Source organism: Antechinus flavipes, chromosome 4, assembly GCF_016432865.1.
Source record: "Antechinus flavipes isolate AdamAnt ecotype Samford, QLD, Australia chromosome 4, AdamAnt_v2, whole genome shotgun sequence".
NCBI classification, from domain to species: domain Eukaryota; kingdom Metazoa; phylum Chordata; class Mammalia; order Dasyuromorphia; family Dasyuridae; genus Antechinus; species Antechinus flavipes.
In genome coordinates, this window is record NC_067401.1 from 447,373,966 (window position 1) to 447,518,144 (window position 144,179).

The 144,179-nt window shown below is 36.4% G+C and overlaps 1 long non-coding RNA gene across 1 annotated transcript; it reads left to right on the top strand.

Annotated features, from left to right (window-relative positions):
• The first annotated feature begins 33,120 nt into the window (after positions 1–33,120).
• Positions 33,121–85,666, top strand: LOC127563069 (uncharacterized). The gene is made up of 3 exons (XR_007953882.1): positions 33,121–33,603; positions 75,310–75,392; positions 85,345–85,666. It is a non-coding gene; the product is annotated as an uncharacterized LOC127563069 (long non-coding RNA).
• Positions 85,667–144,179: the final 58,513 nt, after the last annotated feature.

A 144,179-nucleotide genomic window follows, 5' to 3' on the forward strand; every position in this document is an offset into this window, starting at 1 on the left:
TTTGTCCAGGTTCACACAACTAGTAGGTATTTGAGATGAATTTGAATTTCTTTGGAAACAATCCATATGTCTTGGTGAAGACATTTTTGTAACAACCTTGTTCAATCAGGTGCAGTGAGGACAAATTCAAGGGAAACAAAAGTAGATAAAGAGAGATGGGGAAAAAGAGGCAATATCAGGGGAAAACGGGGGAAAAAAAGATGAAGAGGCTATTACAAACAATAAATTGGTTATAAGTATCCAGTTTGTGAGAGGTAGAATTCATACCTAGTATACTACTTGCTGTTTTTTCAGGAAGATCTGTGTTGAAGACCATCCCTCTCAATTTATTGACTATGTGACTCTGGGTTACAGGGGCAATATCCTCAGACAATTTCTAAGTTTTTGAACTGAAGATATATTGAGTTGAGGGAATTTCCCTCATTGGAAGATCCTACCATAAAGTCATCACTGGTCTGGTCTAAATCCATAAGCATTTTTTGAGCCCTAGTCTTTGCCAGACTTTGTACTAACTCCAAAGAAGGCCATCTTCAGTCGTCCTGATCCATATCTGGCTACTGGACCCAGATGCCTGTAGAAGATAAAGTGGGGCTGGTGGCTTTGCACAGCCCTCCTTCAGGCAAATCCAATTCACTCGCATGTCAGGAAATTGTCTTTGAGAACAAAGGTCAGACAACAATAGCAGCAGCTAGCCTTGATAATAGAAATAAAATTAAAGACAGTAGCTTTCCCCCCATTCTAATAGCAGAAGGCTGAACATAAAATGAAATAGAAAAGCTGGTGGGAGTAGGGCAAGGAAAGAGAAATCTGGAATATTATAGAAAAAGAAGTAGGACTAGGAGAGAAGCAAAATGGAGGCTCCAGGAGGAAACCCTTAACTGGAGGAAGAATTTAGGACATCCTCTGGGGAGAAGATCACAGAGTAGTAGGATTTTCTAGAGAGAGAAGGCTGCTGCGATATGGCCGAAAAGTGCTGAGAGTCTAGAGTGCATTCAGGAGAGCAGAGATGTAATGAGCATGACTGGTCTTAGCATTTCCTCAAAATGGAGATTCTGGGAGGAATTCACTAATTAGAGCAGGGAGCTGCTAAGTCAAAGAAATCTTTGAAGGGGAGAAGGATGCTGGAGGATGCTGGAGAAGTCTAGAGAGTCAGAAATAACCCAATAAAAGATATAGTATGTGAGGAGGTCACATGGCGAAGTAGAAAGCAGGATGGATTTTGAATCAAAGGACTTGGGTCTGAATGGTCGTTTACTATGTGTGTGACTTTGGGCACATCATTTATTCTCTTTGGGCCTTGGTTTCCCCATCTGTAAAATGAAGCTTTGACTAGCTGCTCCTTAACATCCCCTCTAGCTCTAAATCTATGATCCATATATACTACATTTACAGGAAAGAAATTACATTTTAAGATTATCAAAGCATTTTGTTCAACAATTCAATGCAGCTGCTCTCTATGTACTAAGCAATGATTCTGTCTCTTTCTCACTTAAATTTAGGTGTAAGGATCATGATATGCTATTTTGGGAAGAATGTGGAAGACAAACTAGGAAGAAAGTTAAATGCTATATTTTCTAAATTTTATTTTGATGGTTTTCTGCTTTTATATCATCTTTCTTTTTGTATATATTCTTCCTTCCCTACCCAGTGAACTGGCCGTTTTCAGGGAAGTGCTGTTGCCAGCTCATCCCTTTGAGATCCAATTGTTAAGTTTTCAGAGTGAATGTTTATACCTTGGAATAAATCAGGATCTGATTTATTGTTTTGTTGATGATCTAGATTTAAAAACGTGATGGAAAAAATTGTTAATAATGCAGGTAAAACTTAAAAGGAAGTCATAATACATTTTTTGAGAACCAGTTGTTAAATATTTACCAGCATACCTTGCTTGTAACAAAGATTAAAAAAAAAAGAATTCAGTTTTGAAGGAACAATCTGACAAATCCATGTGTCTGACAACATACCCATAGTTCCTAACTTTTGTAAACAGTGGAGAAAGATACATTTTCCCAAGGATCTGGAGTCAAGTCCATTTCTGCCATTTGCTTCCCACATGACTGTGATTTGGGGCAATCCACATAATCTTTCTGGGCTTCAGTTTTCTCACCTGCAGTGATGGAGGCATTTAGACTAGAGAGATGGCCTTTAAATCTCAAAATCTATGGCCCAATAATCTATGAACTCTTCTCTGAGGCTAAGCTTTGTCATAAGTACACAGTGTTCAGGGAGCGTCACATTTGTTGAACTTGAGTGAGAGGAAGTTTATCGGGGAATAGTCTAAAGCTCTGAAAGACTTGGAACATGTAGAGGATTTTGGTGACAAAGAAATCTCTCAGTGTGGGAACTCCCGCTACTATCTCAGATCCTATAGCAAGCCACCCGTGCCTAGTATATCCATATATCTGTATAAACAGATATAGAAGTAGATATCTATATAGCAATATATAAATAGATCCAGATCTGGATATGTATAGATATAGATATATATCCCAGAGGAAGCCTTCCATGTCTCTCTCTTGAGAGAACTGACTAAAGCACAGAAAGATAGACAAATTTTAAGATTATCTAACAATTAGGTGATCCTGACTCCAAAGCCCAAAGTCTATCCTTTTAAGAAGCTCAGAATATCATAATTTTGAATCTGGGTTATCCAGTTCAATCCATTTATTTTACAGATGGGAAAACTGAGTTCTTGATGCAGCTTCTCCAAGCTCACACCAGCAGTGTCATACCTATAGTTTGAACCCAGGTCCTCTAACTACAAAGTCAACACATTTTCTCTTACACTATGCAGTTGTTAAATAATAATTATTCATTCAATGAATATTTATAAGTATTTAATATATGCAAGACACTGTGTGAACTTTTTCCCCTCTGTGTTAAACAAGGAAGATCATGACTCAGGGTCCCTGACCTCTAGAAATTTATAGTCTAGTTGTGGAGAGGAGATGTGTATTTGATGAAATCCAATACGAGCTAGTACAAGATATTCCATCTGAGGGACAAAAACATGTTCTTGAAGTTGAGGGGAGTGTGAAATGACTTTTTAGGTTTAGATGATGAGAGAAGTTTACAAGAAAAAAATGGAATTTGACTTGGTCATCAGTGAACCAATCAATGAGAACTGATTAAGTATCGAGTAGTTAGCAAATGCCTGACACATAGTAGGAACTTTAAAAAGGTTTGTTGATTGACTGACAGATCTGCCATGCATCAGACACAGTGCTAGGCTCTGGGATAAAAAAAAAAAATGAAAGTATCCTGGTCCTCAAGAGGTTGACATTTTATTGGCTATGAGCAAGGTTTTAATACTATCCTCAGCCTTCTAAACCAGGTATTTCCAAATTGTCTCAGTGTTAAGTTTTCTATCTGCCAATCAGTCAATTAACAAGCTCTGCACTAAACCCTGGGGCTATAATGACAAAGTAAAAATCAGTCCCCATTCTCAAGGAGCTTACCTTCTCATGGGGGAATATAATAGGAACAAAAGCAGTTACATACTAGATACACAGCAGTTGAAAAGGTGAGCTTTGAAAGGAAGGCATTACAATTGGGTGAGGAGGTGGGGAAGTTCTCTGCAGGGGTCTCTGGCAGAAGGTAGATTCGAACTAACTCTTTAATACAATCAGAGATTATGAGGAGCAGAAATGAGAAGAGGCATTGTGGGCTTGGGTTGGCGGGGTGAGCATAAGGGGGAAGGGGAGCCATGGATTACTTTGTATGATTTTGTGTGGACTTGTTTTTTTCTGGCTTTTTCATATTCTATCCTTCCCATTAAAATGTAAACTTCGTTCAGACCTAAACTGTCTTTTATTTCTATTTTTGAATCCCCTGAATTTAGCATAATGTCTGGAACAAGGTAAATACTTACTAAGTATTCTTTGCATCTGCATTTGAATTGGAGGACACTGAGTTTTGTGCTAATGGCATGTACCATTGTTCCAAACGTGTCTATATTGTTCTAGATTCTGAGTTTTAGAGCGTCAACACCCCCTAGGAGGCTAGCAATATGTGTTTTTATTTTAAGTATGTTCTTCATGCCATTATAGACACATGAGTCCTAGGACTGAACCCAGAATTTCTCTCCCAGGTACCTCCAACATGGTAGCTTTATCACTGAGAGATGAAAAATCATGTTGTAACAAAGGAGATGAGCTAAACATTAGGAAAATTAATTTGAACATTATTCCATTTAAATCTCTCTTACAGATGTTAGATATTTGTCGGAATGGTTTATTTTAAAAAATTAACAAAAACAAAAAACTCGTGAGCTACTGAGCAGATTTGGATGGTCTGAGGAATCCTGCAATGCAGTAACGAGAATAACCCATCTGCTCCAGGCATATAAAAATAACATGAGGGTGAAAGTCTGCCTGGTTGGACATAGGAGGTCTTAAGTCAGGGTGTCTCTCTGAACCCTGCAGGTGAAAGTCCTAAGTCAGGTTTGGATGGCTCTGAGTCTCGCAAAAGAGCCAATCCTTGACTTGATTTTCAGGTCTATGGATCAGATGTAGGAAGAATTGGAAGGGAACATACAACTCAACATTAACTATTCTCTGCTAATATAGCAGTTCAGTCTAGCCGTGGAATCTGTGTTGCTTAATAAGTGAAAAAAGAAGAAAAGGAGAGGAATGGAAGAGAAAAGAGGGGAAAAGGGGAGAAAAGGAAAGAAAGAAGGAGAGAAGGGGAAAGGAAAGAAAAATAAAAGCAAGGGAAGGAAAGGGGAGAAAGAGGGAAGAAGGAAAAAGGGGAAAGGAGGAAATCTAGTTATACAAAACTGCATTCATCCAACTAACCAATTTAAAGGAAAATAGAAGTTTGTTCCCTGACTGAAAATTTTCAATAATTCCCCTCAAGCTGATGTGTCTTTAAATTGGGGGGAATACTTAATTGTTGATAAATGACTAAAAATTAAAGAGAATTGTGGAATCCTCATCCCTGAAAGCCAACTGAAAGAGGGAGGGGAAAAAGGTGGACAAATAAGGCAAAATTTGTGGTCTTGTCTATTGAAATAAGTTGGAGTAGGAGTTGACAGGAGAGCTACAAAGTTAGAGAAAGGCTAAGTCCAATGATTTTGGTCCTCCTATTTCTTGCTTTACTTGCTCTATGAGAACAAATCCTCATGCTATCCTGTATATTTTATTGTGTGTCTTTCTTATGATTTAGTTGTTACCTGTTTGGTGAAGAAGACATACCGGGAGTCCCCTGTCTCAAAACTTATAAAGGGCCTGATCACTTGATGGGGTGGTGGGGGGGAGTGCATTCTCTTCTCTCAGTCCCCCACCCCAGCAAGATCCAGAGAGAATCTCATTGCTTATACTGCAATTTTCTATAACCTAACTGGCAGAACAGTTATTCAAATTTTAAGCTTCTGAATGCAGTGAGATCAACCTGGCCCATCCACATAAATAATTTTGACACGATAAGTATGCGAGAGCGATGATAACCGATAAGTGAAGCAATTACCTTGCTTTTTTGGATTATATTAAATGAATATTCTGATAGAGTAATGAAAAGAGACAAAACCCACAAAAAGGCAGTTGCAGAGCTTTTGGGCACTGTGTTATCTCTATTACACCATATTGAAATAGAGAAGCTATCACCAATCATGCGTTTCTATGTAACTTCTGGCTTCTAACGGTGAACAAGGAATAAATTGTCACAGGACAGTAACTGATAAATTGGGATTGGCAGTGCTTTTTTCCCCCCAAAATGTAAATAAACTTGCTAGTCACCTTACCCTCCCTCGGACTGGATTTGGGGGAGAGTTGATAACTTGAAAGCAGTAAGGTATAGGGGAAAAGATAGAGAGATTCCCAATCAGAAAACTGTTCTTCTGCCTACTAGCTAGTTGCCTGACATGGGGTGAGTTTCCAAGTTTTCTTATAAAATAATGATTGGTAGGAATTGTGGTGGGAATGGGGTTATTAAGAAGTTATTGACCTCTCAGGTCTTCCATGTGGATTCCATGAGAGAATGCTTATGAAGTTGCCCCTAAGTACTACAGAAATGACACCATTTTTGGAGAGATTATTGTTATTATAAAACCCTATACTTGGAGTATGGAAAACCCAATTTTAAATCCTATCTTAGCTACTTACTAAGGTAACAGCTCACTAAGCTCGCTTCCTCATCTGTAAAAAAAAATGATATTAAACCTCTAGTTATTTCATTCATATAAGAAGTTCCAAAGTGAGGGGCTTCTTGATACCATAGTAGGTCAGCATCTTCTCTTTATTTTATAGCCTTAGAGAGCGCAGAGCAGAAAAAAATTAAGGGTTAAATAGGTGACATAGCCAGTATGTGGCAGGGGGAGGACTTATATGCCCAGACTTCCTGGATCCCAGGCTATCCCCTCACTACCATATCATACTGCCTCTCATGTTTAAAATGAATATAAGAACTGCTCTTGGATATTATTTTCAATGAGATAATATTTTCAAAATTCTCTTTGAGTATCTTAAAGCAAGTAGAAATGGGGGGCCATTATATAAGGATTCTTGGGAAAACCATATGCTAACATTACCTATGATCTTTCTTATTTTTTTTTTTTTGTTGTTTTTGTTAAACATTTCTCAATTGTATCTTAATCTGTTCCAGATTGCACTCAGGAATGTTACTGGTACAATGTTTGACATCTTGGTCTTAAAGTACTAAATAGCACTCATCATTATTATTATTGATACCATTGACATCATTACAGTTAAAAGAGGTAATATTTTCTACCTTCCTTTCTACTCTTTTCTTACTCACTCGTTTTAAAAAAATCCAGGATGTGGAAGCCTTGCTTTCAGTTTTTTTTTTTTTTTTTTTTTTTTTTTTTTTTTTTTTTTTTTTTTTTTTTTTTACTATTTCATATTATCAGGGCAAGGGTGCTGCTGTCTGGCTTGATTTCTGTGCATTTGGTGCTTGGGATCGGCTTTGATTTCAAATTTCCTCTGATCTAATAAAAAGGCATCACATTATTAAAAAAATATTCCTCTTGGTATCCCCAGGGCCTATTACAGTGCCTTGTGCATAATGGATACTTAATAAATATTTGTTGAATTGGTGAATTAAATTTACAAGGGGAGGAGGTACAGGAAGAAGTAGGCTTCAGGTTGCAAAAGCAAGCAAGAGATAAGAACAAGATACAGCCTGCAAAAGGAATGGAGACAGAATGATGGAATGAGTAAGATTGTGGTTAGAGAGAAATCTGGGGAGAAAAGAACTGGAGGGCATACAGAGCAATCTTAGCCACTGCCATCCACCTTGAGATGATTCAGTGACTAATGATGATGCTGAGGTTGTGCCCCAATATGGACCTGATCTGAACTGTGCCCACAAGGATCACTTCAGATGCCCTTAAATAAAGACTGAGGAAAGGATTTGTGCTTCAGGAGAGGACCATAGGTAGCACCCACAAGACTGGGAAGGGCGCAGTTTTTGGTGGTTTTCCAGGGATGTCGGGAACAAATCTGGAGGGATGACTGGAGAGGACTAATTGCAGCTTCCAAAGCTAGGGGAGGCAAATGGAGAGGAGCAGGAGGGGGAGGCTGTGTAGTCTTAATATCTAATCTCCTTGCCCTTCAGGCATAGCATAACTAATAACCTTGGTTCAGGCTTAGATGAATGGGGGGAAGACATTATACGTCAAGAAGGATGGACCAAAAAGCATATCAGATTCAGGAATCAGAGGGTTTAGGTTTAAGAAGATACCTTGCAGGCTGTCTGGAACAACTTCCTCATTTCACTGATCTGGAAACAGGCAGAGAGACATTAATTGACTCATCCCAAGTTACAGAAGCAGTTAGTGGCAAGACTCGAATTGGAAACCAGGTTCTCTGACTTTGAATCCAGTGTTCTTTTCACTGTACATCACTAACTATGGATCATAGAAATGCAGAGCTAGAAGGGACCTGAGAAACCATGTTTCTCATTTTCTTGTCCAAGGTTATTTAAGTTTCAACAGATTTGATTTGATTTCAATAGATTCCAGAGCTTCTTAACTTAGGAACTGTGTGAAGTTCATTTTTTAAAATTAAGTATTTTGTTAATTACATTTCAATATAATTGACTTTATAATAAAATGTGTTTTATTTTCTGCATTTGGAAACATAGGTTTCACCAGATTGCCACAAAGTTTCATATAAAAAATATATATATAAGAACCCCTTTTCTAGAGAATCAGCAACCTTTTCTTTAGGAAAGTCTATGCTACATTTCCCTTAAGTTTTAAACTTACATTAAGGATGAAGGTAAATAGGTAGAGAAATTACTGAGCTGATATCTTAAAATGGGTGGGAGTAGTAGAAGGGGCTGATATTTCAGTATGGTGTTTATCTTTCTTCACTAAGAAAATAGGAAAAAAACACTATTCACATCTCCATTTTTGATTGAAAGGGCCAATAAAATTATGAAAAGTTAATCCAATTTGATTAAGTTATTATCATCCTGACATGTAAAATAACATTTGTTTAGCATTGACAAGTCTCTGGCCTTAAAGCACTTGCAAGGAATTTGCTTTTTGGGGCCAGAAAAACAACAACAAGGAAATGAAGCCGGTGCCAGTGAAGAGTATTGGATCTTAGAGTGTTTTTCCTGAGTTTTTTTGTAAGTGGGCCTGCCCAGCCCAAGCCTCCCAGCTGCTCAACACATAAGTTAAGGGGGCATTTGGGAAAAGAAGCCCAAAGTGTGCGGGGGCCGAGAGGGAAGGAGTAGGCAGAGGAATGTGGTTGTCATCAACCCCAAAGTAAGAGCTTGGGTTTTGGTAACTTGGAAGGAGATCTGCTTTAAAGGCTTGTCCACAAGACTAATTTCACAGCTTTCTTGCTTCCTTTCTCTCAAACTCACAGTTTCTGTTCCAGAATCATAGGATCTTAGATGGCACACTGGAAGGAACCTAGAAGCCAATTTTTCCAACATGGTAGGTAAAACCAAGACCCAGACTTATTGGACAATCTCAGTGTTGGGTTTGCCATTATCCCAATCCATTATTAGATATACATTTCAGTTTTCTAAGGCCCAGGTTTTTAACCTGTGGCTTATGACTCCATATAGGGTCTTATAAATGAATATGGGGGTTGTAAAATTATCAGTAAATGTCTGATTTGTTTACTTATTTTATATATATTTATACTTGAAGTCACATAAAAATTTCTCCGGTGAAATGAGGTGACAAGTAGAAAAAGTTTCCAAAGCCTCATACTAAGAGATTTGTGATCTCATTAATACACTGTTCAATGTTTGTACATTACAACCTAGCTGTGATTTCCCATCTTGGGTAATTCTTGTCTACGCCACAGTTTGGCAAGCTATGGCTAGAGGGCCCAGTTGTCTGACCTGTTTTTTGTGGTTCTTTGCCTGGAATGGTTTTTTAACATGGTTAAATACATGAAAATTTTATTGGGAAAAAAGATAAAATTCATTCATAGCTCATTGGCCATAAAAAACAGGCTGCATATGGCCCAAAGGCCATGGTTTCCAAGCTGGTCTATGCCCTCTTAGATGTTTACCACAGGGGATTCATTCAAATTAAGGGTTGGGATGGGTTTCCTCAGATTCTTTTGATTAAAGGAACGGTGCCCAAAACAGTCAGCTCTGACTAAATGCTTTTGGATTGAATGATGGAGGATACTTCTGAAGCCCACAGACTGCCCATTGACTGATCTTTCCTCGCTCTCATTGAATGACCACCCCACCTTCTTTTTTTAAATCATACAGAATTTTAAAATAATTTTTCCCAGACATAAATCCTTGTTTACTAAGCAAAGCAGCTTATAAACTCCTTATTATGTGCTAGATCCTGACTTTGAATTTACTTAATCAAATAATTTCCTTTTTTTGTTTTTGTTTTTATTTTTTGGCCAGATAGAGAACAATTGAGACACAACACTCAAAGGCAACATAGAATTTCTAAGGGGAAGGAGGTATACCAAAGTCAAAAACCCTAGGTCATAGACCCCTATAAATAGAAAAAAAAATCTAAGATTCTGTTAGAGGGGTCATTTCAGCACTTAAGGCAATGCTTATCAATCAGATAGCCAATAAGCATTTATTATACACTTATTATGTTTCAGGAACTGTGCTAGGTTCAAATGTGTTACATTCAAATGGGACATATTAAATGCAAATGTATATATACAATATATGTAGATAGAAAATAATCTAAGAGGGGAAGTCACTAGCAACTAGGGAAAACAAGAAAAAAAAAAAAAACTCCAGCAGAAGCTGTGAGTTACACAGATGAGATTTAAGTTGTGACGTCAAGAAGCCAAGGAAACCCAGAAGCTAAATCAAGGACAGAGAGCATTGAAGGCAGTGGGAAAACCAGTATAATGGCATGGAAGCAAGAGATGAAGTGTAATGTATATATTAGGCAACTAGTAAGAGCATAATAAATGGTCATTCATTCATTCTTAGGAAGCCCTTCATATGGAAGGGACTTGTGAAATGAGTTAGTCAACAAGCATTTATTAGACACTTATTGTTACCAGGCACTCTACAAAGTTCTAGGGAACATAAAGGAAGGTGGAAAGACATGGTTTGTCCTTAAGAAACTTACATTCTAGTGAAGGAGACAACATGTAAGTAATAGGAATATCTGAGGTTTATGCATAATAGATGGAATGTAATCTGAAAGGGGAAGGCATTAGTAAGTGTAGGAACTAAGAAAGGCTCCTGTCTTAGGTGAGATTTGAGGTGAATCTTGAAGGAAGCAAAGGAAACTAAGAGAGAGTGAGCCAGTAGAATAGCATAGAGATGGGAGTCAGGGTATCTTTTGGGAGCAACCACAAGCAAGTCAGAGTAACTAGAATCTACACTGTGTGGAGATGTTAAGGTCTAAGTTGACTAGAAATGTAGAAATGGGCCAAATTATGAAAAGCTTTTAAATGCAAACAATTGGGGAGAGGGAGCGTCATTTGATTCTAGAGGTAATAAGGAGCCACTGGAGTTTATTGTGTAAGGAGAGGGGTGACTTGGTCAAGCCCAAGTTATTAAAAAATCATCCTCCCTCTCTCCCTCCCTCCTTTCCTTCTTCCCTCTCCTTTTCTCCCTCTTTTCTTCTTTTCTTCCTTCCTTCCTCCTTCCTTTCCTTCCTTTCTTCCTTCTTCCCTCCTTTCCTCCCTTTCTCTCTCTCTCTCTCTCTCTCTCTCTCTCTCTCTCTCTCTCTTTCTTTCCTCCTTTCTTTTTTTCTTCCTTCCTTTCTTTTCCTCTAGCCCTTTATGTTCTGGCCAGAAGTCTGGAGGGCCTTCCCTTCCCAGATTAATTTACTTTTGATTAGGTAAAAGAGGCTATTGTCTGCCTCATTTCTTACCTAGCCTTAATCATTGATTGGGCATTGCCTCAGTCAAACTGAGATTTGTTAAAGAACTTAGCTTATTATACCCCAAAGAGATACTAAAGAAGGGAAAGGGACCTGTATGTGCCAAAATGTTTGTGGCAGCCCTGTTTGTAGTGGCTAGAAACTGAAAAATGAATGGATGCCCATCAATTGGAGAATGGTTGGGTAAATTGTGGTATATGAATGTTATGGAATATTATTGTTCTGTAAGAAATGACCAGCAGGATGAATACAGAGAGGCCTGGGGAGACTTACATGAACTGATGCTAAGTGAAATGAGCAGAACCAGGAGATCATTATACACTTCAACAATGATACTGTATGTGGGTGTATTCTGATGGCAGTGGATCTCTTCAACAAAGAGATCTAACTCAGTTTCAATTGATCAAGGATGGACAGAAACAGCTACACCCAAAGAAAGAACACTGGGAAATAATGTAAACTGCTTGCATTTTTGTCTTTCTTCCCAGGTTATTTTTACCTTTTGAATCCAATTCTCCCTGTGCAACAAGAGAACTGTTTAGTTCTGCACACATATATTGTATCTAGGATATACTGTGACATATTTAACATGCATAAGACTGCTTGCCATCTAGGGGAGGGGGTGGAGGGAAGGAAGGGAAAAGTTGGAACAGAATTAAGTGCAAGGGATAATGTTGTAAAAAAAATTATCCAGGCATGGGTTCTGTCAATAAAAAGTTATTAAAAAAAATAAAGACCTTAGCTTAAAAAGGCCAAGAATTCTCACTGTCCAATGTCATCTCCAATGTCCTGATTTCTATGTGGCCACTAGACCCAGAGGGTTCTGGAAGAGAAAGTGAGGCAGGTGACTTTGCCCAGTCCTCCCTCACTTAAATCCAAATCACTTGAATATCATGGCATCATTTCCCATATGTCAGAATCCTCTCTGAGAACAAAGGCCAAACAATATCAACAACAATATAGGTGCTGAAATTAAAGATACGATGAGATAGGTGGAGAAAAGGCTATATGTAGAAGATATAGAAATGACAATTTCACTGTGGATTGTATAGTAAAGAGTTGAGGGAGCAGGGTTGCAGAGAAGGGGTTTCCTGTATTTCAGTTCCTTCTGGTTCTCAAGTTCTTGCTGACTGATTTCAAGATGACTGGCAGTGGACATAAAAGATTGAATCAGAGATTTAGAGCTGGAAGGGACTTTAGCAGTCATTTAGTCTAACTCCCTCATTTTGACAATAAGGAGATGGGGACCCAGAGATGAAGTGGCTTTCCCAAGGCCATACCAGTAGTAAATGGCAGAGTCAGGGTACAACATCAACACCTCTGATTACAGAAACTACAATCTATCCACTCACTGAACACTAGTTCATGCTTTCAAAAAAGCACTGGTCAACAAAACATGAAATCTACTTGATTGTATCATTTCTAGGTGAAAAAAAAAAGAAAACATGGCTTAGAAAACATGAAAAAGGGATTCCAAAGCATATGAAGATGCTGGACAATGACAGAACTGATGGGTAATACCTATCTTGATCACTTGTAAATGTAAATGGGAAATCCAAAGGAGATCATAATAAGCATAGTAGGCAATAGAACATCAGTGTTTTTTAAGATGGCAGTCCCAGAACCTGACCTGTTCAGGACCAGGAAGAAAGTAATCATTATTTAGTCAAATGAAAGGATAGGAAAATAGATGATGATGATGATGGAATGCCTGTATGTTGAAGAAGCAGAAAGAAACGGTGAATGAGTGCCTAAGAATGAAAAAAAAAAAAAACCTAAGCCAATATATTCTTTCTCCATTCTTTTCCTCTTCCTATTCCTGTTTTCAAACAAATGAAAATTAAGCTATCCCCACCTTCAACTCTGAGGAAAATCAGGTCCCTATCCTCATGACCTTTATCCTGGCAAAGATGGAGGCGGCGTTTTTTCCTACTGAGGAAACAAGCTCTCTCTTGATATGGTTGGTGTGGAAGGGAAATGTATAAAGCAGCTATATTCCCCACCCTCAGAACAGTCTTCCATCATTATAAAACCTTACATCTATCTTCTTTTTTAAGGTTACAGTTGGCAGAAAACGATCGCAAGCACAGTGGAACTTAATGAGTAACGCTATCAGCATCCAAGAGAGAGGTTATCTAATTGCTTCAATTACTAAAGAAATGAAGCCTATGTGTTTCCTCCCAGCCCATTTATAATGTTTTTGGACCTTGAACGTAGGCTAAATGAACGCCAAAAGTACCACAACAGACAAATGGGCACGCACAAACACACAAACAGACATATCTCCTCACCTCTGAGATAATTATCCCTGAAGAATGCCAGTTTCTCAGCTGGCTTCATGTTGACTAAGGGGTGCCATGAGCAATAGACTCAGGCCAAAGGTATTTGAATATTCTTTCTATTTGTTCACTTGGCTGTTGGATTTCATTCGCTGCTGGGTCATGGGGTTCTGGGACTAACAGAACCGAGGAGTTCTCCAGATGCGAAATTCTTTTAAAAGCATTATTTTTCCAGCAGGGAAGCAAATGCTTTCATCAGAAAAATATGTCTTACTTAGCGCTCTAAAACTTTGCGTTTGGCATGGTGAAATCGAACATAAAACTTTCCTTGGTGAGAGCTGGAGGGAGTTACAGATTAGGAAAGCAAGGCAACTTGAAGCTGATGTAATGTTTTCCCAAGGAAGGGCCATGGTTGAGAAAGTGATCTGTATCCTTAGCCTAAGCTTATAATAATAATCAGCTACAAAGAAGAAAGAATTTGGTATTGATCTCCTCCTAATCAGAAATCAAACCGAACCCTATCTCATGACAAAGTGTAATTAACTATTTTGTTAATTACTATAATTATCTTCCTCACATTTATTTTGACAGCGGTGTCAGTAGCAGAAAACTATTTCCTTAAATTGCCTGTTGCCTATTATGAATTACAAATTCACACAATTTTGACAAATGATTTTATTCTTTCTTTTACACTTGCTTTGGGGCCTCTTGCAACAGATGATTTTTCAGAGAAATGCCTCTGTGGCTTAAGAAAAAAAAAAAAAGAAACGAGAAAGGTCATATTGAAAAGATTAAATATATGGTGAGATACTAGGCCTTAGAACTGACTATCAATCACTGTGAACCTCCTCACTCTCATCTTATTCACTCTATAAGACTGTTAGGAGGGCCTGGAATATTGTAAACAAAGAGGAAGTTTTAGAGAAGAGACAATCATTAAGTTAAGAGGGACCCAAATATGACTTTTGCCACATGGTTCGTGTTCTCTTGCAAACTTAAATTGGAGCTGTGGCCCAGTGAGAAGTCTTATGTTCATCAAATTGAAGAAGCCATGGAGATTATGATAGATCTCAGATAAATTCCATCTGATTGCCAAGAGGATTTAAATGAGACAATCCCCTACCTAGTAAGGACCCAGATAGAACCCAGTAGAGTAGAACCCAGAGGTTCTACTCACTTGTCAGAACCAACTACCCCACTGGTTTTGCCTCTGCTTCCATTATCAACCCCACTAAGACCTCAGCTCTTTTTGATTGGGTAATTCCAGAACCAGTGGTGGGTAGATAAGGGGCTACACCAGTATTTACCATGGTTTCTTCTGGCTTAAGTGAGTCACTCTTGTATGTCTTACCTAGAAGCTTAAAAGGGAAAGAGATAAGAATGTCAAACTGTTCTATGTTAGGAAACAAAGCAGAATGGATATCTGGAGATTCTTCTTTAAATCAGTAGTTTTCTGAAAAGACACATTATAGATACCCAGGACTCGGTTCCTTCCCTGCAGAGTCTCAATACTAAGTGATCGACTCTCTTCCTGTACGCACTTAAGATCAAATGATGTGTCCCTAATAACCATTAGGCTTTGGAGAGCCGGTGGAGGGGGGTGCTTTCTGTGGAATGTGCTGCTTGTCACTATCTTACAAAAGCTTATTAACTTTTTAATCTGGCCTACTCAGCTGGAGAGGTGCCGCTGTTTATACTATGTTATGTGGCTAAGTTTCACTTGCGTTATTATTATTATTATTGCTGTTATCTATTTTAAATGCTGTAATGGACGGCTTTATTATGCTTCCTCCCTGTAGCTTTTAGCAAAGGATACAACTGAAAAAAAAATCAAATAAATAAATATATTCTAAATAATAGATTTAATAGATTCCAAAAAATAGATTTAAGTCACCTAGCATACAAAAAGAATGGTATAGTCGATTCTTAGATGATGAATATTTTAGAATGCACTTTTGGAAATTTTCAAGATTTTTTTTCTTGTCATTATTGTTATTGTTGATATTCTTAGAGCAAGTGCACTCTGTTCCCGCACTCTACCATCACATTCAAACTTTTCATTAAAATCATGTGGAAAATTCAGGTATGAAACTTCCCTTTATTTGTGTGAAACAATAACTTACTGTAATTAATAATCTTAGAAAGAGCACTGAGGTTAAGTGACATCCCCAATCTCATATAGTTCTCAGGGTGATTAGTTTTCTTTCTCACAGAAGAAAGAGACCTTAGAAGCCATATTCCCTTTATTTTACAGGAAAGGAAACAGAGGCAAAAGGAGATCCACTGCCTTGCCTCTGGGTGTATTAATGGTTAATATGAGAGACAGAATTTGAATCTGGATCCTTTGAATCTAAAACTAGAACTCCTTTCCCTACTGAAGTACACATAGGTATGTCTGTGGGCTGCTGGAGAAGAGAGATTGTTTTATTTAATGTATCCCCAGAGCCCAGCATAATGCTAGCACATAGTAGGCTCTTAAGAAGTGCCAGTTGAGTAATTGATTTCTGATCCCAAGGCAATCATTCTAACTACATTTCTACTGAATATCAGATAACATAATAAAAAAATAGATTTCTGAAAAAAGGTAGATTATTTTCACAATTAAAATGCATCTTTAAAAGCTTTCTTCCTTTCATTTTTTCCAAGATCTTCTTTTGCATATTTCACATTTGTATATTTCATATTTAATACCATCACCAAGGCAGTTCTGGCTTATCTATGTGTAGCTAGGTCCTACCTTGGCTCAGACATTCCCAAATCTGTCTATTTTAGGCATTTTGAAGTGCCTCTTATCACTGCAGAATTCAGATTCAGAGACAGTGAAAAGAAAAGAGATATTGGTTCTTGGCCTTGGGCCCATGCTGAAGAACATGAGCTCGATATGGAAGGTTGGAGAATGAATTTGGGATGTGGATTGGAACCTTATTAAAAAAAAAAAAAAACAACTATTTACATTTTCTTATTAATGAAAAAGTAAACATTAGTTTTCCAAACAACTTACATATATCAGAACCCATCTGCCTGGAATACAAACCTTTAATTGGTTCACTCTTTCTAGTTGTTGTTGTTGTTTTTTTTTTTTTTTAAAAGCTAGGATTGTTATAAGTGACAGTCTTTCTCTACCAATTCAGATCGACACCTTCTCTATAAAATCAGGACTCAGACACAGCTATATGATCCTGGGCAAGTCACTTAATTCTGTCTACCACAATTTCCTCATCTGTAAAATGACTTGGAAAAGATAATGGTAAATCGCTCTAGTATCTTTGTCAAGAAAACCCCAAATGGGAAGACAGTCAGATATGACTGAAACAAGTGAATGACGAGTAGTCTTAGACAAATATCTGGGGCTATTGAGAGGCTAAGATTTGCTCATGGACTCACACAGCCATTTGGAAGAGGGATTTGAATGCAGGTCTTTTCAACTCTTAGACCAGCTTTCTATATGCTATACCATGCTTCCTCTCAGGTTACTCTTACTCAGAACCTCAAGATAGATATGTAGGAAACCTATACATGCTTAGAATTCATTATAATGTTAATGAGGATAATAATAATAGCTAGCATTTATGTAAGGCTTTAAGGCATTTAAGGTGCTTTACATATATTATTTAATTTGATTTTCAGTGCTTTATTATTCCCATTTTACAGATGCAAAAACTGAGACCAGGAGGAGTTAAATAATCTTCTCAATTTTGAATTGAATTCTTTCTGACTCCATGTCCAGCATTCTTTCCACTTTGGCACCTAGCTTTTTATTTGAGGGAAACAAATATCCCATAGATTCTTAGAGACTTGGGTGCCGAGACCAAAGTAGAAAGGGGCCAGAAGAGATTTTGTTTTTTTCCCCCTACACAAAGCAAGACAGCCTATAGACTCCAATCTGCCAACCCTGTGAAAATATTAACTGGAATTCTTTAGGCGAGAGCACTTCCTATGTACCTTGGAGTTTTGCCATTTCCAAAAATAACTAAGATGGTTCTGAATCTATTCATCAAGGACCTTGGATACTTTGCTTCTCACCCTCCATTGCCCTCATGATGAAAGCTTGTATCTTGATTTAGGAGGAGGTGCTGTATAAAGCAGGTACCTCCTCATTCAGTGAATTACAGAATGGTAACAAGGCTCTGGTCAGAAAACATGGGGTGTGACTTTGGCAGATTTCACTAGATTTCCTTGAGCCTCAGTTTCCTTAGATGCAAGAGGAGAAGTTTGGGTAAAATGACTTTTGGGGTCTTTTCCCGTTTTGAATCTTATCTCTAAAGTCATGATTCTTAAGCCTGGTTTTGTATATAACAAACCCCATTATCAGTCTGGTGACCTTGATGGGTGCTTTCTCAGAATGTTTTTAAATGCATAAAATAAAATGCATAGAATTATAATAAAAATCAATTATATATATAGTTATCAAAATATTTTGAAATGACATCAAATGAGATAATATAGATATAAAGTACTTTACAAACTTTAACACACTATAATAGAGTGCCAGTCCCGAAATCAGCAGGACCTGAGTTCAAAACTGACCATTAACACTTACTAGCTCTGTGGGTAAGTCATTTTAATTTGCCTCAGTTTCCTCATTTGTAATGACCTAAATGACCTAAAATGATCTACAGAAGGAAATGGCAAACCACTCCAGTATCTTTGCCAAGAAAACCCCAAATGGGTCATTGGGTAATGAAGAATGATATGCAAATGAACAACATAAATGGGAGCCTCTCTCTCTCTCTCTCTCTCTCTCTCTCTCTCTCTCTCTCTCTCTCTCTCTCTGTATATATTTTACAATTCTCATCTTAAGAATCCTTGATCTAAAGTCTCAGAAATCAACTTAAAGGACTGTTTCATATAATAACATCCAAAAATCTTTAGCAAGCTCTTTTCCATCATGCTCCAATTTGTTTCTCCTGCTGTTGGAAGAGGCTCAGATGCACTGAGTCTGTGGAGCCTTCCCGTGCTTTGATCAATTGATGAATCCCAATAATCCTCCTTGTTGACTGCCTACTCTGCTACATTACCCCTCTCTTTTCATCTGATCTAGGAATCAGTCAAGTTTTTCAATTGGCCAATGTAAAAGCCTCTTTCTACTTCTCCACTGCCGTCTGTCCTTCAGCTCACCGCCCCCATCACGGGTCTGCCTGCAGTGATCATGCTTAAAGGTCACTCATTTTGTTCGACAGGCAGCCAAGCCTGACAGTGGCTTAATGATACCTGAACAAACTATATTAAAATGACATCGCATGTGATCCTAAATAATTATCGGCTAAGAGGAGAAGAAAGCAAATAAGCTTCCGTGCAGGAAACCCACACTGAAGATATTCGTTAAAATGCTAAACTCTATTAACCAATTACATAAAACCCTTTTATATTGCCTTGCTTCGTTTCAAACATAGCACGGGCTATTTTGTCTGTGACCTCAAGTGGAACAAAAAGCTACAGAATGCCATTTGTGTCAGGAGCTGGACTACAGAAGGACAACTAATTCTAATTAGTACGAATTCCCCACAGGCCGGAGGGAGGCCGAGTGCAGGAACCAACTGTCTGATGCTGTTTCTAGCTTGCAACAGGTGGGTTGAGGCCTACCAAAGGTTGTCATGGCAATAGCTAATGGTAGACCTTTAGCGGGACACCAGTAATTAATTGAGTGCATGTCCAGCCTTTGAATATGATATCTTTTAATATACTTCTGAACTAAAGGAGATTGGCTCTTCTAATTGGTTAAAATTAAAGCAGCGGAAGGCTTTGCCAAGAACTACAGTGATGTGTTGAAAGGCTCATTTGGACTGCCCAGACTGAAATTCTTTGCATATTACTACAATAAGGTGTTACCCCTCCTCCACCTCCCTACTACCCCCAGTGATCATGGAGAAAGTGATTTGCTTCTTAGAATACTGAGGATGCTCGATGAGATGCTATCCTGTACATGTAATGCTTCATTACTCAACATCTGATAACAATAAAAAAACATAACGTTACAGTTCTGAAAAATATATTGTCAGAAGTCTCGAATCTGATTTCTAACTTGTAGGGTTTGTAGCTGGGGAGGAAATGTCTCTTAAGCGTACCATGCTGTAATGTTTTGGCCTTATAGTTGATTGTAATTCTTGTGTTTATAGCCTCATTTGGGAATAAAGACAGTCCTGGAATGGTACTGGAACTGGGTCAGGGTAGAAGGACTCAGCATAAGGTGCATCCCACAGGAATTCTCCTAGACACACAGAGCTCCCACTTTCTAAGAAACTCTGCAAATAGCTTCTAATCTAAGATTGGCCCAGGTTTAAAATTTGGAGGAAATGGATGTAGTATTCTATAAACATATCATGTTATAGCCCACCTCTGTGTCTTTGCACAGGCTCTCTCCACTGCCTGGAATACGCTCACTCCTCTCTCCCACCTTTGACAATTCATTAATCCCCTCAAAGCTCAGCTCAGATGCTATTTCATAGGCAAGTTCTCTCCCTCTGTTCTCTCCCTCCCTCCCTTTAAAACTTCCTCATGCCTTTTCCTCATATCAAAGTATCTTGTGTTTATTTCATATATGTATAGATGAAGGTGACATATATATACATGTGTATATATATATGTGTGTATATGTATGTATATATAATACATACATACATACACACACAGAATGCAGTAGAAGAGAGGGTTTTCTCATCCAGCTGGACTCTCATCTATATTTTGTACTTATTACAAGTATGCTTGGGGAAGTCACCAATAAGATGTAAGCCCCTGGAGGGGAAGGAATATTTCATTTTTACCATTGGATCCCCATTGTCTGATCTAGTGCTTGGTAGATTGTTAGTCATTTCTGACTCTTCTTGACTGCTTTTGGGGTTTTTCTTGGCATAGATGATAGAGTGATTTATCATTTCCTTCTCCAGGTCATTTGACAGATGAGGAAACTGAGGAAAACAGAATTTTTGCCCAGGGTCACACAACTAATTGTCTGAGGCTGGTTTTGAACTCAAGTTTTCCTGATTCCGGGTCTAGCACTATTCATTGTGCCACCTATCTGCCCATATGCTACTATGTGGTACATATTTGACACTTACTGTGTATTATTGATTAATTAATTAGATGATAATGAAGTTTGAGCAGGGTTTATGGGATCAGGGAATGAGTTTTGGAAGGAAAGCAATCACACCTTCTAGAATAAATATTGGGAAGAGCCAAAGAAAGAGAGTTTATTTGTTCATAACTGTTAGGTATATAGGGATTGGAGTCACAAGCCCAGAGTTCAAATTCTGCTTTTGCCACTAATTACTTTTGTGGGTTTCAGTTGTTCTTTAAAATGAGGGAATTGTGCTAGTTCACCTCCAAGACCCTTTTAGCTTTAAGTGTAGAATTTTGTAATTATGAAATGAAACCCCATTTTTGTCTTATTCAAATCAGAAAATAATAAATATCTCACATTTCCCTAATCCTTGAACTTTGTTCTCTAAATTCTAAATCCAAATTCTTACTCTATAATCCCATTCATAGATATGTTTGACAGTGACAATTGATTAAGTTGTTTTATTCTGAATTTCAAACTCAATTCTTTTTTTTTCAATTATAGGTAGTATTAGTAATTTTTTTCTTAGGAATAATAATAATAAAAAAATTAGGTGCAGTGGCATCTTCCTTCCTGTTATATAAGGCCAAAAGGTAAGCGGCAATTCTTTCCCTTTAAATGTAATTTAAAAATAGAGTCTTAGATTCTAGCCAAAATTTAAGTCCTGGATTTAATATGTATATTTATAAAATATGAATACACTTATTATATTTAATGTGACATTACATTTATATATTGTATAATAATATTTAATTTTAATATATACTTTTCAAATAAAATTAGTACCAAGCAAATTAGAATTACCTTGTCCTTATGACTGTCCCAACCTTCCTTTGGTGAAAAACAACATCTTCAGTTCCACTGAAAGAAAATTGAATATCTTTATTTAAGTATTACATATGTACATATACACCTATTATATGTAGATATATATCATTTGCATGTTACATATGTACATGTACACCATATATATAGGGTAATACATATAGATCTAGAATCTTAAAATTATAAAATAAAAAAATCTTTAAAAATTAGAGGTTTAACCTCCTCATTTTGCAGATGAGGAAACAGGTAAAGTTTTGGGTCATAGGACTGGATCTGGAAGAGGCTTAGGCATCTACATGGCTTAGTGGAAAGAGTTCTGGATTGAGAGTTCAAATTCAGTCTCAGGCATTTATTAGCTATATAATAAGAGAAAGTTATATAACCTCTGTTTGCCTCAGTTTCCTCATCTGTAAAATGGGAATAAAATAGCACCTACCTCCTAGGAGTGGTTGTGAGGATCAGGTGAAATAGCACAGGTAAACTGCTAGTCTTTAAAGTTATTATTATTATTATTGTTACAGCTATACTATAACTGTAAGTGTGAACAGGATGCCTTTGTTAGAAAGCCTCATGCTGTAGTATATCATATTCGAGCATGCCCATGACTGTCCACACTGCAAAGAATGTCATTTAAAGAAATGAAGGACCAAAAAAAAAAATCTTAGAATGGTCCCATAGCAAAAAGGAGGGATGGTCAGTGAGTAGCGAGGTATCCTCAACCAGTGAATTGCTCGTGTGTTCCATTGTCATTCAGGCAAAGTCAAGAGAATATGGGGAAGGCTCTCAGCACACTGGGTGGATCCCTACTGGTGAAACCATGGGATGATACATCTAAATGTCATACCAGATGGCTATCACTCGGCATTGTGGGAGGGAGTTATCCACACAGATAAAATCACCCATCCAGTGGGGTAGTTTGTCAACTCATGTTGTTGTTTTTAGTCATTTTTCACTTATGTCCAATTCTTTGTGATTCCGTTTGGGGTTTTCTTGCCAAAGATGCCATTTCCTTCTCCAGCTCATTTTAACAGATGAAGAAACTGAGGCAAACAGGGTTAAGTGACTTGCCCACGTACCTGCAGCTAGGAAGTTTCTGAGGCTAAATTTGAACTGACCCCAGTTCCAGCACTCTAGCTGCCCTACCAACTCATATCCATTCCTATACAAATGTCATTTATGTTGTTCATTGTGGCCAGTCACCAGTTTCTGGGCTACAGACCTCAACAGGAGAATGACTATGGAGGAAGGGAATGTTTAAACACTCTTTCTTCCCTACCACCTTTAACTAAGGAGACTGCTGGATTATCCTCAGGTTTGCTTTCTCTTAGCCCCAGATCAGCTAATACTCTGGAGAATCATCCCCAACCATGGCAGCTGTGTCATGAGAATGATTTTATTAATAAAACTCCTTCAATGTGACCTCATGGGATTTTCCACTGTCATTGTTTAGGCATCACTAGGGGCAAAAAACCGAGGCCTCTTTTAATAACACATTTACATAAGTTGATCTGAACGATCCCCATGTGATGGTACATCTCCAGGGCTGGCCTGTCATCTTGGAACAGCCTAAGGTGCCGGTCCCAAAGAGATTCAAACTCAAGAATTAACTAGTCTTCATAAAATGGGAACATCTCTACAAGCAGTAAAACAAATGATTATCATTTCTTTTTGGCGTTGGACTATGCCAAGCTAGAGAAAAACAGAGCTTTCAAACGCCGACAATCTGGTATATTGAAGTATGACCATTATTTTTTATTTTCCACATTTTTGGTCCAAAGACAGTTCTGAGTAATTGATTCCCATAATGAGCTATGGTTCGTTAGTCAATTTAATTTATAATTGAATTGGATGGATGTAACTCTGTGTAAAATTGTCTCTAAAGAATCTGTTTTGTTCGTCTGTTCAACTTCTGACAGGGATGGAAGAAAATCTAAATTATTCCCTCCTGCAAGAGGGAAAAATTCAGTCTCAGCCTCCCTGGTGAAATTAAGAGAAAAAAAATATTTTTAATAGTTGCCATGCAAAAATATTATGGCTTTACTAAAATTTATACAAGCATATCAATTAACACATTCATGACTTGAGAGACTGCTTTAGTGATAGGAAAATGTGCTGGAGGCCACAGCCTTTTACAGGCACATGGAAAGGTTTCTCCTTATTAGAATGAGCTCCAGGTCTCTCTACATTTATTTTTATCAGTTATTGACAAGGCTTGTCTTATTACTACAGAAATATACCGTGGAAACAATGGCTCTAATTCTCCAGGTGTTTTGCAATCATTGTAACTTGTATTTCCCATACATCCCTGTAATGGTGTAATTTGGGGGAGCAATTATTAAAATAACCAAGTGGATTTTTTCTCCCCTTTAAGTTCTGAAAAGGCTGTCAGAATTAAAAAAAATCCAAAAAAAACAAAACAACATAACATGAAACCAAGCAACTTTAATTGTTAACAATAGATTTTTTTCCTCCCTCTCTTGTCCAAAGATTGTCTTACTTTGAGTTCTTTATCTTAAAACTTTTCCCATGCATGCACGCAAAATAAAACCATCATTATGTACAAGGAAATGTTTTACAGTTAATGCCATCTAAGATATTCTCCAAGAGCCAAAATGCATAGGATTTTGGTAAAAGGCAATCTGCTCTAGCAATATAATGCATGCAAACTAGTCTTGTCTAAAACCTGAGGCAGGAACTGTGCACATTGCCTTGGATGGCACCTATGGAGCTGGCTTTGATACTATGCCCAGAAGTGGGTTGCATGCTGTGATCTGAACGAAATTTAATCATTTTTTAGAAGCCAGGGGCCTTTGAGGTGCTCTTGTTCCATAAGACTTATTATAGCTAAGAAAGACTAAGGTATATGCGTTATTATTCCTTGTTAACAATGGTAATACAGTAATAAGCTCTAATGATGAACTGCTGTGTGAGATGGGTTTAGGCTGATATAGAACAGGAAACTATGAAAATGAGTATCTGTTCTACATAAACACTGTATTGTTGAGACAGCAAGGGCATAAAACGACATCCCATAATCTGATAAAGAAAAGGCCCTATTGCTTTTTAAGCATGCTATTTGTGTGGCCTGAAATCTAATCATTTACAAACGTAAATATTTGATCTAATTATAATAATGGTAAGAATGGTGGTGAGCCAAAGATGGGTCGGATGGTGGTATACATTATTATCAGTTTTCAGAAAAACATGTTTTTGTGAATTTTTTTCTTTCTTTCCTTTCCTTTCCTTTTCTTTCCTTTCCTTTCCTTTCCTTTTTCCTTTCCTTTCTCCTTCCTTTCTCCTTTCTCCTTTCTCCTTTCTCCTTTCTCCTTTTTTTCTCCTTTCTTTCTCCTTTCTTTCTCCTTCCTTTCTCCTTCCTTTCTCCTTCCTTTCTCCTTCCTTTCCCTTTCCTTTCCTTCCTTTCCTTTCCTTTCCTTTCCTTTCCTTTCCTTTCCTTTTTCCTTTCCTTTCCTTTCCTTTCCTTTCCTTTCCTTTCCTTTCCTTTCCTTTCCTTTCCTTTCCTTTCCTTCCTTCCTTTCCTTTCCTTTCCTTTCCTTTCCTTTCCTTTCCTTTCCTTTCCTTTCCTTTCCTTTCCTTTCCTTTCCTTTCCTTTCCTTTCCTTTCCTTTCCTTTCCTTTCCTTTCCTTTCCTTTCCTTTCCTTTCCTTTCCTTTCCTTTCCTTCTTCCTTCCTTCTTTTTCTTTCCTTTCTTTCCTCTTTTCTTTCCTCCTTTGTTTCCTTCTTCCTTCCTTCCTTCCTTCCTTCCTTTCTTCCCTCCCTCCTTCCTTCCCTCTTTCTTTCCTTCCTTCCTTCCTTCTCCTTCCTTCCTCCTTCCTCCTTTCCTTCTTTCCTTCCTTCCTTTTTCCTCTTCCTTTCTCTCTTTATCTCTCTTTCTTTTTCTTTCTTCCCTCATTCCTTCCTCTCTTTCTTTCTTTCTTTCTCTCTTTTTCTCCTTCCTTCCTTCCTTCCTTCCTTCCTTCCTTCCTTCCTTCCTTCCTTCCTTCCTTCTTTCTTCCTTTCTTTCTTCCTTCTTTCCTTCCTTCCTTTCTCTCTGCTTCTCTCTTTTTTCTTTTTCTTTCTTTGTTTCTTTCCTCCTTCCTCCCTTCCTTCTTCTCTCTCCCCCCCTCTTTTCCCCCTCCCCTTTCTTTTTTCTTCCACTGTCTACCTCCACTTTCTTCATTATTTTAGTGTTAAAATGGAAATAAGATGAGGGAAGGTATTCTCCTTCCTCCCTTCCCTTCAAAGAAGAAGTTTGCCACCCTATACAAGGTGTAATGGCTCCCAGGAAATTTGTCAAGAGCTTTATCTGTTGAGCTATGGGTTTTGGATATCTATAGATTCTGTCAGGTTCCTAGTGCCTATGATTAGGGGTTAGATAAATGTATTTAGCTGCACCTAGCTCTCCATTCTCACAATATATTATCCAGCCCCACCATTGGGATTTTGGGGAGTGGAATGATAGGAATGAATGAAAATAGAAATCCTACTTCTTCCCTTGTTCAGATCTTTTCGGCACAGCAGAGGAGGGTTTGGATCAATAGCCGACTCCTTGGCCTGCCATTCAGGATTTTCTGTGGTCTGATCCCTAATTGCTTCCATAGCCCTGAATGACCAGTGTTCTGCATGCACAAGGTCTCCTTCCCTTCTCAGTGAGCCAATAATACCTCTGATGGTTCCCTTCTCTCCTAGTAGAGGTTCCTTCTCTCTGTCTGCTCATATCTTGCTCATATCAACTGCTAGTGACCAGTTGAGATTCCACCTATTTTATTATGCCTTCCTTTCCCAGGATCCTCTCTTCTAGAATTCTAGAAGACAACTGGGAATCCCAAAGACTAAGTAGATTGATATGATGAAGAGGGTTTTCCCACAAGGAGAACAAGGATTTCTAACCTGGAGGTCCATAGAGTCCTTGAACTCGGTTGGGTAACACACACACACACACACACACACACACAGAAACAAGACACATACAATACATTTGTATGTGTGTATGTATATATGTATCACAAACCTCTAACTGAAATTTATTATTTCCTTCAATAATGAGGTTAGAAACAAAATCAAAAGCAAATACTATTCTGAGAAAGGTTCCAGGAGCTCCCACAGAAAACTACAAAAGATGTCCATGATATACCAAAAAGTAAGAATCCCTGAAGTAGATGAAACATCAGGATTATGGTGCTTTGTCTTCATAAAATTCCAACTCCTTCATCTTCTTATTTTCCACATCCTCCTCCTTTTCCTATTATACCAGGAGCTGGACCTGAGATTTCATTGATCACACAGAACATTCAGATGAAGAAGTTTCCTTTACCATTAAAAGTTTACAATTTCTCTGCGTGGAAAATGACAGATGAAGACTGAGGAAACAGAGGTTTGATCTTCTGAGCACATTGATTTATTGAGCACTGCATGCCAATTACCCAACAAAGCCTAAAGAACTGAAAGATTAATTGATTTACCCAGAGTTGTGTAGCCAATATATGTCAAAAGTTGGATTTGAATTTGAGTCCTCCTGGCTTCAAGCCTTGTTCTACCATGTTTCTTTTTGGTATTATTATTGCTAACAACAACAACAAATCACACTGCCAAGAAAGATAACATGATATAGTTGAAAGAAAACTGCTTTTGGAGTTAGGAAAAAAATGGGTTTAAGTGTCACCTTGACACATTCTAACTGTATGAATCTGGACAAGCCAGAATCACTTGGTTCCCTAAGCCAGAAATAAAAAAAAAAAAAAAAAAAAAACAATCAAAATCTATATCTATCTATCTATCTGTCTGTCTATCTATTTATCTATCATCTACCTATCAATCTATCATGTATCTATTTGTCTGTCTATCTATCTATCTATCTTTCAAGTGACTACTATGTACCAGAAATTGTAATAATTGCTAGGTAGGGTGGGAGGCCAAAAACAGTCAATCCTCCCAAGTGTAAAATATTTAACCAAGTAAATAAAAATACAATAAACATAGATAATCTGAATTGTAAAGCCAAATCAATATTTAGATACAGGTATCTTCATGTATAGATTAGTGGCTGTTTCAGTTTGAGTTTGTCAGCATTGCCCTCACCAGTGTTCTCAGAGCTAGAATTGCTGAGTGGGTATGGTTTGTGTTGGAAGATGGAGCTTCCTTCCTCTCTAGACTTTTAAGTCTAGTCCAAAACTGAAGTATCAAACATATATAATATATTAAAGTTTGAAAAGTGCTTTACTTATGTTATCACAATCCTATGGGATATGTATAATTCTTCCTCCTATTTTGCAGATGAGAAGCTATGGAAAATAAAGAGTAAGTGAGGAAAACAAAGAGATACCTCACTTACATATCCAGGATCACACAGGTAGTAAGTATCAGAAACAGAATTTTAGCCCAGACCTTTCTGACTGTCCTTTAAAGACAGTATCCTGATGCTTCTCAATAACAGTAACGAAATCATACTTTGTTATAGCAAAAACAAAGATACTTTGTAGTATCATATATTTAGATGTAGAAGGAAAGTTAGAAGTTATAGGAAGGAGGCTGGAATCAAGAAGCCTTGAGTTCAAATGTGACTTCAGACAGTAGGAAGGCATAATAAAATCATTTTGTTTTTGTCATCCTCAGTTTCCTCAACTGTAAAATGAGAATAATAATAGCACCTCACTCCCAAGAGTGAGGATGAAATGAGGTAATACTGTAGCCCAAAGAGATCATAAAATAGAAGAAAGGACCCATTTGTGCATAAATGTTTGTAGCAGCTCTTTTTGTAGCAGCAAAGAATAAGGAAATGAGTGGATGCCCATCAGTTGGGAAATGGCTGAATATGTAATGGAATATGAATGTCATGGAATTTTATCTTTTTATAAGAAATGATGAGCAGGAGGAATTTAGAAAAACCAGTTTTACATGAACTGATGCTGAGTGAGATGAGCAGCAGGAAAACATTGTACACAGTAACAGCAACATTGTCCTGATGATCAACTTTGATAAATTTTGATCTTTTCAGCAATACAATGATCTAACACAGTTCTAAAAGACTTATGATTAAAAATGCTATCCATATCCAGAGAAAGAACTATGGAGTCTGAATGCAGACTTAAGTGTATTATTTTTATTTTTATTTTTGTTGTGTTTGTGTTTGTTTTGTTTTTTCTTTCTTGTGGTTTTTTTTTTTTTTCTGTTTGCTCTGCTTTTTCTTCCACAACATGACTAATGTGAAATATGTTTAAATGATTACATATGTATAACCTATATCAGGTTAATTGGCATCTTGGGGAGGGGGAGGAGAGAAAATGGAAATGAAAATGTTATGAAAGAAAATGTTGAAAATTAACAAAATCAAAACAAACAAATTAAAAAATGAAATAATGTTAGGAAAGCATTTAGCATTGTGCCTGACACATAGTAGATGCTATATAAATGTTAGATCCTATTACTTATTATTAAGTTATATCCTTAACTATTAGGAGTCTCAATTTATAAGAAATAGAGGATGGTGATCCTTCCTTTTTTTCCTCTTTCCTTCCTTCCTCTCATCTTCTTTTAACTTTAATCTTCTTGATTTACAGATGAAGGAAGCAAGGCACTGAATGTTTAAGTGTTTATCGAGGATCACAGAACTGCTCCCTGTTTGAGTAGGATTTGAATCCAGACCTTCCTAACACCTAGACTAACTAACCCATGCCCATCCTAGTGAATGTTTATTAAACCTGTTCTTTACATAGTGGCTTCTGTAACAGAGAAATTAAAGGATGCAATTCATTTCCCAATACAGAATCTTCCCCAAAGGTAGTAGCTTTGAATACAGCTTGTGTGCATCTAAACAAAACAGAATTTTGCCTCGTCAGGTGAATGAATCCACTGGAGACCACTTATATTGTAATTGCTCCATCCCTACTGAGGACTTTTCAGCAGGCCTCATTTTTAATGTAAGCCAGCTACATGAAATGGATTGAAAGGTGAATCTCAAAAACCCCACAACAACCCTCAATTTAGTGTCTGTCTTTCATACCTAGCACACAGTTCAATAAAGGCAAACTCTGGCGCTCAGGTAATTAGAGTCACACCCAGGGCATTGAGATTAGTTGTGATCAGTCAATCAGCTAGGAACTAACCCAAGTTAGTTAGAGCTTCCCTTTGGTCCCTAAATCCTTTTGACCATGCTTTGAAAACTATTGTTTTTCATCTAAAGTATGAGATCAATACTTGGAATCAATAAGCATTCATTTTCAACTAACAAGGACCGTGACTAGAGGATTCTTCTAAATATTTTCATAGAAGGATATCATCATTGGGTCGAACTTTGGATTGCAAATATGTCTAATTTTAAGAGATGATCTCCTTAGATAAAAGGAAACAAATAAGATAAATAAAATAAAAAAAAAAACAACTCTGCTTTAAGACAACTTTCATAGTTCACTGCTCAAAGACTCTCCTTTTTCTAGGATTTCCAGCAAAACCAACCTTCATGTTAGTCTGCAGTTTCATTCCAGGCTCAGTAAAAACCAAAACATTACTTATTGACAGTTTTGGCCCTCATGAAATGTTATAACAAAGACATTAATGAATATTATAGTTGATTGAGTAAAGAACAAGTTCGAAGAAAGTTCTTCCAACAGAACCAAAATTATGGTCATATGTGGATGTAAGTGGGGAAGCATTATCACTTACTATCTGCCAGGTATTGGCATAGATAAACATTTTACAAATATTTGTCATTCAGTACTCACAACAATCTTGGGAAGTGGGTGTTATTATTTTAGAGTTGAGGAAACAGAGCTAAATAGAGGTTAAATGGTTTGTCCATGGTCAGAAAGCTAGGAAGTATCTGAGGATGGATTTGAACTCAGGACTTCCTTTTTTCTAAATTCAGTGGTCTATTCCCTCTGTCAAGTAGATGTCTCAAAAATAGAGGCACCTGTGATGACCAATGGGGATCTGGAGAAATCTTCAATGTTGTTAAAATGATAGGAGAAATGAATTCCCTCATAATTATTCTCTCTCATTTTATGTCACATATTCCAAAGGAGATTGTAAACTACTCGAGGGCAAGACAATACCATATATTAGTTTGTATTCCTCATAATACTTAGTATAGAGCTGAGAAAAAATTGATATTCAAATTCTACTACTCATAGGCCATTATCTTTAAATAAGTCATAGTTTCATGACACCGGGATAATGGAGTCATCCTTAACTCCTCTCTCTTCCTCATTTTACATATCCACTTAGTTGCCAAAGCTTTCTATGCTACCATGATAGTTTTTGAAAACTTATCCCTTCCCTCTACCTAACATAGTTACCACTCATCTCCTCTAGTCTCTTAATTGGTCTTCCTGTCACAAGACTCTCCTCAGTCCAGTCCATTCTCCACACAGCTGCCAAAGTGGTTTTCTTAATGAACAGGTAACCATTGTCATCCTCTGATCAACACTAAATAAACTCTAGTGGCTCCTTATTGCTTCTAGACCTAAGATCATATATAAATTCTTCTATTTAGTAATTAAACCCCTCATGACTGGCTTTTCATTATACATTACTCAACTTCCTGCACTCAACAATCTAGCCAAAATGGCCTCACACAAAGTATTTACTTTTCTGCTTCTGTGATTTTGTACTGTCCTCCCCCCTACATGGAATATATTCTTCTTTACCTCTGACTCATGGACTCTTTCTCTTTAAGACACAATATCTACTACAAGGAATCTTTCTTGATTTCCCCCCAAAGCTTCTCTCCCTAACTGCCTTGTATTTAGTTACCTTGTTTTTATCTTCTAAAATGTCTGACTATATACATTATCTCCTCCATTGGGATGCAAACTTGTTGTAAACAGGGATAGTTCTGGGGTAGCTAAGTGGCGCAGTGGATAGAGCACTGGCCCTGAAGTCAGGAAGACCTGTCCCACTTTATACTTCCTAGTTGTGTGACCCTGGGCAAGTCACTTAACTCCAATTGCCTCAGCAAAAATAAGTAAATAAATAAACAAGCAGGGATAGTTTTGTGCTTTGTCTTTTTAACCACAGCACCTTGAAGAGATGTTGATAAGTCTTTTGATTGATTGATTGGTTATGGTTATCTAATCTTAAATGAAAGGATGTCCTCTAGGGATAGTGATTTGGTAAAAGACTGTTATTCATAAATTTGGTGCTATTTCTGCCATAGTTTTTACCTGCTTGACTCTAAACTTGTCCTTCATAACATATACCTATTATATCTGAATCTTTCACGAATACCATTTAATCCAATGGATTTGTTAGTAGTGACTTCGACTTGCCTTCACATGGGACTCTGCTTACTCTCTTGGTCACAATTTAAACTCTATACCAGTCCCCACTGCTATCCAGGTCTGCTTTTGCTGGTTCCTCAGGTCCTCTTAGTTTCCCTTAAGGTAGTACTTTGTAGGTTATGGGACATGACAGCATTTTCCTGTAGAATCACAACTTGGCCCTAAAAACTGCAGGTAATCATCTTGTTTCTCAAAGTTGTGAGAGGTTATTGTGAGACATAGGAGAAACTGAAAAAAACTTTTTATAAAATAAGCTAGACAAAGCACTATGCAAGACTCTAGCTAATATACAACATTTAAATACTTCTGATTATTTAATAATTCAGGGAGTTTATGGTCTAGCAATTTCACAAGACAGAAAAACAGATAGTGATAATTCACAGGATTATAAGAATATATTGATGATCAAATTATTGAAAAGGATTTGGAGAAGTATTATTCAAAGACATTCTTCATTGGGAATCACGTCTCACATAGTATGACTTCCATTTCTGTTAAAGAGAATCACTTTCTCAAGGTCAGTCCTTGCTCCTGAAGGCATGATGCCATACTGATTACAAACCCAGATAATGGCACCCTCCAGACCTTTTCCAAACTTAGAAAATTGAAGATTCCACTTCTTTCATCCAGAAGGAAAAGACCAAGGGAAGCAATTAAAGATAAAGCTTTGTTTCTTGGGGTAACATAGCTGAGCATTTTCTTTCATCACACACTATGCACCACTGAATCCAACTATGAAAAGATGGCTAAAAGGTCCATGACAAGACAGATGGCAGCAGCTGACTCAGGCCCTTAGAATGCCTTTACAACCAATCAAAGGGCCTCCTACTCACCATGTGGTCAGCCAACCAAGAACCAGTTGCAGAATGTCTATTCATGCTCTAATATCTCTCCAAAGCATTTCTTTTTTATGTCATCATCATTTTCCTGGAAAAAGTTTCCTCAACATGAAGGGACACTTTTGATATCCCCATCAATAGCAATAATGAGGAAGAGGAGCCTATGGGCAATTTTTCTAGAAAATATTGATAATGCCCAATCAATTGGTCATTTTCTTATGATGAAGAATCAGCTTTAAACACCTCTTCTTCAATGGGTTACCCCATTGCCAGAAAGTCCATCACTTCTGGTGGTCTCTCTTTTCTCAGAGGAAAATAGCTGACAGGAATTGCAGGTAAAATATTAAAGCCAAAAATGACTTAGGGAAAATGGACAGGAACCTGGCCAATTATGTACTAGAGAAAGGAAGCATAAGAATTGAGAGTGGGAGCCAAACTATCCATGTTTTTGGTATTCCATCAGAGAAGAGAACAAGCTGCTTACTCCCATTTATGGATACACTAATGCCTGCTGTGCTGAAATTAAACACTGCCTAGACCAGGTATTTAGAATGCCCATCAGAAAAGAGATTAAAAACAGTAAATCTCAGGCCCATGAGACCAAAACGGAATCTGGCAAGGAGCCTGCTCTACACAAGACATCCTCCTATTCTTGGAGACAGCAAACTTCATCTTGACCAGCCAAGGCCTGGGAAAGATTTTTTTTTTCTTCTCCTCTCTCACTCTCTGTCTGTCTGTCTCTCTCTTTCTCTCTGAACCTGTTTAGTTTGGTCTCTCATTATTTTTCTCTCCCTCCCTCCTCCCCTCTTCTTTCCACCCTCTCTTTCATTTGTCAATCCTAAACCTAAAATGAAATCTATTCCCAAAAGTGAGAAGGAAGTCTTAATTCCCCTAGACAAAAAGGGGAAAAAATTCCTGAAAGGGATGATTGCAAAATGTAAACCAGAGAAGGGACTATTCCTCCGATAATGAAGAAGAAGATCTATGGAAAGAGAAGAAAGCTATAAACAGATTAATCTACATATTGGGTAAGTTGTCATCAATATCATCAATGCAATTAAGCAAACTTCATCTCTTCTAATAGAATCCATAGAGTACTAATCTAGGTGCTGAGATTAAAAGATACAAAAAGACATAGTTATTGCCCTCAAGAGAAATATACTTTCATTCAGGAGACAAGGCTTATTTATAAACATCCTTTAAGACACCAAAAAATATCAAAATGTAAAGTTAGAGGAACTAGAGCCACTTAGCTGGAGGAAGAGAAAAGGAGCTTGGTACAATGGACAAAAATGCTGGCTTTAGAAAAGCTAAAGGAACAGGGCTGAAGATTTGCCTCTGATTCCTTCTATCTGTGTGACTTTAGGAAAGTCACTTTACTGATCTGGGCCTCAGTTTCCTAATCTAAGAAAAACAAAGTTGAATTAGATTAACCTTAAATCCTTTTCTAGCTTTGGACAAGGATCCTAAGACTCAGGGGTTAGTGGGATGTGATAGAAGTCTTTGTGTATTTGTCATGTGGAAGAGAGATTATAGTTGCTTTGTTTGGTCCCAGAAAACACAACTAGGAGACTTGGGTAAAAGTTGCAAAGGGGTAAATGTACATGTGACTTTAGGAGACTGAAATGACAAGACAAGTGGTCTGCCTTAGGTGATGTGAGTTCTTCTGAAAGAATGTAAGTAGAGGTTGGATGAATTTTTGTCATGTGTTTGAGGACTCAAGAGTATGGTTTGGAATAGATGGCTGAAGAGATCCTTGCTGACTTCAAACTCTGTGACCTTGTGAGTTCATTTTTTGTTAACAAAGGAAAAATAACTTAATCTTAGACTTAATTAGGGAGGTCATGGGATCCATAAAAGGAGAGGTGGTTATCCCATTATAATCTCTGTTTCTCTGATCTACTCCAAAGTATTGTATCCATTTGTGGCTACCATGTTTTGGGAAGGATGTGGTCTGGTGAGGGGAATAAAAACTATGACACAAAAGGATTTAAAAATTTGGGATTGCTTAGCCTGGAGAATAGAAGACTTTGGGAATCCTTGAGACTTAATGGCTGTTTTCAGTATTGGAGGGGCTGCCTTATGAAAGTGGGATGAAGTCTTTTCTACTTAGCCTCAGAAGGGAGAATCTCCAATAATGGTCAGAAATTATAGGGAGATTTCAGTTCTCTATTTGGAGAAGCTTTCTAGGCACCCACAAGTGTTTCAAAATGGATGAGCTGCCAAAGCATGCAGCAGATTTCCCTTCACTGGAGGTCACCAGGAATGGGGAGGTTACTATTCAGTGAATTTATAGGGAAGATTCCTGTTAGACTATGATCGAGGTCTTATTATATTAGATAAGCACTGAGATCCAAGACTTCCTGAGATCTTTTTCAGTACTAATATATCATGATGATGCCTTCGTTAGATTCCAGTGATAGCTTTTAGCTCTTATTTTCTTGAATTTAAAAAATTTGATTTTAATTCTATCCTTGTTTATGGCATAGTGGAGTCAGAGCAATTGATGCCAAATTTTGCTACTACTACCTACTACCTGTGTGGTCTTGAACAAAAGTCACTTCCCCTCTCTGGGCCTTGGCTCCTCATATATAAGGCAAAGGCATTAGACTTGATGGCCTAGAAAATCCCTTCCATCTCTGAATCTTTGATCCTGTAATCTGATGATAATTAGCATATGTTGTTGACAAGTTTGTGCCATTGCCATCATTGTTTGACTTAAGCCATGACCCAAAAACATTCAGCTCCTGCAACTCTGTTGTTATATAACTTCCCCCACCCTAACTCATCTTACCATATTCAAAAGCGAATTTGCTCAAAATAAACAGAAAGACAAACACGAGTCCCTTATGCTGTTTGGCAAGATGGAAAACCCAGAAGGAATGCTGACTCGGTCTTTGGTTACCACTAGCAAGAAAAGGGTTTGTGATTTGGAATGGATGATTTTTTTTTTTTTTTTGTACATGCTGTCAAACTGGAGTTTATCTTTGACTTGTAAGGCTGCTTTTCCTTTTGGGTATATTTTCATCCAATACCTACCAGATTTATATATGCAATATAATCCAGTGGATGATATACAGTAGGCAATATTGGTATTGTTGGGACCATCAATTTTCAACAATAAAAAGTTAAAAAGACAAATGTAATGATAATAGTAAACAAAAAGAAATCAATATTTTTCTAACTTTTTATTTCTGCCTGTCTCCTATTCACTATTTGACGACATTATTCGATTCTCATGCTTGGTTTTGTTTCCTTCCCATTTTTTTTTTTTTTCTTTCTAACAGTCTTCCTCTAGACCTCAAACTTTCTAGTTACGTCCTCTTATTTTTGTATTTGTGGTTTATATTTTAATCTACTAGATTTTCTCATGTATTAATTCTTTATTTCCTCTTTTTTTTTCTTCTTTCTTCCTCCCCATCCTGTGCCAGGATCATATTATCTCTAAATATTATTTATCTGTGCCTTCATTTTTTTTCAAAGCCTTTTTTGATCTTTTGTTTCTGCTTCCTCTTTCCACATTTTGTTTTTTCTTCTTGCTCTTTCTCATTGGATCTCTCTTCTTCCCTTATTTAATGTTCTCCCTGATTCTTTCTTCTACTTTTACTCCTCTCAGCTCTTCTTTTTATTGGCTAGTTTCCATTCTTTTGCCTTTACCATTCCTCTCCCCTTCTGGATTTCTCTCCCTTCCTTTTAAAATTTGATCAAGAAATGTAGTGGATACTTTGTTCCCATGCTTTTTCACTGTAATAGTGTCTCCATAGGAAATAAAAGGCATTTACACAAACTGTTTAGAAAGACAATTGCATATCAGCAAGTTGTTTGGGCTAAATTTGAGTAAAAGACTTGAAATATATTAACTCAGACTCTGCCATATGTACCTGGACTATTGGACCTTAGCTCTCCATTTCTTCTTTTATGGAATTTTTAGCTTGCAAGCTGTTAGTTTCACCACCTTTCCAGTCATCTAAGCATATCAACTTGCATAAATTCTTGCCGATCAGCCAGATTTCTTTATCCTTCTAAAGAATATGATGATTCTGGTTAAAATCTTTAGACCTGATACCATCAACTGGAGGAATTCGGGAAAAATGATGATTTGACTCAACCTTTTGGTGGTCAGGACACTCTGCGGGCAGACCAAAGCCCCTTGGGATAAAGTGATTGGGAAAGAAATTTGGTGGGAATTCTTGATTCAAACCTGGAGGAGCTAGCCAATAACAGTGTTCACTGATGATAGAGATTTCTCTCACAGAACCACTTGTTCAAAGCCCACAATAATATAATGGAAAGCAACTTTGAAAGATCTTTATACTCTAGTCAATGAATCAGACAGAATACATGATTCAGAAAATTGATGGTGAAACATTTCCCTGCCTTGTGGCAGAGAGGTGATGTACTAAAGATACAGAATGAGACATATTTTATATACAGAAATAATTTGAAGATGTTTGTTTTTTGCTTAACCCTATTTATACTGATTATTCTTGAGCATACATTTTAAAAGTTCTTATTATTGGAAATTTATGATCTCAATAATACTCCTATAGAAGAATGAAGTGTCTGAGTATTGATAGTGCTGAAAGGAAGGAAAAAAAAGAAAAGAGAAAGAAAAAAAATAGAAAGATAGAAAGAAAGGCAGAGGGGAGGGAAGAAGGAAAGAAGAAAAAAGAAAGAAAGAATGGGAGAGAGAAGGAAGAAAAAGAAAGAAGACAGAAAGGAAGAGAGAAAAAAGAGAAAGAAAGAAAGATAAATAGGAAGACAGAAAGAAAGGAGGAGGGGAGGGAAGAAGGAAAGAAGAAAAAAGAAAGAAAGAATGGGAGAGAGAAGGAAGAAAAAGAAAGAAGACAGAAAGGAAGAAAGGAAGGGAGAAAAAAGAAAAAAGGAAAGGAAAGAGAAAAAAGAAAAGGAAGAAAGAAAAAGAAAATTAAAAGAAGTAAGTAAAAAGAAAAATGAAAAAAAGAAAGCAAAAAGAAAGAAAGAAAAATAACTTCAGTAAAACATCAAACCAAGGCAAAGGGGAGCACACTGAAATTTAGAAGCTTGGTACCTTCTCTTTCATTAGAGAGCTGTCTGAGATGCTAAAAGGTTAAGCTACTTGCCCAGGGTCAACAGAGACAAGATGTGTTGTAAGTCAAGACTTCCTGGCTAGGTCCAAATTATACTACCTCTAAACTAGACAGACACTACAAAAGAGCCCTGTTTCATGTAGATTTCTTTTGTTATTATTGTTCACGGAATATTGTAATGCTTGTGTTTGTGAAGTTCTTAAAAAGAATCCCCTCTCTCTGAAGAAATTCTGCCATCAGATGGTGGACATGAGGAAATCCACTATCCAATAGTCCCTGGAAATGTAGTCTGTACCACAGAATGAGGGTTAGATCTATAGTGAAGGCAACTGGGTTAAAATCTTATCTGTACCACTTATTGTGTTTATAACCTTGAGAAAATCACTTTGCCTGGGTTTCCACTTCCTCATCTAAAATAGAGAGTTTGGACTAGATCTTTAAATTCTCTTAAATTCATGATCTATGATCACTCTTGAGGATTTGATAAAGAAAAAATTAGCAGTGACACTTAGAGAGAGTACTAAAAAGGAAAAGTGACAGATGGACAGAAAAGCCATGGTAGAGAAGAAAGCACTTCCAGAGCACCAGATCTAAGGTGAAACCTGAAAGTTTTAAATTTTTCCCTCTGGGCTAAATGTGAAAAACTGAATGTTGTAATTTTTACAAACCCAGTAGATTCTTAACATAGAATCTGGGAGAAGGCTGTTGGAAAATAGGCTCTCTAGTGCTAGAAGCAGACCCAGGAAGTGCATTTTTTTCCTTGTCATTAAAATTCACCCCTCCCTTCTTTGTCCCTTGTTGGCTATAAAAAACCCAAAGGCCTAATTAAATGTGTCCTTGGCTATTTAAAAAAAATAAGTGAAAAACTCTATAGAAACTAGCCAGTATAACCTTTATTAACAGACCATATACATATTGTTAGAACCTTCTTTCCAGGGAGCCTGTAACCAGGCTCTCCATTCCTCTGTTTTTAAGATGAACCTATATAGCCCAGGCTAGTGAGGTACTAAGAAAAAATTTTAGTGCATTAGTTGAAATAATGAAATTAAAACTTCATTCATCGAAAAGCATTTATAAACTGCTTAATATTTCATAATAAATAAATGTCTTTAAAAACTACAAGGAATTTTATGTCCACTGAACTGTTAGAAAATGAATGGAGAAAGAAAAAGGCAAGATACCACTGATTATGTTATAGACAGATTTATGGAAATCCCACGAGACTAAGTGAATAGTCTTAAATTAAACAATCAGGGCTAGAATTGAGCTCAGAACCTGGATTTATAGATGGAAAGTCCATTCTCCTTTCTATTAGACACCATTGCTGAAAACGGATTCCATTGGCTTTCCACTGGTCGTGCGAATAATCACCCCTCTTGATTTTTCTTCCTTCACATGCTCTTGGTCTTCCAAAGGAGCTCTTTAATAATTTGCTTAACTCTTATTCTTTGTGCTTTAAGAAATAAGAAAATAGACCAACAAAGAACCTTAGTCTCATTGAGCTTCTTTAATGAAAGGGAAGAATTCAGCATGTGTGTAGGGGAGAGAGAGAAGAGGAGGATATATTGAGAGAGAGTAAAAGGAGCTAAAGAAGGTGAGGGTGGAGGGGAGTGGACCATTAAGTCACAAAGGATTGTAGTTCTATCTTGGAAAGGGTGACTGGAAATCAACATGGAAATCTTAAGCAGGAATATACAAATAGGGTCCACAACTTATTAAAAACCAGGGTGTGGGGAGATGTGGGAGAACATTTTTCCTACCCATAACTCTGTGGGAAATATAAATGAAATAGATCATTTACATAACTGCATAATGTGCCTAGATATAACAGATTATTTGCATAACTGCATAATGTCACTAATCATGGAAAAAAAGACTTAAATATTTCTGGGATGCGAACATACAGAATTATATAAGCTTTGCATATCAACCAATAATCACAGCCTTCTCTTCTTTCTAGCCTGTCCCCCCAAGTGCAACGCAGGAGGGGGGGTGCATAGGTATGGAATTCTTGGAATAAATGAATCAACCACCCCACCATCCGGGAAGGAATGGAGAAGAAATGATTAAGAGACCCAATCTGAATTTGACATCCTCAAGATTCTTACCAGTGTTATTAGAGACTGATTGAGACCTGTACTCATTGGGCAGCAAGAGCAAGGCCTGTAGAAATTAATTTTCATTTTAGTAATGAGGAAGAATCAGGTCTCCCTCCTTAACATCATTCACCTTACCTTCTTGTTAACAAAGACAGCATTTATAGACACTGGTACAAGGGGGAAAAAAAAGCAGCCGGCACAGTTTAGTAAGGTTTAATGATCCACTTTCATAACCAATGTGGGCTGTTCCCTATTATATATTTACCTTAGTGCAAAAGTTCCTTTGCATGCACAATTCCATTGAGTTCATTATGTTTTTTAATGCACCTCAGTCTAATTTCAGATCCTGATTTCCCAGTACAAACTAGAGTAACAAATATATAATTATTCTCATAAATAACTCAGCACCTTATATTTCAGGCAAGTTTCCCCACAAGGCACAAGTGCCCTATATTAAATTCTTTTAAGTGTAAGTTGATTAAGGTAAAAATTAGTTGTTATTACCTTATGGACATTTTAGTTTTTTAGCAGAATTGCGAAGCCAGGTCTATCATGAGTAGATTTGTTGCCGCCCACAGGTATAATCATTGGGAAAATTAATAATCATGTTCAGTATGACTATAAATCATTGTGGTTTAGGCAATTAATTTCTGTAGAAAAATGAAAGATCTCCGAGTGTTATTATTGTGCAAACTACATGTTGTGAAGATCCAGATCCAACACAGTCAAATTGCAAATGCAGGGTTTCTAATTTCAGAGTGTGATAATACGGGGTCATCAGAGGCAGAGAAGCTGACGATACTGAATAAGTAATGTTGGTAATTTTTAGCAGTTTATGACTGTAGCATTCAGCATGCACCCGCCGGTAGTCAGAGTCCCTGAACCAGATGCGGCAGCCTCGAGAGATACTGATTCCAAGCAAAGGCAGAGAAAGGGACTAAGAGAAAATGAACACACAGGCATTTGAATAGGAACATTGAAGACAAATGTCTGAGACCTCATAAGCTTATTTTTTGGTTCTTTCCATTGAAAGTAGAATCATAGATAAGATCATGGACTTAGATTTAGAGTCAGTCAGTAAACAAACATTTATTAAGCATTGACTGTGTGTCAGAAAGCATGCTATCCACTGACTATACAAAAAGAAGAAAAGAAAAACCAGTTCTCATCATTAAAGAACTCACATTTTGATGATGTGGACAACATGTAAATAGCTCGGTACATTTGAGATATATGCAAAGTTGATAAGAGGGTATCTCTGAGAAGTCATGAATAGCGAGGGAGGGATAGGAAATGCCTTCTGCAGAGGGTGGGATTTGAGCTGAGTCCTGAAGGAAGTGAGAAATGGAGATGAGAAGGAAGGGTATTCCAGACATGAAGGAGAGAAAGTACAAAGACGCAGAGGTGGGAGATGGAGTGTCTATTCAAGAGACAGAAATAAGCCAATGTCACTGATCAGAAATGCATGAAAGGGAGTAAAGTAAAACATTGGAAAAGTGGGAAGGGGCTGAGTTATGAAGAATTTTAAATGCCAAATAGAGGAATTTATATTTGAATCTGGAAGTAATAAGGAGCCATTAGAGGCTGTTTTGAGAAAGAGAGAGAGAGAAAGAAAGAGAGAGAGAGAGAGAAAGGAGAAAGAGAGAGAGAAAGGAGAGAGAGAGAGAGAGAAGAGAGAGAGGAGAGAGGAGAGAGAGAGAGAGAGAGAGAGAGAGAGAGAGAGAGAGAGAGAGAGAGAGAGAGAGAGAGAAGAGAAGAGAAGAGAGAGGAGAGAGAGAGAGAGAGAGAGGAGAGAGAGAGAGAGAGAAGAGAAGAGAAGAGAAGAGAAGAGAAGAGAAGAGAAGAGAAGAGAAGAGAAGAGAAGAGAAGAGAAGAGAAGAGAAGAGAAGAGAAGAGAAGAGAGAGAAGAGAGAGAGAGAGAGAGAGAGAGAGAGAGAGAGAGAGAGAGAGAGAGAGCCCAAACACAATCAGACCTATGCTTCAGGAAAATCACTTGCAAAACTGAGATTGGAGGATGGATTCAAGTGGGAAAAGACTTGAAGCAGTGAGACCAGTGAAGAGAATATTGCAATAGTTTAGAGATTTATCTGATTTAACTGTATCATGCCAATATGAAAAAACTGAGGTCCAGAGAAGTGGAATGACTTTCCAAAGAATTAGATGAAGTTTTGGTGGAAAAGATAGCATTTGAGTTGGACTTAGATGACATTTCAGGGAATATACTGAGCAAACACAAAACGGTAGGAAATATCTGATATTTATAGGGGATAGGGGAGAAATAGTCTACTTCTGACTACATCAAAGCATATTTCAAGAAGACAAGTAGTAAGAAACCAAGGAAAGATTGAAAATCTAGGACAACCTTTAATCTGCTACTTCATAAAGAGGTCTAAGAAAGGCCATCTTTTGCCCTCCTCTCTGGTTATTCTGCAACATTTTCATTCTAATGATGAGAAAAAAGAAAGTCTCCCAGACAATACAGCCCTATAGAGTTTAGCAAGTTATGGGAGCTGAACAAAAATTACTTGGTGGAGGCAGTAATGGGAACTCTGCCATTTTCTACTCTATAGCCTCCATTTTTCTCTTATAATACTTCAACTAGGGGTGGGATTGGGCTTGTGATTTCACTGATATGATTGGTTGGTTGTTGTCCTTTGTTCTCAAGGAGGACCAAAATGGCATTACTGTTAGAGTGAAGTTATGTCTGACTATGGCTGATCAGATCACTATAAGCTCGGAATGCTCTGCCATACAAATAGTCCTATGGACATTTGGAGTGTATTCTTTAACTTTGCACATCTTATATTTCTTCTGAGTTAATTCGATGCTGCTTTGCTTATTGAACACAGTACTGATGCCTGGATGAAGCAATTCCTTCTATCAATTCATACTCTTTAGAATAGAATGTTTGATTTATATAAAACTTTCTCAGGAACTTGTTTATTACATTAGGCAAAACACATCCCTAAATAAATATGCAATGAGAGACTAGGATTTCCTACTGGGAATCCTTCTCCCCATCAAGCAAGTGACAGATCAAAGCTTCTATCCATTCAATACAACTTGATATCACTGGATACTAAAAGGCATAGAGTCTCGGTTGAGAAGCAGGATTGTCCTAATAGGATTGTACAAAATTAAAGTGATTTCCAGGGATAAAAAAAAAAATATATTTGAATAAATAAATTCACCTTCAATCCTCTTATATTAGGTAAAATTAGATGTAGGCCAGCAGATTGTTAGGATTATTCAAATGTGATCTCATCAATGTGGGAGTTCCTTTTAATGAAGATCACAATCCATTCATGTCTGACCATCTAGTATGTCTCTGATCATCACCTCTCATGAATTTACCAAAGAGGGCATACCTTGTATATCTGGGGTCTTTGACATCAAGAGTATAATAATGTAAGAAAGCAATACCCAAATTATCCTTCAGTTGTCTCTTTTTGTTACTATTTGACTAACCCACTTTATTCCCATTTTTGTTTTACATTTCTAGGATGACAACCTTTAATCTGCTACTTCATAATTCCTTATTTGTAATGTATTGTACCCACGGGTCCTTCTCCATTTCCCTGTGGGTGATTCTTAATTTCAGTTTTTCATAGACTATTATTTTCCTCGTCTCAAAGCCATACAGTAATATTAGAATAATTTTGGTATCAAAAAGTTAGTCATTTTTTTTGCCTGTGGAGAAGAAATTGACAGTTTTCCAAAAGCAATTCAGCCTTTTCTCTCCATTGTATTTTAGCCCAATTCATTGTCTATTTGGGTGTCTTAAAACTGAGATGTATCCTATAGTAAAAACACATATATATATAAAGAGATTAACTCTGTATTTCATTCATTTGCCTGTATTCAGCATTCCAGACAATAGGCAATTTTCATCCAATTGGTTTCTTGGGTATGGATAGTTAAATCAAACACTTAAGAATCACTAAGATTTAAGAAACTTTCTTCTATGTTCAATGTCAGATACATAAAAATTCCCAAATGAGAAAAAACAAAATTTTCTTCTACTTTGTGAAAGGAGATATTTAAGGACCAACTACTGAAAAATACTAAATGTTTGCAATGTATATATCTGAAATAGTGATGGTAGCAATCTTCTTTTGTCTGTTCCTTGATATGCTTTCCATTAGCTTCCTTTTTAACAGAGAAGCTAGACTCACACTGAAAGAAGTGGCTGAGTTGGTTAAGGGAAATAATTTTGAATCATCTGCAGTAATATTTACAGGATCAGAAAGGAATATGTTTATAGAGTCTCAGGCAACTCAGACATTATAAATCAAAGCTCTGATTAATAGAAAAAGAGGAACAGAGGCCTCTGTTTATTTTTAATGTAAGTTTTATTGTTAATAAAAATTCAATATATGATAAAATAATATATGTATATAGCATATATTTATACATATACACATATGTATACAGACATACATATATACACATACAAATATATATCTATTTATCTATCTTCAAGTTTGCAAAGCTCTTTACTACTTATGCTATCTTTTTGGAACCCTCCAATAATCTCATGAGACAGGTACGATTATTACCTACATTTTACAGATGAGGAAACTGAGTATGAGCGAGATTAAGTGACTTCTTAAGAGACACCTGATAAATAAGTGTCAGAAACAGAACTTGAACTCAGGTCTTTCTAATTGTAGGTCCAGCACTCTATCTGCTATATCAAATCCTGGTAAATAGAGATTATTTCATTCTTGTATTTGTTTCTCCAGCATCTGGCACAGTGTCTGGTACATAATGGATATTTAATAAATACTTGTTGATTGGCTGAAGAAAGTAAGAGAAGCTATGAAGTTCTCTTATGCAATTTTTATATGTGTATTATATATATGCATATTATATATTTAATTTCTCTGTCTCTCTGACTTTCTCTCTGTCTCTGTCTCTTGGCAACAACAAAAACCCTTTGTTTTTATTTCTGAATTTTGTACCCATGTATCACACACACACACACACACACACACATACACACACAATCTTATTCTTCCTCTTCCTTCGGAGCCATCTCTTTCTGGTAAAAGCTGAAGTGGGTTGTTTGACTCTGAAGGACTTTGAGCAAAGAAGATAAACATACTTGGCTTTATGGCCATCCCTTGGGAGGCTGGCACGAACAATCTCATCCTTTAGCTGCCTATCATCAGGCTGCAGAATAAGCTTGACCTCTCATTGAGATGGGCTGGTTACAACACCCAGGTGTTTCTCAAAGTCCTCTCCCCCAAAGCAGCTGGTATCACCTTGGTCATGTCTTGCTGAGCTGGCTGCCATCCAAGATCCATTCTCAGCCAACATTGGAGGAAGCAGGGAGTCTGTAACACCTGGCTTTGATAAAATGACAAACAGCTCTTCCCCCAACTGGTAGCACTTTAGCCTAGTTATCCTATCTGGCTCCCTAGCCAATCTCTCAATTGTGGATGTATTGTGTGTGTGTATGTGTGTGTGTGTGTGTGTGTGTGTGTGTATGTGTTATCCTTTCGATTAAATATGTAAAGTCAGTATGTTAAAGTGCTAAAATACTGAAGTTGGAGTTCATATATTAGTGTATGGACATGGGCAAATCATTTAACCTCCCCCAGCTTTAGCTTCCTCATTTATTAAGAGAGTACCCATAATGCCTACATCATCTTGTTGTTATGCTCAAATAGGATGACACAAATTTTAAAGTACTATTTAAGCCAAGTCTGGCACAGAGTAAGCATTTAAATATTTTTCCATTTATTTATTCATGCTGGTGAGATTGATGATTTTACAGACAATGAAAGCCTTTGCTGTACATACCTTTTGGATCTGACGTCTTTGGTCCAACTGATGCTGAGCCAAAATCTGACACTGTATTGTTTCCCATGGTTGGGAATTTCAAAACTAAAATGCATCACAAAAGGAATTACAAACTTTACATGATGCAGAGCTTCCTTTGCAGCCTGCCTGAAAAGTGGTCATCAGTCTTTGCTTAAAAACTTCCAGGTAGGGGAGAACTTCATCCACATCAGAGCAGGTAGCCAGCTGCACTAGATAGGTCTAATTGTTAAGAAGTTTTTACTGACACCAAATCTCAATCAACTTCTTAGGGTTTTCCTCAATTCCTCTTAATTCTTCCCTCTGTGGTTAAACAGGTTAAGGTGAACCTCTCTTCTCCATGGCAGCCTTCAAATATCTGAACACAGCTTTTCCTCTACCCTCACTCCAATTCTTCACTTTTTCAGGCCAAATATCTTTGGTTCATTTAAAAGATTTTGATGTTCCATGGTTTAAAGCCACCATTATCACTATTAAGAGTATCTTCCTCTGAACTCTGAATAATCTGGTGACATGTGTGGTCTTTCCCATTAAAAATGAACACTTGCCTAATTCTTGTGCTTCTGGAAATGACAGTAGCCATCTTTCATGTCATCCAGAGTCATTATCAGAGAATTACCTCTGACTCCTCCTACTCCCATGTCTTTCCTTATTGACCAATCACCAAGTCCAGTTGATTCGACATTTCTCCTTTAAGAGACTGCAGCTGTCAATAGAATCCAGTCCTTTGTCTTATGGCAATTACTGGAGTAATAGTAACCACTGGATTTGAAAAACTGGGTTGAAATCCCAGATCTGATACTTATTGTCTGGGTGACTTTGGGCTTCAGTTCCCTCATCTAGGGAAGTGTGTGTATGTGTGTGTGTGTGGGGGGGGGTTGGATTAGGTCAATGATCTCCTATACTTCCAATTATGAGAAACCCTTTATGTCCAGAAATATGGACTTCTACGTGATTGTAGTTATATGATGAGCATCAGATGTAATGGAAACTCCTTGAGAGTAAAAAGTGTTTTATTCTTTTTTATATGCTCAACACATAATGCTTGGCACATAGTAGGTACTTAATAAATGCTTATTGATTGATTGAATGATTGAGAAAATCTGATGAAAATGTTTGCTATTGGCTTCAGGGATGCCTTTCAATAATTCTGTATCTCCACCCTCTTTTTTCCTTACCTTCCATCATTCTAATTCTTTCTTTGGTACTAAAAACACAAGACTTAGAGTTAAAAAGGATATTTGGGGGTCATATAGACCCATTCCTCCATTTGACAGAATTGTTTTTTTTCCCCTGAATTGAACCTGTGACTCCATTGACATAAGGAATTCCCAGTCAGGAAATTCCCTTAACAAGCAGATCATTACTCCCTCATTTCAACCTTTTTTTGGTCAGGTCGGAGTTTTCATGATCCCATTTTGGAGTTTTCTTGGCAAAAATACTGGAATGATTTGACATTTCTTTCTCCAGCTCATTTTACAAATGGGCAAACTGAGGCAAACAGAATGCAGTGACTGGCCAAGGTCATACAGTTAGTAAGTTTCTGACAGCAGATTCGAATTTTGGTCTTCCTGATTTAGAATTGACACTCTATCCATTTGGCCACCTAGCTGCCTGTTCAGTTGTTTCAGGCAGTACATCATAGTAAGTGTTCTTTTTCATTCATTCATTTATTATAATTTATTGTCTCAGAAAGATGTCTGAAACACGGAGAGATTAAATTATACTATCTAAGGTCGGTACTCGAACTCAGGTTCCTTCCTTTTTCAGAGGCCAGCCTTCTATCCACTTTGACACATTACTTCTCTTTATAGAAAATGGATAACTGACATTTCCATTGCCATTTAAGGTTTGGAAAGCAGTTTGGCATATCTTATTTAATTTGTTCTACACAACACTGTAAGATAGGCACTGCAGATATTATTATGCCCACTATACAAAAAAGAAAACTGAGGCACAGAGAAACTATATGATTTTTCTTCTGGATACATGATAAATAGAAGAGGTAGAATCTGAATCCTGATCCTCCCTAATTTTCATACCAGGATCCTTCTCACTACACAGCACTGCCTCTCCCCAAAGTGAAACAATTTGCCTAGTGCTCACATAGAAATTTGAGTGCCAGGACCATTTTGACTACAAAGCACATGTTTTTCCATTGTACAACTTTAATAGTACAAAAAAAACACACACACCTTATTATATTGCATACTAGATCCTAAATAAATGCTTATTGACTTGAATTGAATTAATACTTCATGGCTTACTTTTTATCCTAATGGCCTGAATTGTGACAAGATGTCCTTAAATCAAGGCCAAAAAGGAAATGGACCATTCAGGCAGCCCAATAATGTTTATTTAACTTTTTGCATTTTGTTCTCAAGAGAAGTTTCTTGAGCTGTGGGGGACAGAAACTCATCAGCAGGAGATTTGAGGGAAAATTAGAATAATACCAGGAGGGTTGAAGTTGTATCTGTTCCTTCTAAACAACCATCTCAGTTTGTTAAACCACGGTATACTGGTCTGCAAATGGTTTCTGACTTCCAGTGTCTAGAGCTTCACATATATAAACCTTCCTGTTTCAAGGTCAGAAGCTAAGTGTTCATGGTTACAAAGGACCTTCTGCCTAACAGAATGATAATCCAATTTTATGGCCTATGGTAAGAATTCATCTGTTGGTTATTAAAACTGCAGGATATGTCTCTGTCCCAAGTAAAACATGCTTTTAGGGTGAGAAATGTAGCTACTGTGAAGAAACAAAGAGCAGAGCTGCCACATTGAACGAACACAGGATGGGAAAGTAAGAAAAAGAAAATAAAATAAGCTTCCAACAGACAATTCACATGTGTGACATATTTCTACCCTCCTGTGCCTGACAAGTCACACATATGTTTCCATATTTCTATATTTAGGTTCAGATTTGATGTATGCATTTGCTTATACGGGCTTATACAGGCAGTATAGCTTTTCATCCCTATGACCATTTATAATAATGGTCTACATTGTACCTTTCCAAGTAATCTGCAAAGGATACAGTCTCTACATTGGCCCACCCTTTTGGTGGCAAGTTTGCTTCCAGGGTTTCATTTGCATCATCATAAAAATGCCAATTCAAAACTCATTCTGATTATCAAATTTTCCTTTGAAATATTAAAGACAGATATATGAGAGCTATGCCTGAGTTGTAATAATCTCCAAAGACCAGACCTCCATTTGCCAACTTTTGAATTATCCATACATCCTCTTTAAATATATAATATTATTTTATAAATTTTTATTATATATCTATATATCACACATATATGTAAATTTAATCATCAGCACTTTATAAAAAGAGAGAGAGAGTAAAATAGAGAGACAAAGACAGTGACAGAACCAAAAAGCTCAATATTTGTGTAACATTAGGGCATATAAAATGTAAAAAAATACCTATAGAGGAGCTGGCATAGTTGTTTGTATGAAAAATCCTACACTTTCCTTCTTGATGGAAAAAAAATTACAAAAACACTTGACACTAGATTTTTATTAATATAAATATATACTTACAAATATAAATATTTATAAGTAAATATAAATTAGTATTTTTTAAAATAAATATAGGAAGCCAATTAGTTATAGATTCTTACTATATCCAATTGAATTAAATGACTGGTCTCAGTTATTTTTGTTTGTTTGTTTGTTTTTTGTTTTTAAGTAACAGCCCAATATGAAAAATTAGACTCATTCAACAGAAATCTTTATGGTAACAAGTTTTTGTTTTTTAAGCTATATCAGATTTTTATAGGCACAGAATGGATAAGTCCACAGGAAGATTTAGTTATGTTTGCTGATCCTTTATCACTGAGTTTGCTTTCCTAGCCAATAGGCTAGAGGTTCAGGAATACTAAGTGAGTTTTGAATGCAAGTAGTACAGTTAAGTTTTAAACTATGACTCAGTAAAGGTTTTTCTTCCCATTTCTGGAATGCTTTGGAGAAGCTAAACAGGAGTTCTTGCTCCCATTTTTTTCCCTCTTCCTCCTCTTCCCTTCCCTCCTTTGTTCTTTCCTTCCTTTCCTTTCTTTCCCTTTCCTTCTCCTCTCCTTCCTCTCCCTCTCTTTCCCTCTGCTCTCTTCCCCTCCCCTCCTCTCTCCTCATCTCCCTTCTCCTCCCCTGCCCTCCCTTTCCCTTCTCCCCTTCCTTTCCCTTCTCCATTTCCTTCCCCTCCCCTCCCCTTCCCATGCCTCCATAATCATTTACCTACTACCATTAACAAATCACTTAATATCTCTGCATCTCTTTCCTTAAGTAGGAAAAGAAGCTATTGACCAGGTAGCCTCTGAGGTCCCTTCCAGTTCTAGATCAATGATCCTGCTATAGTATATAAAAGGTCCTGTGCTAAATTCTGGGAATTGAGTAATGAAAAGGAAATTGTCCTGCTCTCATGGAAGTTACATTCTGCTGGGGAGAAGCAATTTGAACACAAATTCATGCAAAATATGTACAGATATGTACAAAGTAATTTTTCAGTCCAGAATAGCACCTGAAAGAAGGTAGCAGGAAAGGACTCATTTAGAAGTTAGGACCTGAGCTGTACCTTAAAAGGAATAAGGGATTCTAAGAGAGGTCTGGGGTACAGCTTCTGAGGTTGTAGAAGGATTGTCATGTACAGAGAATAGCAAATTGATTAGTCTGATTGGGGATAACCTGGAAATCAAAAACTTCTTTGATGTAACTCAAATGGGAGAATCAGAGAGCCCCTGTTTTTCATTCCTGGTGCTCAGGATATCCCTAGATTGAATCCCTGAAATGTTTCCTGAGGGCCTCTCCTTCTGCCATCTCCCCAGAAAGCCAGAGAAGCGGTGTTTTCAGATCTAGCTTCCCTTGTCTTTTCCCATTTTCCCTTATGCCTTGTTTACCTCTGCTTTATGGATATGTGTCTGTGTATCCATATGGGTCTGTTTAAAATAGCCTGTAAGCTACTTGAAAGCAGGGAGCCCATTCCTATGGATTATGTAGTGCCTCACACATCTAAATTGGTCGCCTCTCTTGACGCACATTGCAGAGGGGATGCATGATTTCTTGTCTCATGACCAGGGATAGACTTAGAAATCCCCTTTTCATTCATCGACATCTTTGCATCTTTAATGCAAAGAAACGGCCAAGACTATTTTTCTCTTTCCAGTTTCTTTTAGCCATGTCCTCATTCTATCTAACACCCCAAGAGAGTAATGGAACTGAGGGATTCTTTTTCTGGTGGATTTCTGCAATATAAGAATGGACAATTTTCTCACTGAGTGACATTGTGGTCTTTTTGTTGGCTGTCCTTTGTTCTTGAAGAGGACTGATGACATCAGGAGGGTGTCTTGACTCTCAAGTGAACTGGATTTGAGTGACAGTCCTCAGCCTCATTCTCTCCTCCAGCATCATCACAGCCCAGTAGCAAGACGTAGTACAGTTTGGCTGCTAATGGCCCCCAAGAGTGAAGAGACATAACTAAGGTGAGGGCACTTGGGCTTTTTCACAAGGTAAAGACATTTAAAAGCACAGATGAAAGCACTTTCAGCCCTTCAATAGTACAGGGACAACTGAACCTATTTAGTACGGATAATTAATTAAAATGACAACACATAACACATAGTGCCTTAATGTTTGCAAAGCACTTCATAATCATCAGAAAGTCTACATTCATTTATTAACTATTTGCTCTAAGCCAGGCATTTTTCCAAGTGCCAAAATATGTTGTTGCTCAGTGGTTTCAATTATATCTGATTCATTATGATCCAATTTGGGGTCTTCTTGGCAAAGGTACCATAGTGATTTATCTTTTCCTTCTCCGGATCATTTTACAGATGAGAAAACTGAGGCAAACAGGATGAAATGATTTGCCCAAGGTCACAAAGTTGTAATTTTCTGAGACTGAATTTGAACTCAGTCTTCCCAACTTTAGGTCCAGCACTCTATCCACTGTGCCACCAACTTGCCTTGCTGAAGTGTAAAGAAAGGCCAAAAATACAGTTTCTGCCCCTCAAGGAGCTTGATTCTAATGGGGAAGACAGCAACCAAATAACCAGGAATCTATAGGATATTTACAGAATAGATGGAATGCACTCTTAAGAAAGCACTGGTGGTGCAAGGGCTTGAGAAAGACCTTTAGTAGAATGTCGGATTTGAGATGAATTTCAAAAGAAACCAGAAATGGTAAGAGGTGGAGGGGAGGGGGCAATGTTCCATACATGGGACATGGAGATCTCATGTGGAATGATGCATTCAAGGAACTGCAAGTAGGTCAGTATAATTGAACAGTAGAGTGTGTGGAAACTTCACTACTTAATTATTATGTAAAGTAAAGAGCTCACCTTTCATAATTGTCTGAGTGTAAATTTCTCCATTTCTACTGGGATGGAAGGAGTACATCTGCCAAGGTACTTGACACCACTTTAGCTATTTTCAACTAAATCTCTATTACTAACACTTATTCATTCCTATCCCTAACAGGGGAAACAATGTCTTCCTCCTTTTGCTAACAGGTAGCCTGGGATATCATAAAAATCTAGTGACAAAATCAGGGACTAGTGGTAAATCCAAGTTATATTTGGGATTTTAGAGAACAATCTAATGCTCCAAAAATGAGATAAGACTTCCTTCAAGGCTGTTTATTGGGTTTACATTTTTTAAAAGAAAGAGATTTTATTCTATTTTTAAGGTGCATAAAGACTGCTGAACAGACATGGAAATGAAAAAAAATTTAATAATAAGTTCTACTTAGAAAACTGAATGATGTATATTGTGAGAACTGGGGAAATATCTCCAGCCTGGAACAACTCAAGATATCAAAAAGCTGTGAAACTCTTAACAAACAACAAAATAGGAAATGAAAATTATTCACAAGCTCTTTATTTTTATTTTCTTTTTAGGAGCAGCTTGGGCTCAACACTAAATTTAAAGATGCAACTCCCCAGCTGCCTTTAAATAAATATATTTATCATTGATTCTTACCAAAGAACATATTTTGGGACATTTTCAACTATCTTTTCCATCAATACATTCCCAATGTGTTCTTTGTCACTGGGTGTTTTAATTAGTAAGAACATATTTCTTGTGTATTCAGCAAAAACCAAAAATCTGCCCCAATGTGATTGAATGGCTCTGTTTTTCAAATATCCACTTAGGTAAGCTTGTATATAAAATGGCATTAATGGCATTTTTGCGCATGATAAGGGACATCACTTGATGATTGATTTAACCAATAGCCTTCTGATGTAAGCAATCATAACATGTTATTGGCAGACATGGGGAGAGGGAGACAAATTTAAAAATTGCTCATCAACTAATAAGCAAATGACAATTAAAGTCCCTTTGTATGTTCCTGTCTCTAAAGCGTGATGTCCATTTAAACATTGTAAAGTATTTGAAATTTTTCTAGGGAGAAACACATTCAGATCAAATCCAGGACAAGGAGGATAAAATGATGGTTAATTGGTGACTCATTCTTATTTTTTTAGGAGACAGTCATGCAAATTATTTCATTCTTTGCCTCTGTGTTCCCAGCATCTATCATGGAGTCTGGCACATAATAGGTGCTTAATAAATGCTTCCTGGTTTCCTATTTGAAATAAGAACTGCTTTTAGAACCTCAGGAAAAAAAAATCACCAGTCCCGAGGAAATCAGGCTTTGGGCCTAAAAGCAATACTATCTGCTCTACCCCATTTCATTATTTCCTTGGTAAGGGTTCATGCGAATCTGTGGGGGAATTCTGCTTCTCTGATGTGGAGCAGATGCTTATGTGCCCTTGGCCTGAGGGTAGAAGAAAGGGAGAGAGTAGTTATAAAATGGGAGCAGAATTATAACGATAATAAGTGACATTTTTATAGGGTGTCCCCAAAGTCTTAGTGGACTTTTAAGCTATTAAAGCTTAAACTAACCACCATGTTTAGTGCCTTAATGATTGCAAGACCCAGTATCTCATTACTTTAGAACAGCCTCACGTTGGCACTACATAGATTTTTATGGCTGTGTGATGTTGGTCAAGTCATCCCACCTAACCTCATCGTTTCCTGATTGAAAAATGGAAGGGGTTAGACAGGATGACTACTTAGGTACTGTCCGGCTCTAAATCTATAATCCTGTAATGTCCATTTAAAGAGGACGTCTTTGAGATCCAGAGCTTAAATGATTGCCCATAATCACACCATTAGTCAGTGTTATGGGTGGAACTCAATACCAGCCCTCTCCTGACTCCGAGTCTGGCTTTTAAATAAGGCTAGATAACCATACTTAAGGCTTTTGCAGTTTGTTTTCTCCATAGATTCTTCATGATATACTTAATATGGAGCTAAATACCCAGTAAATTCCAAATTAATATTAAACTCTTCATGACACCATTTGGCGTATTCTTGGCAAAGAGATTGGAATGCTCTGCTACTTCCTTCTTCAATCCATCTGACAGATGGGGAACTGAGGCAATCAGGATTAAGTGACTTGCCCAGGGCTAAACATCTAGTAAGTGTCTGAGGCTGAATTCTAACTCATGGAGTCGAGTCTTCCTGATACCAAGACTAATGATCTATTCACTGTACCACCTAGTTACCTCATTAAAAAAAAAATTCTGAAAATAAAGACAAATCAGATTAGCATTATATAGTAATTTGGCTTCTCCAGTCCAATAAGCCAATAAACATTTATAAAATAATTATTATGTGCCAGACACATACAATCTAACAGGGGAAAGGGAAAGATATACAAAATGAGGCAGGAAAGCAAGGATTCATGGAATTGAAATTGGACAGATACAGTGAAGTGAGTCCAAAAGTTCAGTTTCTACCTTTCACAAAGGAAGGCAACGGGAAGAGTCTGGTACTCTATTTTCCAGACCTTCAATTAGAGGAGAGAGGAGGCTAAAGGAAGTGATGTCAATCCAGGCTTGAGCTTGGTGAGGAGATTAGAAGTGATGTCCCTTAACTGAAACCTAAGAAATAGTATAAGGAGAATGTAGAGTGGGACAGTAGGGACACTGAACAATCAAGGCCGTAATGTTCCAGAAGTCTTAGTGCAGTATGAAGTTATTAATAGGGTACCATGACCAATAATATGAAATAGTGATAAAATGCTAATAATACAATATTCAAACTATTAATCATTTAATAGCTAATAATATGAAATAAGTAAGACAAATTTCTATAGCAACTAGTAACCAAAACTCTTGGTACAGTTTTAAGCTACTATTAGTAAGTCCATGTATCATTACTATTGAAATTTGTCTTACTTATTTCACATTGTTTTAACATTATGCATTGCAAGGTTAATTTTCTGCTTGGCTTTGCGCTGTTTGCTCCAGGCCTGCTGCTGTTCCAGAAGCCAGAATTGCTAGTTCTGTCTCTGCAAGTATGACTCAACTTTCTAGTGATTCAAACTACATATTATCCAAAGAAATTACAGGACTCAGTTGGGGATGTGGCAATCAATCAATCACCAAGCATTCATTTAATAAGTATCCACTGAGGGTTAAGCCCTGAGATGTTGGAGATATGGACACAGAAATGAAACCATCCTTGCTCTCTCATGGAGCTTTTCAGAGGGTGGCTGGATGAGGAGAAATGGGGAGTGGAATTGGGATTTTATTGCTTTAAGGAATTTTCAGAACAGCAAACTTCCTCCAACAATGCAGGCCAGCACTTTCTCTGCCACTTAATAGAGTTAAAAGGAGGACTAGGATCCTGAGAAGTTAAAGGACTCATTCAAGGTCATACAGACTTGTGCCTATATGTCTGAAGTGACAATCCAACTCAGGTTTTGCTGATTCTGAGGATGGTTTCCTATACAATACAATATGTTGTCTCTTTGAAGAATAAATAAAAAAAAACACCAGGGAGTTATAGAATGGAGGATATTAACAACTGGAAGATCCAGAGTGATTTCAAGTAAAAAATGTTTTTTAAGGAAGTGAGTGATTTTGAGAAGCAGGGGCTGGTTGGTGATACTCCAAAGCCCAATAGAGACAGCTCGAGGAGGCAATTGAGAGAGGTAGAGACAGAGACAAAGAGATGGATAGAGAGAAACAGAAAGAGTGAGAAATAGAAAGACAAAGAGAAACAGAGGAGACAGAGACAGAGATAGAGAGACACTGAGAGACCGAGACAGATAGAGATAAAGAGAAATAAAAGACAGAGAGAGACAGAGGAGACAGAGACAAAGTATTAGCCAGCTAGATAGATAAACAGACAGCTATATAGAGACATACATAAACATACAGATAGATAGAAGATAAAAAGTTAGATAGACAGACCTAGGCAGATAGATAAATAGTATATGTTAAGCCCTTACTGTGTGCATCCTATTAAATGCTGGGAGTACAAATATAAGCAAATAAGACAGTTCCTTCTTCCGTTGCATTTTAATGGGGGCAGGGAAGGACAGTATATAAAGGGAACCTGGGAAGGGACAAGAACAAGTCTGCTGCCAAGGAGGTGAAGTCTGGAGAATTATGTTGTTTAAAATATTTCCCAGGTTACATCACTCTATGTCAGCAAAAGCAGCAATTCTTAGAGTGTGAGTTATGGTTGTTAACTCATTCTAGAGAGGTTCCCTAAGCACCAGGTCAGTATGTACTTTTCTTTGTTCTAAACCGTTACAGATTTCTCATCTCTACTTTCTCCTGTTAACCAAATCGAGCATAGTCAGCAACAGATTCAAGTTTTGTGGTCATAGGGAGTGTGCTCCATAGTTAGAAACAGGATAGGGTCATAGAACCATGGAAATAGAGCTGGAAGAAACTTTGGAAACCACTGAATCCAACCCCCTCTGTCATTTTACAGATGAGAAACCTCAGGCTGAGTGTGGTTAAGTGATACACCCAGAGTCATCTCCCTCAAATGTCTGAGGCAGGATTTGAACTCCATCCTCAAACACTTACCACCTCTGTGTCTCTGGACAAATCACTCAACTCTGTTCACCTCAGTCTCCTCTCTGTAAAATGTACTGGAGAAGGAAATAGCAAACCACTCCAGCATCTTTGCTGTTAAAAAAACAAACAAACAAAACAACCAAAACAAACCCAAAGGGGGTCACAAAGAATGGAACGCAACTGCAAACAACTGAACAACAAATAGTGATCTGCTAATAAATGTTTTAATGGCCAAACCAAAACCAAACAAACAAGTAAATAAGTAAATGAAATTGTACCTCAAGCTCTGATTTATAGTGTTTGCTGATTTCTTAACAATTGCCTCTTACCAGTAGGCTACAATACACTCCTGCAAGAATTCTTAATTTTTTTTTTTTCTGATGTGCTGGAGCCATTTGGCAATCTAGTGAAGCCGGTTGATATCTTCCCAGAATAATCTTTTTAAATGAACAAAATAAAATACATAAGATTACAAGAGAAACCAAATATATTGAAATAGTGAAATATTAAGTTATGAAAATAAGTGCATGAATCCCAGGTTAAGAAGTTCTCTACTAGAAGAGCCCTAAGGTTCCTCTCATATATATATGTATACACACACACACACACACACACACACACACACACACACACATATATATGGTTTTTAAATTATGTAGATATACTATATATGTATATTTCATTTTCAGAAATTCATCAAGACAGTATCTCCTTAGAAAATTGGGTCCATTTTAGATATTCTACTGTTATAAAGGTTTTAAAGACCTATAAGTTCAGAGAGGCAAGGACTAGTTGCATATGAAGATCAAAAAGAGGCTCTGAGGGTAAAGGTAAAGGATCTGGGTTGTTCAGCCACAGAAGAGCAAGGTAACTTGATTATTCTGATGATGAAAGCACCTCACATTCTGTTGCTTTCTAAATGATTCTGTTTATATATGTTTATAGCTAGAGCTAATTATTATGAGTTGATTGGTAATGAGTATGTAAGAAATGCCTCTGGCCTCTGCCCAGAGACTGAATGGCTCCAGGTTCCAGATGGGGGGTGAAGAGAATGAAAAACAGGGCTCAAGTTGATGGGAGTCCAGACAACTGGGTGTTAGGTTAAAGACAGTCAGAGCCAATGAGAAGCATGAGGCACTCAGTATAGACCAACAAAGGGAAACAGGTAAGTAGGTGACCATGAGAAATCTTGGCTTTTGTTGCATGGAGGGAGGAATTCAGCCTGAACCAATACTCCAGTCTTATCTGCGAAGGAATATAGAAACCCTCCACATTGAATTATCTTAAAACCTTCCTAAAGTTGCAGGCGTCTTCCCTTTTTTCCCTTACTCTCCAGGTTCTTCCTTAGTCCCACTTAATAGATCTGGTTAGAGCCAAATCTCCATTCTGTATTCTTAAGATTCATTTTTTCAGAACTGAAGTTTCCAGACAACCAGTGAATTCTCTTTCTGTGCTTTGCTGTCCTTTTGATGACTTGGGTCACTATGGACAAAATACTAAGTGTTTGAGTGTGGAGATGTCCAGAAATGGACTAAAATGCTTCAGGAAGAAGGAAATATCCTACTATTTTGTGACTAGTTTCTAGAATTGAATAAGAGGATCATGGGGTCACAGACTTAGAGCTCAAAGGGACCTTGGAGGCCATCTAGAGAAGGAATTGGATTACCTTTGGGAAACTGAAAAGTTCTTTTAATGACCCCAAACTTCTTCCGGAAAACAAAGGCCTCTTGTTTTCATACTAACATGTTACCAATGACTTTCTATGACTGCAGAATCATGAAACAATACGGCACCTGGAGAATTGCGAATTATAAAACAAAGAATAAAGCTGAGTATAAACAGATTCTGGCATAATAGAAATAATGACTTAAAGAGATCAATCAAGTCAATAGGCAAATCAATAAGCATGTGCCAAGCACTGTGCTAAGAACTGGAAATACAAATACAGAATGACCTTTTAGGGAGAGGAGGCTATTATGTCATATACAGACAAGTTATACATAGGAGAAACAGGAAATTATAAACGAGGATTGTTGTTTGTCCTTCATTTTTGAAGAGAATTATGACTTCAGGGAGGTGATACCATAACATATGAGTGAATTAGATTGAAGTGAGGGAGGGCTGTGCAAAGTCATCAGCCTCACTTTCTCCTCCAGAGTCATCTGTGTCCAGTAGCAAGTCAGGATGACTATAGATTGTTCTGGTTGCAGTGGGAGACCTGGACCTTTGCAGTCTAAGGTCCTTTGTAGTCTAAAATTAGGTAAGAAATGAAACAGAGAATGACTTTTTTTTACCTAGTTAAAAAAAATAATCTGGAAGGGGAAGGCACTCAGGAAAAGGAAAAGAAAAAAAGAAAAGAAAGCTAAAAAAAAAAAAAAAAAAAAAAAAAAAAAAGGAAAAGAAGCTATGTTGCTCAACTGGCTAGTTTTAGTTGGGTCCCCAGTGGAGCAATTCTCCTACTTACAAAGGTTGTTGTTTGTCCTTCACTCTCAGTGAGGATCAAGACATCAGGGAGGTGATGCCATGATATAAAGTTGGACATTGGAGGGGATATGGTAAAACCGGGGCAACATAGCTGGTGAGCACTAGAATAAGAAGGCTGGAAAAGACTTCTGTAGACGCTGTGATTGTTAGTTGGGAGCCAGGAATGGAGATGGAAAGAGAGAGCATTCCAGGTATAAGGGATGGCCAGTGACAAATTCTGAATGTCTTGTTAGAGGGATGACAAGGAGATGAATGACACTGGATTGCAGGATGTATAGGGATGAGTAAGGTATAACAAGACTAGAACTGTCCCTACCTTTTTAGTGCTAGGTCACGAGAAGCTTTGAATGCCAAACAATTTCATATTTGATTCTGGAGGTGGTAAGGAGCCAGTGGAATTTATTCCATGTATAAGGAAATTGATTCAATTTATATAATATTTCCTTGAGTGGGGAGAGGGTAGGTCATATGACCTGAATTGTGCTTCTGGAAGGTTAATTTGACAACAGAATTGTTGTTCTTTGTTCTTCATTTTCAAAAAGTATCAGTGAAATCACAAATGTCTTGACTAGCATGAATTGTATTTCAATGAGGTAGTCAAAAAACTTCAACCTCACTCTCTCTTCCTGAGTCATCAAAGTCCAGTGGAAAGACAAAAATCAAGATGTCTGGCAATAGTCCAGGAGGCAGTGAATGACCTTGGAGATGTCTGATCCAGATGTAAGTGCTCTACAGCATCTGCTTCAGCTACTTTCATGGCTGTTGGAACAAATTGTTCTCATCCATCCCTTCTACCACGATCATCATCCCCCTAACTCATTGATGGATTTGTGGCTTAATGAGTACTCTCCACCTGGTTTATCCCCTTTGCTGATATGTTTTACTAGGGTATGGTCACCTCACATGCTACAGCTTGGTGGTAATTTGAGAGTAAAGAATTAGAGTTTGGAAAGACTTGAGGCAGCAGCTACTGGTTCAAGAGTAAAGGACTGGAGATCTATTTCACAGGGCGATAGAGTCAGAGGAGAGAAAGAGGACATACTAAATGTTATGAAAGTTAAAAAACAATTCATGGCAATCAACCACAGAAATGCTTGGTCGAGGGAGACCAAGGGGATTGTAACTCTGGCTATCTTTGGGAAGAGAATAGACACCATCTGTGCTTTGTTCATTTGACCTTCACCTCTTTCACTTCTTTCAGTTCAGTTTCATATATTGATCTTCAGGAATAAAATGTATTCACTTCAGTGCTGTAATTTGGTTATTGCCAGTAATGAGCAATAGAGTCACAAGTTACTTTCGACCCCACATATGGTGACATCCAGAAGACGAAGACAACCTGTGCTCAGAATGTGACCTGTGTGGTCATCATCAAAGGGCATGAATGAATGAAGTGGGGATAGTACAGGGAAGCCTTTATTGTCATTTTCTCTAGCTCCATAAAGTATCCACTTGGTAGCTTTCTGATGGCCCTTTAAAATATATGCAAAATTGTCTTTGGTGCTCTTAATCATTTTTAAATGCCACCAGTGAACACTGCCTACATAAAAAGCATGCTCATTCAGAAGATAAAACAGGGAACATAAGATTTGAGAGCAAGAAGGGAGTTCTTAAACCGTTGCTTGAATAAGACTGTGGCTAGAGAGTCTTAACAAAACTTTGTAGGTACCAGCTGTATTTTAACTGGAGTTAGTCATTTTTATTTTGGGTCAATTTAGCAAATATTTACTAATTGACAGGTATTATCCTAATTTGGGAGCTACAAAGACAATAGGCTGCTATTCTTGAAGACTTTATATTCTACTGAGGATATTTATTTCAAAGGGATGGTCTGCATGAATGAGTACTGTGGATAAAACATCATCTTTTGAATCTTGACTTTGATTTAACAGTTCTGTGTTAAGAGCTCTCTTAACAGCTTCTTATTTGAGCTTCTTCTCCACCATTAAAATGGAGTAATAATAATCGTCTTAGCTTTCTCACAGGGCTTTTTAAAAGAAAGAATATTGTATCTGAGGTACCACTTCACACCTATCAGATTGGCTAAAATGACAGGAAAATATTATGCTAAATGTTGGAGAGGTGTGGGAAAACTGAGACACTAATGCATTGGTGGTAGAATTGTGAACTGATCTAACCACTCTGGAGAGTAGTTTGAAAGTAAGTCTAAAGGATTATAAAATCTTTGAATCTTTGATTCAATAATGTCACTACTGGGTCTATATCTCAAAGAGATTGTAAAAGAGGAAAAAGGACCCACATGTGCAAAAATGTTCATGGCAGTTCTTTTTGGAATTGGAATTTAGAATTGGAATATGAGTGGATGTCCACAATTGGGATATGGCTGAATGAGTTATGGTATATGAATGTAGTGGAATATTATTGTTCTATAAAAAATGATAAGCAAGCTGATTTCAGAAAAGCCTGAAAAGACTTACATGAACTAATGGTAAGTGAAGAAAGCAGACCAGAAGAACATTGTACACAATAACAGGCAGTTTATGTGATGATCATCCATGATAGATTTAGCTCTTCTCAGCAATACAGTCATAAGGCCAGCGACCCAAAACTGACAAGAAGCAGAGTCTCAGAGGAGTCATGCTTTTTTTTTATAAGATTTTTTTTATCAGATTGCTTTTTATCTAGGGAGGGAGGGAGAATAGGAAGAAGTAGGTAGGGAGATAGGGAGAAAAAATTTGGAGCTCAAAATATTACAAAAATAAATGTTGAACATTATCTTTATATGTATTTGAAAAAAAATAATATTGAGAAAAAAAGAAAGGATATTATAAATCTTAAAGGCTTATAGAAATGTATGATTGTGGTTATCTGACCAAACCAAAATTCATATTGTTTATTTTTTTTATATATCCAGGAAATTATTGATCATTTCATAACCTCATTGATTTCACAGTGTCTCGGGGTTTAAAAATGTCTTAGAAGTCACTTAGTTCAACCTTTGGTTGAATACATGAATCAATTCTATACCATTTTTCTAAGTAGTCATTTGCTTTCTGATTTAACATCCTTAAATATGGGGAACTCATGGACTTATGTGGAAGTCCATTCCCACTTTGGACAATCCAATACACAGAAGCAATAAGGCATCATTAAGGAAGACCCAAGTTGAAATCCTTTCTCACTCATCTAGTAGCTGTGTGACTCTGGGCAAATGATTTAAGCTCTAAAATTCACTGAAGTGAAGGACTTGGATTCAGTGGGATGGTTGGACTCAATGACTTCTAAGATCTCTTTTAGTTCTAAGACTATGATTCTATGATCCAGTGAACCCCAGCCTGCCACCTAATACCTGTGTGAACACGCGAAAATTGTTTAATCACTCCACATTTCAGTTTTATCACCTAAAAAACAAGAAGGGTGAATTAGATCATCTCCCAGAGTTCTTCTGGCTCTCATGTAATGATATCCCTTTGGGAAGGTCTCGTGTAAGTGGTCACATATGAGTTGTGCTTGAAGGTTTAAATAAAGGATTTTTTTTTTTTATAAGTCCACTAGAGCCCCACAGAAGAGCATTGTAATTGGAGTTAGAGGACTTGGAAGGACATCCCTGACTGTCCCTATTTTCTGTTTGACCTTGAAGAGGTCACTTAGTCTATAAGTTTTTAATTCCCTTATATGTGAAGCAAAGAGTTTGGGTTAGATAACCTCTAAGTTCTCTTCAAATCTCATTCTTACAATCCTTTAAGTCAAATCTAAGCTGTGGCAGTTCCTTTTTTGGCCTGAAATTTGATTTGCCTTAACATTTTCAGAATCTTATGGGAAAAACTAATCTAAATGATAAGTGGGATTTTTCCCCCCCAATCTACCATAAAATTGCCAAAAGTGCTTTAAAAACCACTATTTTTACAGAACTTATGTAAACACTGTTTGGGGCTCCATCTGTTGAGTCAGCCCCAGCAGCTAACAAGTACCGTACTGAGCTCAGCTATCATCGGTGCTGAGGACGGTGCACAAAACCAAGATGACTTGGCAAGATCCAACTCGACATAAATTAAACCATTGTTGCCGCTGTTGAAGAAAAGGAACCATGTTTCTTTCAACTCAATCCAAAGTGTAAGATTGAGAAAGGAGGGGGAGCAAGTATGGGGAGGAACGAGAACGACATATCCAGTGCTAGCTTGCCAAATCAGAAAGGGCAAAATCATAAAAAATAAAGTGAAGTCCAAATTTCCAAGAGGACATAAAAACAATAAAGGGTAGCACCATAAAAAAATAATGGTTCCTGAGAAAAAAAGACTCAAGAAACTGCATCACCAAAAAAGTTAGTAGTCTTTAGATCTGTGTTAATACTGGGAAAGTGCAGGGAATATAGTGTCAGAAGAGACTTGGGTTAAAATCTTGGTCATTGATTACCTGTGTGAACAAGTAACATTACCCACCCCTTTAGGTCTCAGTTTCCTTATCAATAAATGTTTTTTCAATATATAATCCAGATCTTGTGATCTGAATCACAACAAATTCCCTTGAAATTTCATATTACTGGGAACCACATGCAAAAGATGCAAAACCAAATTACTGCTTTATGCCCCATGGAAGTAAATTCAGCCCTACTAGAAATTGTGTTAATATTCCAGCTCATTAGAGAACTAGTGTGACAGGGGAGCAAACAGTGCTTATGAGATTGTGCTACAAATCCCAATGACTTAGCCACCCTGGCTTCAGAAATAGGGGAATGACCTTTATGACTCCTCTGAGACTCTGCTTCTTGTCAGTTTTGGGTCGCTGGCCTTATGACTGTATTTGCCCGTTCACTATGATTGCAGCCATTCAACTCTGCCTCTGGAGTAAGTTCCAGCTGTCTTTTTTTTTTTTTTTTTTTTTAAATAAAACTTCCCATTTTGCCATCGTTGCAAACTTTCTCTTTGGAGCAGAAGCAACAGCAGCCCCCTCCCCTCCCAAAAAAAGTTAGACCACAAAAGTCCTCATTTAATGGCTTAGAAATGACAGACATGCCCCACCCATAATTTAAAAGGTTCTTGTTGGGCCCCAGAGCCTGGTTTACTTCAAAATGCCTAAACTTAAAATATGAAGGAATGCAGGATTTGGAACAAGTCCAAAGGTTGGCTCCTTGTGTCTGGTAACAGGAATGAGGGCGCTTCCTGACAAGCTTTGCTTGCAGACTTGAAATTTGAGGATCAATTTACCCAAATGTGGATGACCTTTAACTATAAAGAAAGACCAGGATAGGGTGATTTATTCGCTAGAGTAAGAGGCGAAGGGTTTTTCAATTATTAAGGAGCCATATACAAGCATAACTTCATTCATTCATTCTTTTGTTCATTCTTTCATCCATTCAAGAGACAAATATCTACTATGTGTTAGGCACTGTGTTAGATGCTGGGGATAGAAAGGCAAAAATCAAACAATCTTTAAAGACATTGCTGACAATGGATTATTAGGCTAAGAGATAGGAATGGCAGGAAGTTGCCTGTATACCAATAAGTAAATGCTCAATATATACATAGTTTATGGGTATGTAAGTTTGTATATTCAAAAATAATTTCTGTGGTTGGAAGGTTTAGCATGTAGGGAGAATAGGTTAGTCTAATGACTTTTTAGTTAGACTTAAAGAAAGAAAGCTAGGGATCCTAAGAAAAATGAATAGGAAAAGTAATTCAAAGTGGAAGGGGCAAAGGCACATTCAGTGAGAGTTGAAAGATAGTATGTGTGTGTGCATACACACACACACACACATACACACACATATATATATATACACATTATATATATATGTAAATATATACATAAATATAATGGAATAGCAATTAGACCAATTTGACAGCAATGCTCATCACTCCACAGGTACTTATTGAGCCCCCTACTTTGTGGAAGACATTGTATTAGTTTCTGGTAATACATGGACAAAATTTATTCCCTTAGGAAGGTGTGATTTTTCTCCTTAATAAATTATAAACTCTATGAGGAGGAAAGGACTTCAGAGGCCATTTAGTCTAGCATCTACTTGAGAATGAAACCAGGCCTCTGAAATATGCATAAATGACCTACCATCTTTCCTCAAAGACAACCAATGGGAAGGAGCCAACTTCTTCCTGAGAAAGCAAACTCTGGAAACACTCTTGTTAGGCTGTTTCACTCTAGGTAAAACCTACATCTATTTACTTCACTGTTTCTCCAACTCTGCTTTTGTTTGGATCCTTCAGGGCCAAGCAGAACAAGGTAAATCCCTCCTATCCATGATAGCCCTTCATATATAGTACAGAGCTTTCACATGCTTCTCAAATCATCCTTAAAACAATAGACAATGTTTAATAGAACTTCTGAGCTGCTTTTCCCTAACAATTAAATAGTTAAAAAACAATTAAAACAATTCAAATGTCATCACTTTTCTCTTTGACTCAGAGATCCCTCTGTAAAACATATACTCCAAGAAGATCACTAACAAAAAGAAAGTTCCATTAAAACAACAGCAACAGGAGCAGCAACAAAACCATTTTGTTATTGTTCAGTTTTTTTCAGTAATGTTCAACTCTTTGTGAATCTATTTGGGGTTTTCTTGGCAAAGATGCTAGAGTAGTTTGCCATCTTCTTCCTTATCTCTTTTTACAGGTGAGGAAATGGAGACAAATAAAGTTAAGACTGTCAGATTTGAATCCAGGTCTTGCTGACACTCTATCCACTATCTTTAGTTGCCCACTTATAACCACAATATTTAGAGCAGTCCTTTTTTGTGGAGCAAAGAATTTAATTAAGAGCAGATGCCCACTGGTTAGGGAATGGCTAAACAAATTGTGGCACATGAATGTAATGAAATAGTCCTGTGCTGTAAGAAATGATGACTATGCTGAATAGAAACATGGAAAGACTTACATGAACTGATGCAGAGTGAAGTAAGTGGAGCCAAGAAAACATTATACCCAATGATTATAATCATGTCAGTGGAAAGAACAATCATCATAAAAACAAACAAAAGTGAATGTTACAAAATTATAAAGCATAAACATGGACTTATTGATGATATATGAGAAAATCCTTCCCCTCTCTTCGCAGAGGTGGGAGACCAACATATGGGAAACATTGCATTTATTTTTAGATTTTTTTCAATATATTGTTCAGTGTTTTTTCCCCTCTTTTTAATTTTTTTTAATCTAAAAAATCTTACCTGGGTTTTGAGAGGGGGAAAAAGAAGTTTAACAATGTAAAAACAAAAGAAGATATAAAAGTTTATTTTGAAAATCATAAGAAATGATAAATTTCATGAATATAGAGAAACATGGAAAGACTCAGATATACCAACACAAAGTGAAATAAGCTGGCTTAGGGAGATAATAAACACTACAACTACCAAAATGGAAATAGGGGAAAAAAAGAACACAAAAGCAATATAAAATGAATTTTGTGAAATGACAAGGAGCCATCTTGACTCCAAAGAAAAGATTATAGAAGATATCAACTCTCACTAAATTGCAGAGGTTAGGATTATGGGTGTGTAATATTGTAAATTTTTGTCTATGTTGATCAGTTTTGCTTTTTTTTTTTTTTTTACCTTTTCTCTTTTTAAAAATTCATTGTAAAAAGAGATGGCTCTTTGGGAGAGAGAAGCAGGAAGAATATAGGGACATATATAGATTATGTAAAAACAAGATAATAATAAAGTCTATTTAAAGTATCTGTATGAAGCACAAGAGTAGCAGCAATCTCCACCTTTAAAATGAATTTTGTTTCATAAGCTCATTTCTGAGTCAGCTGTTTCGAACTCCTGTCACGCTCCTCCCCCAACAATGCTATACATGGTATATATTACCAGACAAGTCCACATATGCCTATTAACTCTTGATGTACTAGAAATAGAGATTTAAACTAGCACTCCCATAATGGAGCCTAAACATTATGTGCATTGCTTCTGAGACCTATTTTAGGGTTTCAGGAATATTTTCTTGAGGTCTTGCAGGAGGTTTGAGGTCACCATCCTTTTCTCTCCACTTACCTCTTGGTAACAGAATCTCTACAAGCTCTAGGCTCTCGGTAATGGTTACCAGTATCTCAGAAGAATTTTAGTATTGATTGTGATATATAGGAGCCCCTGGCATAGAACTCCCCAGTATGACATGTCTGCCTCAAAGAAAGCCCTGTGCTCTGTGAGCAAAGCAGTATTGTAGTAGCACAAAGGAAACAGGAGATGCACAATTTAGAGACATCTCCATCCCAAATGTTCATATGTACCATTTTGTGCCCTATCTTGGACAGAGCCTTCCAAGCTTATATTGTCACATACAAACATATTGTTATCCTGACTCCAACATCTTGCTTGTCATTGGACCTTTTTCACAACAGAGGACAAAAAACAATAGTGATTGCTGTGTCTTGCCACACAGTTTCATAAGGATGGAACATGAGAAGAAAGACTGGGAGGGCTGGAACTCTAGTATAAATTTTGGAATAGAGGGCGAGAGGAGGTTTGAGAGGAGATTGGGAGCGGGGCTTCCTGGATTGAGATGTAAAGATTTGAGGAGGGAGGAAGTCCAGGAATTCCAGAAATAATCTTAGTCTTGCCAGGCTTTGCAGTTACCCACTCTATGCCCAGGTTCTATGCCCCTGGCATAGAATTTTCCAATATGGCATATCTGCCTCAAAGGAAGCGCTGTGCTCCATTAGCAAAGCAGTACTGCAGTAGTACAAAGAAAACAGGAGATGCACAATATACAGACATCTCCATTCCCAATGTTCATATGTACTATTTGTGCCCTATCTGGAATAGAGCCTTCCAAGCTTATATTAGTACATACAAACATATTGTTATCCTGACTCCAACATCTTGATGTCATTGAACCTTTTCCACCACAAAGGATGAAAACAATGGTGGTTGCTGTGTCTTGCCACACAAGTTTCATAAGGATGGAATATGAGAAGAAAGAATGGGAGGGTAGTATAAATTTTGGAATAGATGGGGAGAGGAGATTTCAGAGGGGATTGGGAGCAGGGCTTCCTGGATTGACATGTAAAGATCTGAGGAGGGAGGAGGTCTAGGAATTCCAAATAATCTTAGTCCTGCCAGGCTTTGCAGTTACCCATTCTCATTGATTATCTCTAAATTTGCATACTGGTTTGCAAATCTCTACTGGTTGCAAGGATTGGTTTACTTCTTGATTGCTACCATCTGCTCCCAACTAGAATAATCTATTCTTCCCTGTTTCACAATGGAACAGACTGTTTTTATATCTTGTCTTGGGTTTTCCTTTGTGTTCCTTTCTCTCAACTAAGACACCTCTCTATAGTTTTCTATGAGATTTCATTCCTGATTACAATCAGAAAGAGATAATTCTGAATAGTACATAGAAAACTTTGGAGTCAAGCTTACTTTAAACAATCATGTACTATGTGACCCTGAACAAGTCACTTAATTTCTTAGTGTTCCAGGTACCTTTTAAGACTGCAAGTTTCAGGGGATTTACAGATTTCATTTTTATAGATAAGGAAATGGAAGCCCAGAGGAGTTGTCACATAAGTAGTTAAATGACAGAGACAATATTTGAATCAAAGTCTTCTGATTCCAGAGTTAAGTGTTTTAGAGTTTCCATTGTTATCTGGATTATATTAAGTCCTGGTTTGATACAGGTTCTAATTCACTCCTTTCTTATCTCCCTTTCATGATTTCCTGGTTTCCTTCAAGTCCCAACTGAAATCTTTTTTTTTTTCCCACAAGAAACCATTTCAGATTCCCCTTACTGTTGGAACCTTTCCTCCGTGGACTGTTTCCATTTTCTCCTATATGTATCTTGCTTGTGCATAGTTGTCTGTACATTGTCTTCCCCATTAGATTGTGAGTTCCTTGAGAGCAGAGAATGTCTTTTGCTTTTCTCTGTTCCTCTTGTGCTTAGCTGTTGTTTGCCTTGCAAAAGGAGTGAACAGTAGGCTCATGACAATGCTATTGCCATTTGTAGGAAAATGCCATATCACCATCATCAGTACTTATGCTCCCACCATGACAAACCTGAATGAGGGAATACAAAATTTTTATGAAGACCTGAAGACTCTATCATCAATGTACCAACAGAAGGCAAGCTTATATTTCTGGGTGACTTTAATGTTAGAGTAGACTCAGAGTATCAAACATGGCAGAAAGTTTGCTCCCTCAGAGCAAATATTGGTATCTAATAAATCAGGTGATTGTAAGGAGAAGAGACAGACAGAATGTGAGAGTGAGGAAGGCAATGGGTGGTACAAAGTGCCATACTGATCACAGACTTATCCTCTCCAAACTGAATATTGGCATTCTTTCAAAAGGGGCAACCCTGAGGCAAAAAGACTACCGGAAGAATATCAACAGATTATAGCACTTCTCTGAGAGACACTAGTTTATTGCTAAATACTTAGTCCAGTGCCTAACACATAGTAGGTGATTTATAATTGTTTATTGACTGTGTAATAAAAAAGATTACTTACAGGAAATCTAAATATAACTTTTTAGAAAGGATATTGACAAACTAGAGAATGATCAGAGAATAGAAACTAGGGTGATAAGAAAACTGGAGATTATGTCATATGAGGATTATATGAATAAACTAGTATGGTTAATTTGGAAGAAAAAAAAACTTTTTCTGGAAGGAAAAAAAATAGGATACTTCAGTGTTCTTCAAGTTTTTAAAGGGCTGACATATGAAAGAGGATTTAGTTTGTTTCTTCTTGGCTTCAGAGGGTAAAAAACAGGAGCAATGGATGGTGATATAAAGGGGTAAATTTAGGCTTGAAGTTAGGAAAAACTTTCTAGCAATTAGAGGTATTTGAAAGTAGAATGTGTTTCTCATTTGTAGGAGGCTGTGTATTTCTCCTCATTGAAGTCTTTGATGGATGAATAATTATCCAGCATCTTGTAAAGGAGTTCCTTTTGTAGGTATTCTTTTGGTTCTGGGATTCCCTCTGGAAAGAGATTCCTTGGATAGTTAATCTTGAACCCAATGGAAAAGGGCAAAGTAACTCTTGGAAAAAAGAATAGCAGAAATGGGTCAAAGAGTCCTCTCGTCTGGGACTCCAAAACATCATTCCAATTTTGAAGGGATTCTACTGCTGCTTTTTGAGTTGCCTGTGGGATCAGGATCCTAAATATTCTTGAAACAACCGTTTCACCCTTCACCTCTCAAATCTTAAAAAAGACTGGGACACTTTCCAAAGTTGATGACCCTGTGAGCACCCATTCCCTTTGCTCTTAAGAACAACAACAACAAAAGCAATTCCTTCCTTTCCCCCTGTGCACCCTCTATGTGTTCCCTGCCCCCCCTTCCAACAATAAATTTTGTTGCTTTATTTAAATGTGTAGTTAGAAACAAGGGCTCTAGTCCAAAGAAATAGGGAGTCACACTGGATAAATCAAGTTCTGATTATGCTCTTAGTATATGTTAGCAGAATTTATCAACAAAACCACTGGATTTACAGAAAAGGAACCTGGGTTCAAACCTAGGTCTGTTACCACACTGTTTATCTAGAAAGTGAATTTACCTCACTGTCTCATTTTGGTTTTCTATAAAATGAAGTGTTTGGACTTGTTAACTTCTAAAGTCCCTTCCAACTCTAAATTTAGGTGTAGTAGTGGATAGAGCACTAGGTCTAGAGTCAGAAAATCTGAGTTCAAATGCAGCTACAGATACTTTGTAGCTATGTGATCCTGGGTAAGTTATTAACTACTATTTGCCTCAATATTCTCAACTGTAAAATGGGGTAATAATAGCTTCCACCTCCCCAAGTTAATATGAATCTCAAATAAGATAATATTAAGAAAACACTTGGCATACTGCCTGACACTTGATAGGACTTAATAAATCTTTCCTTGTTTCCCTCCCTTCTTCTCCCCTTCTTTTCCCTTGTCTTCTCTTTCTCCTCCCTTCTTCCTTCTCTTTTTCCCTTCTTCCTTTCTTCCCCTCCTTCTCTTACTCTCTCCCTCTCTTCCTCCCTTCTTTCCTCCCTTCCTTCTTTTTTCTTTCCTTCCTCCCTTCCTTCTTCTCTCCTCCCTCCTTCCTTACCTCCTTCTTTCCCTTCTTCCCTCAATCCTTCCTTCCTTTCCCCCCTCCTTCCTTGCCTCCCTTTATCTTCCCTACCCTTTTCTTCCTTCCTTCCTTCCTTCTTTCCTTCCTTCCTTCCTTCCTTCCTTCCTTCCTTCCTTCCTTCCTTTCTTCCTTCCTTCCTTCCTTCCTTCCTTCCTTCCTTCCTTCCTTTCTTATTTCCTTCCTGCCTTTCTTATTTCCTTCCTGCCTTCCTGCCTTCCTGCCTTCCTCCTCCCTCTTTTCCTCCCTTCCAGAGTAAGAGGACTTGTGTTCAAATCTGCCATTTTCAACCTGACAACCTCTCTGGTCCAGATGAGAGTGGACTTAATGAACTCTATGATTGATCCTGTATCACAGACACTCTTCCTTGGTGATTTTCCTTTGGTGGTAGATAAGTGATTGCAGTTGATAGCAGACCTTTGAGGCAGCCTGAATTCTGTGACAGGTTAGCTGAATCATAGAGATATAGTCGTTGCGTACTAGGCTTGGAGTTCCAAAAGTTTGAATTCAAATTCCAGTGCCTCACTCACTGTGAGGCTCTGGCCAAGTTCTTGAAACTTGTAGAGCCTTCAGGCTTATGTCAACTGAATTTAAGATGTCTGAGAGTTCTTCATTATAAATCCTTCTCATGGTCTGGGTTCAACATCCTCTCACTTAGAGTGATGAATTTTGTGGTCTTTATGATGATTTTCAAATGGGCTGGACAAGCACAACAAACCTCAAGGTACTATACTAATGCTATTATTATTACTATTAAAATGAAAAATGATTATATGATAATATATAACAAATATATAATTACTAATAATTCTATTTCTATATAAATACAACATAAAATTTAACTTAAGAGTCAGGAAAGCATCTTGGTACATTGGAAAAATAATATGAATATATAATAACTACGAATAATTCTATTTTTCTATAAATACAATACAAAATTAAACTTAAGACTCAGGAACTTAAGAACTTAAGACTCAGGAAAGCACCCTAGTACACTGGCCAAATTTGACACTTAATGTCAAAGGACTCTAGTTTAATCCCTACCTTTGACATCTATTCTTTATGTGACCACAGACTAGTCATTGATCACTCAGGGCCTTGTGAAAAATGAAGGCTCTTGACTAGATGATCTTTGAGGTCCTTTTTAGGGGCTTCCTACCATCCACCATCCTCACTGATATGACAAGAATCTGAGAAGTCTACTTGTTTACTTTATTGCAGCAAGGAGAGTTTTTAACACTGGTCTCTCTGGAGATTCTTCTTTCATCTGTTGTTGTCCCGAGTCCTAGTAATGATGGAACCAGGGGAACAGATCTCCCTCTGTTTTATCCATTAGCCTCCCTTGTCTGATGTGCTTCCCTTACTGTCAAACACAAGGAAGAAAGGGAGCTGGTACCAAAACAATCTCCTTTCCTCCCTTTTGGTGCCACCACAAGGGGCAATCTAGCTGTTCCTTGGGAAGTGATTAAGAGGTGGTGAAAGGGGGACTAGAAGAAATTTTCCCCCAGCAACTGACCTATAAATTTCAGAAACCCCAGTGATCAACCCTATTAAAAAAGCAGAAAATATGGGCCGGAGAGAGGTTATTCCAAGTTCATCCAGAGACACAGGGATAGAGTTGGGAAATAAACTTAAGACTCCTGAATCCTGTTGTACACCACCATCCAGGGATCGGGCCAAGTTGCCCCATCCCCCACTATCCGACTCATAAATATGAAGGAATGGATTTAGCCCTTCCAATGACCCTCCTCTTTTTTCTCTTTAAGAGTCCACCCTAAATTCCATTTTTTGAGCCCAGGGTCGAGAAACAACATGCCAGGGAATGAAAGTTTCCAGACTTTCTCTCTTTGCAAAAACACAGGGAAGCCAAACATGGATGGAATTGGTGAAAGACCGAGGAAAAGATCAGAGGGACATATGGAAAAACATCCAATTGGATGATGGTGCTCATAATTCACAGAGAGGTCTTGGGTTAAATATCCAAGATTCTCCCCTCCCCCTTCTGTTTATCTCTTGTCCACAAAGAAAATACAACAAAGAGGCACTCAATCATCCCCTTGTCCATACAGACCCTCTCATTTCAGAATGAGACATCTGATTTACAAATCTTCTCTTTTCTAGGTCCCTTTCCCATTTCTTCTATCCATTTTTATTTTGTGAACAAGTGGTGTAGTGGAAAAGGTAATAGATTTGGGGTGAGAGAATGTGAGTCTAAATCCCATTTCTGGGTGGTGTTGAAAAGGTACTTTATGGCCCTGTGCCTCTATTTCATCAGTTGTAAGAGGAGCTGATCTAAATTGAGGGAGTGACTTCAATGTGTATAAAATAAAGGGATTATAATTAGTGATGTTGATCAAGTTGATATCCTACTCTGTGCCACAGTTTCCTCCCTCTGTAAGATGGAGTTGGACTAGCTGCTCTGTGATCTTCAGTGAGTAATTGAATGTCTCTGAATTTCAATTTCCTCATTTGGATTGTTTGTCTCAGTTTCCCCATCTGCAAAATGAGCAGGAGAAGGAAATGGCAAACCACTCCAATATCTCTGCCAAAAAAAAAAAAAAATCCCCAATAAGGTCATGAAGAGTGGAACATGACTGAATAATAATATAATGAAGAATTGGAGCTAGAGAACTAATGATCTGTGACATTTAGCAGGTCACTCACTTGACTTCCCATGGACTCAGTTTCCTCATCTGTAACATAAAGAAGATGAATTAGAGAATCTTCAAGGTTCCTCCCAGTGTGAAAGAAATAAAAGGCACCAACTACTTCTTGGGTGAAATACTCATTATTGGGCTCTAAAGTCCAGCTAATGTAATAATGTAGCCTCTCCTCTATAAAATCTCTCTCTTCTTACATGGGAACACTTATCAGCAGAGCCCCCTCCTGCCACTGAAACGAGATAACTAATAGGCTTTCTGATGATGCTTTTCCTTTCATCAAGGGCCTGCAATGGAGTGTAGTGAGCAGGCAAGCAACTCCTTCTCTGGAGGTTCCAGAACCCTTCCCCTCCCAGGCAGGGCCTGTCAAAACCTCCCAGGCCTCAGCCCCATATTTAGCTCAAACGCCCCAGTAAAACGGGGAGGGAATGGAGGCTAATTTGAGAATGCAAGAGCCATTAAACTATGCAAGTATGCATGAACTGGAAAAAGTGGATCCCATACATACCCGCTCTAGCCCTTAGCTGTTAGCAGGTGTGAATCAGTCACTTGTACAATTCATTTGTCTACCTAATTGCACTGAAGATAGGCTTTTTCTTTGCCTATAACATCACTAATGAGTAGGTTTTCAGTTCGATCTAACTAATTAATTCTTGTTAACTTCCTTTGCCTTGCCGCTCTTTTAATTTAACCAGAGACAGCCCCAGAGTTGCTACTAGTGTTTAGTCTCAACTAGATTACCCCTATTCATTAAGGGCTGTAATTGTTGGTCATACCCTTCCAAGCGGTCATTACAACCTCTGGCTTGCATATTGAATAACAGCAATTTCCTGACTCCAACAGCCTCTTGTGTGAGGGAGGAGAAAATGCTAATAAAGGAAGAATAAATGATTCCCGAGCTTCATTCAGGGCCGGGGAGAGTTCCTTTTTTTTGCAGTAGAAATGGTAGTGAGGTGGTAAACGGGGCTGCTCACAGGCCCCCTACCTCCACCCTGAGCGAAAACAATAAGAAACAAGTCAAGCATTTCGTGCTGCTGTGATTACAGCACCCGTAAAAGTGATTATATGGCTGCAGTAATCAACTTCCATGAAAGCTGCCTGTTAAAGCTTCAATAATTACTCATTTCTGTTAACAGCTTGCTTAGAGTTGAGCACTCAGGGGCCAAGGGGGAAAAAATAATAATAATAATAAAGGGAGCCTTTTAATAAAGGAGTCCACTCACGTGGTACATTGGGGGTGAGCTCCTTGTGTGTGGGCAAAAAAAAAAAATACCCAACCCAATGCACACGCAACTTTGTATGTGTGCCCTTCTCTCAATGAAGCCTCCTTTGATTTTGAGCTTTGAGTCTATTTAACCACCAACAGGCCCAAGTTCATACAGGGTTCAGTCCTGTACTGAATGTTTACTGAAGGAGGCACAATAGTTTAAATAAAGCGGGGGTTTTAAATATTTTACCCATTTCTTGAAACAAATTGCCAATCCCTTGAGTCTGACTTGAACACATTTCAAAAGCAAAATACCAGCATGGATCTCTTTTAATAAAAACTCCACCTTGGGTGTTTCATTTGCAATTTTGAAATCCCATGAATCTCCCTCCAATTTTACTTCCATATCCATACATGTGGGTGGCTTTTCAAAGGACTTTTTTTTTTCTTCTGCAAAGTTTCAGAGTAGAAAGGAACTTTTTTTTTTTTTTTTAGTTTGTTGCCAGTGCTTGTTCTGGGAAAATCAAGATATATGGGGAGATTCAACAAAGTCCAAGAAAGTGACACCATTCTATCGGGTAAGAGATTCTCGCAGCTTGGACTGTTTGGATGATAAAATATGTGAGCAGAACCAGGGTTCTACTTACTGGGCCGAAAACTGTCCTTCCTAGAATACTAAAGAGTTGTATCAGATTTCTATAAAAGAAACATCAAGGACTTTGGCATGGTGTTTTTGTCAGTACAGGAAATAAAACTCCCAAAGGATGATGAAAATGACAGGGCCTGTTGGAACAGTAAGTCTGACTCAGCTGCTGCCAGAATGTATGTATGTAAGCACAGAAAATGTAAAAAAAAAAAAAAAAAAAAAAAGTCTCATTGCTTTTCTATCCTTTCCCAGTTCAGATAAGCATAATAATAACTTGGGGCCAGGGAGACCTGGTTTTGAATCCTGCTTTAGACACGTCCTTTTTTACATGACCAGTCTGTGCCTCAGTTTCCTCATCTGTAAAATGTGGGGATTGACTTAATGCTTTCTAAGGTCTCTTCCAGTTCTGTACCTGACAAAGACAATTGCAATAACAGCTCATTTGATTACAAAGTGTATTACATATAACGTCATTTGGCTCTTATGACAGCATGGGAGGGAAGTGTGATTATCATCTCCATTTTATTGAGAAAGTCTCACATGGATTAAGTAACTTTCTCTGTATTTTGAGATAGTGTCAGAGGTTTGATTTGAATCTTAATCTCCTGACTTTGTCAATGTATAAGTCATCAACTATAGAACTTAACATTTCAGAGGACACTGAATTTACTTAGTAAATTATCACAATCACATCAAAAATCTGTGAATTTTTACTCCCCAAAGGGCCCTTTTGCCATCTACCCCATCTAATATATCAGGCTTGAACAAATACACACAATGATGGGCAAATTAATTGGGACAAAGTAGAATTAATTATATTGACATACAAGGTCTTATAACTTTTTACATCTTTAAAAACTGCATAAGAAGCATGTATTCATTTTGTAGTAATCATGCCTTTATATAATATGGCATTGAATTCACAAGGCTTTGATATATATTTATTAATTTTTCATCATGGAGTCTTTGGATATTGAGTGTACCTGTGATGAACAGTCCATTTTTCCAAGTCTAGTCTTGATTATGGTCTATAATTTTTCTTTGAGGTTTATGTCTGGCACATTCCCAGTCCATTGAAGTATGTTTATCTCTATGTCTTGGATAAATTGGAGCAAGGATGTATTGCATGTAGTATTGCATCTCCATTTATGAATTTTCATAATTATGGAATAATTCTGCTTTTCAGCATAACAATGTATTTATTAACATTCATCATTCTAACATTGGGGATGACTTCCAGTCTCATTGGAAGTAAAATTTTCCTATTCTTTGAGTTGTTCTACAGTCTAATGAAGATGTTTATATTATACAGATTCACCTGGATTTTTTCTGATAAGAGTTTTGACATATCCTGGCATGAAAAAGGAAGCTGATCAGTAGAAATAACCTTTTTTTAATCTTTAGTACTCCAGCCTTTGTCTTATCATGTTATCCCCTCCCTATCAATATTGAGCAGCTGCTTTAAAAAATAAAAGAAAAACAAAACACCACCACTCACAACAACAACAATTGGGGTTCTTAATGTTCTTCTAATTTCCAAAACATTGTATAAGAAATTTTAAAGGTAGCTTGTCCAATTGTCACATCCCTCTGAACATCTTTGCTTATTTTCTGAAGAGTTATTAGGCTCTTTTTTTTTCTTTTTAGCAATAGTTTGTCATTTCTTGGTTGTGTTTTTCATTTTCAATTGCACTTTCCTTGGCCCTTCTGTAAAATGGATCCTATCACACTGTGATCTTGAATCGTATTTGAAATGCTTCATTTCCCCATACCAGTAGCCACTGCAATATATCTAATAGTCCTTGAAGAGTGCTCCTTATACTCTTCATTCACTGAAGTGTAGTTCTTCAGCTACAACTTTTGCATATTTCCTTGGAATTATAAACTTTCTTTAAAACCACAGAATTAAAAATTAAACAACAACAAAACAACAATGGGAAGTATATCTATGACATGAAATCCAGCATTTAACTGTCAGAGAGCTAATTAAACATAAGGAGATAATATTAATACAATTTCATTTGGCCATCGTTCGATGATGTTACTACTAATTGTCTTTAGTATCTCTATCCATGACCGCTGCTATCACAAACTGAGAGCATAACAAAATTATTACTTATTCCAAGTGTTTTATATGCCATTGTACAATCAATTCTATCCTCAAAAAACAGCAAAAACTTATAAAACAGATTTCACAAAAACTCACAAGTGGCAACCTATCTGACACCCACTTCTACAAGCAAATCAGATTGTTGAAGGTAGAGGGACATATTCATTGTATATCTTCTGGTTCAGGATGAGCTGAATCACATAAACCCATCCATTCTGTATCTTCTCCTACCTTCTACCATTAAGCATTCCAGGAGTTTCTTCTCATTGAGGCTATCCTTCACCCATAATCATTGTCTTTGTCAGTCCTGTCCTGTGGGGAAACAGGGTGCAGGCAGTCCAAGGCCATGGATATCATGACTTCATGTTATATTTATATATTTCTTTACTATTTAACACATATAAAACAATACTACCATTTTATTAATTTTTTATGTGTTTCTGATGACATTTTTGGATATTTTGGCCATAATCCCATTTTCCCATAATTCCTGTGGCTTTTAATTTCACAATTTCACATAATTTACAATTAGGCTTGCATATGTTGCATTATAGCAGAAATGAGACTTGTACCCTTGGCACTTGCATTGGTTAGGACTGAGACATGAATACTTTCAGATCAGATTCTTTTTTTATTATTATTATTAAAGCTTTTTATTTTCAAAGCACATGTATGAATAATTTTTCAACACTGACGCTTGTAAAACCTTGTATTCCAAATTGCTATCCCCTTCCCCTCTTCCCTTCCTCTAGATGGCAAACAATCCAATATGTTAAATATGCAATTCTTCTATGCACATTTCTATAATTATCATGCTACACAAGAAAAAATCAGATCAAAAAAGAAAAAAAAAGGAGAAAGAAAAGAAAATGCAAGCAAATAACAAAAAGAGGGAAAATACTATGTTGTTATCCACATTCAGTACCCACAGTCCTCTCTCTGGATATAGATGGCTCTTTTCATCACAAGACCATTGGAACTGGCCTGAATCATCTCATTGTTGGAAAGAGCCACATTCATCAGAATTGATCATTGTATAATCTTATTGTTGCTGTGTACAATATTCTCCTGGTTCTACTCACTTCACTCAGCATCAGCTCATGTAAGTCTCTCCAGGCCTCTCTAATATCATTCTGTTGATTGTTTCTTATAGAACAATAATATTCCATACCATTTATATACCATAATTTATTCAGCCATTCTCCAACTCATGGGCAGCCACTCAGTTTCTAGTTTCTTGCAACTACACAAAGGGCTTTTACAAACATTTTTGCACATAAGAATCCTTTTCCCTTTTTTATGATCTCCTTGGGATACAAGCCCAGTAGAAACACTACTGGATCAAAGGGTATGCACAGTTTAGTAATTCTTTGGACAAGAACAGATTCTTAACATAAAGATTAGTATCTTTAGCAACACCTCTGATGGCCCTCTGTGAAAGAATATGAGTGGATTTTTTCACTACATCTTCTCTAAGGCACAATATGGACCAAATTAATCTTAGATTAAAAGTCAGAATTTTACCTTTACAACACACTGTTTCTAGGATAACTTTGGGAAAATCCTCAAAACGGAATCAGCGGGTAAGTCATTGGCCATGGGACTTATGATCTCTTGTTATTTGTCTTTCCCATCAGAGAATGATGGAGTCATAGATTCAGAGGTCCAAGGGATGTTGGAAGCCACTTAAACATTTCCTGATTTAAATTTGAGAAAACTAAGTTATACCATGGTCATACAACTTGTCCAAAGTCATACAGCTAGTAAGTGGTAATGTTAGGATTTGAACCCTGGTCCACTAATGCCATATCTAGTGCTCTTTCCATTTTACTGCACTGCCATCTATATTTGAGTCACAAAGTATTCATTTACAAGCAGGATTCATATAAATATTACAAATACATATTCAAATTTTGGGGTATGCAAGAAGCCACTTATCCAAACAAACTTCTTTTTGGTTAATGTTTCTTGGAGGAGAAAATGATTGAGGTGTGAACAGCTATATATTTTCTGACAACCATAGAATGAAAAAATTATTAAAGAATTCCTTAATGGAGAAATGGAAAAGAATGTTTCACCCATACTAAGAATAACATCCCCATTAGCTGGGATTTATATGGCCCCTTCTCTTTGAAGGGCTCCAACTTAATGTATTTTAAAATTTCATGGTGCTGTTATGCTGTACAACACACACCAAGAGGACAGTTTCTCTAGGAAATAAATGTTCTTTTGCAGAACATGTGACAGCGCTCAGCACATGAACCACAGACTCTGTGGTTCAGGGAGTTAGCACTTCAATAAGTTTTCAGAACACACTTCCATTCATCTTTCCCCATCACTGTGTCCCTGGCACATTTCAAAGGAACTTTCATCTCGACCACATCTTTTGTCTGTAAGACATCTCTATGCTCTTCCACATTACTACCAATCCCTTGGTTTGGTTTCATGTTCAGACTTCTTCATGTAGAGGCTGAGCACAGCCCTTCCAACAGTCTTTGGGAGTCTTGCCTTGCATCCAAGGTTGTGATGACAGAACTCAAGCATTATCACTTTCATGGAGAACTTGTGGATCTTAATAAAGTGGGAGATACTTGAGTATCTAAAACCAAGTCTTTCATACATATTCTTGCCTCAACTACTTTTATAAGACTCATCTCCACATTGAGATTATGTTAGAAACAATGCTAGCATTGAGAAACTAAGGTTCAAACCCTAGCTTTATCACCTGCTACAACCTTTGTGATGCTAGGTAAGTCTCTGAAACATAATAGAGTAGAAAAGGATACCATACTTGTAGTTAGAAAATCTGGAATCAGGTTTTCTATCTCTGGCTAAGTCTTATAACTCCCCTAGACTTTAGTTTCTTATCTATATAATGAAGGGGTTAGGATAGATGTAGGTTTTCTTCTAGGGCTGGGATCCTATGACTCATTTAGCTCTAAGATCCCTCCTTTGTAAAATGAGGGAAGCTGTTCTAGATGACTTGAAGGTTCATTCGCTCCCTATAAATGGTGGGTTTAGTTTGATTTCAATATCTCTCCTCCCTCTAAAAATAATAGTGAGATCATGGTATTTTAGGCCGTTCTTAGTAGTTTTCACACATAGGCCAAATGAAATGGGGAGGAAGGAAAGCACCTTATGAAGTCTTGAGTTCAATTAATGGCAATTTTAAAAGGGGAAAAAAATAGCAAAATGCCACATGTTCCATTTAGATAATGGAAATCTTGGATAATCCAAGGTTAAGCAATATACTGTATTTTATTTTACATACTAGAGGCAGAGGAAGATGTGATATATATCATAAGTAAGTTTAGAGATAACAAAAGACTATTAACATAGCAGTCATCTCACAAATAATTCTTATATAGTAATAAATGTTGTAGGGGATGTGGAAAAACTGGGATACCAATACATTGTTGATGGAGTTGTGAAATGATCCAACCATTCTGGAGAGCAATGTGGAACTATAACCAAAAGGATATAAAATTGTGTGTACTAATGGGTCTGTATCCCAAAAAGGTCATAAAAAAGGGAGAAGGATCTTCATGTGCAAAAATGTTAGTAGCAGCAACTTTTGTTATGATAAAGAACAAGAAATTAAGGGCATGCTCCTCAGTTGGAGAATTCATGAAGAAGTTATGGTAGATGAATATAATGGGATATTATTGTTCAATAAAAAATGATCAGGCTGATTTCAGAAAAGCTTGAAAAGACTTACATAAGTTGATGCTGACTGAAGTGAGTAGAACCAAAAAAAAATCATTGTACATAGTAACAAGAAGATTATGTGATGATCAACTGTGATGGACTTGTGGTGACTCAAAGCAATGCTAATAGACTTCGGATGGAAAATGCCATCCACTTTCAGAGATGGAACTATGGAGACTGAATGTGGATCAAAGTATAATATTTTCACCTTTTTGTTGTCATAAATTGTTTTTGCCTTTCTCATGGTTTCTCCCAAATTTGGTCTGTTTTTTCTCACACAACATAACAAATATGGAAATATGTTTAAAATAATTGCACATATTTAATCTATTTCAGATTGAGTCCTGTCTTGGGAAGGGGGAAAGTAAGGGAGGGAGAAAGAAAAATTTGGATCACAAAATCTTACAAAAATGAATGTTGAAAACTATATATGTATTTGGAAAAATAAAAAAAACTATTCAAGTGAAAAGATTATCATATAACTGGATCATTTCCTATTTAAAACAAGAGTGTAAGTAAAAATCAGATTAGAAGCACAGACCCAAATGACAAGGCACTGAACATGCTTATAGCAGCTTTAATTTGATCATTTAATGAGCTGTCAACTGGAAAACTGGGAGTAGACACAAGGGAAAGACATCGACTCTACTTCCATTTTTGGCTAAGTTTAGTCAATGCAAAAATCAGAACTACAAGATAGAGCCCAAAAGATTCCAGAAACTTTTGCAATCAGCAATGACTTAATCCTCTTACTAAGGAGAGAAATATGAAAGTTTGGAAGGGGTGGGGAAGTGGGTGACAGAGCCAGTCTAGAGCACTGTTATGGTTGTGTTTCAGTTATATCTGATTCTTCATGACTTCATTTGGATTTTCCTGGCAAAGATATCGAAGTGGTTTGTTCTCTCCTTCTCTAGCTCAATTTAAAGATGAGGAAACTGAAGCAAACAGGGTGAAGTGACTTGCTCAGGGTCACACTGCCCATAATCATATGAGACCAAATGTGACCTTATGAAAATAAATCTTTCTGAGTCCAAGTTCAACACTCTATTTACTTCATCATTTATTGCAGTATTGAAAAATAGAGAAAAATGGTTGAGAGAATGATCAAGACTTTAGTGAGGTTTTTGGAAGACTCAGCTCCAAGAGATTATTACCCTGAGGAGATTGGGAGATGAAACTAGGACAACAAAGTGGAATGTATTGGAACAGATCTTGAATTGTTTTATAGATTATATCTGAGTAGACAAAAATAGCAAAAATCATTATATTTGGATTCCACTGGACACTGCCTACGGAACTTTGGGGAAGATGGTCATGACACTGAAGATGATTTCATTAAGAGCAACCTCCTGGGACTCTATGTATATAAAAGTGATTTATTCTGGAAGTGACTTGATTTTTAAAGGCTCAAGGGACTAATTTTCAAGATATCCCTGAGATGAGATGATTTCAAAAGAAAGGACAAATCACAGATACTGCAAAGCAGCTACTGAAGAGGATGATACCTTTTTATGCTATGAAATGTTTGTGAGAATGATTTATGCATGCAGAAAAGTTAGTAGTGATGAAACCACAAGAAAAAAAACACAAGATTTTTTTCTAGATCTTTTCCTATGCCATGCCACATCTTCATTTTTTTCATTTTTAATAATAGCTTTTTATTTTCAAAATACATGTAAAGATAATTTCCGACATTCGCCCTTGCAAAACTTTGTGTTCTAAATTTTTCTCACTCCCTTTCCCCTTCCTACCTTTCCTAGACAGCAAATAATCCAATATAGGTTTAACACGTGTAATTCTTCTAAATATATTTCCACATTTATCATTCTGCACAAGAAAAATCAGATCAAAAAAGAAAAAAAAATGAAAAAGAAAAAAGCAAGCAAAAACAATTTAAAAGGTGAAAATACTATGTTGTGATGAAAAATTCATTTCCCATAGTCATTTTTCTGGATAAAGATAGCTCTCTCTACCCCAAGTCAATCGGAATTGGCCTGAATACCCTCCCTGTTGAGAAGATCCAAGTCTACCACAGTTGATCATCACATAATCTTGTTGTTACTATGTACACAGATCACTTCTTTAGAGATACCCAAGTGACCTAGAGGTATATATTATACCAATGTATCAATTTTAATGAGTTATAAAATTGGTTTTGTAGCCTTGATGGCTCTCCTCAAACAAGGTGAAGGATATGCAAGAATAAAACAACTATTCAAGGAACAAAGAAAAATTTCCAGTGGGTCAAGCTCTGAGAAGATTATTTCACAGTCTACTTATAGAGACAACTTTATTGGAGAGTTCAATTTCATGGCAGATAGTAAGGCTTAGGGATCCATAAGGTAAAGGATAAGGACAAATGAAAGTGCCCTTGGTCTGAAGAGCATATCAGTAGGGCAAAAGTGATCCTGGTAGTCCTGTATTCTACTGAAAGAATTGTAGTTGGTGAATCTCTGATTATCCAAGTTGTATGAGAAACCACTTCTTCCCAGGAGTCAGAGGACTAGTAGAGTCCAAGAACACAATTGTTGGAAATGGCACAATGGGCCTACGGAACAGAGTAGAGCTAGAACTGTGGGTTTTTTCCCCACGGGTGTGGGGATATGCTGTCAATGTGCCTCCAAGAAAGAGAAAAGTAAAGAGGTTTGGGAAGAAAGTTAGTGGGAAAGAAAGATTCTAATTGAATTTGGAAAGGAGACAAGCTAGGTTAAAGGGAAGGACTTCTATGTAGCCTGATCTACTTTAACCTCTGGCAATTGATATCAAGCAAGTTGTAAAGCAATAAGGTATATATTCATCTTGGATAATCCAGGGTTAAGCAATATACCATATTCTACTTTACATACTAAAGACAGAGGAAGATGCGATATATAATATAAGCAAATTTAGAGATAATAAAAGACTATTAACATAGCAGTCATTTCACAATTAATTCTTATGATATAATAATAAATGTTGTAGGGGACGTGGGAAAACTGGGATACTAATGCATTGTTGGTGGAGTTGTGAAGTTACCATGTTGTAGAATGTATCCTGTAGAGATTCCAGAAAAAAGGAGTCTAGTGATGGTAGATTTTTCTTCATAGATGACATTACCCCAATTGCTTTGGGATCTGGAATACTATGAAATTTTTTTTTAATAATTCCACATTGCCATGGCCTGGTTTATCTAAATACCTACCCTAGAAAAACAAAATGGATGAAAATGTTATTTTAGATAGATAGAGTATGGATTGAATGCTTATTCAATCAGTTAACAAATATTGTTATGTTCAAGGCATTTTAGTAAGGACTAGAAATAGATAAAACAACACAAGACAATTTTTGCCCTCAAGGGGATTATGGGAAAGACAATGTATAAAAAGGGACTAGAAAGCAGGGTGGGTAGAGGAAGTAGGACCAAAGGAGGTTACCTGTGTTTGGGCAAGCAACAAGTATAAAAATGGAACAGACCCGAGCAAAGTAGTTTGGAAGTAAGAAGGAAGGACTTCTGCTGATATGGTGCTTCCATGAAAGACTCAACAATTACCAAGTGACCTTCAGAGGGCAATCATCCTCAAGTGAGGGCAAGGCAGATGGTAGAGAGAGAACAGGCCAGAAATTGAGCTACAGGGGAATGAGCCTTGGGGTCTACAGGTACAGAGAGTGCAGTGACCTGGATGTTGCTGAAGGAATACTGGGCAAAAGCCATCAGTTCTATCTCAGCTTTCTAGGATAATTAGTACATCAGCGGTACTATTTGCCTAAAAAAAATTAATCATTTCAAATATCAAAAATGCTTGAGACAATCTCTGCTGGAGGAAGAGGAAAGGGAGAATGGATGGAGGAGAAGAGGGAGGAAGAAGAGGAAAAGGAGGAGAGAGAAAGGGAAGGAGAGGAGGAGGAAAGGGGGGAGCAGAGAAGTGAGAGAAATGGAAAGAGGTGGTGGAGGAGGATGAATTTGACTTATAGGCTTATTTCTGAGCTAGTTAAGTGGGATTATGGGTGTAATTTTAAAAAAAAGAGCTAAAGTAGCCTTATGTAAGAATGGACAGTCTCTCAAATATGTGCTAACATTCTCTTCAAGGAAGAAGCCCTCCAGCAGATAGCAGCAGTAGCTCAGCTGAGCAGTCACTCAGTGGAGAAGAAACTCAGCAGCATCTCTGTGGGGGAGCAGCAAGTGGAAGAGAAGAACAGTGATGAGTCCCAGCAGGTGGCTGAGGAAGCTCTGAGAGGCATTCCAGCTAGGACAGAACTGCAGGAGTGAAAGTTGGCCTGGGAGTGTCCTCTCTCCCACCAGCAGCAGAAGAGGTGTGGAAAAGAAGGGGAGATTGCACTTTTGCCTATGGGGAATTATTCCTTATTATTTACCTTATTATTCTATTTAATTAAACATCTTTGGCTTTGCACTTGTAGCATTCGGCTTAATCTGGTGAGATTCAAAAGAAATGGGGACTTGGGGCTAGGATTTAATTGAGGATGGATTTTTGTGGCACTGAGATCCTGGGCGCAGCATTTAGGGGGGCATTTTATTATGGAGGTTCTAGACCACACAAAAATACACACACACACACACATATATATGTGTGTGTATATATATATATATATATATACGTATATATATATATATATATATATATATATATACGTATATATATATATATATATATAATCCATATGGGTATGTACATGTTTCTCTATGTATATAATTGTGTGTATATGCAGAGGAATAGAATTGTAACAAGGAATTTCTGTGCCTCAATCCAGTGCTACAAAAGCACAACCAGAGCAAGTATCCCAATGCTTGTTTCAGGAGAGGAGTGGAGAAGCAGGACACTATACTGCCCAGTTAGATTATTTTCCCCAGTTCTATAGATGAGGAACCAGCAATTTAGGAAGGTTAAATCTCTTTTCCAAAAGTATTGGGAAACTTCAAGGCACAGATGTGAAGCTTACGTGTACAGTAGGAGTTGGAACAAAAGAATTTGAACACAATATTGAGTAGCCTTTAGTTTTAATTAATTATTCTAACTATGTGCCAAGCTCTATTGTTTTTTCTTTTTTTTGCTGAGGCATTTGGGATTAAGAGACTTGCCTAGGGTCATACATCTAGGAAGTATTAAGTGTCTGAGACCAGATTTGAACTAAGGTTCTCCTGACTTCAGGGCTGGTGTTCTATCCACTGCATCACCTAGCTGCCTCAATTCTATTGTTTTTATGCTGATGATAGATTTTAAATGCTTTTAATATTTTCTAAGTTTAGTACCTAAATTTAATACATAAAGCACCCCAGCACCTAGGCCAAAGCCACTGCTGCACTATCCTAGTTACAGTTTCTAAAATGGACAATGAAACTGGGCCGAGAATTGAGTAGGTGGATAAAAAAAAAAAAGAGTGAGGCATTTAGAATATATAGGTATGTATGTATGTGTGGATGTGTATATGTACAAGTATATATATATATATGTGTGTGTGTGTGTGTGTATGTTATATCTATCTGTGTATATATAGGTGCATGTGTGTATATATTGTTTCCAATGAACACGTCGTTGTTTAAAGAACAAATCCAACGCAACATTTTTAATGCCAAAATTACAAATGATGAACTATGTTTGTCTGCTCATTATAGATAATTATAATTTTGGAAGAATCAAAATTACAAGTAGCCCCAAACATCTGTCTTTCCCCCATACCCTAAAGACAATGGGATCTTTCCATGTACCTTTCAGCTGGAAATTAAATGAATTGTTTCTCCTGTTAGAGTGGGAGCTAATTGAGAGCAAGGATTATTTTTACTTTTTTTTTTATCCCTGGTGCTTAGCACAGTGCCTGACATATAGTAAGAGTTAAATAAATGTTCCATTCATTTATTCAAAATGGAACAGAAAGAGTACTTCTCACAACAGAAAGATGTCAGTTATTTGAATCAATACTTTACCAAGATTATTAAGCCTTGCTATAGGTAATGGACTATATTTGTTAAGTTATTATATTGTTATTGCTGTAACTATTATTAATGTATCTGTGAATTTCCATTCTTAAATATTTAAATGGTTACAAAGGGATTTTGTGAGATAATTTGAATCTATTAAATGATGTGCAACAGTCTTAAAAAATAGAATGGAAAGACACATGGTGGATGGAAGGAGGATGAACAGTTATCAGTATAATATGGATAAGATTCCAGATGAAAGGCAATATTAAGGACATATGTGGCCAGAAAAGCATGATGATCTTTCATATTCAGATAGAAAGTCGTAGCACCATCTTGGTATTCCCAGGACATTACATGATTCTAGAAAAGATCTCTAGTATGATGCAGGGATCTTTTCTATTTCTAGAAAGATATGAGAAGGAATCTCATTGGATAGGAAGCATCAGGGGATCATGATCTGGACTTATAGAGGAAATTGGACATTCATGAAAAACCCAATTCAAATGGAGGGTTAAATTTATCAACCCTTCTCCAGCTGTGCTCCTTTGTTTATTCGAGGGAGGACTGCACAGGTGTCTCCAATAAACCACCAATATTGGAAGGGATTCAGCCCTTTCAACTCAGGTCATCAAGGCAGACAAGGAAATTAGGGATGTCCTGACATATTGTTCTCCTAAGACATGAAGATTAATTTTAAACCTTTTAGCAGGAGGAGATGATTAAGAAAGACAAGCCAGGGACTATGAGAAAATGGCATGAGATGCCAACACCTTTTCCAGTTCTGGAGCTTCTTGGAGATTGAATTACAGAAAAGGATAAGTTTTTCTTTCCTCGCTAGCCTCCATACCCCTTGCGATTGCTTGCCAGATCACTGTAATCCATTCTATTTTTTAAAAATAAAGCTCCCCTTCAAATCTTTTAAAATATTCAAACACTCAACTATTCCTGTTAATCATTTTCATTGCAGTTGGGAGGTTTACAGTTAAATGATCATCAGAATCTTCACTGGGATAAATACAGAGGGAACTGATGGCATGCGTGGATGGATTATCTATCTCCTTGTTTTTTTCTTTCCCATTTCATGGAGAATGGATGGCAAAAGTTCACTGAGACGTCACAGAGCTCTACATGAACCAGATGTTTGCTTTCGAAGGGATTGTTTCATGAATAAACACTCCTTAACCTTATCCCAAGAAGCTTTTTAGGAAAAACACAATTTGTTCTTTTTTTGTTTCCCCACCCAAAGGTATGATCAAGGATAAAAAAAAAATAATCTTTCTCTTTGATCTTAGTTTGGCCATGTTAATTAGTAGGGCTGTAAGAAGAAAGGATGGGTAGATATTGCTTTAGCATCCTACCCACTATGGGAATTTATTGATTTTATCTTTAAGGCTGCTTATATTCAAGGGACCAGATGCTGCTTTAAAAAAAATTATCTTAGATCTCTGTATTGAATTATGTATTTTCCAACTGCAACCATTTATTTTGTTGTTGTTTAGTCATTTTCGACTCTTCAAGACCTCATTTGGGGTTTTCTTGGCAAAGATAAAGGAATGGTTTTCCATTTTCTTTTCCAGTTCATTTTACAGATGAAACTGAAACAAGTCAGATTAAGTGACTTGCCCAGGGACAAACAGCTAATGAGAGCTAATAATTTGAACTCAAAGATGAGACTTCCTGTCTTCAGGCCTAGTGTTCTATGCACTATGGTACCATCGTTAGGTACCATAAGCACCTAATATATTCCAGAAACTGAGGACACAGTGATAAGACATGACAGTCATTTCCCTTAAAAAGTACATGTCTTATTTTGGGTGAGAGGGAGGACGAAATATACCTATACAAAATGAATAGAAAGTTAATGTGATGGGGAGGTAGTAATTGGGGGAATAATGATAGCCTTTCCATGGGAGAGATATTAAATAACCTCGGTAAATAATGATAATAATTACTACTATTGCCATATATTGACTTCAAAAAACACAGTTAAGCATTATCTATGTTGTGGTTTTTTTTTTTTTTTTGTTAAAAATTTCCCAATTACACTTTAATCTAATTCCATAAATACTAAGGAGTTTTGACAGCTATGGGATTAACAGTGATACATATACACACACATATGTATATATAGATAGAGAGATGGGTAGATATGTAGATATATAACCATAGAAGTTTTTAATATAAAAATCATTCAAATTGGAACAAACAAAAAGAAGATTTGCAAATCATTTCAGGTGATATATATAGACCAAAGAATAGTGTCTGACCCATAGTAAGTACTATCTAAATGCTTATTCCTTCCCCCTTTTTCTATTAATTCAATGATAGACAAAACAACTACATTCAGAGAGATACCTGAAACTTCAGTCTGTCTGCAAAACTGGAAAGTTATGAGAGCAGATAAGAGTAATTGCTGGATGGAAACAATTTAAATTTAAGAACAGTTTTTTATAGATGCACATGCAATATAAGAAAAGAACCTGACCATCTTCTTCTCATATGTATGTTTCTTCCCCTCTTTCCTAAGAGATATTACATACTGACTTCCAAATCACAAAAAACTGACTAAAAACAAAGATCCAAGAATGGACCCAAAGAGTGGTCTTTCCTGGGTGACATCCACCTGAGTAAAACCCACAAAAATTTGGCAAAGAATGGTCAAGCACATGGTTAATTCATATGAGTTTGTAGAAATGGAGAAGTTTATGATGGTAAGTCAGAACTAGGTCACTGCCCTCAGAAATTAAGGAAGGGTCATTTTTATGTGGCCTGGATATAGGAATCAGTATTGATAAAACAGCCAGGTAGCACTAGGCTTCGAGTCAGAAAAAGTGAAGAAAAGATCAGGACTTGATGGGAAGGATTATCCTTTCCTGTATAGTAGGAGATTTTTAGGAGTTTTTGAGAGAGAGAAAAGAATAGGAAAATGGCAAGGCACTCCTAACACACACAGTAGCATGGCAGCTGTGCCATTTGGATTTCCTGCCTTCAAACCCTAGTCACTATCTTAAACAATGAGTGTTGGGCTCTAAATGGACAAACAGAAAGATGTGTGGTTCTGTTTTATTTCATCATGTCTTAATAATAGACACTTGGTTGGGTAATTGGTTTCTTAAAAACAAAAAAACAGGTACAAGAAACCAATAGGCCTTAGCCTATTGCCCTGTCCCCAATTTAGCTGAATATGATGGGCACCTGCTTTAAATTGTGTCTTTTAAATTCTATTAAAAAAAAAACAGATTTAATGGATCAAGTTCAAGTACCTGGGTTGGAATCATCCTTGTAATTCCTTGTATCCATTGTCAGAGCCATGGGGGCATGTGGAAGGTCTAGGAGCCACATAGGAGAGTGACCTTTCCTAGCACAGCTCTGGAACCTTGACCACACAGCCCATTGCAGAGTGTTTTTGCTCTCTATCTGGGGGCATCATCACATACCATTCCATCACTATTTTTGCAGAGGCAGAATGACTAAGAACGTTGGGCCATTAGCTATTTTTGCCAATCATATATGAATCTGACGTGAGTGACTGAGGGTTATAGATATAAAATACTGTAGACACAAGATAACTTTCTTCTGGGAAGAATAGGAGATCTCATGAGAGAAAACCAAGGAATCTGAGAGGAGAAGGTAAGGAAAGACAGAATTCTTGGCATAGGGGAAATGAATAAAAGGGTCTAGAAACTAAAAATGGAGCACTGTGCTTGAGAAACAGCAAGGGAAGCCAATATAGATGAGTGGTGGAGTCCAGGGAGGGAATATGTCAGAAGATTATCATGTCTGGAAGGGACCAGTCTTTGAAGAGTCTTCAATGTTATATTTGATTCTTGAAGTAATAACTGGAGAGAGCGCTGGCCTTGAGTTCAAATCCAGATTGTGACCCTGGTCAGGTCAATTAACCTCTGTTTGCCTCAATATCCTCATGGGTAAAGTGGGGATATTAATAGCTTCTTTCTTTAAGGGTTGTTGTGAGGACCAAATGACATAATATTTGTCCAAAACACATCATGGTGATGGGCAAAAAATAGAAGTTACATGTTATTCTAATAGTCAACCATTGGAATTTATTGAATAGGAAAATGATGTACATGGTCAGATCTACACTTTGGAAGATGGTATGGTGAATGAATTGAAGAGGTAAGATAATCACTGAAGGATGGAGAATGATCAAGAGACTATCGCAATGGTCCACAAGAACAGGTAAGGAAGGGCCTTAGTGGTGTGAGCTAAGAGAAGGAAATATCTGAGAAGGATTCAATGCCACTAGAAACGATAAAAATTGGCCACGATTGAATATGTGAAGTGAGTGAGATTTCAGAGTCAAAGATGAAAAAGTGATCCTGGGTGTCTGGAAAAAATAGTGGAACCTGTCAGATTCCAGGAAAAATGGTAGAAGTCTTGACAAGAATAACGTTCAAAAGAAGTGGATTTGAAGGCAATAGTGGTGAGTTCTAATTTGGTCATGTTGAGTTTGAGATTTAAATATCCTATTTGAGAATGACCAATACTACTGCTAAATAACAACTACAACCATAAAAGCATTTATATAACATTTTAAGGTTTCAAAAGAGCTTTAGATATATTATGTCATTTGATCTTGTCAGTGATTCAAGACTGGAAATCAAGAAAAAAGTTAATGTTTCATAACAGAAAGTGATATCGTAGTCTCACAAATGATTCTGTTCTTAGAATTACAAGACCTAGATTTCTAACTTACTTGCTAGGTGGCTACTTATAGATGAAGAGATTGACACACACATTGCCAGAGCTAATTCACTGGGAGGCAATGAAGGAAAGTGTGGGAGAGAAGAGATATTATACTGACTGTCAATCTGAAGGTCTGTTAGGATTCTTACAAGGTGCTAAGTTGGTTGTCTAATTTTAGCATGGTACTTAGCAGTTCTCTGGTTTACTAATGGGCTTAGTACTTGTTAGAGTTCTGCAAGAGTTCACACCTTTCACACTTTTGAGTTCCCACCTCTAAAAGAGAATATAAAAGGACAAGCCCACTGGAAGCTCTGGGAGATTTAGAGCCAGGATTCATTTGGGACATTCACAAGTCCAGGAGATTCACAAGTCAGAAGGAAAAGCCCACTAAAGGACAAGCCCACTAGAGGAGGATCCCACTCTTGAAGGCAAGACAGATTGATTCCATATTCCACCTTTGTGCTAGATGGAGGCTTTGGATTCAGAGTGAGCTAGAGGCTGAAGCTGGAAGAGTCAAAGGACTAGCGGCAAGAGCTCTTGGAACCAAGAAGAGGGATAGGCTTCTAAGAAAGCTAACTGGGCTATTTTGAAGGAAACAGTAAATGATTTGGACTTTAACACCTGGCTGCATTTGAGGTAATTATTGATCTGATCTGAAATGAAGGCTGCTCCCAGAAGCTCTCCAAGAAACCTGCTCCTGGAGAACATTATATTTTAGAGAAGAGAACATTACAAAGGTCCACTGTGCTAATATACCATATGCCTGTGAAACCTGGGCAGCATACCATCACCATGCCAGGAAACAGAATCGCTAACATTTGAATTGTCTTAAAAAGATTCTGAAGATCTTTTTGAGGTCTTTTCTTTTTTTTAATAATATATATATATATATATATATATTTAAAACATATGCATGGATAATTTTTCAACATTGACCCTTGCAAAAGCTTGTGTTTCAAATTTTCCCCTTCTCCCCATCTTCTCCCCTAGATGGCAAGCAACCCAATATATGTTATACATGTTAAGTATATGTTAAATTCAATATGTGTAAACATATTTATCAATTCTCTTGCTCCACAAGAAAAATCAGATCAAAAAAGAAAGTAAGTGAATAAGAAAAAGTGAGGTCCTTTCTTAAGCTCAACTGCCAAGCATTCATTAGAGCATAATTCTAATGGGCTGACAATATTATTCAAATGCCAAACATCTTGTATAAAAGACTTTATGGAGGCGCAAAAGGCAAGTGCACTTGTGGAGATCAGAAGAAGAGATATAAGGACACTCTCAAGGTCTCTCTGAAGAACTTTGGAATTAATTCTAGGGAATTAGAGAAACTGGCACAGAACCACCCACATGTTACACTTATATCAAAGAAGGTTCTATATTCTATGAATAAAGCAAAATTTTAGTACCTCAAGAGAAATGTGAGATCACAAAGTGAGAGACATTTCTCCTTCAAATATTCATATGGACTATTTGCGCCTGACCTGTGATGAAGCCTTCTGAGCTCATATCAATTTGATCAGTCTTAGTTGCACACATTGCGCCTTGAATCCAACTTAGTGAGGCCATTTTAATCCTCTTCAGGAACAAAGGACAACATCAACTGGCCCACTACAACCGTGAATGTAGGAAAATAATAATAATAATAGCTAATATTTATATGGTATTTAGTATTTGCCAGGCACTGTGCTTTCTTTGGGCTCCAGTTTTCTCAGCTGCAAAAGGGAGATAATACCACTTGTCTCAAATCATTACTCACTGACTAAGAAATGGGAAAATGAACATTCATATGTACATATCTATATGGTATTTCCTGGCATAAGAAAGTTGCTCAAAACATTACTCTGTCCTAATTGCATATTGAAATTGGGAAAGGTGGTTGGTCTCCTTTTGGATAAATATGTTTTCCTAAGCTTCAAGTCAGTTGAGTTTATTTTATGAGTCAGGTGGCACAGTGGGGAAGCACACTGGTTTTGGAATCATGGAAATTCAGATTTTTTGAAGTTGAGAGGGATCTCAGCTGCTGTGTAGTCCAACCTTTTCTCAAAAAGGAATAACATCTGATGAATTGTGTTCCACAAATGATCATTTAGCCTTTGTTTCAGTGACACTCACGAGAAAGAATCCATTACCTTCTAAGGCCAGGGAAATCTATAGAAATATTTTACTCAGTTCAGTAGAATGGGTGAGCAGGGGGAGAGAATACTCACCTACTAATCTCATAAGATATGTTGGTCTAAAAGTTCAAATCCTGTACTATATTAGCATCTTTCTTTTAGACCATAGACAGACAAGGAAAGATACTCTTTCCCCTTTATTCTCAGCCATCAATTATTCTGGAGACTGACCTTGTCATTGATAAGCAATCATAATTGACTTAGGACATGTCAAATCAACCCAAATTCCCCTGAGATTTGCCATCTTGGTTAATACCCTTTCTGCTACTGATAGCCTTAAATATGGAGATCTGAAGTAAAAAGTTGAGTTCTTGATGATCTTCCCTGCTTTTCTCCACTTAGTCTGTGGTTAGAATGTGGTGCTAATGAGGTCTTACAGTTAATCTTTTTCTGCATCACTTGATATCCCTCTTTTCCACAGCCCCAGATCAAATCCCTAAACTTAGTCAACCATTTTGCAAGTGAGTACCTGTTACGATGACTCAGAAGAAGGAAAAGATGTGGGGCTGGGATAGAGAATGAAGCTTGATCAGCCCTAAAAATGTAGCAAAGAGAACAGTCTTTATAGTCACTGGGTTATAGTTTAAATCCTGGTTTTGAGACTTCTTCTCTGTGTGATCTTGAATAAATCATTTTACTATGTGGAATTCATTTTTCACATTTACAAATTAAGGAATTTGGATTAGATCATTCCAAGAGGCAGGATGTATGTGGAGCATAAGGAATGCTGGATATGCAATCAAGAATGTGGGTTCTAATCCTGTTTGGGGTCTCGGTTTCCTCAATTGAAAAATAGGGAGGAAGGACTAGTTTACTTTAAAGATCTTTTCTTTTTAGCCCTAAATCTCTAGTAGTGTAATCAGTTTGAGTTCTAGATTTGCTACCTGTATTACCTTGGGTGCATCTCAGTGAAGTCAAGTGACTTCTAAGAGTGCTTTTGGGTCCAAGTTTATGACCAATATTCGAAAAGGTATCCCTTACATCAAGCGCCATCTTGTTTCACTAGTGTGTAAAATTATAAGAGAAAAGAGGGGAGATCCCATAAACCCCATTGACGATAGGACAGGAACATTGTCATTGTGGCTTAGTGAACAGTGTACTGTATCTGGGAGTAAGAGGACATAACTTTGAATCCCAGTGGGGGTACTTATGTATGATTGACCTTAGGCTTGTCACTTTCTCTTATATTTAATCCTTAATTTCCTCCCCTGTGAAATGAAGGGGTTAGAAGGGGTTAGACTAGATGGCCTCTGAGACATCTGTGGAACCCTGTTCTTTTAGAGAAGGGCGTAATATGTCCTCTTCATTCACTTTAGTATTTCTCACTTCTATCTTGGAAACATCTGTTTCCTGGTGAAACACACTGAACCCCATCCCACACTGGGCAGCAGTTTGGAAGAGCACCCCCTACCCATCGCTCCTGCCCCATGACATACTTCTCAGGGGGTGTGTGGTAGAATGGGAGATTTACAGCCTCTGGAAGAATTTTCCCAAAATGGGTAATAGGGAAGGAAGTTGTAACTGCTTGAATTAGCACTACATACTTGCTTCCCATCCAAGGGTCATAAATCCTCTGGCTGACACAGGATCAACATTTCTGAAGAATATGTCTGGCTTGTAAATCGTCCTCTACAGAGTCCCCTCCTTTCCCTCTCACCCCACACCTGCGAGAATTGGCTGTAAGCAGAGTAACCCCTGGCCTCAGTTATGTTTAATTGGCAACAAGGTCATCAGACCTGTCACGCCTCCTGAGTCTAATCCCAAGGAGTGCAGCAGTTTCTCCTTTACAAGGTAACCAAAGGAGTTTTTTCTTTACAAGAAAGCTTTGTATTCTCTAGGCATCTGTTGTAAAACCATGCCCCAAAGCCTTCTGCCAACACCAAAGTTCCAAACAGTCTCTCCCAAACTTGACTCATCATCAAGGGATGTTGCAAGAGACATTAGGCAACAGGTCGACCCCACCTGCTTCCGTAACCTCGTGAAGATTCTGGGCTGGACATCCTGAATAATAATCTACAATCTACCCTGAGCAAACATCTTTTATATGTGCACGTAAGTTCCTCGAGCGATAGTAAAGAATAGAGGAACAGGAAATGTATTTCCTTTTGATTTAAGCACAGAAAGATGCACAGGTCCCTTAAATGAGTCTTTCATGCACTCCCATTGGACATCGAGGAGGGGTGACAGACTTGGCTAAACACCTGTCTATTCCTTAGGGTGAAACAACAGATGAGGGCATTTATGACTTATAAGCCATGATCAGAAGCCAGTGGAATGTAAAATATCAACCGTTGCAGCTGTCCGGGAGCTCTGGATAGGAGCTGTCTGCTCAGGTAGCCATAGGAAAGGGTATTGAATGATTTATATTTCAGTTACAAGATTTCAGAGAAGAAAGCTTAAGTCACTTCTAAAAACCCTTAGTTGAATATTCCACACACTTTCTGCTCCAGCACACACATGTATACACATGTGCATGCAGCTCCCATATACACATCCCAGGGTAGATTTTTAAAAAGCCTTATACTATTTTCTACTTATGTTGTATATGGTTATATGTATTTGTAATGTCTATTTTTGTCTATGCTATCTCTTCCCATAGAAGGGAAACTCCTTGAGGGCAGGGCTATTTAATTTTAGTCTTTGTATTCCTCATGTTGAGCACTGTGCCCAGCATAGAATAGTTGTTTGATTAATGCTTGTTGTTTGATGAATTTGTGGAACTGGGAAGAAGGGACAAAAATAAGAATCTGGAACCCACTAAATTTTAAAATAACTTTTATCAACGAAATATAGAAAACAGAAACAAAGACTCTCAGGAATTTCATACCCAAACAGGGCAGAATAGAGGACATTGTTAGAATGGTGAAAATTAACATTTAGATAATACTTCAGAGTTTATTAAGTTGTTGGGTTTTTTCTTTAAATAAAAAGTTTAAAAAATTCTTGATATTCTACCATCAATGGAGTTTATGGGATCTCCCCCCCTCCCTCCCCTTTCTCTTATAATTCTTACAACTACTACTAGTGAAACAAGATGGCGCTTAGTGTAAGGGATACCTTTTCAAAGCTTGGTCATAAATTTGGACCCAAAAGCACTCTCAGAAATCATTTGACACACTCATCTCATTCTGCAAAATAAGGAAACTGAGTTGCACCCAAGGTATAGGTAGCAAAAGTAAAACTCAGATTAGATATTTAGGGCTAAAAAGGGAAGACATTTAAAGTCTTTGGGTTGATTCTGGACAAGTCACTCAGTTTTCAGAGCTTTATTTTTTTTTCCTTCTGCAAAATATGGATATTGGATTAGAGACTTCTGAGTTCTTTTCTGACTTCACCATCCGATGGTAGGTTAGAAAACCTGGCTCCTCTTGTCCTTCTCTCAACTTTCATCTATCTAACAATGAGGTCTTCTTGTTATATTCAGAGCTATGGGGTACAAACAGGGGGAAATGAAAAAAAGGAAAGGAAAATAAACCTCTATAATCTAAATCTTTCCCTTCTAAAGGTGGAGGGGAAAGGGAAGAAAAGAGGCCCATTTTATAGCTTCCCTGGGGATGTGGATTATGTCAATTTCCCTACTAATTAAAGTGATGACTCAACAAGTAGAAGGGAAATGGTGACATAAAGCCTCAATGACCAAGAAGACAGTTGGCTTTCTCACCCTTCTTAATCACCCAAGTTTCATTTTCTTTTGGCTCAACACCCCCAGGATCTATTTCCATGGTCCAGACTTCAAAGGACATGTGTTGAATTTAAGATGTTAAAGAGACTGGCAGACTAGTTGTACAGGCCCCACAGAGTGTTTGAACTCTGTCCAGTGGTCTCATTCTCAGTTTTGCAAGTTTAGAAACTCAGTTTTATCGATTCATCCAGAGGGATGAAGCTCTGGAAAATCAATGTATCCAAAAAAGTTTATTTTTTTTTAGAAGAATTTCACAGGCACAATGACAATATGCTTAAGCAATAATTATTTGAAAAATTTGAACCAAATTATTTAAAAAGAATGGACCATAATCATGAAATTAATTTATGAAACAAAAGCAATTCATTAATTTAAAATGGATATTGCACTTGGTCTCCAAACTAGTCATCTCTATAGGACATCCTCCTAGAGGGATTCAGAAGACCGAATTAAAAATCAAATGTTTGCTTGGTTAGTATAAAATCAGAAAATTTGTAAAATTTTAAGTTTGGTATTTTTAGGAGGTATGTCCAACAAAGAAGAGTAATAAGAGAGGAAGTAGTTAGTCACTTCTGCTCTTTTCCATGTTAGTCTTCATCTCTAAAGACCCTTCAGTTCTAGAAATCACAATTTAGGAAAATGGGGGGCACTCATGGTGATGAAAGATTGGAGGACCAAGCTAAGGACCTGACTGGTCCTGAAGAACTGACTGAAGGACCTGAGGATGTTTCATCTAGAGAAAAGAGGACATGAGAGTGAGGGGAAGCAGGGACAGAGGAAAACTATAATAGCTGTCTTCAAAAACCAGAAGGGCTCAGTACAATTCTCTTTGTCAATAAAGGGAAAGAGTAAAATATGAAATTTGTAGAGGCATATTTTGTTTCAGTATCAGGAAAAATTTCCAGACACTTAGAGCTGTCCAGAAGTAGAATGGGCTATCTCAAAAGAAATGGAGTTGCCCAATAATGAAAGTTTTTAATTGTTCTTCCCAGATTGAATCTTTTCTCTCTCCAGTTTGTCATTTATAGAGCTAACAAATTGATAGTCCTAAAACACAGTCTTGGTTGATAATGTCCTGTGCTTAATTAGATTCAGTGGCTCCCCATTGTCTTTATTTCATTTTACTTTATTTAAGTTATATATGTACATTTATTTCTTACATATTTCCATATGTTGGAAGAGAAAAATCCAAATAAATGGGAAAAATCAAGAGAAAGAAAAAAGGTGAAAATATTGTGTATCAATCCACATTCACTCTCCATAGGTCTCTCTCTGGATGTGATTGGTATTTTCCATGAAAAGATTATTGGGATTGCCTTGGATCATTGAATTGAATCTATTATAGTTGATCATCACACAATTTTGTTGCTGTTCTGAACAATGTTTTTCTAGTTGTGTTTGTTTCACTCAGCATTAATTCATGTAAATCTTTCTAGGCTTTCTAGACTTTACTTTTGTATACCATAACTTATTCTCCCATTCCTCAATTGATGGGCATCTACTCATTTTCCAATTGTTTGCCACCACAAAAAAAGAACTGTTACAAACATTTTTGCACATGTGGGTCCTTTTCCCTCTTTTATGATCTTGTGAGGATAAGGTCCTCATCGTCTTTAAGTTCAAACATATACTCCTTCTGTACAGTATTGAAAGCCCCTTTTAATTTGCCACCAGATTATTATTCAAAGTAAATCATATATCCTTTCTCTAAGTCTCTAAGCTTTAGTCATACCAGTCTGCTGCTTCTTCCCCCTATATTATAGTCTCTTTGTTAGAAATGTTCTACTTACTCACTTCTAACTCTTGAAACTCATAAATTATTTCTATTTTCTTTTTTTTCTTTCATTTTCTTCAAGAGGTCTTTCCTGATTCTCATAACTTTTGATGCCATCCTGGCCTTTCCCCATTCACTGAGTCTTGATCTTGACTCTATTCTTTGCTTCCTTCTCTGTGAACAGACCATAAACCCTTGGGGCAGGAACTCTCTCACTTTAAATCCTTATTTAACACTTAATTGCTGAATTAATTTTTGTTGAGGATATTTTTCCTCAGTTAATTTAATTTAATTTTCTGACAAAAATAGATCTTTATTTTCAAAATACATGTAAAGGTAGTTTTCAACATTCATTCTTGCAAAACTTTGTGTTCTGAAATTTTCTCCCTCCCTTCTTCCACCCTTCTCTCCCAGGCAGCAAACAATCTAATATGGGTTAAATTTGTGCAATTCTATCTATATTTGCACATATATTTTATGGTGCGCAGGAAAGATCAGATAAAAATGATAAAGAAAAAATGAAGCAAACAACAAAAAGATGAAAATGCTATGTTGTGATCCACTTTCAGTCTCCCCCTCCCCCCCACTAGTCCTTTTTCTGGATGCAGATGGCTCTCTCTCCATCACAACTATTGGAAATGGCTTGAATCATCTCATTGTTCAAAAGAGCTGTGTCCATCAAGTTGATCATCTTGTTCTTGTATACAATATTCTCTTGGTTCTACTCACTTCACTTAGTATAAGTTCATATAAGTCTTTTCAGGCTTTTCTGAAATCATTTGATTGTTTCATATAGAACAATAATATTCCATAGCATTCATATACCATAATTTATTCAGCCTGTCCACAATTGACGGGCATCCGCTCAGTTGACAGTTCTTTGCCACTACAAAAAAGACTGCTACAAACATTTTTGTACTTGTGGGTCATTTCTCCTTTTTTTGTGATTTCTTTAGTATATAGGCCCAGTAGAAATACTGCTGGATCAAAGGAGAGGCACATCTTTGTGCATAGTTCCAAACTGCTCTCTAGAATGCTTGGTTCAGTTCAAAACTCCATCAACTATGTCCCACTTTTCCCACATGTCCTCCAATATTTATCATTATCTTTTCCTGTCATCTTAGTCAGATGAAAAGTGTGTAGTGGTACCTCAAAGTTGTCTCAATTTGCATTTATGTAATCAATAGTGATTTAGAGCAATTTTCATATGACTAGAAATAGCTTTAATTTCTTCATCTAAAAATTGTCTGTTCATATCCTTTGACCATTTATCAATTGGAGAATGGCTTGTATTATAATTGAATCACCTCATTGTTGAAAAGAGCCATGTCCATCAAATTGATTGATCATCATATAATCTTCTTGTTGCATACAAAATTCTCTTGGTTCTTACTTCACTTAATATTAGTTCACATAATCCCTCCAGGCCTTTCTAAAATCATCCTGGTGATTGTTTCTTATGGAACAATAATATTCCATAACATTCATATATCATAATTTATTCAGTCATTCCCCAATGATGCCAAGTGAAATGAGCAGAACCAGAAAAACATCATATACAGTATCTTCAGCATTTGTATGATGGAATGATTCAGCTCTTCTCAGCAAGATGATGATGAAAAATGAGTAAAAAGGACTCATGAAGGAAAATGCTATCCACATCCAGATAAAAAATGGATATGAATGCAGATCAAAGCATACTTTTTTCATTTGCTTCATTCTTCTTTTTGATACTCAAAAATCTTCTAAAATATATGTTAAAATTGTCTTGATATTTAATTGGTGAAGAATAAAATACTAGTAAAATTAATAATGAAATTAATTGGCAAGAATATCAAAGAGAGAACATTAAAAAATAAAATCCAATGAGTGTCTTGTGCTCTAAAATTTTATAACATGAGAAAACAAAGTTAATATTATCTAAATCATGCAAATAAATAAACGAGTCCCTGAATTATAATAGAAATATCAGATCTCTAGGCAAATAAAAGATTAATATTTGATAAACCTATCAAAAATCTGTGCAAAAATATTTTGCTTAACAAATGTATTGGAGGATAAATTGTACAACAATATAATAAAGAATGAATTTAAATCACATTTCATTTTGTCCATCTACCTCAGTGAATTACACTGGGTGGTAAGCCTAAATATTAAAAAAGAAAATCAGGCTATATCAAAATATGGAGCATAATGAAGTAATATGTTTTTCTAGTTTCTGAAGAGGAGATGACCTTTTCCTATTAAGTGAATAGAAGCAATTGCTAAAAACAAAATATAAGTGCTAATTAGATTAAAATGAAATTTCACCAATGATAAAATTATAATCAAAAGGAAAACCCCCAAGAGATGGAGAGAGTATCAGTGGCAAACATGACAGTCAAATGTAACATTTAAATATATAGGGAATTGTTTGAATAGACAGTTTTCAATCACAATAATAAATTCTTAATAATCATTTGAAATATTATGTAACTTTGGTAATGGTTATAGTAGCTTAGATTTCAAACCAAAAGGTTGCCTAGTTCAATTCAATTTTGCTGATGGGGGTGCTGATGCTAAGTGATATTGTATAAGGTCATGTAGTTGGTCGACAATCACAATCTTAACTAGGACTTGGATTCTGAATCATTGTTCTTTCCAAAATGTTTAAAAAAGATGCTGTGGGGTGTTCAGGGAAGGTCAGACTTTTAGTGTGAGGGCTTGCTGAGTCCTTTTCAGAGCTACTCATGCAGCTTTGATATTCACCTAAGCACTCAACTCTTACCTGTGGCTCTAAGAAGCTATAGTGTACACAGAAGTTACACATCAGTAAAACCATCTCAGCAAATGGGCCAAATCGGGTTTAGGGTAACTAATAGGAATCAAACCTATGGGTTTGAATTAGGGGAATTTCTACCCTATTCCAAGCATGTGAAGACTTATTCCAGCAGAATGGGTGAATGAAAACAATTTATTCTAATGGCCACAAAGGTGGCTGAATCAAGCACTGTGGAGTGCATAGAGCTTGGTCAGCCATTAGAGATGCCAAAGTCATCTACTGCATCCCAGGTTGTCTTGATTTTTCCTTTTCATTGGACTTCAATGACTGGGAGAGAGAGTAAGCCTGACAACTGTGCCTCACTAAAATCCAATTCGTTTGCAAGGCAAGACATCATTCCTGATGTCATTGATCATCTTTGAAATGAAGGATAAACAATAAGGACAAAAAGATGGAAAATGAAACAACTTCAAGAGACTGATTTAAATTCATCAAATGGGAAAATAATTAAAAATAAAATTTATTGCTGGTGGGAATATTAGATCATCCATTTTTGATGGACTTTCAAAATAGCAGAATTGTTTCAGCAAGGAGCTTGATAGTTAACAATGAGAACTATAAGACAAAAAACATAGCCTTTGACTTGATGTCATTGATAATACTTCATTGCTATATACATATATGTACATATACATTATAAGTGCTATAAAAAACAACGAAAGGAAGCTCTCCGTTATAGATAAATAGATAGATAGATAGATAATTGCAAATAATTGGAAGCAAACTAAATGTCCAAGAGTAAAAAAAGATGACTGAGTAAATTTTGGTATATTAATGCAATGAAAAAATGCAATTAAAGATGGACAAGAATATGGACTATAAAGAAATAAGAATATAAAGACCTTAATAAATGGTACAAAATGAAAAAAAAATCCAGAAAACAGTAAGCAGGCTATAGCCACATAAAAGAAAAAGCAAATGAAGATGAATAAATAATGACATCTGATGAGATCTTAGAGAAATTATTGAAGAGTTTTTGTGCCATTTATGCATTGTAATATATTCATTTAAAAATAAACAATTACAGGGGCAGCTAGTTGGTGCAGTGGATAGAGCACCAGCCATGAAGTCAGGAAGACCTTAGTTTAAATCTGGTCTTAGACACTTAACACTTCCTACCTGTGTGACCCTGGACAAGTCACTGAACCCCAATTGCCTCAGCAAAAAAAAAAATAATAATAATCAAAATAATTTATATGAGTCATTACAAATTACAAAGCATGAGCCATTGACCCTGTATGAAGCTTACAAAATTAATTTGAAAAGATGGAAGAAAAGAAACAATTGATTGGAAGGAGCTTTTTCCAAATGGAATTTGATGTCTCATCATAGTAGGGGGGAAAAAGTGTATTATGGTAAAGGCATTTGTGGCATAGTAAAAAATGAACTTGTCTTGGAGTTCAGAGATCTGATTTCATGTTGAGTTGTGTGACCACTGACAAGTGACTGAATTTCTCTAAGTCCATAATCTGCAAAATGGAGTTGTATAGTATTTATATTTCCTATATTGGGGGATCTATTTTGTGAGGAGAACATTTTATATACCAGAAGTTTACAATTAAAATTTTATAAATTGGACTTATTGTCATGAGATTGTAGTATAATTTCTAAGCATTAAAAATCAACACATTATTTATTTATTTTTGATGTATATATATTTTATTAAAGCTTTTTCTTTTTAAAATAAATGCATGGATAATTTTTCAACATGAACCCTTGCAAAACCCTGTGTTCTAATTCCTCCCTCCTTTCCCCACTCTCTCTCCTAGATGGCCGGTTATCCAATATATGTTAAACATGGTAAAGCTATGTCTATGTGACGTTATCCAAAGATTTAGAGAAAATAGATTTCAATCTGTTTGTTCTTTGTTGGCTTAATTTGTTTTATTTTGAGAATAGGCTTTCCTATATTTCCTAGGAGGCCACTCACCATACCGTTTCAATGTTTATTAGTCCAAATGTTTGAGTTGTTCCAAGTTGAACTTGTGCATGTGTTTGCCCCTTCTTAGGTTTTGTAGAAGGTCCTGGCTCTTAGGGGTTCACTATAGTAATTCCCATCTTAGTGTGATGGCTTTAACTCTATTGCACCTCAAAACTCTCAAACTCAAATGATTCATCAGCCTCAGTCTCCCCTGTATCAGGGATTACAAGTTTGGGCTACCGCACCAGTCCCTACTATCTCCCAGATAGACACTGTTTTAAAAAGCATCAATCCAATTCCTAATGGTAAAAACACTGAACTGGGATTTGAGAGACCATGGTTTCAGTGCTGGAGGAGTCATTAATAAGCTGTGTGACTGGGACAAATCTTTACCTCTCTGGGTTTCAGTTCCCTCATCTGCAAATTGAAGAGGGTGGATTAAGTAGTTTCTAATTTCCCTTCCAAATTGTAATAGTCTCTGATGGAAGCCAGATGCTTCTGACCTCTTTTTGGGAAAGAGGTACTTTTTTTTTTTTTTTTTTTTTGTATTTTCTTCAAAACATTGAGATCATGGTTAGTGTCTGTACTTCTAATGAAATCCCTGTAGTGGGAGGGGGTGGTTTTCTGTGAGCCTCTAGGCCTGACCTCCTTGATCAAAATATCCATGGTATACAAAGAGAGATGTGGGACGGACTTCATGATCAATGGCTCTATCTAGATCAGAGAGTAGAGGTGGCCCAGAATTAAGCAGTACAAATCAGGCACTGACACAAACAGCTCAATTGTAATGGGGGTGGAGAGGGAAACAGAGAAACCATTCCTTTTATAAGTAAATACTTGCTTAAAGTCTTTTCCGCAGGAGAGTTCTCAAACAGACTAGAGGAAAGAAAGCTATATCCTATATTAGGCAACTAACATAGCTCTACTGGGGCTGGGAAGGAGGGAAATGGGGAGGGTCTGCACCAGCAATTTAAGCAATGTGAAAGGCAAGGCCCCAGGCTTGAGAGGGGTCTGGGAAATAAGCAAGAGAAAGCCTAAGCATGCAGAAATGTGGGGTGGTTTGCCTTCGTAGGCATTTTTGAAACCTGGTGGGATCATGCTTATAACAAGTATGAGAATAACTCTATCAGGGTATTAGAATTCAAGACAGTTAATTTGGAAGATTTTAAAAAATAGTTCTGGGGACTTTAACATTGAAGGAAGAAATATTAAACCCCAGGAGAATGATAAGGACTGTAGTCCACAATTAAAACAGTTTATAGTTGTTCTGGGAAGATGGAAACAATTCAAAACCAGATGAAGAGCTTTGTGTGACCTACCTATGATGAATAGATCTACTACATTTGAGATGTCAGGGAAGGCATAGGGAGCTAATGATATATTGATGAATGTTTAGTGACTAACTTTCCCGAAAAAAAGAATGTAGACTGGAAACATTATTAACATATTCTATATCACTTTCTTAACTGATCGCAATCGAGAAAACACAAACCAAGCCCCAATTTGTAATGTCTGGGACTCTGAAGTAAGAAAGTTCACACTAAAAATTTAATAACTGGCACTTTTGGAACTGGCTCTCAGGTGTAACTTTGGAGGGGCCCCAATAGGACTTGTACATAATACTAATTACTTCTTTGAGAAATGAGAAGTACGGCCCAAACCCCAAGGAAGAAGTCAGTTTTATTTCAACAGGTGTTTCATGAAGCACCTACCTGCTAGACACTGGGTTAAGTATTAAAAACAGTAAGGAGGAAAGATAAGGTCTTTCTGTCCTCGAAGAGTTTACATTCTTTTGGGAAGAAGTGGTTACATAAGTACAAAAAAAATCTGTTAAAGAGAGAATTTGAATGTTGTTATTCTGCATTATCATTTGGTGAAATTGGTAGATTGATTGGAAGAGATGTATAGACATTTAATCTGGTTGTTCTCCAAGTCTGAAATTCTCTCCCTCCTCACCTCTGCCTCCTGGATTTCCTGGTTTCCTTCAAGACTCAGATGAAGTCCCACCTTCTACAAGAGGTCTCTCCTTTTCTCCTTCCCAAAATTTACCTTCCCACCCTCTCCACCCATCTCCTTCTCCACTTAACAGAGATAGTGACTTACTTAAGGTCATACAGTTTACTAAGTGTCTGGGGCCAAATCTGAAGTCAAGCTTTCCTGACTCCAGGCTCAGTGTCTACCCTCTGTGCCCTTGAAGGCAAGAACCATATTTTGCTTGTCTTTGTATCTTTAACAGTTGGCAATTGCCTGGCATATAATAAATGCATTATAAATTCTTATTGACTGATTAATGGGAGCTAGAGATTCCAAACTACAGAAGAGAGAAGGGAGAAGGGAGATTATTCCAGCGACAACCCTTGCAAAGGTATGGAAGTAGGATACTGTATGGAAAATAAATAGATAAATTTGGCTAGAGAAAACAATGTGTGAATAGAACTAATGTGTCATGAGATCAGGAGAATAATACAGAGCCATATGAGGAAGAGTTCAAATGTTAAGACAGAAGAACTTATGTTTTTACCCTTAATATTTGTTAATATGTGTGTAGCTTGCTTTGTATTTATTTGTTTGCATGTTGTTTCTCCCATTAGATTGTAAACTCCTTAGGGAGAGGGCTATCTTTTTACTCTTTGTATCCTTTTCTGCTTAACACAGTGCCTGACATATAGTAGGGACTTAATAAATCTTGGTTGATTATTCAAGACTAATAGGAAGTCATTGAAATTTCCCAGACAAGGTAATTTCACATTCTGATTTGTTCTTTAGGCATTTTAGCTCAGAAATTATGCACAAGATGGACTGGAGAGGGGAGAGGCTTGAAGAAAGGAGTCCATTGCAGCAATTTAGGGTCATAAGAGGAAGGCCTGAGCTAGGAAGTGGGTGTAGGCAGCTTCCAAATGACAACATTAATAGAGCACTCTCCAATTAAGGGAACTGTTAAAGGAATCTATTTGCAGGAAGGGCAGGGATTGAGAACCCCAAGAGGAAGTTGGGAAGAAAAGAGAAATGGAGAAAACTAAAGTAAGGGGAGAATGAATGACTAAAGGATGAGAAGATTCCCACTGACCAAGCTTCCTCTGGACTCTACTTCTGTACACTTCTTGTTGTCTTCCTTTTTAAGCCCTCAAGTAGCGTCATGAGAGCATGAGTATTCCAAACTACACTGTATTAACACCCCCACACTCACTCGTAGAACAAGGTTTAAATCCCTCCCATTGAGAACCTGAAGCAATAGCTGAAATTTTAGGATATATTCTGGTAGGATAATTTCTGCATAAGTATATCCACTTAAAAAAAAAAAAGTTAAAAACAGAGCTCAAATCAAACTCAGCCAGAGTGTCTCTAATATAGCAAATAGGCTTCAAATGATAGCAATTGTTTAATGTGGAATGTTCCAACTAGGTTAAACTTGAGATGGAGTGTGCAGAGGCAGTGTGATACTGTGGAAAGCAAGAATCCTGACTTTGGCTTACATGACAAGTCATTTGGGTAAGTCACTTCCTCATTTGTAAAATGAGGGTGTTGGACTATTTGACATCCAAGGTCCTTTACTACTCTAGACTTAGTATCACATGAATCTCCACCCATACTTAAACTGTCACCTTCCATGTCAGTTGGCATAAACTCATGACATAAATGAACTGCTTGCTGAATCTGAAAAAGATTGTCAATGGAAAGTTATACAATTTTTGTGTGGAAGTTAAAAGTGACATATGTGTTATATTTCCCAATGTCATTCATTTTGATAGATACATTATAATTAGTTGGGTTCCAAGAAAACTGTAACTTAAAATAATTGAATTAACCCAAGAATGCCTATAGATAATTATTTGGAATTTTCAACAAAAACTTAAACTCAATTATCTTGTTGTTGTTTTTAAGAGTTAAATTGTTTGAATAAAAAAGAAATGGTTTGAAGAAAGAACCCACTGGAGCCACTAAAACTCATATAAGAAAATGTGATAGGGACAACTTTGATAGTGGAAACATAGAAACAAAAAATATTACCTTTCTTACTTACCTGTGGATTCATGTGTGTTGTTATTGATGGGGAAGGAAGATCATTGAGCATGTTTTGTATAAATTGTTTAGTTTCCGTTAACAAGAGACCTGTAGCATTTATACATCCAGAAAATGTATAGACAGATTCCTTACTTCACAAATGGTAGATTTCAGAAGAAGAACTTCATGGTATAATCATATGAAAAATGCTCTAAATCAGTAATTATAGAAACGAAAATTAAAACAAGTCTGAGGAATATTATCATACCTATTAGATTGACAAAATTGACTAAAAAAAGGGGGGGAAAGGACAAATGCTGGAGGAGCTGTGGAAAAACAGGTACATTAAATACATTGTTGATTGGAACTGGGAAATGGCCCAGTTATTTTGGAAAGCAATTTGAAACTGTGTCCCACAAAGTTACTGGATTGTGTATACCTGCTGTAACTTTGTTGTACCACTCCTTGGTTTATATTTCCTGGAGATCAAAGAAAGAAGAAAAGGACTAAGTACAAAAAATGTCTATTATTGCCCTTTTTTGTGGCAGTAAACAATAGGAAACTTACAAGGTGCCCATCAATTGAAGAATGCCTGAATGTTATGATATGTAAATGGGGTAGAATACCACAGGAGGAAATAACAAAGGGGGGATGTTTTCAGAGAAATTTATGAAGACTTGTTAGAATGATTTCAAGTAAAGTAAGAAGAATTAGGAGACTAATTTAGACAACATTATAAAGAGAAATTTAGGAATTCTGATCAACATAGTTCCAGAGGACTTGGGATGAAATATGATATCTACTTCCAGATAAAGAGGAAAGAGACGCAGAGTGCAGTTTGAGATACATTTTTTGAAAAACCAGACATGGCTGATGTGGGAATTTGTTTTGCGTACTATACATGTCTAGAATGGATTTTGTTTTTCCCAGTTTGTTAGTGTGGTGGTAAGGGTGTGTAGAAGCAAAATAAATGAAATAAATAAATGAATTTTTTAAAAATACAAAGTATGATGATGGGCTAATAGTTTTTCCCAGGTAAAACTTGATGTAATTGATAGGCAAACCCATATGTATACATGTATACATATATACGTTCACTTTAAAGAAAATATATTTATGATATGAAAGGATTTCTTGCATTGTAGAAGGTTGATTGGAGAATTGCTAAGTGAAAAATTCTCATCTGAAATTTTAAAAGAGAAACATTGGTATTACCTGCAACTATTGATGCACTTGAAACAATGCTCGGTAAATCATATGCAAAGATGCTTTGAATGATTCCATTTGCTGATAATACCCCATATGTTTCAAGACTTTTATGATAAATTGATTGTGAAATGAAAATCTTCCTATTTTGTATTGCAAGTGGATGAAACAACAGATGTAGTTAAAGATGTTCATTTGATTGCATATGTACAACATGTTGTTGAAATGGATATTAGTAAAGATTTGCCACTTTGTAAATCTATTGATATCAATGCCACAAAAAGACAAATTTTCTTCATAGATGACAGGTATTTAAAATGAAAATTATATAATATAGAAGAACTTTATCAAACTTGTAGTATAGCATCCCTTCCAGGACTATGTCCCCAATTTTTACTCATATTGGTATATTAAGGGCCCAGAAGCAATTGAATATTACTCTTCTCAGGAGTTTCAAGTACTATTTGTTGCTCATGAACCTGTGTGTTCCTCTTTGATTATCAATTAGCCAGCCAGAGTTGAAGAGCTTTTAGCAATCACTATTTACTGATGGGGTATAGTAAGAAATTAACACAATATTCTTCCCAAAGTGGAGTACTGAGTAGATCATCCCTGGGGTTCATATTTAGAGGGCCAAAGTATCAAAAAAGTATAAATCCTTTTATCTTTTTTTGAAGTTCTTGTGTATTTCTTTGGCATAGCTCTCTTCAGGGCCTCCAAGGGCCATACTCTTGTAAACTCCAAAAGCAGTCTTTCCTTGATATCAATAGTTCATTGATTCTCAAAATGTGGTCCAGAGTCTCTCAGAGGTCCTGAGACCCTTTCAGTGAGTTTGTGAGGTCAGAAATATTTCCATCATAATAGTAAGATACTAGTTACTTTTAAAATTCTCATTCTATTATTATTACAAAGTTTTTCATAGGTTAGATGACCTATAAATTAAATATTTAGCTGCAATCATGAAGACTGAGTTAAGATTTTATCTGCAGTATTAGCTTCAATGAACAAGTGAGACTGAAATATTCAAAATATTGCATAACTTTTTTGAATCTCAAGGCAGGGGTTTCAAATTTTAGTAGTTGAATTTGCATTCTTCACAGACAGTTTCATTTAAGAATATTCTTGATGAAGCAATAAAAATATTAATTTTGTTAAATCTAGATCTTAGAGTACATGAAAGAAGTATCCACAAAAAATTCTGCTGTATGATATGCTGAAATATGAAGATTGTCTCAAAGAAAAGCACTTGTTCATTTGTTTGAACTGAGAACTGAACCAGCTGCTTTTTTTCATGGAACATCATTTTTACTTGAAAGAATGACTGACAAACTATGATTATTCAGACTTGGGTATTTGGCAGGATTTTGTGGGTTTTTTGAAAATGAATGAAGTGAGCCTATCACTTCATGGAAAATAACTGATGGTATTTGTTGTCAATGATAAAAGTCGAGCTTATAAGTGGAAAATAAAATTTCAAAGACTTGTAGTCATCACCACGAGCCTGTCAGTTTTCCAATTCTTAAAGATTTTCCTAATGAGACCAGTGATCTTTTGACATTGTAAAATGAAATGTATCAATGTTTGGAAGATCTGTATAACTCAGTGAACCAATATTTTCCAAATGACCAATGAGCAGTGTTACAAAATCATGCATATGTAACAGGATCCATTCAAAGTACAAGATATATCAATGGATTTTAATGTAACAGTACAAGAAGTTCATAGAGGTGGTTTCAGATTCCACATTGCAACTAATTCTTAAGTGGAGTTTTGGTATAGTATCAAAGAAGATCTGAAAAGCTGTTAAAGTGCTCTTTTCTTTTCCAAAAACATATCTATTTGAAACTGAATGTTCTTCATATATTTCAACCAAAATAACATCTCAATAAATTGAATGCAGAAGCAGATAGAATACATCTGTCTTATATTAAGTCAAGCATTAAAGAGATTTGCAAAAATATATGAAACAATGCCACTTTTCTTACTTTTTTTGAAAATGTTGTTTTTTCATTAAAAAGTTATTATTTATGTTAACAATGAGTTCATCGTGGTTATTTTAAAATTAATTGATAATTTAAAATTTATCAGTTTTAGTGTCATATGTGATAAATATTAATAGATAAGATCCACAGAAACAAAATATCTATGGAACTTTAATAATTGTGAACAGTGTAAAAGAGTCATGAGACCGAAACATTTGAGAACTGTTTATCTACTTTTCCCTTAGTATGTCTCTCATCTCACCATGCAGGTACTTCCATCAGCCAATGTTGTTGCAGATATACTGCTATTATTGCTGATTAAAAATTCAAATCTTCCATTTTTTGGGAAGTTTACAAGGTATTGTTCCAGTTAAGTCAAGAATTAGTCATAGGACTTGAGGGAAGAAGAGGACAGAAAATGTAATCTCTCACTCATTCAAAGTTATACCCTTAATGACCATTGAACTCAAAATGGAGCTTCTAGGAGGAACTTGACAATCAGAAGAAAGGGATTTCTATGATCTGTAGACAAAATTATATGAAGAATCAAGAATGCAATATGGAGAGGTTTGCAGGATATGGCCACTTTGGTTTCACATATTAAATGTCTAAGCTTTTCAGAACATCTTCCATTCCCTTCTGTGGTGTCTGCAGAAAGAGAAACAGTCTTGTTATTCAAATTTCTTTTCCTTTATATTTTTAAAGACTTTTCTCATGACTACATGCAGAATTTATTGTCATTGGAATTGGCAAATTTAGCTATCATATGTCTTAGAGTTTGCAGCATAAGGTTTTTTTTATCACTTTTTCTTTTCTACCCTCCTTTCTGGTTGAGATGTTCTGGGCAGTTTTATTGTGTTACTTTTTGCACTAAGGTTTTCAGGATTTTTTTTTTTTGACTCATCACATCAAAATGCTGAAATATAATAGTTGTCTGTAGGAAAGACACTTGTCATTTGTTTAAGTTGATTTATATCAGGTTTAATCCTTAAAACTGTGTCGATCATCCTATCTTTGAGATCACTTTATTCAGTTTCTATAGAGATATTGTTTTCTTTGAATGTTATTGGTTTTTGCTTTTCTTCTTTCAGATTGTCTTTCACTTCTGTGTCTTTGCATTCTGAATCAGTTTTCCTTTTTTTTATTTCTCGGTAATTCAAATTTTTCTTTTCTGACAATTATCACTACTGTGCTCTCACATTTCTTAGAGTATTCATGAGTTATCCTAAAGAAAACATATCATGATTTCATGTTTTCCTGGGAATCCACAGAGTTCTTTGTTTTATTAGGTATTAATTTTGCTTTATTTTGCAATGTTTACATATCGATGTCTGGGCTTTTTTAACTGTGCTAGAAAATGTTTTCTTTTGTTTTAATTTTTTTATGTTACCAGTTACATTTAAAACATTTTTACATTTGTTTTTAAAATTTTGAGCTCCTCCCCACACCTCCCCATCAAGAAAGCCCATGCAAAGTTGTGTAAAACATTTCCATTAAAGTCATATTGTAACAAAACAAAACAAAACAAACTCAGAGATTTCCCCTCCAAAAAAAGTTCTTCAAGAAAAAAAGCAAAAACATAGTATCCTTCAGTCTGTATTCAAATACAATCAGTTCTTTGCCTGAGTATGGATAGCATTTTTCATAAGTCCTTCAGAGTAGAAGACACATTTTTAAATGTTAAGGCTTATGTTCAATGTCTTTGACTGAGTTTTCTTTCTCCCAAGGTCCTTGATAACTTCAGCCTCCCCTCACCTCTATTGCTTTTCTGTTGTTTACTTTCTGACTCCTTCCTCTTTGATTATGGTTTCTCTGAGAGCTGGACTTTAAAGCCACCTCAGATTCCTCCCACAAAGGACAATTGTTTCATGCCTCAGTATTGCATTTAGTGACTTCTGGGGACAGAACTGATCCCATCTAGATGCTGGTTTCTTCCTTCTAGGCTCACTAAAGTGTCACATATGTTCTGCATGTTAGCATTTAGCTTCAGTTCTCTCCACGCCACAGTTTTATAACTGGTCTCCACTGAGCACTGCTTATTTGCTGTCCCAGTCAGAGTGAACTTCTGCTTTTTAGCTTTTGGAAGTAATGAGGATAAGAAGGTAACAGTGATACTGGAATTAAAGTCTGTTGCAAGTTATGGGTTGACTTAAATAGCCTAACCCTAAGTAGGCACTGGGAAAAGGGTTACTCAGTGAACTTGTTGGGGTTAAGCATTACTCTTCTTTACTGCTAATTCATAAAATAATTATTTCATTAAAATTCTTAAGTTCTTAGAATATGAAGACAGCTAAAATTATTTTATTGCTTTAACATAAATTCTTATTTTGGAAAGATCTGAGCAGTCAAGAAACTCAGAGGAAATCTCTATTCTTCCGTCATATCAGTCCTATGACCCAGAAGTCCCTTGATTATAACTTATATATGATTGTTTGTATGCTATCTTCTTCATAAAATTGTGAATTCCTTGGGGCAGGGACTGCATTTCTTTACATCTCCTGCAGTCACTCAGTCCATAAGCACTCATTAAGCACCTACTATGTATCAGGTACCGTGCTAAGCATTGGGGATACAAATTAAAGCAAAAAACAATTCTTAAGGGATTCACAGCACACTTAACATAATGCCTGGCGTGTAGAGCCATAATGCACTTTAAAAATGTTTGTTGGTTGACTTTATCAATTAATATTGATTTATATTTTATTATTTATTTTTATTGCATGTTGAGATTTGCTTGAAGAAAACTCAAACTAAGACAATTATTTCTATAGTATATTTTATGAAAAGCTTGGGTACCATTTTCCTTTTGGAAGAGGGGGCAGTAAAACAGAAGTGATTGTCACTAAAGAAGCTTTGACAATTATCATCTAATCCTTTCACCATACCTGCTAAAGGAAGAGAAACCAAGAGAAAAGAAATGATTTTCTTAAGGTTACATGGGTATTTTAAGTCAGAGAATGATAATTGAAATGGGGTTGATATCAGGAACAGGTAAAGAGAAAAAGGCTTTCTGAGCTATCTGCTTAGCACTCCAGTGGTGATTGTATAGTAAAGATACAAAGTTCTTGAGGATTGTTTGACTCGGGAATTAAACACAGTGCTCCTTGGTAACTGATCTGACAAAATTGTAGGGTTGGTCTAGGTAACAGCAATAATAAGAATAGTTGATATTTATATAATATTTACTATGTACTAGACACTGTGCTAAATACTTTTTTGATTTATCTTATTTGATCCTAACAACAACACTGCCAAGTAGGTGTTAATATTATCCTCAATCTACAGATAAAGAAATCGAGGCAAATAAGGGTTATATGACTTGCCTAGCAGGCCAAATTTGAACTCAAATCTTCTTGACTCCAGGCTGGAAGCGCTAGCCCACTGTTCACCCTAGAAGCATGAAATAGCTGCAAAAGTTCTTTCAGTTCTAGATCTGTGATTTTATTACTCTGTAGATTGGCACCTAGTTTCCTCAGAAAGTTCCTTGTTAGTGAGGAGAAAATCTCCTTCATAGCTTGTTTTATGCTCAGTCTTGTGCATGGTTAAGATAAAGAAAAATGCTCCATGTCTATAAGCCAAGGCCTTACAAACTAGAGTTTTTTTTTTTTTTTAGTTCAATTGAATCCTATTTCAAATCACTATCAATTATTAAGTGTCTTCTGTAAGTGGAGCAAAGGGCTAGATAAATACAAAGCAATTGCTGCTCTCAGAGAGTTGACATTTTACTGGAGGGATAACTGATCATTCATTCTTCTTTCCATTGGTTTTTTGGCATCATTTTGCTTCCTAATTTCTCATATTTTACATTTAGATAGAGACTATTAATACATAAACACAAATATACACACATATACACAGCAATATATAGATAGCAAATGTGAATATATTTATCACATATGTGTGATACATACATAATGTGTGCATTTTATTTTTCAGTTGTTTTTCAGTCACGCCCAACTCTTCATGACCCCATATGGGGTTTTCTTGGTTTCTTATACTGGAGTGCTTTGCTATTTCCTTCTCTAATTCATTTTTATAGATGAGAAAACTGAGGCAAATGGGATTAAATGACATATATATGTGTCATATACACATATATATTATAATGTACATACACACACAAACATAAATATACATAGTATATGATATACCACCAGATTTACTTACTCGGAAGCTAATCTATTTCAGTGATAGAGTTTCCTAATTTTTTAACCAATAGCAAATTGTTTTGAAAATTACTACCTTGTATTTTAGTTTGAGATATAGTACTATTCTCAAGGGTTTTTAAATTTCACTATCATATTATCTGCAACAAGTGAAAATTTTCTTTCTTCTATAGCCATGCTTATTCCCTTAATTTCTTTTTTTCAATTCTTTTATTTTTTTATTCTAGCATTTTTGTAGTATGTCAAATAGAAGTAGTGGTAATGGATATCTTTGTTTCTGATTTTATTGGAAAAGGTTTTAGTTTATCTCTATTGCATATAATAGTAGCATTTGGTTTTAAATACATGCTATTTATCATTTTAAGGAAGGTCCATTTCTTCCTATGTTTCCTAGTATTTTTATTTTTTTATTTTAACAGAAAAGCATGTTGAATTTTTTTCTGCATCAATTGAGGTAACTATATCATTTTGATCTTTTTATTAATATGGCTAACTTTATAACTTTCCTAATATTAAGCCTACCTACAATTCTTATATAAATGAAAGCTAGTTATACTTTCTAACCTTTATGATATCTATTTTAACCTCTTTGCTATTATTTTGTTTATAATGTTTTGCTTCAATGTTCACTAGAGACTCAACCTATAGTTTTCTTTCTTTTTTGTTTAACCTCTCCTTGGTTTATGTCTTAAGACCTTATATGCATCATAGAAGGAAGTTGGGAAAACAATATTTTTTTGCTATTTTGGCAAGTAGATCATATATTATAATTAACTGCTCTTTGAATGCTTGGTGATTTCACTTGTGAATCATTCTAATCTTTCTACTTTTTAAATGAAAGTTTATTTATGATCTTTACCAATTTCTTCCTCTGAGATTGGATAGTTTAAATTTTCTATTTTTATTCTGTTAATTTTGGTGCTGGATATTTTTGTAACTATTCATTTATGCCATTCAATTGTCAATTTTATTGGCATAGAGTTGGGCAAAAGAATATCTATTAATATCCTTTGTTTCTTCCTCATTTGTTATGAAATCTCTTTTTTCATTTTGATATCTTTTTCATCAAATTATCTAATGGGGTTTTTTAAACAGGTCAATAATTTTACTTATTAATTTCATCTTTTTTTCTGTTTCCAACTTTGTTAATCTCTTTTATGATCTTAAGAATTTTTTGGGGGGGAGGTTCAGTGGATTTTTAAAATTTGTAGGTTTTCTATATTTTAAGTTGCATTTAAATTGTAATGTGTCGATCCATTCTTTCTCGAAGTATTTAGAGATATATAGTTTCTCTTAAGGACTGTGTTGTCTGAATCTCAAAATTTCTTGGTAAATCATGTCCTTATGCTTAACAAAATTCTGTATTTTCTATGGTTTATTTTTTGACCCAGAAATTCTTTGGGATTAAGTTATTTAATCTTTAGTTGATATTTTAAAAATACTTTTTGCCAATGATCCTCTATTTAATACAAATTATAATGTTTTATTACACACTTCAACCACCAAAGTGATTATCCTAAAGGGTAGGTCAAACCATGTTCCTTCTACCCAACAAACTCCAGTGGCTTCCACAATAACCTATAAAATTAAACATAAACTCTCTTTGGTTTTCATAGCCCTTCATAATGTCCTCTCTGCCTTCTATTCTTCCTGCATTTCATTCCCTTCAACAAATCTGTGATCCAGTAACACTGGCCCCCTTAGGGACATTTTCACTGGTTTTCTTCCTTCCCCTAGCCTCTGTTCACCTCATGCTTGGAGTTCACTTCTCATCTCTGTCCCTGGACTCTGCTGTCATCCTTAGGGTTCTAGCTAACATTGCATCTTCTAGTGTCTTTCCTCTGTGATTATCTCCAATTCATCCTATCTATACCTTGTTTGTATGTGGTTGTTTGCTTATTATCTTCAACATTAGACTGTGAGCTCCTTGACAACAGGGAGGAGACTTTACCTGTCTTTGCATCCACAGTGCCTATTGACTGACAAAGGAGAAGCAAAATAAATGATATCATAGCAATCTGAATGAAAAAAGGAGATATGTTGATCTCATGGCAAGAGTGAAGAATGTCCAATGGACAATTCATATGTTGTATTATTGTTCCTATGGCATCTAGGAGAGATGTGATTAGGCCTTCACCCTGCACCAACCCACTAAAGTACTTTAAACTTAAGGGAGTTTATAGAAGAGACTTATGGACTACCATCCAACTTGCAATACTTGCAATCTAGATAGTTGGAAGGAATATTAATATCAATGAGTACAAGACCATTTAAGTATTTTTCAATTTCTAGATATTATTATGAAACAAAATCTATTTTCTAGGGCCCACATTGTTTTCTTGCCCCTACCCCCAACTTCTCCATTAATTCTTTCCTTTTTTTGCTATCACTTCAAAACTTTATGGACAAAGTTTTCCCTGTGGGGTCACTGATGAATAAATTTCATTGTGTTTCATTGTATGATATTCAGGCTAGAACTTGAGGAGCTTCCCTTGTGAGGTGCCTCCTGATGACATCAGTCCAGAGATAAAAGCCCTGTCATTGTCACAATACAAGTAGTCAAGTTATGACAATGAGTCTTTTGTCCAAAAGAATATCTCTATATACACACAGGTCCTCAGTTTTATTTACTCTCATTATTGTGCATTTTGATGTGTTGTGCTCAGAGTTTTGTGATAGAAATTGGGCAATTGTGCCTTTCACAAAGTAGATTTCAAAAAAAATGACTGGATTAATAAATTAACACTGCTACTGACGAATGTTTGTTTTGTTTTGTTTTTTTGGTCTGGCCCAATTCCATATTGCATTATTATTATTGGATTAAGTTTCTGGTGATATCTTCGTTGGCACACCTTTAGACAAAGCAAGTACAAACTTAGAGGGTAGAAGTGATAGGACATGATATAAGGACACTTTTAAGGTCTCTGAAGAACTTTGGAATCAATTATGAGACATAGAAGATGCTGGCACAGAACTACCACATGGCATGTCTGCACCAAAGGAGTTGCTATGCTCTAAGATCAAAGCAGAAAGCTCAAAAAAAAAAAATGAGATGTGCAAACTTAGAAACATCTCCACTCCAAATGTTTATGTGCCTGACCTGTGGTCTGAGCTCAATTTAGTCTGATCAACCAGTCAGACACCCTGTACCTTGACCAACCAACCAACCTTGACACACTGACAACCCCCAAGTAAAAATGCTTTCTCTCTCTCTCTCTCTCTCTCTCTCTCTCTCTCTCTCTCTCTCTCTCTCTCTCTCTCACTTTCTCTTTATCTCTGTCTTTCTTTGTCTCTCTGTCTGTCTCTGTCTCTTCTTCTCTCCCTCCCTCCCACCTTTCCTCCTTCTTTCTCTCTCTCTCTCTGTTTCTTTCTGTCTCCCTCTCCCTTTCTCTGTCTGTCTCTGTCTCTGTCTGTCTGTATCTTCCTCTTTATCTTCTGTCTCTCTCTTTTCCCCTCTTCTTCCTACTTCCCTCCCTCTTTCCTTTTCTTCTTTTAATCTTTTCCCCTTTCTCTTTTCTTTTTTCTGTACTTTCCTCTTATCCTCTTTTCTTCTTTTTTTCCCTCCACTCTTCCCTCTCTCTCTTTCCCTCCTTTCCTTTTCTTCCTCCCTCTTTTCACCTATCCCTATCTCCTTATCTCCTTCACTCTCTTTTTCCTTCCTCACCTGGGCCATTTCTTTGCACTTATCTCATTTTGCCTTATATTAAGGCTAAATTAGAACTCAGGAAGATGGATTTTCCTGACTCCATCTACTATGGTTTCCCCCAGCTGCTGGATAAAACAGCCAGTGCCTTTCACATAGTAAGCATTTGATAAATGTTTGTTCCTATTATTATTATTATCATTTTACTGCATCTCTAACACTAAGGCAGGATTGCACATAATATGAAGCTGATTTGAATAACTGAATTATAAAAATCATGGAATTTAAAGAAAGGAGGCTCCTTAAGGATTACCTAATTCAATTTCTAAAAAAATATTGAGGAGGAAACTGAGTCAAAAAATTAATGAAGGTTATTAAAAAAAAAAGTCAAACACCTAAACCAGTGTGTTCATGTTTCTAGAACAAATTCTTAAGTTCACCTTTGTTTTCGACTTAGCTTTGTATATTTTCTCTTTCCTTCTTCAAGAGCTCTGTTTTATCAGGCTTGTCACTCTGTTTGGGGGGATTAGAATAGTCTGACAGGATTTATTCTCTCTGAACCATGGTGGTTACTACCTAGTACCCTGCTCTTGTCTGGGGTCTTTGCAAATGAACCTCTTTGATGACTTTCCAGGATTTTTCCCCTTCAAATAGAGAAGTTAAGCCTATAGAACTAACGTTAAAAAAAATGTTGTGATAAAATAACCATTTACACAAAGCAGCCTCTGAATCTGTGATTTTACAAATTTATTTCATCACCTAAGTTGGAGCTGAAAAAATGCTTTGAAGTCCTAACAAAAGTTGGAGTTTGAATCCTCTAATGAAGCTTGTAACCTGACTGGCAAAACATCAGTTAAAAAACAAGACTTAAGCTCCATTTTTTTTTTTTAACTTACTGCCTACATCTATTTCCCCCTTTTTACAGAATAAGGATAAGAAAATTAAGATGAGGGTTCTGAGTTGGTTTGGGGTTCAAATCCACAGGCAAATAGAAATTCTTAGAGATAAAGTCTCTTTTATTTTTGATTATTTATTTTTGTTATTTTGTGTATTTGGTGCTTCCTTTTTCCTCTTTTCAAAGAAGACAAAATCCAGTTAAGGTCTCATGGAAGAAGAATGTACATATTTTCCCTATATTAATTGTCATCTTTATTTTATATTTCTCTTTACTTCATTAATGGCACTTGGATATGGGTGGGATCATTATTCACTCATCTTTAGCATTTTCCTTGTCTCCATGCTAAAAGCCCCCATTACTAAATACAGTACACCCCATATTGCAAGTATTTAACAAATGTTTGTTAAATTAATTAATTAAATGACATAGTTTGCCTCTGTAGTAGCCACTCAGGGCTACTTTATCATTTCCCACTAATTCAGACAGTTCCCTCAGAATTCTAGGGGGTAACTCCAAGGTACTGGGGTTTTTGGAACAGAGTGTTTCACACCCAGTATGAGTCATTTTGACTTATTTCGCTTTTAGATAATAGGGTAGCACAGCATGAAAAATTGGTGGAGAAATTCTACAATTCCTATTGTCTGAGACATACTTTTTTACAAGTAAGTACCATGATTAGGGGAATATGGGTTCAAACTTGAAAAGCATATAAGGCAAAGGGGAAAGTCATATTCTTAGTTCTTTGCTCCCTCTGGATAGTCCTCATCAAGCTCCCCTCCTGTGTAGATTTCTATTGGGTTCCGAAGGTCAGTATTGTCCTGAAACTACCTTTGCTCAATGAGTCTTGTTGGTCATACAGAGTGTCTTCATAGCATAAGCAATGCTTCAGTTTCTGCTATTCCAAAAGCACTGCTATTGCCGCTCCTCTTCTTCCCCCCAAGGAAGTCTGAATATTCTAATTTTTTGATGTTTCCTAGGCCTCCATCTGGTCAAACAGTAGAGGAAGAAATGAAAACTCAGTATCATCTTCAAATGACAATTTGCTCACTAATCACTAGACTGGCTAGAATGTTTCTGATAGTCTCCATTCATTTACTTACTCTGAGATAGATATGGACGTTAAGAAAGTTGTGTCTGATTTTTTCAACTAACCCCAATATGTTTCCTGTGTTCTCTCAATTGATTGCATCCAATAACAATTGCTTTCCTTCTCCCGATTTTATTTCAGAACTTTTTTGACACTTAAACTATATCTTTGATTTATTAATTCAGTAGAAGGCTGAACTTTCTGTTTCCACATAAATTGGGCTGCAGATTTCAATGCCAATCTTTATACCTGTAAACCAGGTGTCAAACTTACTTCCCAATATCAATACTGAAAACAAAATATATGTATTTTTGAATTAGGGCCCAATTCATACAAATGTTAAATAACCATAAAAAGATGGGAGGAGTGTTTAAAAGCCTATCATGTTTATAATATATATTTCCTCCTTTGCCTCTATAGCTTTCTTGACAGCTCAATTTATATGTAATCTTAAGGATTCCTTTTCTGACCTCTCCTTACTCAAATGATCACATGTTGGGAAAAGAACCCATATGTACAAAAAAAAGTGTTTATAGCTGGAAATAGAGTGGCTGCCCATCTGTAGGAAGAATGGCTGAATAAGTTATAGCATATGAATGTTATTGTCCTATAAGAAATGATAAACAGGCTGATTTCAGAAAAATCTGGAAAGGCTTACATGAACTGATGCTGAGTGAAGTAAGCAGAACTAAGAGAACATTGTATATAGTAACAACAAGATTATATAACAATCAACTATGATGAACTTGGCCCTTCTGAACAATGTGATGATTCAAGGCAATGCCAATAGATATAGGATGGAAACCCATCTGCATCCAGAGAAAGAATTATGGACACTGAAAGTGGATTGAAGCATAATATTTTCACCTTTTTGTTATTTGCTTGTTTCTTTCTCATGGGCAGGTTTTTTTTTTTTTGTTTTTTGAACAACGTGACAAATATGGAAATGTTTAAAAGGACTGAACATATATAACCTGCCAGATTGCTTATGGTCTTGGGGAAGGGGGACAAAAGTGAAAAAAGGAGAAAATTGAAAACACAAATTTTTATAAAAATGAATGTTGAAAACTATCTTTACATGTATTTGGAAAAATACTATCAAATTATCATTGTTTACATATACTTTGGGTATCACTAATGAGAATTCCCCAGTTTTAAAGTGAGCCCACTATCTGTAACTTCTCAGATAACATGAACAATGGACAAAAATGAGTGAACCATGATTCCCATCATAGGAAGGGATGATCACGTCAATGAGATTATAGATCTTAAATAAATGCACTGGAGTATCCTTAAGGATAGAAACTGTTTATTAGAATATGGGAAGGATCTAATGACTCAGATTAAAAACTTAATAGATAAATTCTATGGAATTACTGGAGACCCAGAAAGGTTAAATGATTTGACTAACACTTCCAGCTAGTAAAACTTCAGAGGAGGGTTTGAAACCAACTGAATCCCAGTCTAGTACCCTACTTTCTACTTCATACTTCTGGTTGAAGTGGTGGACTTGGGGGAAGAAGAACATTTTTATTATTATTTAAATACATATGAGCTCAAGACAGTGATATTTATAAGTTGGCACTCTTGATCACAGATAAATCATTCTAAAATGAATAATTCATTTTTCAAGCTTCCTTAACTTTATTTTGTGTCCCACCTTCTGCGTGAACACAGAGATTATATCTTAAATCTTTTTTTAACCACCCGAAGAACCTTTCACTTACTACATATTTGTTGATTGGGTTTATCACTATTATATCTTAGTTGACAATCACATAATGGATCCTGGCCCCTTTGAGGTTCACCTCAAATGTTATCTCTTATAAGTGACCCTTTGTATTTCCTCAGTTGTTGGTTTCCCCAATTCTCTTAATTTATTTTTATTTATTTTTGCTTATTTTTTTTTTATTTTCTAATTTGTATAGATTTCCCTATCTTAATACAATATTAATTCTTGAGAGCAGTTACATTTTTAACTTTGGGTCTCTAACATCTGGAGCAGCTAGATAACACAACAGACAGAGTACTAGGTCTGGAATCAGGAAGACTTATTTTCCTGAGTTCAAATCTGGTCTCAGACATGTACTAGCTGTATGACTCTGGGCAAGTCATTTCCCCCTCTCTGCCTCAGTTTCTTTATATGTAAAATAAGCTGGAGAAGGAAATGGCAAACCACTTCAGTTTCTCTGCCAAGAAAATCCCAAATTCAGTCAGAAAGAATCAGATGTGACTTTTAGATTTAACAAGTACTGCTTTGTGTAATGAGATCTGGATGTTATTGTTCTTAATTTGTTATAGCATTAAGTAAATTATTCAGTTGTATGATCACTTTTAAACTATAAGCAATTAATATCTGTGTACTTATTGAAGTGTGCATTTCTCTAAAGAATGTTTTGTAGTTGTATTCATGTAGTACCTCTGTATAGTATGTAGATTCCTAAGAATTTTAATAATTCTGTAATTTTTTTGAATGGAATTTAAGAGAAAAGAATACTACAGTATTGAAATGAGTAACTATTAGGAAAAGATTCTCCCCCACATCGTTCTGCCAACAAGTGACTCTGACTTCTCTCCCTCTGCCCTCCAATCCTTGCCTAGGATTATTTTACTACCAAACATTCAGTAAGCACCAAAGGTGAGGAGAGCCATCATCCAAATATGTGCTAACTGAGCCATTGTCTCATATCGAATAGGTAGCCTTAAGTGCTCTCTTGTCTGATTCAGAGTTTCAACCCTCTACAAGTAACTATAAAGTTGAGATTAGAAAGGGGTAAAAATTCGGATTAGCAACTGAACAACTCCATTTAGCAGAGCCCTGATATGGTCATTTTCTTTCTACTTGAACATTCCTTTGATGAAAGGAGATGATAAAGTATCTTACAAGATGATTTTTCTTATATTGAGACTTAATATTCTTTCTTGTAATTCAAGATTATAGATTTAATGTTGGAAAGGACCTTAGAAGGCAACTCTCTCATTTACAGATGAGGAAACAGAGATAAAGAGATTAAGTGACATATCCTAAGTCACACAAATATTATTTGCAGAGAGAATATCTAAAATGGTTATTTCCACTGACTCACCTTGCTGTACAGTGGTCCAAATTGTGCCCTTCAAAGCCATGCAGCTCAACTGAGAGTTTCAAAACCAGGGAAAGAAAGAAGAAAGGAAGGAAGGAACTTACGAATATAATTTTATCTGATCCTCATAATTATCAGGAAGGTAAGTGCTCTTATTATCCCATTTCACAGTTAAAGAAACTGAGACAGACAAAGGTTAACTTACTTGCTCAGGTTCACTTGGCTAGTATCTGAAGTTAGATTTGAACTCACATCTTCCTCACTTCAGGTATAGTTTTCTATTCATTGCACTATCTGGTTGACCATATTAATGATCTAGCCACTGTCCTTACATCTTTTTTTTTTTTTAATTCTTAACTCTTCAGTAGGGCTTTACCATCATATGTTTGGGTGATAATTAAAACAAACAAACTTTCTGCTCACAAACTTCTCTTTCCATATTGTACTTTGCCTCACCTAAACCTTTATCCACAATGAGAACTGTTATTTCTATAGTCTTTAGTTCTTTCTCAGAGTACCAGTCCTGCTCTGAATTCATTTTTCTCCCTTTCCAATCTCAACTCCATAGTTACTCATTTCAATACAGTAATATTCTTTTCTCTTGAATTCTATTCAAAAGAATTACAGAATTATTAAAAGACTTAGGATTGTACCTACTACACAAAGGTACTGTATGAATACAACTACAAGACATTATTTAGAGAAATACATACTTCAATAAGTAGACAGATATTAATTGCTTATAGTTGGGCAAGTCAACATATTAAAAATGACTACACCAGCTAAATAATTTACTCAGTGTTATACTAAATTAAGAACAGCCACATTCAAATCTCATTACTACAAAGCAGTACTTGTTAAATCTAATTAACATTAGTTAAAATTGGTTTGATCAGTAAAACAATTTAAGTACTCGTTATATAAAAATAGAGGAATACAGCAACTAATTGATTGATAAAGCTAAGGACCCCAGCCACGGGAGTAAGGACAAAACTGTGTGGAAAACTGGAAAGCGAGCTGGCTTAAATCAGACCAACATTTAACAGAATATATGACAATATGCTCTAAATGAACACATGGCTTAGTTATAGAAAGTCACATTACAAATGATTGAACAAGGAAGAAAATGCCTTGCACAACTATGAAGAACTTCTTCCTTACAAAACATGGAAAAATCACACAATGGAAAATTTAAATTGTATAACACAGAAAGGTTTTTGCAAACACACACACAAATGCATTTGAAGAAAAAAAAATCTTTGCAGGAAGTTTTTTGGATAAAGGCATTATGGGAAAGAACACTTTCAAATATATGATTGATAGCTATTACTCAACATAATGAAATGGTAAAAATATATGAAAATATTTCTCAAAGAAAAAATGCAAGTCATCAATAGCCATATGAAAAGATGTTCCTAATCACTAGTAATTGGAGAATTGAAAATTAAAATAATCATCAAGTTCCACTTTAAACCTTTCAGATTTCCAAGATGACAAAAAAGGAAAAATGTGATTGTTAAAGGGGCTGAGGGAAAATCAGGCACATGAAGATTTGTATGAACAGATTCAGAGTGAAGTGAGAAGAATCAACAGAATGATTTGTACAATAACAACCACATTGTAAAGCAAACAATTTTGAGACAATTATGTTTTCTAATCAATAGGGAGAACAATATTCCTAATAAACATCTGTACAAAATTGTTAAGTGAAAATGTAACAAAATAGGCCAAAACATTAAAATTTATATTCTGGCTTAACAAATTGTGATATATGAATATAATGGAATTATGGAATGGAATAGAATGTTCTATAATTCTATCATGGAAAGTTCCATAAAATGTTCTATGAAAATGATTAACAGGTGGATTTCAGAAAAGACCGAGAAAGACTTACATGAACTGATGCTGAGACAAGTGAGCTGAACCAGGAGAACATTGTACACAGCAACAACAGCATTGTGTGATGATCAACTATGATAGACTTAGCTCTTCTGGCAATGCAATGATTCAAGACAATTTCTAGAGATTCATGGAAAATGCTGACCATATCCAGAGAAAGAACTATGGAATTTGAATATAAATCAGGCACACAATGTTCACTTTTTTCTCATGGTTTTTCCCTCTTGTTTTGAGTCATATTTCACAACATGCCTAATGTGGAAGTATGGTTGATATGTATAACTTATTTCAGATCGCTTGTTGTCTTTGGGAGGGGGTAGGAAAGGGAGGTAGGTGGAAAAATTTGGAGCTCAAAATCTTACAAAGATGAATGTTGAAAAATATTATATCTTGGGAGCTGATTGGATTTATCTCATGAATGTGGATTTGTTTCAATATAAGGAAAATTATAAATACAACAGTTGACACTAATCAGCTAATAATTAGTCATCAAGTATATATTAAGGTTTTAATAGATAAATCATTTTCTAAAATGCTGGGGATACAAACACCAACCAACCAATAAAAAATACTTTCTATTCTCAAGGAGGATGCATTTAATCAGAGAGAGAGCATCTAAATAACTTGGTACATCCAAAATATATACACATTAGATCATAGGAAAACTCAGAAGCAACTGAGGGAACTAGGTTATGCATTTTAAAGGACGTAGGATAAGGGCTTAGAGAAAGGCCATTAAATTTGGCAAATAAAAGATGATTGGTAACTTTGAAGAGGGTAGTTTCAGTTGGCTATTGAGGTTGGAAACCCGACTTCTAAACTAATTTAGTAAGTAGTATCAATCTAAAACCTAAAGCCAACATTATATCCAATGGAGAAAGGCTAAACTTTATTTTTCAAAAAGGCAAGAAAGTTGACTATCAGCACTGCCACTTTAAATTATTCTAGAAATGTTACTTATAGCAATAAGAAAAGACAAATAATTCAAATGAATAACTATAGGCAAAACTATCAAGTTTTGTTTGTTTTTATAGATGATATGATGGACTATTTATAAAAAACAAAAGTCAATTGAAAAATTAACTGAAACAGTTAACTTCAGAAAAATTGTAAGACAGAAAGGAAACCCACACAAAGTAACATTTGTATATATATCTAACAAAATCCAGCAGGAGGAGATAGAAGGAGAAATTCCATTTAAAATAACTAGAGAATGTATAAAATATTTGGGAGTCTCTTTTTCCAGACACACAAAGGAACTCTATGAATTCAATTATAAAACATTCTTTTCAGAAATATAGAACTAAATAATTAGAGAAATATTAATTTATTATCAGTAGGCCATGCCGATGTAATAAAAATGATAATACTACCTAAATTAATTTACTTTTTCAGTGCCATGCTAATCAAATTACCAAAAGATTACTTTATAAAGCTAGGGGAAAAAAGATGATGATACTCATCTGGAAGAACAAAAGGTTAAGAATCTCAAGGGAAATAATGGGAAGAAATGTGGGGGGGAGGAGGAAGGTAAAGGGTTCAGCAATACCACACCTCAATCTATACTACAAAGAAATGATCATTAAAAAGAACTATTTGTTTAAAAAATAGAGAGTCTGAGCAGTGGAACAGATTAGATACATAAGATAAAATAGAACATACTTGGATAGACCCCAAAACTGTAGCTACTGACTAATGACTCATTATTCAGCAAAAACTGGTGAAAAAAGAAGTTTGGAAGAAATAAAGTATGAACCAACATCTCACACCATATACCAAGAAAAGCTCCAATTGGACATGTGACTTAGATATAAAAGGTCATATAATAAATTAGAGGAGAAAGGAAGATTTTTTTTTTTTTTGGATAGAATAAGACTGAAGGGATAGAGGAAATTACAGAAGACCAAATGGTCAGTTTGGATTATATAAAATTGAAAAATGACTGTATAAAAGCAATATGATTAAAGGAGAAGGAGAACTGAGGAAAATTATAGCACTAAATTTCTCTGACAAAAATCTCACATCCAAAATATATAAAGATTGTTTCTGATGTTGACAGCTATTCTCCAATAGATTAAGATAAAGCATATGAATAGTCAATATGTAAAGGAAGAAATCCAAACTATCAACAACCACATCATAAAATGTTCTAAATAACTATTAGAAAAATGCAAATTTTAATAATAACAATAATAGTAACAACAGCAGCAGCTAACATCGTATTTAGTACTTGGGGTAGTTAGGTGGCACAGTGGCTAGAATGATGGGTCTGGAGTCTGGAAGATTCATTTTCCAGAGTTCAAATCTGTCCTCAGACATTTACTAGCTAAGTGACCCTGGGCAAGTCACTTAACCCTGTTTACCTCAGTTTCTTCATCTATAAAATGGGCTGTAGAAAGAAATAACAAACCACTCTACTATCTTTTCCAAGAAAACCCCAAATAGGGTTATGAAAAATTGGACACAACTGGAAAATGTAACAATATAGTGCTTACTATGTGTCAGGCACTGTGCTATATTTTAAGGATATAGATAGAAATAAAAACAAACATAGTCCCTGCCCTCAAAAAGTTTACAATCTAATGGAGAAGATCACAGACAAATAAAAGTTGAAAAATTTCAAGGAAAAAGGAGCATAGGTGCTCACCTCCAATGCATAATAGAGTAGACCAGAGAAGTTAAAAAGGAAAGTAGCTGGTGGGAAATAGTGAGACGTGTTGAGTCCTCTCCCTAAATAAAACTCATTCCCCATGCCCAAGTCAGTGGGTCTAATTAGAGGGACAGAGAGTACTTCTGAGATGATAGTACCAGGAAATTTCCATTTTGTAGGATAATGAGATTTCATAATGATGAGTTTCCTGGGATAGAAAGACTTGACAAGCTCCAAAGAAATCCACCAACAGGATAGCTGTTGAGAAATGGGGATGTGGTCATAGCTTCATCCTTCAAAACTGGAAGGAATGATAATAGAACTGCTATTCTGAAACCAAGTCTAGCTAATAAAAATGAGCAGTTTGCCAAAGTAGAATTGACAAGGAAATGGAGAGGAAGTAACTGTGACTTTAATTTTAATGATGTTAAAGAGGGAACCTAGGCACAATCTAATGCACATCATAGATTTGAAGAGGATGAAATTTAAGGAATTCAGAGGAAGGATTCCACGACCTAAGAATGTGAAGAAGTTGGTTCAGGAGGAAGGGAAGCTATTAAAAATGAAAATCTAATAGTATTTGATTGTAGTGAGGAAGAAAATGATTGTTCTCCCAGAAAGATCTATGTAGTCTCAGTACCCAATGTCAAATAGTATTACAGAGCAGGAATTATTCAAATGATTTGATTACTGATTTAAAAAAGTGAAATTGACCAATAGAATAGATTTGGTGTATAACATTTGGAAGAAAAATGCTCACATACACACGCATGTCACACACATCTATACAAAGTAGTTTGGTGTTTGAAAAACTTCTAGTTACTAGAAGAAAAACTCATTATTTGACAGAAACTTCTGGGAAAACTGGACAGCAGCCTGGCAGAAATTAGGTTTAGACCAACAACTCTTATCTTATACCAAGAGGAGTTCCAAATGGATTTATGATCTATATAGACAATTTCATATAATAGATGACCAAGAAAAATATACTTTTCAGACCTATGGATCAAGAATGGGTTCAACAAGTAATTGAGAGAATCAACAAGCTAAAATGAATAGTTCTGATTTTATAAAACTTAGCACATTTCATTGTGTAGTAAAACACAATTAGAAGGGAAACAGGTAACAGAAAAAGTATAGCAATTTTTAAAGGTCTTCTATTCAGATTACATAAGCAGTGGATTCTTATCTAATTACTAAACTGAGTCATTCTTGAATAGATAGATAAAGGATATGAACAAACAATTTTCAAAGGAAGAAATTCAAGCTGTCAATAAATATATGGAAAAAAATGCTCTAAATAACTGGCAACTAGAGAAATGTAAATTTAAGGAACTTTAATTTCCATTTCATATTTATCAGACTAATAAAGAAAACAAAGGAAGAAAATAACAAATGTTGGAAGGGCAATGGGAAAACTGACCCAATGTTGCATAGTTTGGGAATTTGTGAATGGGTGCAGCCATCTTGGAAAGCAATTTGCAATTACATATAAAAAAGTGCTAATCAGTGCATACTTCTGAAGTACAGCAGTATAAGTATGTATTTGAAAAAGATGAAGGCAATTGGTGGAAAGGATTACCAATACAGAAATAATTTTTGTGTTGTCAAAAAATTAGAACCTGAAGAAATGCTGATCAGTGGAGTTATAGATAATATGTAGTGTATGTGAATGTTATGGAGACATAATATTGTTGAGAGAAATAAGAAATAAAACATGACTATTATGGTAATATCTTTAATATGATTATTCATGTGAAATTGCTATAGATTTCTTGCTGTCTTGGGGAGAGGGAGGAGAAGGAAGTAGGGAAAATAAATTGGAAATCAAAATTTTATAAGAGTAAATGTTGAAAATGAAAAAAATAATTAAAAAACCACAAAATAAAGAAAGAAATGATTGTAAAGGCTTCCTGAACTGATGCAGAGCAAATTGAACAGAATCATAAAAATAACATTCTCTAACATCCTTATTATGAAAATAATTATCATAAAAAGTCACAGTTTTAAGGACTATTATATTATTTATGAAAAATGAAATAAGTAGCACCAGGAGAACCATTTATACAATTAACAACAATAATTTAAAGACAAACAAATTTAAAAGCTATAAGAACGAAAATCCACACACTGATCATCAATGTTTCCAGAATAGCTTTTTATTGACTTAAAAAATACTTCAAAAATACAGAATGGTGACATACTACCAATGAGGAGTGTTACAGTCTCTTTGATATGACTACTGTTGTTCATTTTGCTTAGTTGCTTTACTTGATCACAAAAGAGCTCTTAAGAAATGGAATTAATTTGAAAATACTTGTAATGTAAAAACAAAACACATCATAAAACTTTAAAAAATACTGAGATTAACTGCTACCTTTAGCAGGAGCCCTTTTCCAACCTTTCCACTTGCTAGTGCTTTCCCATTTAAGTCAGCTTCCATTCATTCTATATGTATCTTGCACATACTTATTTTACTGTTATTTTCCTCAGCAAAACATAAACTTAGTGTCATGGAAAGTTTCTACTTTTTCTCATTAGAATTAACTCAGCACAGTGCCTGGCACATAGTGAAATACTTGTTGATTATTCATTTTCTTTTTTCTGAAATGAAGTGAATTTAATTTTCTCTTTTTCCATTACTCTGGATATTTTATATTTTTTGAAAAATCTATCTTTTCCCCATAATTTATAGGTTTTGTAGGCATGCAACTAGGAAAAATAGGTTCCAATAAATTTTCCTTCATATCATCTTTACCTGCTATGAATTCTCCCTTTTCAATTTTGAGTATAGCAATTTGGATTTCTTCTCCTGTTTTTCTAAATTAAATTAACTAGAAATTCATTAATTTTATGAGTTTGAAAATACCCTTGATTTTGTTTTTCAATTCAAGCTTTTTATTTTAAATTTTGTCTAATTTGATTTTCAGATTTTTAATTCTGTGTCTACTTAGAGCTTTTTTTGATTTATTGATTTTCTAAGTTGTTTGAAATTTATATAACAAAGTTTTTGATCTCTTCTTTTCCCTTTTGTTTGATGAGAATACTTATATCATTTTTCTCCCTTCTGTAGATTTTTTTTTGAAGAAATTACCTACTGTATTTTTGATTTGTTATTTGGAGCATATTCTTTGGATTACATTATTTAAGAGCCTCCACTATGTTCTTCATTAATTATAATTTTTATACCATTATGATCAGCAAAGAATATTTACTATTTCTCCTTTTCTTCATTTGTTTATGAGTGTTTTACACTCCAGAGCATGGCTGATTTTTTTGGTAATGTTTTGTGTTAGATTTTTCTAGGTCTAAAATGACTTTCTATGTTGGGTAAGCCCCAGTGGATCACTTATGGGTAGAAATTGACAAGAGGATGAAAGGACTTGGATAACATATCATTGAAGAAAATACTCAAAGCAGTGAGACCAAGAAACATCAAAGAAGTTCATATTGATTTACTTACATGATTATATAACTTGCATCGACTCTATAGCTTGTATATATGTATATAATTTATGAATTTCTATCTTTCTACCTTTCTATCTCTCCATTTATACACCCTATCATCTATCAATTTATGTCATCTTCCTCATTAGATATAAACTACTCAAATGCAGGGATTGTTTCCCCCTATCAATAAGCATAGTTCCTGGCACATAATGAGTACTTAATAAATACTTGTAAAGATTAAATGAAAATAATTATTTGTTCCTTACAGGATATTTTCTATTTTGGATTCGATAGAGACAGATTCAACTCACAATCCTAAATGTTTCTCATTTCTAGCTATTCCACAATAACTACTATACCTCCATTTTGATGATTATTGTTCAGAATAATACAACAATGCCCTTTCCTCAAAGAAACATTCAGTTACATTGATTTAACTGCACTTACTGAGGCGGCAAAATGGATTGAGATTTTTGAGGAATATCATTCATAAAATGGTTTGCAATGAATAGTCTGTTTGTGTTTATTTCCAAGTTAATCCAAACTTCTCTTGAGCAGAACAGCACATTTTCAGAAAATTCTAGACAAAGTGTTATTTTTCAGAGAGAGGTGACATGTTGTGATAAGCACTTAATAGAACTTTGCTGGGTTTACTTGGAAGCATATTGGGCCTAGAATCAAGAGAGTCTTAGATCTCATTGAGTATCAGTTTTCAAATAAGTAAAATGAAGATCATAATATCTGTAGCATTTACCTCATAAGATATTAATAATGTAGCTAAATTGCTTCTAAATCCTTAATCTATAGCACAATTGTTATTATTGTTACTATAACTAGAGAGAATATGCTTGTTGTCTTTGATTTTCCCCTCTTTATTCTGAAGCTTAGGGATTAATACTTATATAGACAGCAGTTTATTAAAAAAAATATAACCACTGTCGATGTTATGACTTAGAACCTTAGGGTAGATATTTAGCTCCCACTACCACATTCATACTGTACTAGATAGGAACTACAGGAAATGCAAAAGAAGTGTATGAAACAATTTCAACCCTTGAGGTATTTGGAATTTAATTTTAAATTTTATTTTTTAAAAAAGAATAATTTAACAAACACCAAATACAATGAACATTTGTACATATAAAGAACAGAAAATAAAAGAACTGAATGTAAAACTGTGAATCTTTATTAAGTATTACTTCCTTTTCCTCCTATGTAAATAAATATAGCTTTCAAAACTGTCCTGATTGTCTGTTTTCTTTTGCTCTTTCTTCTATTTTTCCTGATTGTATGTTTTATTAAAAAATATCTTCAATGGCCCTTTCCTCTACCTCCTCTTCCTCTTTATAATTCTTGTTCTTCCTCTTCCTCTCTTCTTTCTCTTCCTCCTTCTTTTGCTCCTCCTCCTCCTTCTTGTTCTTCCTATACCTTTTTTTCCTTCTTCTCAAACCTACTGCCAACACCTTTCTTCCTTTTAACTTTATATCTATCTTGAAAAAAAAGAAAAAGAAAAATCCTAACATATATATAGTTGATGCAAAACAAATTGTCATATTGATGCTCTTTGAAAATGCACTTCTCATTCTGCATTTTGAGTCATCCATTTTTTGATCCAGTGATGTGTAGGATGCTTTAACATTCATCTTCTGGAAACCTGAGTGGTCATTTCATTAATCAGAGATCTTAAATATTTCAAAATTTTTTGTCATTATAATATTTTAGTTATTATATAAATAATTCTTCTGGATTTACCTATCCATTGGTTCATATAAAATTTCCCAGGCTTCTCTGAAATCATCCCCTCATTATTTCTTATATCACAATAATATCCTATTGAATTTATATACCATAGTTTGTTCAGCCATTCTTCAATTGATGGACAGCCTTTTTCCTATAATAGAAAAGAGATGTTTTAAATATTTTTATGTGGATGGACGCTTTTTTCTTTTTCTTTGATCTCTTTTGAGTATAAGTCTAGCAGTGACATTCCTGAATCAAAGGGTATGCACAGGTTAGTGACTTTTGCAGCATAATTCCCAATTGATTTCCTTTGGAATGCAGTTAAAGAATCATGGATGATATTAATATAATGGAAGTTATACAGAGGATACATGATTTAGCATTCAGATATATGTTATGGATTATGTGAGATTAGGAAAGACAGAACAGTTTGTACTAGATTTGTAGATTTAAGTTTTATGGTGAAAAAAAAGACTTGAATTGGGCTTTTCAAGATGGGTAGGTTTGGGAAACTTGGAAAGAGAAAAAAGCACATCAAAAAGCTATAATTAATATAATCTATAATTTGAACAAAGACAAATTCATTTGGCACTGGTGGTAGAGGAGGAGAGGGAAACTATTGGGAAACATCCAAGACCTGGAATCAGGGGTCCTCAAACTTTTTAAATAGGGGGCCAGTTCACTGTCCCTCAGACTGTTGGAGGGATGGACTATAGTAAAAAAACAAAAACTTTGTTTTGTGGGCCTTTAAATAAAGAAGCTTCATAGCCCTGGGTGAGGGGGATAAACATCCTCAGCTGCCACATCTGGCCCGAGGGCCGTAGTTTGAAGATGTGCCATTGGGACAGCAATTCTGAGCACCAGTTTGTAGGAGGAAAGGGAGGATAGAGAAAGAGACAGTGACAGAAAGAGACAAAGACAAAGAAACAGAGACAGAGAGAAGACAGAGAGAAGGAGAGAGGGAAGAAAAGGAATGAGGAAGAAAGAGTGAGAGAGAGAGAGAGACTGAGACAGATAGAGACAGAGACAGAGAGATAGAGACAGAGACAGACAGACTCTGGAGCATATAAAGTAGAGGAGAGGTTGTTTTTAGAAGACAGAGTAAAGTAGGTCTGGGCCAGAGAAGAGCTTACTTGGCATTAATACGATGCACTGAGGTCAGTTATTTCTACCTGCTAGAGTGCAGATATTATTAAGGCCCTCTAAGTTTCATCCACCATGGGCCCAAGCCCTAAAAACCATGCCCTACTTACCATTCCAAAATAGCATGGACAAAAGCATAAAAGCAAGAATTAATGTGACTTGTGATGGACTGGGAAATTAATTGTAAGTAAGCAGGCAATTAAAAGATCTCATCCAAATTTCAAGACCAAATAGGCTCCTGTGGCCAAGAAATAATACTAGCATGATCATTGTTTTAAGATGGACCACTCTGGGTTTCTATATGTTAGTCAAAATTAATGACAACATAACATAAGAGTGCACAGAAATATATGATGATTTTCTGGAGGACTTCCTAAATCACCGTTCCCATTACATCTTGCATCTATCCTTTGGATATTCATCTATCCTTATATCAGAGATTAGTCATTTGTGTGAATTCCTTACTGAAAGAAGCTCTCCCCAGGTTTTGATTATCTATTGATTATGGCCCATTCATGTTCCCCACATCCAGAGTGACTGGAAAGTTTGAGTGGAATTTCATATAGCTAAAGGCATTCATCATGCAACACTGAAGATACGTGATAATGGCAACAGGAAAGTTTCTGCACAAATTAAAACAACAATAACAAAAACAAAATCAGAATGGAGCCCTAAGGACAGAATCATTCCTCCATCAAAAATCACTTTTCCTGAAATATGTAATGATACCTAGATTTGCAAAAATGAAATATGAGAATGAAAAAGAATTAGAGTCCCTTTCCTATTAATAAATCTTGACTGGTGTTGCTAACTCTCAGAGTTTTGTTTTCCAAATGAGATTTAAAGCTCTGTTATGTTAAACACACACACACACACACACACACACACACACACACAGAATGACAGATATTTCACTATACCACTGTACCTTCCCCTAACTATATACTTTCTATGATACCTGATATTTGAAGCCTCTTTTTTTTTTTTTTTAAACTACTCGCTTGCCATAGCTAGTACTTTGGATTATATGTCCACATACAATCCCATTGTAATCATTAGAATGGTACCTAATGACAGTGGCTCCTTGGATGAAGCTCTCACTCTCAGAACATTCAAAAGATTAAATGGAAAGAAAAAAAATAAAGAATCAAAAAATTTTATGTTTATAAGCAGTAAAATGTTTAATAATTAACTCTCCCCCTAAAGACTGTATGCGCCATCCACATGATTTTCACCCCCACTTTTTTTTTTTTTAGTCTAGACAGATAAACAACAAAATAATTTACAGATTTCTGAGGTGTAAATACTTACACTGAAAATTTAACAATCAGCTCTCCTAAACTGGTTCAAGCTAGCTTGTGCACTGGCTGGTTGAAACTGACCTCAGACAACCATCCAGTGCTGGCATGGTGACTGACACATAGATATTTAAAAGCTTATTGATTGATTGATTGATCTAGTCCTGAGGCAGTCCATTCCACTTACAGGCAGTTCTAATTATTAAGGATATTCTTCCTGTCATAAATCATAACTTTGCTCCTTTTAAGCCTTTTTTTTATTGTTCCCAATTCTACCCTCTGGAACCAAACTACAATGATGAAAATTTAAATTCAACAAAATGACAATTCACAGGAGAGAGAATATTGGTCAGCAGTTTATTTGATGCAAAAGTCTGTGAAGTCCAATTTAAATAAATTCGATTCTACCAATCCCTTAAATGTCTAATATATGCACAGTATATGTACAACACTGTATCAGGCATTGGGAGTATGAAGATAAAAATGATATGGCCCTTTCCTGCAGGAATCTTATAGTCTATGGTGGAGAAGAAAGGGAGATTGAATATGTATATAAAAAAGGAAATGCAAAGAATAAGCAAAGTAAATTCAAGAAGATGTGAAACACTTAGAACTGAGGGCATTAGGAAAAAACCTCAAGAAAAAAGAGGATGATGTTGTATTTTGAAGGAAGCTAAGGGGGAATGGGGCATGTGAGAGTGAAAAAGTACATCTAGGAAGTAGCCCATATGTTATGCTCCACATGGCTTAAGGAGTTGGGAGCCTCTTCTCTGTTGGAGGCAGGTAGCAATTACCATCCATCCAGTCCAAAGGACTTTCAGTTCTTAGAAAAGTGCCCGGTACATTGTTTTTCTTTAATCATTTTTAGTCATATCTGACTCTTTATGACCCCATTTGAGGTTTTCTTGGCAAAGATACTGGAAATGGTTTGCCATTTCTTTCTCCAGCCCATTTTACAGATGAGGAAATTGAGGGAGACAGGATTAAGTGATTTGTCCAGAGTCACACAGCTAGTAAGTGACTGAGACCAGGCTTAAACTCACCTTTTTCTGACTCCAGATTTGATACTCTTATCTCCTGAGCCATCTAAATGACCTTAATTAGGCACTTAAATATTTATTGAATGACTGGATGGATGGAAGAAAGGATGTGTGTAGCCCAATCATGGAGTCTCCAATACTTACCTTTGAATTAGCCTCAGACACCAGCTATCTGACTATGGGCATCGAATAAAAAAAAATCACAGCACCTGCCTCCTAGAATCCCAATGAAAATATTTTAAAAGTGCTTTGCAAACTTTAATGTGCTATTAAAAGGTGAGCTCTTATTGTTATTATCATGATTTGCTCTGTTCTATCCCATCTGAACTCAAGCCTTTCTTAAATCGCCTTTGAGAAAGACACAATTAACACAAGAAAGTTGTGGTTGGCAGACAGTTGGGTGCTTATTGCCTTGGGAGTCCCGATGGTAGAGACCCAATCCTAATGGGGAGAATGAAAACTGACCTTGAGCTGGACAATAGATACAAGATTGGAAGGGCTGGATCTGCCTCCAAGAGATGGCCAGGAGTTTCCTGTTTTCATTCAGATGTGTACAAATCACCTCAAGATGCCCCCCTTCTCTTTTTCCTCCCCCCCCCCCCAAAAAAAAAACCCACTAAGGTCTGAAAGAAACTCTTGTTATATTGTTGCTACTTAGGTTTCACTGAGCCGGCATTATCTACTCACAGCTTTAATGACTTCCTGCTGAGAGAGCCTCGTAGAAGTCTTGGCAGCAGGGCTAAGAATAGCATTAAATGCAAGGTTATCTAGGCATTACACTCACTGTAACATGCAATTAACTCTCCTCTTCCATTTTCATTACACAATTATTCATTAATGTCAATTTAATTTTATGCATTGTTCTACATGACCGAAGGCTGATTACGGGCCTTTTCACTCCAATATCCCAAGTTAACTGGTGCCAGCCTCACTCAGGGCTGCCTAATTGCAATTTAGCCCAGACAATTCCTCCCATTTTTGCCCTCAAGTAATGGAACAACAGATTATGGCCAGGTAAAGATTTTAAGGTGGAGAGTCCAAGCCTGCAAAAACACTGCGGTGACTGCAGGGCTCTTTCCTCTCTTTTATCTAATGGAATAGAAAGCCAGAGTGAAATGAAATGAAGCAAAAAATAACAATAATTTTAAAAAAGAAAAGAAAAGAAAAAGGATTTCTGCCTGAGATGAAATGTAGCGAGGCTCTACCAACTATAAAAGTTGCCAAATGCCCTACTAGGATTCTGGGAATTATAGAAATCTCTTCCAATAGGTCATTCTGTTTTAGCCAGATTGGGGGATTCCAGAAGATTTGAATTCAAATCCTTCTCTTCCAAGTCTACATCAATGATCTAATAAACATAAAGGGGCCAGGGTGAATGGGCTCCGCAAACCCCTTTTCCAATTCTGCTTATAAGTATCTGTGTAAACTTTTTCTAAGGTCAACAAAAGCATTTTCCCCCTTTCCTCTTTATTTTGGAAGCCTAGAAATGCCATTTTGCTTTTCAACATGAATCCTATTTTATTGAAAGGCAGAGAGGAGGAGAAGGAAAGGGTTAATAACAACCTGTGTGAGATTTTGCCTTTGGGGAGGCAAGAAATGTAAGGACTCTGGGTCTCCCCTCAATCTCACAGGTCTTCTAGTTTCTGTTTCCAATCAATTAGAAAACCACCTTAAAAAGCCAATGCATATATATGTGAAAAAAGTAGTACCAATTCTAACATATCATCTTGTACAGGTAATTTGCATTGTAGTTTAATTTGCACAAACAGCTCATCATTAGTTTTTCCTGTTTTACCGGCAGACAATTGGCTAAAATTAAGATTTAAAGAACTAATAAAGGAGTTTTAAGATTTCTTTCTCTCTTTCTCTTTTCTTACTTCCTCCTTTCCTCCTTTCTTTTTCTTCCTTTCTTTTCTTTCCTTCTTTCTTCCTTCTCTTTCATTCTTTTTTCCTTCTCTTTCTCTCTTTCTCTTTCTTTCTTTCTTTCCTTTCTTCCTCTCTTTTCCTTTCTTCCTCTTTTCTTCCTTTTCCTCTCTCTTCCTCTTCCTCTCTCTTCCTCACTCTTTTCTTCTCTTTCGTTCTTTCTTCCTTCTTTCTTCCTTCTCTTTCATTCTTTTTTCCTTCTCTTTCTCTCTTTCTTTCTCTCTCCTTTTCTCTCTCTCTCATCCTCTCTCTCTTTCTCTCTCTCTTTCTCTCTCTCTTTCTTTCTTTCTTTCTTTCTTTCTTTCTTTCTTTCTTTCTTTTTCTTTCTTTCTTTCTTTCTTTCTTTCTTTCTTTCTTTCTTTCTTTCTTTTTTCTTTCTTTCTTTCTTTCTTTCTTTCTTTCTCTTCTTTCTTTCTTTTTTCTTTCTTTCTTTCTTTTTCTTTCTTTCTTTCTTCTTTCTTTCTTTCTTTCTTTCCTTGTGTATTGTTAAATCCAGGAGAGGGTGTGTCTCCCAGATAATAAAATCCTATTAAAACTCAGGAAATAAGTCTGCACTCTTCCACACTGAGCTCGAGGGTTCATTTCAAAGAAGGGCTCTGTGCTAAGTTCTTCACAAACACCTGGTAGTAAGAATAACGATGCAGACACATGCTTTTAAGCACTGTCTAATGCCTAAGGCTGGGCAATGAGACTTTTTTTTCCCCCTGCAAAAAACAAAGCAAACAGAATAGGAGGAGACCTTAGAGCTGCTCCTTTCTTACCACCCTACCAAAAGCTGGGTCAGCATTTCCATTTGAAATCCCAGGCTTTCAGGGGAGGTTTCATACTCAGCCATAAAAATCAGCTCCAAGTGAGAATTTGGCATGTGACAAGTACAGCCCTAGAGTGAACTTAAAAAAATACAAAAAAAAATCCCTTTGGCTATTTTTACATGTATTCCCCCCTCTAAATTACTAAAATAGAAAGCAGAAATACCACTATTGTATATTTTTTTGGGGGGTGGGAAATCATGAAACCATTTAGAGGCTATAATGAGGCATGAGAAATCTTGGACTACACTAGGCTTTCTAAATAGCTAGGCAGGTATTGAAGGCTAAAATTGTTAGTGCTCACAAAATGACTTTTTAAAAGAAACCTTTGATATCCTTTTCCTCTGTCTTATTGGTCAAGGTTAGCCTTACCCAGACCATGTCAGTAATGGCGATCAGCCATATGTAATGGTGGTGAGCTGCTGTGGTTGACGAGTGCAGCAATCCCATTCTGAAGGAGCTGTCAATATGAATTTAGCCAATAGACCACAGGGGTCCTTGAAGGCATGGCCTGGTATTCCACTGGCCTCTAAGTATGTGGAGAAACAATGGGGCTGGGCTGGCTCCTTTGAAAGTGGTGGATTGGATTCCCACCTTGTGGAAGTCAGTAACTTTAAATAGCAAAGCTCCAAACTTAATTAGACCAATTTGGGCCAGAGTCGAATTAGACTGGGGGCAGGGAATGGGGGGTGGGTGTGGATCAGTAGGTTGTAATGGGAGCATGCTTGTGGTTTTTGTTCAGAAATCTAGATGGGGTCTGAGAGAAGCTTTGACTGCTCTCACAGATCCATCAGGCTATAAGCACTTGGTACAAGATGGTAAGTTCAAAGGATCCTAGATTTAGAACTAGAAAGAAAGTCAAAAGTGAATTTAATCAGTGAATAAATATTTATTAATCTACTTCTTCTGATCAGGCATTGTGCTAAGCAGTGGATACACAAAGAAATGTAAAAAAGAGTCTGCTCTCAAGGAACACAGTCTAATGAGGGGAAAAATATGTAAATAGTTATAGACAAGCAAGTTCTATACAGGATAAAATAGAAATTAATAGAGAGAAGTAACTAGAATTAAGAGGGATTGGGAAAAAACCATGGAAAGACTTCTCATAGAAAAATGGGATTTTAGCTAGGACTCAAACATAGCTCAACCTGTTTATTCTACAGAATAGGAAACTGAGTCACACAAATAAAAAATGTCACAGGCAAAATTCAGAGCCTGTCTCTAAACCCAGCATTAAAATGTGCTGTCTCCTGCCTCAAGACTGGAGAAACCAAAAATTCTAAAGGATGCTTAACCTTTCAGTTCACAATAAACAGAAAAATATTTTACAAAATCATGTTTCATGAAGGAATACCTTCCCTTTCCAGGGTTTCCCAATTGGTTGCAGTCTTAAGAAAGAAATTTCCTTGCTTCGTTTTGATTGGCTTTCTTTAGTAAAGTCACCCAATCAGACTGTTGCCACAGGCATGTTACTCCACCCCTGGATTTTACACTTAATTTATATGTTACTAATAGTTTACTGCTGTCCAAAATCCTTTTGATTCATGCTCTGTTTGTTTTCGCTCTATGAGGTTTATGGCCAAGGGACCTAATTTGCTGGGTTCATTATATGCTATAGTTTAGACAAAAAATATGAACGGGGCTGAGTCTGGGCCCCAGAATTTTGCCTCTGAAGTCAGTCTAGGTCTATAGAACAAAGGGGTAATTAGTGGTATCATTGGAGCATTTAGCTTCCTGAAGTTCACATGTGATTAGGACCTGAATTTATTTTTAATCCATTTACTTGCTTAATAGCAGCTGCCAAATTGGACCCTTCTGTGGTCCCTGCAATACAACCTGCTTTCCTCTATTTCAGCTCTTTTGTGCTGACTCTAAAGATACTAGACTTAATACTGGGAGGATTACAGAACATTTAGAGGTCATCTAGTTCAACATCCTCACTTTACAGATGAGGAAACTGAGACCCAGAGAGGAGAAGCAATTTGAGTTTTCCAAAGTCACTGAAGTAGCAAATGGGTGAGGAAGAATTCACAGGGCCTCTGAATCCAAATCTAATCTCCTTTGTGTTATACTACTATGCCTCTTTAAGATGGTAAACAAACTAGTAACTACAATGACAACAATTTTTACCCAAACAGCCATCGGATAAAATCAACAAATACTAATTCTTTTACACTGAATTTTATTTTATTTTCAGGTTCAAATTTTCCCTCTCCCCAACAAATCATTACTGAGTATATATTTATGCTCAAGGGATTTGCTAGAAGCATATAGCCCTTGCATTCAAAGACTTTTCATTCAACTGAATGTGCCTTCAAATGGAGACAGCCAGATGGATAGCTCAGTGGATAGAACTCCGGACCTGGAGATAGGAGCACTCATCTTCCTAAGTTCAAATCTGGCCTCAATCATTTACTAGCTGTGTGACCCTGGGCAAGTTAACCTCAGTCTTGACAAGTCTTTTTTTTTTTTTTTGACAGTCTACCTCAGTTTCTCCATCTATAAAATAGACTGGAGAAGGAAATGGCAAACCACTCCAGTATCTTTGCCAAGAAACTCCAAATGGGGTCACAAAGAGCCAGATAGGATTCTCTACAACAACAGTAGAATATAGGTGACTATATGAAGAAGCTCTTATTTCTTCAACATGGAAAACCTTCCTTCTTTCTCTCCCCTTATGCCAAGCAAGCTTGTAATTGGTTACCAGAATATAAGCTTTTTGAGAGAGCCATCCCATTCTTAAGCATAGTGCATAATCCATAGCAAGTCCTTAATTAGTGCATGGTGAATGAATGTTGATTAGTAAGGGAATCCTAGGAAGCTTGTTTGAAGTATTTAGTGATTAAGCTAATTTACCCAGGGTCACACAGCTAGAAAGTGTCAGAGATTAGATTCAAATGTGAGTTTTCCTGACTCTAAGGCCACCCATCACTCTTGTATGCAGTGTTTCCTTGCTTCCTCTACATAAACCCACACTTGGAAAAAATTAACTGGCAATACAAGGTGGTTTGTATCCAGTAACAGATGAGTGATGGAGACCATATATATGCTACAGACAAAGTTCAGAGGTTTTACAGAAGAACTGGTATTCTATCTGAGTCTTAAGGTTTACATGTATAGGATAGAAGCCACATGAGCAAAGTCGAAGATGAAGGAATAGGCAAAAGAATTTCAGGAACGGGGAGTAACTTAGCTTGATCAAAACCTAAGGTCTGGGTTCAGGAGGTGGGAATTCGACTCAAGAGTTTTGAAAAGCCAAGATGTTTGGCATTAATGCAGGAAAGAAATATACTGGTTCATATACAGATCGGTTTGGGCAAATGGTTTAGAAAATTTTGAGACTCTCAGATGAAACCGTGATCTCATCAAAGTGACTGTTGCATCCAATGGTACAATTAGCCTCCCATGCAGGTCTTTTCAGTCCATGTGCTTCTCAATGGCATCTTCTCCCAAATTTACCCACAGAAGGTTCACCCAACACATTCAGTGCCCTTCTTTCTTTCTCTTGACATTGACAAGATAACCAAGCACCAAACAGACTAGCTATAATGTACCAATCTATCATTTTTTTTCAAAGCATCTTTAACTTTGGTTTTTAGAGAAATTGTCCCTAAAGTTGTTTGGTCCTTGGAAAGGTGGTATGTGTTCAGAATCAGGGCCTCTCTAACCTGAAGGCTATCAAATTCCAATCTCATTTATCTTTCTGTCCATGAAATAATGCCATGTCTATCCCAGAATTTTTTGCAGCAGAGAATCTTTGATCTTAAATCACTAGAATTCACAAAATTAAGAAGTAGTATTACAACATACCATTATTTGTATTTGACATTATTTGTATTGATAACAGTGATGTTAATTAAATATATGTTATGTGCCAGGCACT